This window comes from Coturnix japonica, chromosome 2 (genome assembly GCF_001577835.2).
Source record: "Coturnix japonica isolate 7356 chromosome 2, Coturnix japonica 2.1, whole genome shotgun sequence".
Taxonomy (NCBI): Eukaryota; Metazoa; Chordata; class Aves; order Galliformes; family Phasianidae; genus Coturnix; species Coturnix japonica.
Window position 1 is genome coordinate 70841733 of NC_029517.1, and position 123268 is coordinate 70965000.

Genomic DNA, 123268 nt, shown 5'->3' on the forward strand with positions numbered 1-123268 from the left:
TTTCTTTATTTCGGTGAAGTCACCCCAGGCACTGCTTGTCCATTGGTATGCTAAGCTGAAAATGCATACTTAGAGCAAGCAAGGTGGCTCTAGGTCCCAGTGACACCGATCTAGTAGCAGTGAAGAAAGACAACTGGTGCTACTAAGATATATTTCATATTTGAACAATATCTAGCATTTAATTTTGTTTAGAATAGCTGGTTCTTGTTCTTCATTCCCTCTTGTCACCAAGACCTTTGGATTTAATGAAATGCATGCTAGCTAGACTTCTGTGGCCTGTCCATTTACTTGGCAGAATATATCTATTTTTTAAGACATCTATGATTGATTTTATGTTTTCATAAGCTTTGCAAAATGAAAACAGCAGTTTGAATGTCTTGCATATAGTAAAATAGCTTATATTGTTCTAAACTCATCATTCATTCAAAGGCTGTTGGGAGTTGGGCAATTCTGCAAGTACAAAGCATCTCTGTTTGACTTGGTATTGAAGTAGCTGTATTTCTGCAACTGGTGCAGACTTCAGGATAACTTTTTGTCCTACTGCTTATACAAGGCCTTACCTATCCCAAAGCAAAAGGTTTAAAAATGGTATTCAGAAGGTTACACAGGCAATTAACCTAAGGACAAGCAGGACATGGAAATTCTCTAAATCAAAGTAGAACAGCTTTTTCTACTTCCTAATATACTGCATTATACTACCTCTCTGCATAAGATACCTTTTTGCTATTGTCAGTAGCAAGTCAAGGGATCAGATGTTATACTGCTTTTTTGAGTAGACTTCAGCTATGTTACACAATTTGTCCCTCTTAGCCCAAATTGAGTATTAAGCCCAATACAGAAAGTACCTCACCAAGTTCCTAGAAGAAAAGACCAAATTTTATTAGTAGTTACATAAATGTAATAGTTTCAGCTCCGAAATTATTCCAGTTACAATACACTGTCATATTCAATAAGTAACATTTGTTAGAATCGGATTAATTGTATAAATAGCTCACCCATCCACCCACAGGGAGAAGTTTTTCTATACACAGACCAGCTACATGATGTGTGGCTCATCTGCACCTGGTTCATACCTTGAGCAAAATAAAGGTGTAGTTTTTTTGTCTTCCATTTCTTTCCTTTATATTTTATTTCTAAGCTTCAGGGCTCCCTTGTCATGGGGAGTTCTGGATCTAAAAGGTGTATGATGATACCTCTTTGCTGCAGAGGTATGAGCTCAATGTTCTAATTAGGTGTCAATGAAAAGCAATAGCTGATGTTAAAATAACTAATTCACTTCTGCCTTACCTTCTAAAGAAATGCTTTCCTTTCTCAATCGTTATAAAAATGGCTCAGAAGACCAGTATCTATCATTTTATTACTGCCATCCCCCAACTCCAGTTAACAAGAGCCCTCTACTAGTTTACTGAGCTGCAAAACTAGCTTCATGTGGGCTAAAAGAAGAACAGAAAATTTGCCTAAGAAAATTATTTCAGGAACATTAGAACTGTCGAAGGAAAGTTCAAACTCAGCATTGAGAACTTCCCTGTTTTTGGCACAGTGAACTCTCTTATATGTTTGCACTTAATTTTGTTTGCCACAATAAACTAAGAAAAAAACAAATGATACAACAACCACATCTGACAGCAAAAAAACCAGGTGCTTGAATAAGATGCTGAATGTGGTACATCTGGAAGAGGAGATCGCTTATCTTCTGTTTACCAGGAAGGACGTAGCTGCAAATGTGTCTTTACAAATGAAACAGTAACATTCTTGTTTTCCCTCTGCAAATGAACTCCTCCATGATTAGACTATGATTAGATTGAATTTCTCAACAATCCACTCTCAGTTAAAATGAACAGCTGAACCACAGGACGATAGATACTTTACATGTGTATCACAGCAGACTTGCCTAGGTAAATTTCAGTTGGTACTGCAGCAGTGTTTTAGTTAAAAAAATTATAAACACAAAACATTATTTGCAGTATCACAACATTGAATACTTGAACCTCTTTAACATATCAGGCAGTAATGGCAAGGAAGTTACTGTAAATATATTCCCTACTTAAGATGCAACAGAGGCAGCCCTTTTACACAGCTGGATAACCTCTACTTGTGCGTGTATCAGCCAGCATCTTTAAATGTAAAACCAAGATGGAAGTGAGAATCCAGAACTCAGTCCAAAGCTACGATGAACACCAAGTGTTGGCACACTGTTTGTGTTCTAAGAGAGCACCTTACCAGTGCCAAGCTGTGAATTTCTTTTCCAAGGGACTTAAAGCTGCACATGGCAAGCTGTATCTTAAAAGAGAAGACTGACTGTAGGGAAAGTCTCCATCCCTGCCTCAGAAAGAAGCTCCCATACGCTTTCTGTGTAAAAAAGAAAGCTGTGTGGAAGTAAATCTGAGGACTGTGTGCTTGCTTCAAACCCAAATGTAATTGATAATCCAAATCAGAAAGCTGTCAGCAGTCCTAAGGTCAGCCATTGTGTTTACACCTTAACAGCTTTTCTTCTCTTTCGTTCCACCTGACATGCAACAGTAAAGCAGTTTTTCTAGAAATAAAGATATCACTGAATTGAAATCAAAGCCTTGCTATATTCACTCCTTATTTCCTGACATAGTTATGCTTGTCCAAATGATATAGATGATACCACAAATTCACAGAGCCAGAAATATTATTTTAAAATCTTGGTTCAAGTTGGTATTAGTAGCAAACCTCGTACCATGAATGAGGAATTACTTCTCCTTCCAAGGATATGGAACAATTACATCATCAGAATGAGAGGCTCCTTGAAAAATCAGCTTTCAGAATGTAAATAAAATACAATGAAGATGTCAAAGCGTTACCCAGAGGACAGAATTCTGTAAGCATCTTACACTTGGGAAGGCCTTGGGCATTAAGAAGCATTAGACCAGCTTCTTATTGTTATAGGGAGAAATATTTAGCCAGATCATGCAGATGATCTCATGGTGCACGAGCTTGCCACTGATCTCAAGGTTGGCACCCACAGCAAGTGTGTGTGGGAGAAACAGCCCAGGGAATTCTGTAGCACTGATAAGAACAGGTTTCTGATTAGCTGTTTTCATAGAGTACTTGAAAGAACCATCTGCTACTCTTCAGCACCAGGCTTGAAAAATGTAAAATAAACCCCCAAACATCCAAGTGACAGACCTGACAGAATTGAAGGGTGCTGACTGCATTGACGAGTACTAAACAGTAAGTTCATAGATAAAGGCACACTAGAGACAGCATAAGCAGTAATGGAAAGGTGCTGTGGAAGAAAAAGCTGGAGAGCAGACAATATATAGCACAATACTAAGGACTGGCTGATGTTTGTCCTGTTCAGTCTTCTTACTGTAAGAAGAGTGCATTCCCGTAGTATGTGAGAGGTCAGTTTGTAGTACTGACCCTGGGCCTCAGCATTTGACAGGGAGATCAAATCTATTGCAGCCAAGTATTCAGGTTCCAAGTTCCTGCAGAAGAAACACAAAGAATACGAGAAGGATGTTGGAACAGAAGAAATGGATGGCCTTCAGCTTGTGAAAAAGTTACCAAAGATAATGGAAGAAATGTTTCATTAAATGTCTGAAATTGTTTAAGAGACTGTAACCTCCTGAAAGAAAAGCACAGTAAGGCTGTGGCTGAAATACAAATATCAGCACAGATAGACTGCAGTGCTTCCACCTGCACCCAAACAGATATCCCAGGGACTAAAATACCTTATGGTATTTTACATGGAAGTTGTTCTAGTACACAAAGCAATAGTGGGTAGATATCATAGCTACACAAGTGTGCGCAGCGGAAAGAACTCTTCCAACAAGCTACAAAAGGAGTTCAACAGGCACAGTATCTAGGAGTGTGAGTTAGAGATTGATATATGGTATTATGTACCAGGCTTAAGAGACAGTCTTGCCTTAAGACAACACAATGTAGATCCTAATCTAATCCCAGTCTGATTAACGTAAGTAACTCACAAGACCAAAGATACCACACACTTGTCTCTGTTCCGAGTAGAAAGAAGAACCTTCCTCCAGCCCTTTAAATGCTATGATACTCTCAGGATGAATCAACATTAAGAGAAACAGGTTCAAATCATAAGCATGCCACGTTGCTGCACTTTATGTCTGCTGCTTCCTTTCAACCTAGCTAGTTCTTCCGACTTTTGCAAACTCCATTAACAAGAGATGCACAAAAGCCAGTGTTCAACCCAACCAATGTTTTGAGTCAGAATTCTTCGAAAGAGTGGAGAAAGCTCCAGAAATTCTTCACCATGTTATTCCTCATTAAAAGGATGAGGTCTGTTCCCTCTGTGCCCCTTCTGATATGCCCCTCATGATCTCTACACCTTTCTACCCTTCTCCATTAATGGATTTTTTTTACCATCAAATTAAAATAAACCATAGAATCACAGAATCATAGGGGTTGAAAGAGATCTCTAGAGAACATTGAGTCCAGCCCCCCAAAAACCAACCAGCAACCAACCAAAACACAAAAAAAAAATACCACCAAGAATAAAAACAAAGCCCTATCCAAAGTGCTGCCAAGGAGAATGTTTTCTGCATTACAAAATACCATTTTTCTAGTTTAGCTTAAGGCTGCCAACACATGAGTAAAGAACCAACAGGAAAGGCTGGCATCCTTGCCAGACAGTGCCACAGATGCCTATGCCCCCACAAGTGAGACTTGCATACAAAAGCCAAACCTTCTGTGTGCAGTTTCAAGAACAGTATTGAGGACAAGCCAAACAAACCCAAGGGAAAGACATTCTTCAAACAGTAAACAAGAACAGCAACATCAGAACTCAAACGTTTTATGCAAATACAACCAGCTACTGCATAACTAGAGGAAAAAGTAAAACAATTCAACCTTTGAACCAACTGCCAAGACTGGGAAGATAAGTACTGAACCTTCTGCTCTACATATGGTACTTCATCATAAGCATTTCACTATACAAATGCCTGTCACATTCTGTGAGTACTGTCTGACAGATTCAAACTTAGATAAGAGTTTGGGCTTAAAAGGGCCACAGCTCTTCAAAAGCGCAAAGCAAAAGGTTGTTTGTGATGCTCAGGAGACAGATGGCCCTATGTTTTCAGTGCCTCTCTGCTATGGGCTGGACACAGTAGACTCCAAAGAAAGCAGAAATGCCTTTGTTATTACAGAAGTAACCTAAGGTTGGACTTCCCTGCAGGCACCATACTGAGCCACCATACACATGTAAATACAGAGAACATTGCATCTTACAACACAAAAATGTATCACATCACTTTATAGCTAAGTGCAACTAGTAAATTGTAAACTTCCTTTAAAAGCAAAGGTATTGTCACCTGACAATCACTACACTAGAAAAGGTAGTCACAAAGCAAAGTCAGAAAAACACAATGCATTACAAATGTTCCCTCTCTGTGTTCCTGACCTAAACTGACAATGGAGCCTACAGTAATATACTGCTCCCTACAGAAGTAACAGAAATTCTGTGTATTGGCTTTTTTTGCTGTTTTAAGTCAGTTTCATAATCACGTGGCTCCTCTGAAAAAAAGACAAGAGTAAAGGACATAAATTAATACGCATCTCAATTACCATCTATTGTTAATAGCGTAATGACCCTGACTAATCTTGTAGCAGTACAAGAAAAATGGCCTTCTGAATTTCAGATAAATATCAGCAAGAAATATGATGTGTTGTTTCATGTTTCTATAGCAGTAACAATAGGAGTTAGCTGACTATATATTTTCTTTTTCCTTTCTTCCCACTGTTCTAGAAGTTTATCCTTTCACCTGCACGTAGTTGATATTTTAGGAAGCTTTTGATTTAGAAGATCAGAGGTTAGTCAACATGCTTTAGATGTGTTGGACTAGTGTGTTTTATGCTTTTACCCTTGTTCAGTTATCTGTCTTTGGAGCTGTAGTTGAAGGAAACACCATTTCTGATTGATCCGTTCATAAGGGTTTTAGGATTCTCTCTTTCAATCCTTTCTCGGCTGAAGATGGTGTCCTGGTCACTGTCAAACTCTGATTCAGAAACCATTAGGCTGGAGTTGTGTTCTGTACTTCTGTGTTTTATGCCTACAAATTACAAACAAAACAAACAAAAACAACAAGCAGCAAGCTCATTAGAAACGCTTCATTTCTAACAGCTTAATCATCCTGCACTTGGCTGTGATAGGAAAAAAAAACAATTGAAAACACCCTCTGAAAACCAGCATAAAAGCCTGCACCACAGAAATGGTCTAGGAAGTATCAAATACAATCAGGTGGATACAGTTTTGACCTCACTGCAGTCCCAATGGTTCATGGCCCTGGAAAGTGAACATATTCATTTAAATTAGAAACAATTAAATGATCTTAGTACATAGTGTCCCCCCTTCTAATAGCCTGAATCAGAAAATTTGCCTGTCTGCTCAGCTATCTGGTTAAAGTGACTGGTAATGAGGGGTTATATTTTCAACAGAAATGTTACATTTTTCCTATTATGAAAACAACTTCTCACAATGATTTTATTCCACCAGATTCTACTATTTTCCCTGTTAAAAACTGAAATATGGTAAATTAAAATACATGTGAGCAGGGGTTAGCAGCTGGAGTACCCAATGCTTAACAAGGCATTTATGGTCATGCACCAGTAAAATCAGCTCTAAATTATGAAGTGTGTGTGAGGGAAGGAGAGGAGGTTTCATGGAAAAAGCCTGAGGGACAATCAGATGCTCTAAATTACAGTTAATGAAGAAGCTTGGAACTTTGTCTGATCCTAAGGCACTGTGAAAGGAATGAAGCTATTCTTATCCAACCATTTCTCCATCTATGCTTGCCTGTCATTCCCAGCTAACTTTTCTGTGCTCCTGTTGGCTGTATATATCAATTCAAAGATGCTAACTGTAAGTCTGGTAGATAAGTTCAGCTTAAAGATATTCTGCTTAAAAAGATTCCAAAGAAGGAGATAGCTCTTACCGTATTTGGGTCGTAGCTCCATTCTCTCCTGCTCATCTATGTTATCTAGAATGGTATATTTTGTTTTCTTTCTTATCTTAGTCCTCTTTCTGCTAAAAAGAAAGTTACCACAAAGATATTTAGCTCTCACATCAATCTACTTATCTCTTCTCACATAGCTATATAATATATATACTTTATATATAGAACCTCTACTAAAGAACCCCTACTTATGTATGACATATTTCTATTTAAACCTTTTCTACTAAATAGCACTGTTCCTTCAACCATAAAAAGAAAGCAATACCAACACCTGTGCATTTCAAACAACATCCCTTACATGCTGATAAGATACACTAGATAAAGTTAAAAATCTGGGAAGATTTTGATAATGTCTCATTTTTTATAAACCTTTCACATCTCTTTGCTGTGATTTTTTATGCAGCAGCAGAAAAAATCTAGTTACAGAATTTGAACAGACTTCTGTTTCTAACAATTTATTTATTTATTTTTCTTCCAAAAAAGGCAAAGCATATATATATATATATATATACACACACACAGAAACTACTAGAGGAAGCTTTGTAAGGAGCAGAGTGGTTTAGTGCTAAGGACTGGACTAAAATATGGCAGCTGTGTGCAGCTGTTGCTCATACCCCAACTAAAAAGAAACACAAATCATATACCTTTTGCAGCAGCAGATGCAGAACCAGGCAAGCCCTATCATGACCACAATTGTAATAAAAGCAGACAGAGTCACATAGAGTATACTCCACTCTGAAAAAAGAAATAACAGTGCTTTGTAAAGAAATATGTGTAGGATAATTTCTAATACTTTTCTATTAATTTCTATTAATCCTGAGCAATGGGAGGTGCCAACTGGATTATAGGAGAAATTAGCACCTTCATGTCATCTCAGAAGAATATATTCTTAAAGTTCCAAACTGAAAATGTGTGTTTTCAAAACCCTTCCTCCACCCCACCCCTTTTACTATCACAAAATAGCCAAAATGCACATAAAAGCATGGAATTCAAGAGGATAATATAACCATCTCAGTCCTAATTCTCTTATCTAGTTCTCTAATTCTAACATAGTTGTACCCTATGTCTGGCATTTTAGCAATGCTTTAAGAGAACAACTGATCATCAACAAATCCTTCTGCTTGCATATTTCAATTTTTCAATATTTGGTTGATCAATTACCAACCACTACTAACAGATACTTTGTCCACAGTTACTTTATGCCTTGTAGCAAATGCCATGTGCCTCCTATTAATTTCTACATCATTATTTTTGGGTTGACATTTATGCACCGCTTCTCCCAAGGTCAAGACTAGTGTATCCCTAAGAGTAAGAAATCAAGCAAAAGTGGAAGGAGACCTCCATGGATGAGCAAGGAAGTCGTGGAAAAACTCAAAGGCAACAGAGGAATACTATTAGGGCCTGCAGAGATGTAATGAAGATGACTATGGCCCACCTAGAATTAAATCAAAGGAGGTCAGGAACAGCAAGAAAGGCTTTTTCAAGTATGTCAACAGCAAAAAGGAAAGGCGGAGATATCTGGGACTTTTCAGCTTGGAGAAGAAGGTTGAGAGGGGATCTCACTGCTGTTTAAAATATCTAAAGTGCGTGAGTCAAATGGATGAGGCCACACACTTTTCAGTGATGGGCAGTGACAAAACAAGAAGAAACAGATAAAAACTGCAACACAGGAAGTTCCATACAAATATAAGGAAGAACTTCCTTATTGTGAAGGTGATAGAACACTAGAACAGCCATCAAAAGAGGCTGTAGAGTCCCCTTCTCTGGAGGTATCCAGAACCCACCTGGCCACTTTCCTGTGCAGCCTACTCCAAGTAACCTGCCTTAGTACTGTATGGGAACTGTTAGATCACAGCCTGAACCAATCAATGACTGAGCAACTAGTAAAGAGGCATGGCCAGTCCTGGGAGCACAGGTACAGACAATTCACCCGTGAGACTGGAAGGGGTGGACCCTGGGCTCTTCTCTAGCCTTATTTAAGGGCTGGTAGCAAAGAGGAAAATATCTCTCCAGCTGGGACACTTCTTTCTTTGGGGAGTCTTCCAGTGAGCCCTTATCTTCAGAATGGAGCAAGATTTTCCTTTCTTAATGTCAGATAGTGACTAATAACTGTCTCAGATTATCTGAAAAAAGGTCACAGGCAACTACATGCCTCTACTTCATATCATACAGCAGGGAGGCTAGACCTGATGATTCCCAGAGGTCCCTTCCATCCCAGAAGATTTTGTGATACTTGAAGGCTACTGCATTGCTCAGCAAAATGTCTTTAAATCTTCAGAGTACTAAAAGTTCAGTTTTTCTTAAACTATGTAAAATACCTATTTAGTTAAATTAAACTTATCCCTGACCGTGATGTTCTCTGGGATATGTAGTCATCTTCTGTGAGCTGCACATTGGGTAAAATTATCCATGCTTTACATGATATTATGATGTGGAATACTGATAGCAAAATTACAAAACCATGACATTACTTTAGATAGGAGGTCCCTATGTAATATTAAATTGGCTTACTTGATTTGTTAGGTGTGCCAAGGGATACGGACGTGATTAAAATGATTAAAGTAGATTGTATTTCTCAGGTGCAACACGTAAAGTGAAAAAAACCACAGCGCAATTAATCAGCTTAAGAAGTTAAAGATTAATAGATGACTATATTGCTTAGTCCAGAACACCAGTGTTTGCTTTCCTTAGGTCAGGTCACACTTCTAGCATGGAAGCATCAAACAATAACTCAGAAAATGTAAGCTGTTGCTTTCCTTTTCAGCTTTGCAAAAATCTGATGAATGCACCTCACAGTTTTGCAATACACACAATATCAAACAAACCTGCCACGTAGCCCCAAATTTACTCAAAATCTCTCCCTGATGGTTAAAATTTTTATACTTTCCACTCTCTGATACTTTTAATATTCTGTTTCTAAAATATTTAAATTGCTTAAAAAAAAGGACTGCTATTTATAAGTCCTTATTATTTCAAGACGCAAGTCAAATAATCTGAAGATACTTCTATCTATAGAAGGATACTGGCAGGCTGGACAATAAAGAGAACATTCTATGTTCCAGCATATACATCCTATTTTGTTAGCAAATAATAATAATCTCAAAAAAAGAAAAATGATCATTGGAATATATTCTGTAACACTCAAACTCACCACAGTTACTCTCGCCATCATTTAGATAACGATTAATTAAGTTTTCCATCCACAGCTGGTAGCAAATACAGCGCTTTGTAATAGGGTCACAATGTCCATGCCCAGAGCATTTTAAAAGACACGCTAAGAACAAAAACAAACATAAGTTAGCTGTATAAAATAGACAACTTGCCACTCTTACTGTGAGACTGGATTGGTGGTAAAGCATCTAATTCATAATATTCTGGTATTTATTTCCCTTGCCTTTGATGTTGTGTATTAAATAGGTTGAGAACAGATTCATCCAACCACAAGTAATGATGAGCTGAATTGTAGAATTCAGACTTCCTCCTTTGTTTAGGACATATTTGTAAGAACTTTTAAAGTACCTGATATCTCAGGAATGCTAGTGTTACCAGGTATTGTAAGACAAGCATCACACCACCAAAATGCCTTCCAGTATTTCATAGCTGACTCGCAGGATCTGAGCCCAGAGCACTTACATATCATATCCTTACATTAGAATCTGTTGCAAGACCAATAAGTCACATCAGAATAAAATAAAGTTATTCCTCTTAAACTTATAGTGGCAGGTCTGCTATGTGAAGAAAAACATTAAGTCATATTTTCAAGTGATACCTATACATTCTGATGATCCAAGTGTATTTACAATAAAACAACAGTCCTTCTCAACACATGAATAAAATTACAATTTACTATAGAATTTATGACTATTTTTAGTGCTACAGTTGCATACTTTGTTTGTATTTGGATTGTTATCTCCTGATTTTTAAATTAGGGAGGAAGTCATAATGGGGTCATGTTACTAGCACAGTTTGATGTCAGGTAAGGTTTTGAAGTTCAAGCAAAGTCCACCACGAAACTTCCTACAGCCCACTTATGATGCAAATAGAATATTAGAAGACAACATGAACACAGTGATGAGCAGACCATTTTGCCTGCTACAGAAAGATAAAGTTTGCATTATTCACCTATTACTGAACACTAAAAGCCCTGAAGAGATGTGGAACATTCTCTAGTATAGCTATAGTAAGCTTTGCTCATCTTCCTACAAAAGATGTTATGAGTAATCAGTCTTTCTCTTCATTTTGCCGGTCTTCATAATCCATGTCAGATAAGGCTTTATCTGTAACAGCAGCGAAAGCAAATCTTTTAAAAGAACACAAGTAACTATTACTGGTTTAACATATATGAGCATGCATTTTAAGTATCATCCTCAACACCATCTTTCAGAAAGAAAAATCCCAGGCACTAGATAGAAAACATACCAGCTGTGTCAACCCGCAGGACTTTATAAAGCAGAAAGTCAGCCTTCTCTTTCAGAAGCTGGACATGCAGAGCTCGAGACACATCTGATGCCTTGATCACCTTGGAAGGATGTCCGTTCTGCACGTAAAACACAACTGCAGTGCTGTAAAGAGAACAGTACAGGTTAGGACTACTGTCTAAGATTATGTTTGTCAGGTGTTCAGTTGACAGCCTTCAATTTTGCTTGTTTCTGAAAAGTGAATGTCACTACCAATACAGATCAGGGAACTCTGCCTATACATCAACCAGCTCTATCCAAATATCATGGCAAGTGTATTCTATTCTGAGCACCAGCAGGTTCTTCAGTTTCTTCATAGAGGAAGAATGAGAACAAGAAAAGTCTTCCTAATGCTCACTTTAAGAGAAGGATGTACTCAGTGTCTGCTTTCACTTCACTTGTCTAGAACCTAGCACAAAGCATCCCAAAGCAGTCAGAGGAAATAGAGAAAATTCAAGAAGTGTTGGTAGTATTGATCACGCCCAACATCATGTGCTTCAGGGAACGTATTTAGTTGAAAAGCAGTAGTTGGAAGCTGCAGGTATTCAATATAGAATAATTAAGGCTGGAAAAGAAAACTAAAGTTCATTTATAATCCAACCATCAACCCACCACAACCATGCCTGCTAACCTGGACATACCATAGCCATGTCACGCAGCGCCACATCTATCTTTTCTTGAAAACCTCCAGACATAGTGACTTCCAATGCTTTCCTGGGCATCCTGTTCCAATACCCCACGATTTGTTCTAAAAGAAATTTTTCCTAATATCCAACCTGAACTTGAAGGTAGTATAGCCACAGATGATGGATTTTCTTTCCCTTTTTTAATGTTAGGAGGTTCTCAGAGAGGTGAATAGATACTAAAACAGATTTTAAATCACTAAGCAGTTACCAAGGAGTAATTTAGAGTAAGATGTCAACAGGTTTTTAACAATCATGCTGCCTGTGGCCACTTCCACCCCTCTACTCCAAACAAAAAACATATTTACTTTGGAATAGGATATTCTATGCCAAATACTGCAAAATCTGCTGATTTCTCTGTGGAAGAAAAAAAGAAAAAGGATTTTTTGTTATCAGCTACCTGGGGAAATGAATATAAAGTACTTAAAAGTATCATGAGCTTGGAGAGAAAAAAAAAGAGGAAAACAAAGTAAGCGTGATCAGATATAGCTGAAGACTTATTTTGAAATACAGTACTTGGCTTCACCGTGAGAAGGTCTGTCCATCTTATTCCAGGCAGCACTTGGGAAAAAAACAATAAATCTACACGGAACAGAGACACTGAAATCCTGCATGAACATTCTTTGAATGGAATAAAAAATAATTAAGGGAATAAAAATGATAATCTACACAGAGGATTTTTTAAAAATAAAATATTTAAATACCAAGCTCTGAGAGCTCATTTCATCAACTTCCTACGACAACAGAGGAAACTCATTTCTTAAAGTACATACTGTAGCATCTTTGATAACATTTTCTACATTATTTTGCAACTAACTGTGAGCTGTGAAAGACTTGATGAAAATCATAAATCTTCCTGGCACAGCAGGGCATCTTTGTACCTTATATCTGAGAATGCTTGTATCTTCTGAACTTTGATATCTGAATCCAAGACATTCAGCAATACAGCTAGTTGTCTCACCAGTGTGTCCTTCTGCTGCTCGCTCAGCTGTCCCACCTCAACTTGCAGAATCAGCTCCACCAGACCACTCTTTTTGGGATCTAACAGAAGAAGGACATGATATGCTATCAAAGCCTGGAAAATATTTCAGTATTGAATGAAGACAACATGTGGTATTACAATTACTTATCAATATTATATTTTCCTGCATAAGACCAACATCACTTATAACTCACCCCTTTTGTGTTTCTACATAAGTACTTAGCCTACTTTTTCACATTACCTCTGAAATAAATCTGGTAGGTCCTAAGATAAGAATCCACCTTTTATCAGTTTGGGGGAAAAAAAAAAAGCAACAACACTTCAGTATATATTTCAGCATTACCACATCTCTGTACAGAATAACATCTGTTTCCCTTAATGCTGCCACATGAAGGTCTGAGCTAAGCACTTTGTAAGTCTAATTCTTAATTTCCCTGCTAGTGGTCTATTACTGGCTACCAATGTGGAAAGGCAATGCAAAGACAGACTCACAGGATAGTATCCAAGACTTAGTGAATGAGCCTAAATGAGGACAGTCAGATTTGGAAATACCAAAAATATTCCTCTTCAAAGATGAGACATAGATTCAAATAATATTTGCATTCCTAGAGTGTTTTGCATACAAAACAAGCCTCACAGACATGCAATGATACTTTTGAGCCTATTATCATGTGACTGCATTCAATAATAAAGTGAGGAACAAATAAAATAATAGCCCAGGAACAAGACAAACATGATATCTGACAGACCTGCCTCATGTTAATTTCCTGAAAACCCAACTCACAGTTTCCATCACATAACCACCAAATAGTCACGACTACATATATATATATATAAATGTATATAACAAGCGATGCACAAGCAATTGTTCACCACCACTCTCTGAGCAGTGGAAGAGAACAAGATGTAGTCCCACCCTCTACAAAATTTCTGCTTGATGTCATACAGTATGGAATATCTCTTTGGCTGTCCTAATTCTAATTCCTCCCAGCTCCTTGGACCCTTTGCTGTGAACAGCCTTGACTTAGCAGGCAACTATAAACACTGTTGTGTGTTATTGTTGTTTTTCTCCTAGAACCAAAACACAGCATCACAGCAGACACTCTGAATAAAGCAATTCTGTCTCAGCTGAAACTAAGGCAGTAAGATGTATAATTTTCATATATTTATCTATCTAGAACAGCAATATCCCAACTGGTGGGAAAGACACTTGACAAGTCTTGTTCAACACATACTATGCAACTGAAATAAGTGCAATAAGATGGTAGGAAGGGAGACTTATTTGTGTTTTAGCCTAACAAAATCTTGTCAACACTGGAAGAAAAGAAAAGGAGAACAAAGATGAGGTATTCACAACGTATCGATGACCTTTTAATTGTCATACCAGGCCGCACTTCAACAGTAGCAGAGTCAATATCTGAATCTCCTTTGGCATCTGTCACTTTCAAGTGAAAAATATAGATTCCTTCCACCAGATTAGTTAGCTGCAATACTGCTTCATGGTCTGAGCCATGGATCACGTCCTGCAAAAACAGGTACCAGGATGGTTATACCCTCAGATAAAATTGCAGATATGAATATCAACTCAGGTATTTGATACGACAGTGTGAGTTCTTGCTTTGGCTTTTAGGACAAATGTGACCTATCCACAATTCATAGCAGAATAATGCAAGTTTGGAAGTGGGAGTTAATAAGGATCTTCGCACACAGTACAGATTCTTTTCATTAAAACAACAAAATAAAAAACACCTCAGACAGAACAGCTGACATCCTCAAGTCCTCATCCACCTGAAAACCTGAGACATTCACATTATTATTTCTCAATTTTACTCTAGTATCAATAGTTCTGCTTTCTAATATATTATTTCCCCTGCTTGAAGGTAATGAATTTACAACATTTCTGCCAGCTGTAACTTAAATCTCTCCAGTCCTTCTCATATACTTATGTGAACTGCTTCTAGAAGCTCTGCTATCATTTTACTTTCTCTCGGTTCTTACCAATTTGCACTACTGAAATGACACAAGCTAGTTGAACCAAAGCATTAGAGAGAGCTGAGGTGATAAACCAGATGCAGACAGCATTCCTTTATTATATCTCATGAGTCATACTGGTTTGCCCTTCTGCAATGAAGCAACATACATAAGAGCTGAATTTAAATCCAGTTAAAACCTTCAAAAAACTTACCCCAGCTGCTGGGCTTTGACCATCCCGAATCCACAAATATGACACAATCCCTTGGTCATCAGCAGATTTTGAGCCATCCAAGGTAACAGAGTTATTGGGAAGTACAAGAACATGCTTCCCACCAGCATGTGCCCGGGGTGGACTGTTGTTTTCTAGCCATAAAAGCAGTGGAGGAGAAGAATTTTCTTTCAAATTGTGCAAGATGTGACATACCATTGCCAATATACCCACACTTCAGTTCTCTACCCTGATGATTACAGGAACTAACAAGAGAATCTCATATCAAAGGGACAGGTGTACAGAATTTGGCTCTGGAATTACAGTAACCTGACAATAGCAGATCTGCACCCTGAGGAGAATACTGACAAGAAATATAATTCAAAAATACATTTTAAAGCACTGTGAGGTACTATATTTGTAGCCCCACAATAACTTCTGCATCTGATCACCTTAGTCAAGTAGAAGTTTTCTACCTGCCTTAAAAACACAGCCCAGCATGAGAGCACTATGCTGGGCTCTTATCTTCTTGAGAAACCATTGCTCTTTGCTCATAATAGAAGCTTGTGTGAAATCTTACTTTTTCATATCTTTATTTAAGCAAAGCATATCCAATAGTAACTACAGATCCTGAATACTTTTTGTTCACTGCTAGCACTGAAATTATAACATGAACTGTGAGTATGGCAAAAATCACCAGAGAAGCATGAAAACATTTTCTTTCCAGAAGCCAGACATCACTGACTTCTGTGTAGAACACAACTGATAAGACAGAGTTCTGGAAAGCTGCAATGATGAATGAAATGTCTCACTGGTCTGATTATTAGCTGGAGAAGGGGGGAGAGAGAAGGTGTGGTGGGGGGCAGAGAAAGAAGAAAAAGCAGGAAGTGATTTTAGCTGTTACTTGCAATACTCCTTTACTACAAAACGGCAGTTACTCTTCTTGATTCCATTGAAAGATGACAACAAATACATTATCTGTTCCTGATCTGAGATTCTTTAGGATGTCAGTGACTAAACTAACTGGCAAGTTGCCTACTACATCCTAAGCAGCAGCAATGAGTCTTACCTTCCTTCACAGTAATAGACAGCATACATGCATTGCTTAACCCCTGCTGGTCTTTTACTGTTAGTCTGAAGCGATAGGTGCCAACCTGAAGACCAGACACGGTTGCTATTGCTTTGTCACCATTTTCCATCTGCACGTAGCTTGGTCCACTGAAACAAAAAATCTCATAAAAATAATTTGTTAAAGCCAGACAAAATTCTCTCAAATCAGCATCACTAAACATCATTTGCTGTTAAGGATATTGGGGTTCTACCACTCCTACAAGCATTGATAATGAAGAAATTATGACAACAAGTTTAGAGAGTTCATAATTGCATCTTTTTCAAGACATTCAAACATTCAAGCTACACATATACTATCACCAGAAGAGCAGACAATGCACCCCAGTTCAAACTCCTTGCTGTACTATTTTATGGGAGCATATGCAAATGCTGCTGGCCTAAAAGCCACTTAGAACATATACTCAGTGCCAACAAATTTATTTCTGTACTGTGGATAGGACAGATGCACAAACTAATACCTTTGCTTTTTTATTAAGGATCAATTAGCTTTGCATTTGAGCATACAATTAAAAGCATCTCTACAGCATTTTTAATCACTATTCAAGAGTGCTTCAGTCATTTCTAATGAAAGCTCTGACTAAACAGATTGTATTTTTCCTTTGCTATCCAGCAAACAGAAGAGACTATGAAAGCAATGACAGGAAAGACTACACATTACAGGTGAATACCTAAGCCTATTGCCTTCCTTAATGGAAGATAAGAGAGTTCCTGTAATTCCCTCATAAAACAACTTAGCGACTGTAGGTTTCAAAATGTCACAGAATAAAACATAAGTAGGGCAAAATGAATTTTAAATTCTTATTGCTCATCCTATTACCACCTAAGAAGGAAAACTCTCAAAGTAGTTTTCAAACACTGCTTCACCCAACAGTACTAAGAGGCTCTAGAACTAAAGTAATTTCACTTTTTTTCTCTCCCTCCTTTTTTCCCCTCTAAACTGCACATGAGTAATACATCCTCTTAGATACCTGATTACCTGATATTTTCCCAATGATAAAGGACTATGCCTTGGTCATCCTGGCTTCTGCTTCCATCCAGTGTAGTACTTTCTACTGGGAATGTCAATTCCTTGTCAGGGCCAGCCACTGCTACTGGAGGACTGTTATTTTCTGTAAAAATAAGATTCAGTGTATCACATTTGCTGGTTAGTCACTAACAAAGACTGTCAATCAGATTTTACAAACAATATATAATTAGGAGCCTTCCATGTGGCTCAAAAGCGTGAACCAGAGAATCAGAGACCCACACAATGGTTGAAGTTGGAAGGGATCTCTGGGTTCATCTGGTCCAACTTCTGCTCAAGCAGGGACACCCAGAGCAGGATGCTTTTGAAGATCTCCAAGAAGAGACTCCACAGCCGGTTTAGACAACCTGCACCAGTGCTCCATCACCCACACAGCACACCGGTGTTCCACGTATTCAGAAGGAACCTCTTATGTTCCAGTTTATGCCCACTGTCTTGACACTGGATGCAGTATGATTCCATCTGCTCTGCTACATCCCTTTGGGCATATATGCCAATAAGATCTTCTGCTCTCCCCTCATCTATCTACCAGGTTGGTGATTTGATAATAAAAGCTTATCTGGTTGATTAGCCATTACTTCTTGGTGAACCTGAGCTGACTGCCCTGATGATTTACTTGTTCTTCTTGTCCCTGGAAATGGTTTCTAGGATTAGCTGTTCTACCACCTTCCTAGGGATTGAATATAACATGCACAAACCAGTAAGAAGTACTTGCTGGGAGAAAACAGCTCTGCAACAAGTCAAATTCCACAGCAAGCTCTTTGCTTTCCATTTTAATCTGAATTCAGCAATAGTTCCTTCCCACTTCAACACTGTCACCAATATAAAATGCACCATCACCTGCTGTACTTGCAACTCACATTCCTGGTTTCTTCGGTAAATGCCCACTGCAAAATTTCCCTAAAAAGCATCATTGACATTTAAGAGGAAATTCTTTACTCAGAGAGTGGTGAAGCACAGGAAGAGGTTGCCCAGAGAAGATGTGGATGTCCCACTCCTGGAGGTGTTCAAGGCCAGTTTCAATGAAGATTTGGCCTAGTGGGAAGCATCCTGGACCATGGCATGGGTGGTGAAACTACAGAATCTTTAAGATCCTTTCCAACCCAACGCATTCTATGGTTCTAGAAGCAGCTGTAGAATGAGCAAAATGAGGGAGCCATAACATTGCTCTATAGTGTAATATGAGATGTTCAGATAAGAGGAAATGTCCACTTCAGATGTAAGAACCTGCAATATGCAAACATACTATCAAAAAATTGGAAAAAACCAAATACTTTGTAGGTCTGCTGCATTTGCATCTACTCATCACTCAGCTCCTAAATCTAATCAACCATGTGAAAGAAGCAGCTTTTGAAACTCCCTGCTTGACATTTTTTTCTTCTAGCAAAAGAGTTCTGGTGAGAATTCAGATCACATCAGGATTCTTGAAGAACTGCACAACAGTAAGGAATTGAGCAAATCACCCATTGACACGGTGAATAGCTTAGCAGGGTATTAAACTGAAAGCTACATTTTAGTTTTTAAAAGTACACTGAAACATGCCTGTGCATAGTGCCTTATATAATCAGGTCAGCGGGAGCCTTCAGGATCACTGACTGGATTTCCTGGAATTCTGCACTTGTTTTTACTGTTTGTTTTGATAGAAAACAGAGGTGAAAGAGTCCTTGATGCAGGCACACCAGATGTTCAGACTGACACCTGAATGGTGCAATATGGGGAGATGAGACAACTGATGACAGCGCTAAGGCATTCAGGCTGGTCCATCCTGAAGGACCCAGATGTGCCTGCAGTCAGTCAGCTTACCAGGCTGTACTATCAGAGTGACCTCAGCAGTGGACTGCTGCCTTGCTGAATCTGTGACTGTAAGCTGAAAGGTATAATCTCCTTCCTGCATTGCAGATAGCTGGAGGTATGGAGTCCGCACTCCCTACATGGCAGTGAGAGAGAGAGGAGAAAAAGCATTCACGGACTACAAAAATATATTAAGAGAGCATATGTGGAGAAAAAGTAAAATGTATTTTAATTCAAAATAAGTACATGATTCGAGCAAAAGCACCTTGCAGACAAAAAGGATACTTAAAATTTTATGCACAGATATATATTCAGTAGTGCAACTGTCTATCAATCCAGAGATATATTTATCAACATCATATCTTAATTTCTTAATTTTTAGTATAATTCCTGCATTATTTGCAGCAGAAAGAAGTTATTCAGACCTTTCACAGTTTCATAATTACCCCTACAATATATGCTGTCAACAACATATCTTATTTTCTAAAATTATCTATACAAAGCAGTCTCTTTCCAGTTTGGAAAGCCTAAAGTATTTACCTTTTTTACACAGAGAGTTCACATCTCTCATAAAAATGGCTTCTGAAGTTCAACTGGAATCATTATATTAATTACTCTATTAATCTAAACAGCTACAAGAACCTGCACCTTAGTGAGTGCAGGTGAACTGAAATTGTATTTGCATTGATTTGAGTTCTCAGATTTAAATAGCAAAAGATAAAATAAATATGTAGACATAAAAAACAAGAGTAAAATCAATTAGCATTCATATGAAACCTGTGTTTTATTAAGGTTGAATGACAAAAAAAAAAAAAAAAAACGCAAACCCACACCAGAGTGTCAGCAAGAAATTGACCAAAGTCTTGTAAGTTTTCACTCAGAATAGCAAGTTCTTGTTTGAGTCCTCCTGTTTTGAGGAAGATAAACAAAGGACAAAAGAACTTCCTAATACTACACAAGGAGAAATAGACATACCTGCATTGCTACAACCTTGTCTTTGCTTCTGGGACTGAGTGACCACTCATAGCTGACAATTTCATGGTCATCACTGCTCTGGTTTCCATTCAATGTGATGAAATTTTGGGGCAAAGTAACTGCCTGATTAGGTCCTGCATTCGCAATAGGTGGATAATCCACTGGTTTGTTGACACTCAGAGATGCAATTGTGGAGTTGGCTGCTCCATCTGAATCAATCACAGTGAGTCTACAGTAGAAAAAAGCAAGACTGGGAATTTGTTAGATCAGACTGCTGACAAGTCAGAAGCCAAAGATTCCCATTTTGCTGTCACTCAGAGAACAAAATCACTACCTAAACAGAGCCACTGATTTAACTTTTATGAACTTGTGTTGCAGAAAGACATAGCCTTCAACTAAGGTGGAAAGAAACTCAGAAGACTTCTTTCAATCACAGCTTGCAAGCTGTTTTTCTTTAAAAATGCATATCTATTCTGGATCCCAGATGAAACCTCCTCCATGCAGTCAATGGCAACTCCATCCATTTGCAGAGATTTTGCTACAAATTCTTTAAAAATGGACTCAGTGAAAAACAGTGACTTAATTCATCTGCTACAGCAGAACAATCCCTGCACCCAAAACTACTGTGGATACTCAGAATCTCTGTCTTATCATAGCACAGCAACAACTCGTAACTTTTAATTTCTTAAACGAACTGCTACTAATACTAATAAATACTAATACTATCAGCTCTGATTCTATAAGGAAATCTCAAGTCACAAAACAAAATGTAACATAGGCTTTCAACAGTCATTAGTGCCCTTAATAAATACAATGGCAAATTATCTAAAAACATGACACCTGAAAGTGATGGCAGACTGCTCTTCACATTGTAGGAACATCTTCAATTGACCCCTTTTGTGAGTGCTACATACAGTCAACAACATGGAAGGGAGCCACTGTTGAAGTCTTCCCCACGAGAGAACAATAATGCTTACTGATCTTGCCATTAGCAACTGCATACCTCTGCAGTTAGGAGTACCTTCCAGCTAATTTCTTGTGAGCTTCAACAGGCTGCTTTATTGTTCAAGTACCTCAGCTTCTCCCAGAGACACGCAGGAAAACTCATTTCTTAATTCCCTTGTGTTCAGAGCATGCTTAAAAGCAATGTATGTAAGTGGGCTCTATCCCACAGAGGAAAAGAAAATTATAATAATCTTCTGCCACTGTAAAATATGGAACAATTAAAGAACAAAGAACTGAAGCTGAAGTAATTTTTGGTGATGCTTATGCAAAGGGCCATGTTTAATGTATGCCATATACTGGTCATCAACAGGCTTCAACATTCTGCCGATGCTACACTGACATAGGACATACTGACCTACAGGCTGTAACCCACTGACAGCCAAGAGTGATTCAATGAAAAATGCACAAGTCCAGGACAAGGTGTTAAATTAAAATGTACAGGAAATGATCTCTGATTTTAATTAAAACACCAAGGACTATAAACATTGTTTTTATTGTCTGGCCAGAATCCACTGCCAGCAACGATTAACTGGAAGAAAACAGCAGCAAGGCAAAGGCCTTTAGGAAAAAAAGTGTAACTCTCCTAAAGACAGTACACCACAGAACTATGCAAGGATCAGTACTGTTCTGTCTGTCACCACTATTCAGGGTGACATACATCCCGACTTTAGTCTCATCTCTGGACATTTGCCATCTTCTAAGCTGATATATATATATAGATAGATAGATATAGATATATATATTCTCTTCAGTTATTATGACAGGAAGTGGGAGATTATTTAAGTTCTGATGCATTGATTTGCATAGGTTTGTGCTCCAGTGCATCATTATAGCAGTGTCACAAAATCACTGAAAGCACTTCTTAATGGAACTGGTCCCTGTGTTCCTTCATCATGCAAAATGAAGACAAACAGCATATAAAAGAAAAACGAACAATAACAACAACAACAGAAAACCAACAAACATCTAGCTGACATCACAGAAATGCCTGAAACTCAAAAGGAAATCATCCATGCAGGTGTACCTGAAAGTGTAATTTCCAAGAACAAGGTTAGACAAATGCAAGACAGGTGTGTCAGCAGATGCTTTCTGCTCCCGCAAAGGACCTTTAGTTTCCTCCCAATGGTAACTCACGATCTTCATATCATCTGTACTTTCTACATGAATTAAAGAAAAATGTGTCAGTACCTTGTGTAACTTCAGCCTGTATGAATACTTAAGTCTCTCATGCACTCATCCCTGTTTTTCTACAGTTTGTGTGCCATAGCTATTAAACCAGATGATGAGTTACTTTTTAAATACTTTACCATAAACAAAGGTAAAGTCAATCTCAGCCAGCCTCTCAGTGCATGAATCACAGAACCACAAAATGGCTCAATGATCACTTAGTTCTAAACCCCTGCCACAGGCAGGGTTGACAACTGCTAGATCAAGCATTAGATCAGTTCAACTCCATCCAGCCCGGCCTTGAACATATCCAGGGATGGGGCATCCACAACCTCACCAGGAAGCCTGTTCCAGCACCTCACCACTCTCTCAGTAAAAAACTTCCCCTGACACCTAATCTAAATCTCCCTTCCTTTAGTTTAAAACTATCCCCCTTGTTCTGTCGCTATCTATCTGTGTATAAAGTTTATTTCCTTTCTGTTTATAATCTCCCTTTAAATACTGGAATGCCACAATGAGGCCTCCTCAGAGCTTTCTCTTCTCCAGTCCAAACAAACAAAGCTCCTTTAGCCTGTCTTCATAGAAGTGCTGCAGCCCTCTGATCAACTTTGTGGCTCACCTGTGGACTCAGTTCATTAGCTTTACTACTTCCTTGAGTTGGGGGCCCCAGACCTAGACGCAGTGCTCCAGATGGGGCATTCCATGACATTCTACAGCCTGTTTGTTCTTAGTAAATATAAAAACAAACCTTTGCTTAACTTTAAAACAAACTCAAGAGGAGCAGTAATCAAAATGGCATGTCATCTCTCTATCATGAACCCAGACTGGCACAGAGGCCTGTAACAGGCAGGACATAAAGAGCCTCTAAGGCCACACACTACCTCAGTTCACAAGTAGAAGGCTGCATTTTACTACTATAGTCTTGATGTGCCGACTGTATTTCCACAAACACGTAAAGTCAAGCAATCATGTCTTCTGTAACTAAAAACATCAGAAACTGAAAGTCTTCCAAGTACAGTTCACTCTAGAACAAATATCATTTAATCTTATACACTTAATTAACTCATCCTTTTTAAAAACCACTTATAACCACACTCAAATTCCCAACACGGAGAATGACTCAGGGAACGTATGTGCATTGAATGAAAAGAAAGAATTCTACATGGCATTGATAAACAGTATTTTAACTGTATTAAAAATACAGGGTGTAAGCAATTACATACGACTGCCATCAATGAAGGTAGAAGTTGTAGGTAAAGAAACTTCTTGTACTTTGGGAGAAGCAACAGCAACAGGAGGCTGGTTAATTCTGATTGCTGCGAGGAAGACAGGAATGAAAAAAAACTGTGAGGACCTGGGCAACCAGGATAATCTGGTAACTCTACTAATCAATAGCCCCCAGTAATATAAACCTAAAAATGACAGCTCTGCAGCATCTGCTGTCCAAGGGATAGAAATGGTGACTGAAGAGCAGCAGTCTTCTGCTGCAGCCCCTTCCATTTGGTATAATTCAGGGAAGACCAGTGCACTGTATCTTGCAGCTACAGCCAGTTGAGCATCTAGTGTCTGATCCTTGTAGCAGAAAAGGGGACCGCAGAAGGAGTCATAATACTACCTCAGGCCTTGTACATGCTAGGCAAGCTCCTTGGCTACACTTACTTAAAATGCTTTAAAGACAGAAAGACATAAAATACATCTTCGCATAACTGAACTTCTCAATACCCTTGGAAGACAGACTGTTATACGAGCATGTTGCACTACCACTTGTGTTGAAGAAATTAATTATTTTAGTCAACTGGTTACCTGGTTTGACAGTGACATTTACAAAACCTTCGCCAAAGGCATTTTCACCAGAAACTGTCACTTTGAAGGCGTAAAGTCCCACCGACAACTGAAACACAGAACAAATCCAGTTACATGGTGAAATATACAGATGCAATATGCATACAATCTGCCAGTCATGCTTTAAACATAGAACCCATAAAGAACCCATACAGAAGAAACGCTGGTTACTGTTTAGAGGTGAGGAACACAAAGCCAACACTGAGGAATTTTTACTCTATCTTAGAAAACTGTGAGAGCACCCTGAAGAACACATTCCTTAAGGTCTACAAAGGAGCTGGTGATACATGCAAGTGAGAAAAAACTTGTAGTAATTTGAATTCCTCAACTAAAGGCACCCTTCATCATAGGTTAAATTCCTGTAAAAGAACTGAACAAACTAAATAAGCTTGAGCTTTTGGTTCACTTACATGAGAGAGCTTCAGTGTCTGGGTGTACCTGCGCTCCATTTCACCACCATAATCAGCAGGGTGACTAATTAATCTCCATTCATAGTTGTACGATGTTTCTTAGCACAATAACACAACAAAAGAATAATCAGTTTTCCTGTCCAAGTAAGTCCAGGAAACAAAGAAATCAAGTTCACTGCCAGTCAGATAAAAATGTTATAATAGGAAATCATGAGTGCTGCTGTTTCAGACAGAAAAAGGAAGTGTTACAAATACAAGTTATACTTCTAGAGTATGCTGTAATTTGATAAAATAAGCAACAGTAACAGTCTTGTTAAATAACTTTAAAATCCATCTTCACATGAAGCAAAAGCATTTTACATGGCTACATATGAAATATGTATTCTTCACTACTGTAGCTCACAGTCTGGTGGTTTTAAGGTCAATGTATTCAGAATCTACTTTTATTTCCCCTTTCTGCTTAACAGCAAGATGCTATAACAAGGGCAACATAATCCTTACGTAGAAATCCCAGACTTTTTGTTGAATCATTTGCTAATGAATTTAGATTCTGAAAAATACAAGCCATTTCAAAATGTGTGAAATTCAAAGAAGGAAATGCCCTCAACAGTTGGATTCACAAAAAAAAAAAAAAAAAAAAAAAAGTAGAAGGAGGAGACAAGAAAGACATCATCTCCTTAAATGCCGATGATCACATAGCTACATAACTCAGGACTCAGCTGCATCAGCTGCATTTACAAGTTGGTAGTGTGAACATGTCCTGTATGGGAGGGCCATTTAACTCACCTGTTGGTGGTGGTGGGACAACAAAAGCATTCAGTTCAACCTCATTTTTGGGTAGCATCACCTCAATGTTATCTCCAGCAGATACAATAAGTTCTTTTACTGTACGTAAGATAGAATATTATGTTTTAAAAGACAGGACAAGTACTGATCTAGCATCTTCATTATTTGTATCAGATTAAGCAGAATTTGACAATTAGGCAAAGATAATTAAATTAAAAGTTTCCCCACTGCATAACCAAGAAATACTTATAATAATTATAATCATGACTATGGCTACTTCAATTTTCATTGAGCTATTCCAGAAAGTTTTTCTTCTTCTTTGACTTAGCCATCAGAAGAGTGGAAGTTTGCACTTCTAAAATCTTTGAACCTCCATATGAGATGAGAATAAAATGGCTATATGAGGGTGATAACCAAAAGAGAAGGAGAGACTGTATCTTATACGGAGCACCTTTTCTGAATATTCTTTAGCCCCCTCCTGTGAAGGATTAGCTGCCCTGTTAACCTTCAATGGTAATGACTATTCATAGCCTTGGAGAAGAACCCTCTTGCAGCTCACCTCTTTTCATTACCTCCTACTGCTATCTGGCTAGTAGGACTGCATCCTGCTAGCCAGGTTCGGGCAGAAGGTGCCAGGAATGTCCCAAATCAGACCCATTCTATCAGGAAGCAAAGTGCTTAGCTCTATGTATCCCTCAGAAGTACAGAAGAACATACATCTGTGCTTCACTGATTCTTGTGGCCCTTTTAGCCCTTTGCCAGGATCCAAAGGAAGGGGAGAAACTTGCCAGAATAAAGGAGATACACTAACATGCACATAGAATTTAACACAGGTACCGACAGCAGAGCAGTTAAAGGCATCTTTTTCAAAATAAGAACATTTTGCTTGGTAGCTGGACGTCTTAAAAGCCTTCTTACAGCTCTGAAGTCATAAAAAACCACATTTTTTTCAGGATGGACGCGTTCTCCCCTGTTAAGGGCTGAGCTTCCTCAAGTCCCACCTGCGTCCCTGCATGATATCTGACAGCTATACATGGTGGGAGTCCTACTGAAAGAGTTTCTGAGAAAGAACAGTATTCTGAAGCCACACAAAAACAACAGTATGGCTAGAAGAGACTGTTGTGAAACCCCAGAAAAGTCTTAGGTATTTCTCACCAGTATAAAAATTCACTCATTAAGGAAATGCTCATAATCTTTGCTTTTTGCTGTATTTGCTTGAGTTATAATTTCCTACTGATGTCATGCTTGAATCAGAATTTTGCTACAGAAGTCACCAGCTAAAGGGGATGGAGTTTCCAGTGTTAGTGCAGGACTTCATGCTTAAGGTGGAATGAGGCTGCATTTGAACAGAATTCATAACTAAGAAAAAGATGCAAGCCTGACAGTATTAAAGTCCTCCCTGTCTCCTGTCCAGCAGGCCCTCAGATCTCCAGCTATGTTGAAATATTACCTGCTCTGGCAGCAGTAGCAGGAGGTGTAAATTGCTGCAAGGGTTCAGATGGCACAGTATTACTGGGAATAAGCATGATTCCATGTTCAGTGACACTGTCTGGTGCCACGGTAGGAGTCTGGGCTTTGTCTGACACATCTGGGGAGATTTCCAGTTTGTCTGATGGAGGAGAATAAGGAGAAACCTGAAAAATGAATTACAGGGAAACAATGGCTTAAATATGTCATTCTTTACCTTTACAGATTTACAGGTATGCTGCTCTTGAAAGAGCATGTGGGGTTCACCTATTGATTCATGTAGCCAGGAGGTTTTATTCATAAAGAATATCTATCAAAGGAGTGTTTGTGTCGTCCCCCCCCCGCCCCCACATCACTCTTTGTAGTAAATGCTAACCTTTTTCCCAAGTTTCAGAAAAGGACCGGATATTCATACTTTTTTCCCCCCTTTACTCACTTCTAATGAAGTGCCCTAAATCTCCCACTTCAGTCAACAAGCAGTAATGTTGTTCTCACCCACCACCCTTGTAAGTGATCCAAAACTGCAGTGAAAGACATAGCAAGTTACACAGGAGTAACCAAGCACTGTGTTAGCTTTTCCCATCACCCCTTCCTTCTCTCAGGCCCCATCACCTTTCAAAGACACGGTCTGAATGGGGCAGTATATTTTCCTTACTCTCTCCCACCAAGACTTACTTCTAACCTTACATCTAGATGAAAACATTTTCCCTATTATGGCTATTGTGTGTGGCACACAAAGGCAGCAAATACCTGTGGTGCATTAAAAGGAGCATGGCCAGCAGGTCGAGGGAGGTGATCCTCCCCCTCTGCTCTGCCCTGGTCAAGTCTCACTTGGAGTACTGAATCCAGTTGTGGGCTCCCCGGTACAAAAAAGACAGGGATTTCCTAAAGAGAGTCCAGTGGAGGGCCACAAAGATGATAAATAGCCTGGAACATCTCCCCAGTAAGGAAATGCTGAGTGAACTGGGTCTGTTCAGCCTTGAGAAGACTCAGAGGGGATCTGATTAATGTTTATAAATATCTTAAGTGTGGGAGACAAAGGGACATGGCCAACCTCTTTTCAGTGGTCTGTGGGGTCAGGACAAGTGGAAGTGGCCATAAAATGAAGCACAAGAAGTTCTGCACCAATATGCAAAGGAACTTTTTCACAGTTAAGGGTGATGGAGCACTGGAACAGGCTGCCCAGGGGGCTTGTGGATTCTCCCTCTCTGGAAATATTCAAGACCTGCCTGGATGCCTATCTGTGCAGCCTGCTGTAGAGAGCCTGCTTTGTAAGGGGGGCTGGACTTGATCTCTAGAGGTTCTGCCCAGCCCCTACAATTCCATGAAATACTGTTATCACTTATACCTAATCTACTATCAAAGCATAGGATTAAGTAGGTTGGTAAAATGCACACTCATATCACAGAATGGCAAAGGTAAGAAAGGACCTTTGGAGATCATCTATTCCCACTTCTAGGCTGTGATGGTGTCTCAGCTAGACTCTCTCAAATCTTAATAAACTTGCAGTTTTCCACACACACACTTCTGCCATTTCAATCCTTCCCTCCAAGAATCTCAGTTGCCTTCTTATCTTTTTCTTCCTTACAGTAACAGCAAAAAAAAAAAAAAAAATTGGCATTTTTACAGCAAAAGAAAGGCAGCCGTTGGTTACAAAACGTGTTGGAATTAAGGCAAATCCAGACAACACTGCTTGATTTCCTCTGAGGCTCAATAAACATAGCAGATGCTGACTTTACAGCCTGTTTCAACTTTCCCATTTCTCCCTTTCTGTTCTGATGGAGCCAAAGACAACTTAGAACTGATCAAAGCTGCTGACATAAACAGGGAAAAAGTGCATCGTTCTTAGATAGCTACACTACGTTTAAGTACTTAACAGATTTTAATTTTCATTTTTCTTATTACCAGACACTAGAAAAGGATTCTGAAAACAGAAATGTATCCAGTTTATCTTACTGCGGTCAAAAACAAAAACAAACAACATTGTCCCTTCTTATATACCTTGTCCCTCTCTCATGCTCTAAAAGCATTATAAAAACTATTTATTCAGCACTATTACATCTAAAACACCACTTTAGGCATTTACTAACATGAATCCTATAGAACAGATAGATGGAGGAACTTCTGTTTACTGGTCTTGGATGCTGGCAGGACCATTATCATTGCTAAGCTTATGACTTGTTATTGAAACATGAAGTGAGAGAAGGGCAGAACACCAAACCAGTCCTCTTATACCATGCTCAAGCCCTGTTGTCTGAATACTTCCAAAGAAACCCTATGAAGTCTTTGAAACAGTCTTGCTCCTTATCATCTGAAAAAGAAGTGTCCTTCAATGATTCATCTGCCTATTAAGTCAATCCTCTCCTCTTCAGCCTTCTCTATGTGGTAATGGACTGTAACTCACTCAAGTTTCAGGGTTATGTTACAAAACAACAACCTTGTTTTATATGTTGAACAAAGCAACTGTCAAGTGGCCTCACCTGCCTGCTTCTCAAGGGGCATACATACCTTTCCTTGCAAAGCATTGGCAGGCTGAGTAAGCAGCTCGACTGCTGCTCTGTTTTCAGACATCTTTCCAGGGAATGGTGTAATCTCTGGGAGAGCAGACAGCCTCTCTGTGGAGAGTTCACTGACAGAGCTGAGTTCAGATCTGTTTTTAGTTAGAAGGCTTTCAACCTTTCCAGCTTCCTCTTCCTGGTTATCTTCATTGTCACTGACTGAAGTATTGAAGTCATTTTCACCTGCTACCATCAGGCCCCAGTCAGCATAATCCGTGCTCTCCTTCTGTTCATGTTTGAGGCTCACCTGAAAGGGGTCCTGCTCCAAATCTTTATAATCATCTATGTATTCAGGTATCTCCTCAAGGCTGAGTTCTTTGCCAAGCAAAGGCAATTCCTCAGATGGCTCATTCTGACGTCCCACAGCGTGCACCATGCTTGGGATCACCTGCCCAAATCCCAGCAGTGAGGCTGGCCTCTGAGAAGGTCTCAGCACAAATATTAGATAGGACTTCACCGTCTCAATTGTTTTAGGTTCACAGCTCTCTTTGTGCTGGCAGTTCACAATGTAACAGCGTCGTTCAAACATCCAGGACAAGTCACAACCAGAGAGGTCACAACACGCAGTGATGCATTCAGACACTGATGTAGCATGAGGAACTCGCATAATTTTAGTGGTTTCTAAGTTGGGAGATATTACTGCACTTGAGTACGTGGCTCCTTCTCTGCACTGCTCACTGTAGGAACCTGGAACAACAACACTAGCATGAAGCTCAACACTGCAAGAGAAACATAATATTGTTTTCTACAACACAAAGAGACTTAAGACAGGAGACAAGATAAAGGCAGATTGTACCCAACTTAAATAAACTCATTGCTTTTAACCACTACTTTTCATACAGCACTCCCATTTGCAGCAGTGCTTGTACTTAGTGGGATTTTCAGTGTAGGATCTTAATGTATTTTACAAAGTCTCTCTTTTTCATTTGATACAAATGCCATCACTAAGAGATCAAAGTTAGCTGTGGATACTTAAAAGCAAGAACAGAGCAGGAAAGTGGAAAAAAATCATGTGGTACTTCCACTACACCCAATGTAAAAAAAAAAAAAAAAAAAAAAAAAAGAAAAGATTAAAAAAAAACAAAAAAGGCAGCTACATGTCATTGCTCCAGCTGAGAAAGAAAGCAGCTAGGATTTACGTTTGATACACCAGATATCTCACTTGAATTTCATGAAAGGTCTCCCACATCAACATCATTGCTGGACTAAATATAAAAGCTCCAGAGACAGGGAGGGGAATTCCCTAAATTTGGCAGCTTTAACCACTTTCATTTATGAGGAATCCCAAGAGCTTGCTCCCATGGAGAGAATATTTACACCTCTGCTGCAAAGGAAAAAATGATACTACAATTATTTTCATAGAACATCAGAGATCATGAGTGTGAAGTGTTTAAATTGAGCATGAATCAACATAATGTATATCTTTTTCTACAGCTGTTTATTCTGTATGTTTTGAACTGCTGTTCAAAGTCCCTTTCTCCAAAATTCAACTTGAAGAATCTGATTGGGCTTCAAAGAATTGCTACATAAAACCAGCAATTCTTTTTAGCATTGTTTTCAATCAGACTTGCTAACTCAGCCATGAAAACATAATGCCAACACTGTGGAATTAACACAGTAATGGAGGACAGCGTTTGACCTGCCTGCCTTGCACATCACAACTCAGTAGTTAAGTGAGTTCTGGTGGCAGAAAATACATTATTAGTGATAGCACAGGAAAAAGACTGTATAACTAATGGATTCCAGCTCAAATCTGTAGAACTGATGGGAAAGAAAAGTGAGATCAGGGAGCAGAGCCAGGCCAGCACTAGGGGTTAGACTTGAGCACGACCCAGAGCCCTGAGGAGATGCAGTCACACAATCAATATAGACTGAATATACAACTACTGAACTATCTGTGGAGCATCACATCAGTCTGGAACAAAGGCTCAGCTTGCAAGACAGGCTAAACTCAATGCAAAATACACACATGGACACCTCATCTTTCAGCCACTGACTTCTCTCTACTTTGCTCAAATAACACAGCAGAGGAATAGAAAGGGTGAGACTTTATGATGCTTTTGCAGAGCTGGCTATTTGGGATGAGGGAAAATAAAAAAAAAATCTTCCACAGTCCCTTTCATCTCCAAGAATATGTGACCCTTGCAAAGACTCTGAATTGCCATCACAAATTATTCCTTTAAGTTGGCTGCTCAACTTCAGACAGGGCATCCAGAGGAGCTCTAGGTTAAAACGATGAAGTTCTCTGACAGGCTTCTATATTAACCCACACAGTATGGGGATTAAGCAAAATGAGTGAAGAGATCTGCATGTAGTAGCAGGGCTAAAATCTTTTTGTGAAGACAGAGACATGGTGGGACAGCTGTTAAAAGTAGAATGTTGTCCCTCTATCTCAGTATTGGAAAGTCTGCACCTGGAACACGATGTACAGTTCTGGGCTCCAAAAAGAGTAGACTTGGAGCTACTAGAATCCAAAGTAGAGCCATAAGAAGGATGAAGGAACTGAAGCATTTCAACTATGAGGAAAGGCTGAGAAAGCTGGGACAGTTTAGTATGGAGGAGACACAGGAGGGGTCTTACCAATGTCTATTAATACCTGAAGGGAGAGCACAAATAGTATGGACCCAAGCTCTTTTCAGTGGTGGGTAGTGTCAAGAACATAAGAAGGGCCTTCTGAATTGCGGGAAGCACTTCTGTGCAGTGTGGATTAGAAAGCATTGGCACAGCATGCCCAGAGAGGCTGTGGAGTCTTCTTGGAGATTTCCAAAAGCTGCCTGGACACCATGTTCTGGGTGTCCCTACTTGAGCAGGGGGAGCTGTACTAGATGACTTCTAGAGGTCCCTTCCAAATTAACCCATGTTTTACTACTCTTCCCTCTTATTTAGTGGCATTTATTTGTGTGTGGTGGGTTTTTACTAACATTTGAGTGTTTTTATATAAAACAAAGCATCCTTTGACACACAACCTGTGGTTCACCAGTGTGTATGTGGAAAGAAATGTCTATTCACCTTCTTCCTCACAAAGCTCACGACTAGCAGTAGCCAAGCATGTTTAAAAATGATAGCCTTCAACATAAGCCTAAGAAAATATATTTCTAAATAAAGAAAGGGATATGAAGTGATGTCTTGGGATGTGATGTAATAATAAGCAGACTGCATGGAGGAGAAGAAAACAAAATACTAAAGTAGACAAAATTATATTGGCAGTTACCTGCTGACTTATCTTTGTGCTTCTGCTGGAGTTAATCCAAGAATAAAGCACCACCGTATAAAGCAAATAAATTAAATCTAAGACTCTGCCATGAGAGCTTTCTTAAAGATACACAAATGCACTTCAGTAACACTGTTATATAAGGCCTGTCTTAAGTGCAAGGTTAGCTGATGCCTGATCAAGAGGGGAACTAGACTGAACTCCCAGGTGCAAAATAAACTGTCTTTCTTGTGGGAAGCAGCATCTTCTCTCTATGCAATAGATATCTGTGCATAAAGTCCATATCTGTGCATAAGTCCAGTTCAGTTAGCAGGGCAGTTTAAATTTATAGTCTTTATTCATAGATAGGAAAAAAATATATTCAATTTTAGTAATGCCCAGAATAGTTTAAACCTATTCCAATATAAGCTAATTTCATCAATGAATGGACATAATCTAGTGGAATTAAACTGTAATAAGGAATGCCTGTAGAAATTATGAGCTACATCTGGAGATCCAGGAAATCAGGCATTCATACTGTATGAAATGCTAAGTGAGAGAGGGTCATGGTCTTGACTGGAATAGAGTTAATTTTCTCCATACAGGCTCATACTATTGGTTTTGGATTTGTAATGAAAATAGTTATGATATCTCTGCAATGTTTTTAATTGCTACTGAGCAGTGCTTGCACAGAACCAGAATTTTCTACTTCTGATGCTGCCCTGCCAGCAGAGAGCCTTGGGGTGCACAAGGAGCTGGGAGGGGTCAGTGTCAAGACAGCTGACCTCAAATGATATCCCATATCAAATGAAGTTATACTCTAGGAAAAAAAAAGAAAAAAAAAAAAGCTTGGGGGAAAAAAGCTGATTAATCAGAGGTTCAGGCTGTGATTACCAATTTCCCATACATACTGCTAGGAAAATGTTGATGCCAGTGGAAGATGGGTTCTCTGAACAACAACATCCTCAACAGGATATTGGAAAGCACCAAATCTGGACTATACGTTGGGCATGGAAGGACAAGATTGGCAATGTGCTGCATTATCTTCAAAATGGTATGGGGCCTGTGTATGGGAAAATGTTGATCACAGCCTGAACCTCTGATTGACCACCTGAGACAGGCAAAGAGTCAGCTGCAGGAGCACAGGTGAAGCTGCAGAAGCACAGGTAAGCCTGGATCCACCTCTCCTAGATCCCATTTAAGGGCTGACTGCCACTGAGGAAGGATCTCTTTCTCTGGAGATTGCTCCTTTGTGGAGTTTACTGTGAGCCTTCAACATCAGTGAGCATTTCCATTTATTATAGATTATCTTTCCATCATGATAATCTTAATAAAAGATCTGTATAACCTTTATTTACTTATTGATTGTACAGGCCTGACATTATTGTATCACAAGAGAAAGGTTGTCTCAGGCCTTCAACTTAATCAGAGTCACAACTGAGTGGTCAGAGTTGAGGTCTGTCAGAGTTCTAGGAAATCCAGAAGAGTTGCTACTTTCCTATACCAAAAGACAGATACCACTTCATGCACTGAGGGCTACATCTTATACTTCTTACTTCAAAGGGGAATTCACATCACACCCTCACTGGACTGTCACTTTGATTCTGGCTCATAGTGCTGACAACACATCTTGTCACCAGCGATGATACAATTCAGGAAACTGTCACCTTCAGCCTTGTATTTTTATAGTGGGTCCTAACAACCTTGTACACGTACTTTCTGCCATTATTGTACCCAATGCAGTGAAGCTGATATTGAGCTCTGTACACAGATTCCTCTGCCAGTTTGAAGACAAGAGCTGATCAAGACACTCTTCATTTTGTGGTGTGACAGCTGTGCATGGCTGTCTGGAACATGGCTTGTCTTTCATGTTACTGTCACCACTGCTGAAATACACTACCTACTGCTTGGACTCCATAAATGTTCAGCAAGCGCTGAGGAATGTCCAGAGGTGCCTTTTTTCCCCCTCATGGAGTAATTCAATGACATGCATTGGCTTCATATGCTCTTCCATGTCAGATGTCATTTTTGACAGACTGCCTCACTGCTGCCATCTGTCACATGAGAACAAAATGCAACAGAGTACTGGCAGGAAAGTTCAACCTCTACTGCTGTACCACCAACATACATCTCTGGCATTGCAGGTTAACATAATAAAGTGGAAAGAGCTACTTTCAGAGCACCTGAGCTGTGTGCGCTCATACCTGAGATACAAGGAAAGGCTTGGACTGCAGAGAGCAGTTTGAGTAGAGCAGTCTTGTTCCCAGATAAATGAGGAGGAGGTAACAAAACTGACATAAAAGGAAAACAAGACTTTCTATATATGTACATGGAGGATATTCCAGTCTGCTAGCAACTCATGCTAATAAAAGCATATAACTATGACTTTCTTTACAGCCAATATTCAGCATTTACTGCACATTATTACCTTCTACTGAAGAGCGTGTGTATTTTTTATTTGGTTGGTTTTTGGTTGTTTCCCCGCTTCCTTCTGTCCTTTCTCCTCTACCTCAAGAGGCTGAGTACCAGCTACAGGCTCCACAGAAATATAGCATAGGTGACTACATACAAAAGGGTATACTTACTTTATTCTCCTAAAAAGCTTGCTTAATGATTACTGCAAGACAGCTAACAGTGCAGCTGTAGTTAATCCCCCTCAACCACCTTTTTCCAAACTCCAGTCCTCTTGAAATTGGCACCAAACAACCTCCCAAAGCTGCATTCCCTCACAGCAATGAGCAGCTAGATATGAAGCTGTACTTGTGAGAACTCACTGAGGAGCTATAAGGTTTCCTAATTCTTGCCTTATTCACACACTATTTACTTGTCCACATACACTCCAAAAGCAGTTGCTTCACTCGCTCTGTGTCACTGAGAAACAAAAGAAGTAAGCTCCTACCTGTTATTGCCCATATTAACAGGCCAAAAGCACCAAGTCCAAATGCCATGCTGCACTGAGAAGGCAGAGACAACGGCTTCTCTGACCAGCTGTGTTAATGTTGGCTTCCTTTAAGATTATTTAATGCTCTGCTATGGCTGTGAAGTACTGCAACAAACAGGACAGAAAGAAATGGGTCAGATGTGAGCATTAATTAGAACAGTACTGTAAAAGCAAATAAACAGGTTAAATGCAGACTTCTTTATTATTTCCTGAATTCTTGACTGACTATATAGTAGATGAAGCAAGAACAAATTACCAACCTGGAAGCCTCATTCTCTGAAGATACTGACACATTCCAGATAGACTTGCATGGTTGGGATCCTATACCTCCAAACCACAAATATTCTGGCTGGTTAACTGGATAGCCAGATCCTGGGGTTTTTTTGTGTTTTTTTTGTTTGTTTGTTTTTGGGTACTTCTTTTTTTGGGGGGGGAGGGAGGGGGGGAGGGGGGGTGAGGGAAGGATTTATATGGAAACTGGCAGGGACTCTTAATTGAAGAACCATAGACAGTACAGCTCAAGACAGCACCCAAGCTATTCCCTCCCCACTATCACAGTAATGCAAGTAGATACTTATCCAGAATTCCAAATGTAGGATCCTGACAAGGAGCATCAAGTTTCCCAAATGAGGGAACCAAGACAACAAATGCTAAAGAAGGAAAAAAAACCATCATGGACCCTGCACATTAGCTACAGTTATTGAACAGCCTTAAAGTAAAAAGAAAAGGGTGAAACAAAAACAAGTTCCAAATAGAAAAAAGATGAGGTTTCCAGCAAGGTCTTTGCAAAACAAGGAATGATTAGCATTAATGTCCCCCAAAACTGATATTTCCTTTAAAATATAACTTCACATTTGTAATCTTTGTTTTAATCAACAACAGAAGACTCTTTCTTAAGGGCAGATGAAGAGAAAGTTGGTCTCGATTTATTTTTAAGCCACTTAATTAGAGTTTACCACTAAGCACACACACACACACACACACAAACCTGTCAAAAAGCCAAAAGCCAACAAACCTCCTCCACCATACAGTATCTCTACAATGCTTCAAGCACTATTTTGGTTCTGTACTGACTCCTATGCCAAGATATGAATTGGTCCAGGTGTTCGTAGTACCCTTCACTCCTTCCCAGTAGCAGCCAAAAGGATCAGATGCATGTAACAGACTGTTGGCCCTTTAGCCAACAGAAAAAAAAAAAACCACACTTGGCAACAGAACAACACAAGGTCAAGTATTATCCCAATAGGAAGGCATAATACCTTCACTTCCAGTGAAGACCTTGTGTGGATCAGCTTTATAGCAGAGGCTGACACCAAGAGACTCTTCAAAGAAGCATAAAACCATGACAAAACTCTGTGATAAGAGCCACTGGACAGCCCCTGAAACACAGTGGCACTGGGATGCAGGGGACAGCAGCCAACTCCTCTCCATGTGTGGTGACCCAAGAGTGCAACATACAGGACAGGCAAACACAGCAAAGCATGGCAGAAGGGTTTGGCAAGGCAGTTTGTGTGGGGCAGGCAAGCAGGGTGAGCAGGAGGGCAGAGTATTCCTCCCCATACAGGAAACCGGCTCATCTATCAGCTACCCTCTAGAGAACAAATCTAGCCAAGGACTCCACTAAGCAGAAAGCTCTGGCCAAAAAGAATGCAGCAACTCAGAGTGTCTACCAAAAAACATGGTGGTTCTCATCTTTGATTAGAGGGAGAACCTGAGCATGATGCTACCAGTGCAGGGCAGCAGGGATGATGTGCTCAGTACAGTGGCAGAGCTCAAGGAGGAGGTGAAGAAATTAAGGAGCATCAGAGAGTGCAAGCAGGAGACAGATTGGTGGAGCAATTTCCTTCCAAACTTGCAAGAAAGACAGCTGGGAGTATTGATTAATGATCAGCTGAAGGGCAACAAAGCTGGTGAGGGGTCTGGAGCACAAGTCTTACGAGGAGCAGCTGAAGGAGCTGGAATTGTTCAGTCTGGAGAAGAGAAGACTCAGGGGAGACCTTATTGCTCTCTACAACTACCTGAAGGGAGGTTGTAGTGAGCTGAGTGTTGTCCTCTTCTCTCACGTAAATGGTGATAGGACCAGAGGGAATGGCTTCAAGTTGCACCAGGGGAGATGTAGGCTTAACATTAGGAAATTCTACTTCTCTGAAATAGTGGTCAGGCAGTGGAATGGGCTACTCATGGAGGTGGTGGAGTCACTCACTGACCCTGCAGATGTTCAAGGAACGTTTGGACATTGTGCTGAGGGACATGGTTTAGTGAGAACTATTGGTGATGGGTGGATGGTTGGATTGGATCATCTTGTAGGTCTTTTCCAACCTTGATGATTCTGTGAGACATTTCAGAATTTTGCCATATATCTTCTTTCACTGTTCATTTTTACAGCTAGGAAACAGACCTCAAAACAACTATCCCACTGCTGCACATACATTACTTCTGAATTTTGAATGGAAAAAGAAGGATTTAGCAAACGGGTGGTATGTTTTTCAAGCTCAGAGAGCTTAAAGCTGTTATTGTCCAGCAGGCGTGTGAAGGTCTGTGCAGTGGCAGTGTAAGGTCTCAGTCCAGTTCCTGGTCTAAGTATGATTAAGACAGAAAGCATGAAATAAAGCTAGCAACAGCACACAGCACAGTCCAGTCACGAGGTACCATTTGCAGGTGAACATTGAAACATTCTGGGAAACTTCAGTAAACTATGAGGACTGCTTGTTAACTAATGCCTTCTATTTTATTATGTTGGCCCACGACATCAGAGGCAGATGTTGGCAGTATGGCAGCAGAGGCTGAATCTTCCTGCAAACATTCCATTGCTTTGTAGCTGAGAATTTGCTCTATCAAGTAGAGTCACTGTGCTCTATGTAGTGCTTTCCATATATTTCCATGGAAATATACATAGGAGGCTTTCTCTAAGTGCCATTTCCTGAACTACAGTCACTATTGAAAAATTCCAACCTTTAGCAGAAAAAAAAGGTTATGATTGCTGCAGAAAAGAACCCTACAGATTGAATCCACAAGGCTCACAGTCTAACATTAAATACTTTTTCTTTCTTCTCATTTAAGGAGAACTTCATAGGACAAAGCAGTGCCCCACTTAATTCACTACCTAGGATTTAGGAGCTACTGCTCCTGATATGTGATCTCTCCTTTGAGGAATTTTTCCCTATGAGCCTAGATCCTTTGAGACAGGCAAGTATTCTTTCCCTGTCTGACCCTTTCGCTATTTTGCTCTTGTATCACCTATCCACTACACCAGTCTTTCCAACTGTAACAAACACAAAAGCTCTCTGGAATTCTTTTCACTGGAAATGAAAAGCAAACTTTCCATTTTATGGCTTCTGTTACTTTTATGGAAGATGACTGACATTGTCTTCATCAATTAGCATTACAGCATCTATCAGAAGAAACAGTAAGTTGACACTTGAAGATAAATGGATGAGCTAGGATTTCAGGTAATCTTTCCCTATTAAAACAACATAGTGTTATAAAAGCAGACTTCCAAGTTACCTAAGTCCATCTAACTTGTGATAGCTTTCAGTGACTGCTCACAGACTGATAGACCGGCTCAAACAATGCAAATACTACTGTCAACAGAACTAATTAATCACTTCCAAGATTATTTAACATCCAACCACTGGCTGAGATAACACCATTTGCAGTGCAGAGAAAAAACAGTCATGTATGGTGGCTTGGGTACAAGAAGACATGGCCAGAAAAGCCATGATCTTGGAGGTGATGTTTAGAAACATTCTTTCAATGTGTGCCTTCCTGGTCTACTGCTTCTTAAGAAAAGACTTAATGTAGATGATGTACATCCATTTCTACATTTGAAAGCTTGTGTGTTGATAGAAGAGCAAAGGAAGAAATACTTCATCTCAGTCAAACAAAGGTAGGAAAAAGTCTATTCACCCATATGACCATGCTATGTTTTATACCCACTATTAGCCTTCAACTTGAAAAAGGAAAAAAAACACACACACAAAAAACTGACACCAGGGTACCTCCATTCATATTTCCAGCATGATTTACTCAATTATTATCTGTTAACCGCAACCCCATATCATCTTGAAAAATACTCAATACAGTCAGACCCTGACACTGGAAAAAAATAAAATAAAAAAAAATCAGACATTTAAATGGAAAAAAAAAAAAACAGAGTACCTGCAGCTAAATTCTATTATAAATTTGTTCAAAAGGCCAGTTTGTAAAAGAAATTGAAAACTAACTGCTTGACAGTAAGAGGGATTTCTCCCCAAGGGTATAATATCCATTACTGTGGTTCTGTACTTGTTCTACAGCCTTGAAATTAGAAACTGTTTGGATGTTCAGCACTTGATCACAGACCAACCTCTAAATGCCAAAATGCTACTAAATATATGCATTTAGTGGCATTACTAAGAAGCAAAAAAGCTGTTGTTGTTTGGTTGGGTTTTTTTGTTTGTTTGCTTTTTAAGACAAGATCCATAAGCTAAGCTTGTGACACAAACATGTGAAGAAGTTAATAACAACAGTTATTCAAATGGAAAGGGTCCCCACCTGAAACAGAAGCTGGGATAGTTTTGAACTGTTCCCAATGGACATTATACCAGCAGGTTCAGAAACCTGTCAGTGAAAAGTCTTGGAACTCTCCCATTTCCACACCACTGTATTTAGTTGCCATCTCTTCCTGCTAAGACAGCATCAAAAACTAAGAAGGCAAAACTGAAGTAAGCTATAGCTCCCCCCAAATTATCAAGACTTCCTCACTGTATGCTATCATTAGAACTGATAGAATCATAGTTCACTGGTAGGTAACTAATTACTATGCAAAAGAATCTTGCTTACAGGTGGTATTTTTAACCAAGGAAATTAAGTTGTTAATGAAAAGCCCTTCCATTCCCCCAACACAATAGTCCCTGAAAAAAAAGCTGGAAGCAGATGAGGCTGGGCAGGCGAGCATCCTAAAGCACAGCCTCTTCCACAGGCCACGAACATGACTGCAATTAGCATCAACCATGCAAAATCCAGGTTACATTGCCTTTGTCTTGTTTCTAAGGGAAAAGTATCGGTCTGTGTACACGTGCACCACTCAGACACACAACCTGATGTGCAATACGCTGAGCAACTCAATCCTCAGAACCTCAGTTACCAAAATAAGGATGATCAGTATCATCTGTTAACTTTGTACCACCCTGGGTTTTTAAAGATGTAGATCTGGCTTAAGACAATGCCTAATGATGAAATAACAGTTTCCTCCCATACATCCCTGAGCCGACTGTCGTCTATTCTCACTCTCCCGGCCTAACAGGTTGCACGCAACAGATTCTGCCCGTGGGCTGGAGGTGGTGGGAAGACAGGCACAACTCCCTGAGGAACGAATTACCGCTGTCCCGTCAGCACTTCATCGGGATGCTCACAGCAGTACCGAGGCGCTGCCCACCCCTCGGTCCCTTCCCTTCCCCGCGAGGTGGGCCGCCGGCAGGACAGCTTCGGGCTGCCCGGCCCCAAGGCAGCGAGCGGATACGCCCGGCTCCGTTTGCCGCCCCTTTCCCCCCGCACCGACACCCGAGGCCACGGCAGGCAGCCTACCTGGCGGCGGCGGATGGCTGCAAAGGGAGCCTCCGCCCCGTGGCTCCTGCGGTTGAGCAGCAGAGGAGCCGGTGGTTAGCGCTGGAGGGCCGGGCAGGCTCGGCGGGTACGGGCCGGTGGCGACGTGCCGCCCACCGCCGCGCCGCTGCTGACTCAGGAGCGAGCGCCGTTCGTCCGCACACCGCCCAGGGGCGGCCGCCACGTTCCGCGCAGGTTCATCGCCCAAAGACCACCCCGCGCACCGCCCCACAGCTGAGGCTGCCGAGTTTCACCTGCTGGCGGCAGGGAAGGGAGAAAGATGCGGAACGCGAGATTGGCACCGCTCCGTGTCCACAGAGGTGGAGGAGCTCCGTGCCAGCACTGAAGGAGAGGAGGCGCCGCGCCTCCATCTTGAGGAGGGGGCGCAGGGAAAGGGCCGCGCTCGGGGGCAGCAGGTGGGGCCGCCCCCCGGCAGGGCTGCCGGCTCCAAATGGCGGCCTAAGCACACAGAGCCGGGTCCTGCTGCAACGGAGCAGCCGTGTCTCAAGAAGGATGATCCCGAGAAGGGGCGTTCTGGAGTGTTGGTGCTGCCGCTGGAGATGGGGAATTAAAAAAGCCCAGGGAATCTGGAGAGGCTCCCATCGACTGGAAGCTGCCAAATGTTATTGCAGTTTTCAAGAGGTGTAACGAGAGCCTGGTAATTATTTAGAGGCCCATCAGTCGCACTTCAGTGCCTGGTAAAATTAAGGAGGAGGCTCTTTTGTGAGTTACTGAAAAGCATTTCAGAGTTAGTGCAGTTATTGGTTGTAGTCAGCTACGATGGGCTCACAGGGGGGGAAGTTGTGTTTAACGAACTTACCCTTTTGTAGAGGTTATTCACCTAGCTGACCAAAGCAGAGTCCATCAAATTTAGCCATGTTGTATTTCAGCAAAGCTTTTGGTACAGTTTCTCACAGTATCCCCTTCGACAAAATGCCCAGCATACAACTAGATAAAAGCTTAACGTGGTGTGTGAGGGTACATGCTGTTCCGTGAGGCTGGTAGTCAGCCTTTAATGCGATTCCACAGGGCTCAGTTATCATTATTTTATTTTTTTCATCAATGACATGAATACAGGGCTTAAAAGTATACTGAGTAAGTCTGCAGAAGACAGGAAATTGAATTCTACACCTGAGATGGGGTAACCTTGTATTTATGGAGGCTGGAGAGCAGCCAAACAGAAAGGGACCTGTGGTTCTGTTAGGGGGCAGGCTGAAGGAGGGTGCTGGACTAGATGATCTCCAGAGGTCTCTTCCAGCTGCTACATTTTGTGATTCTATGAATCTGTGAATTTGAGTCTGCAGCATGCCCTGCCAGCCTGAAGAGCCAACTGTATGTACTCTGGGGTACATCAAGCCCAGCACTGCTTACCATTGGAGGGTGATCGGATACAGGAATGGGCTCCCTAAGGCAGTAGTTAAAGCCCCAAGCCTGTCGGAGTTCAAGACATTTCAAGAAGTCACTGTGCATGTCTGGTGACAGCTCTGAGTTCAAGGACAGTGTTCTGGGGATACTCTCACTTTTGGTAGAGATTTTCCATTTTATGCAGTGAACAGGTGCATGGGGACCATCATGAGCTGTTCCTAGGTGACCTACTCTGGGGTGAGCACCTGGATCTATGCATCATCTTTCTACTCTACTTATGGTTCTACCATTCTTAATTTTTTTAAACATCAAGCTAGAGACCCCCTGCTGCTCAACTGGCAAAACCCCATACCCTATCCTATATTTTTTTCTGATGTTGACTAAGATGTTGAAGGGGAAGTGTGTGCGGTGAGAAGAAGTCTGGCTGGCTTTGCTTTGTGAGGCAGTCCTGTTTCTCATGCCTTGCAGCCCTCCTGGCAGCACAGAATTACTCATCCACTATGGAAAGAGGGTTGTCCTCCAATGCTTTGTGTAGTTGTGAGGTCCTAATTTTGCTGATGGTGAATGCATTAGATACAGTTGCATACTCGTTTCTTCTGCGGGAAAACAAAAAACAAATAAAAAAGGCACTTGCATACTCAGTGCTAGTATTTTTTGAATGATCTGTGCAAGTATGCAAAAGCTCCTTAGTGCAGTGCATCCTGAGGGAGACAAGCCTTTGCTTGTCCTGTCAAGAGATGAATCCTATGATGCATCCTATGATGAAAGCAGGGAGAAGAGGATGAGAATTGTCCCTCTGTTTACTTTCTCTGAATCAGAGTGCCCTTAAATTTTGCATGCTGAATTCCTCCTCGAGAGAACAGACAGTATGCAGGTAGTCCCATGCTCCTATTCAAAGCAGCAGCACCTGCTGCCTACTAGCAGCCTGCAAACTCCAGAAATGCTGTGAAATGGAGGACTGAGAAAGCAGGTTCACTGCAGGTGGTTGTGGCTAAGATTATATTTTCTTGCTGAGTTAATTCATGCCTTTCATATAATTGATGAGCTAGTAGGTTTAATCCCAGTGAAATAATAGGCTCAGTGTACTGTCGTGCAATCTGATGATAATTAAAACTTCAAAAATGTAGCCTTCCAGGTAAATGTTTATCTGGTTACCTCCAATTGCCTTTCCACAGTAAGTGCATTCATTTGGTCAAACAAAAGCTCTGTTAAGCTGTCATCACCTGAGACAACTAACTCTGTACTAGATACCCAGAGATCTTTTGAAGGCAGCCCGAAACATGAATATGAAGCTCTGGGGAGACCTGGACAGTCTCTTTAGCAGGGTCTGTTGTGACAGGACAAGGGGTAATGATTTCAAAGACCAGATGAAAAAAAAAAAAAAAAAAAAAAAAGCTTTTTACAATAAAATTAGTGAAATACTGAACATTTTGCAGTGGTGGCAGAGTGGCAGTGCTGTGACAGGCTGGATGGGGCTCTGAGGAACCTATCTAGCTGTAGATGTCCCTGATCAATGCAGGGAAGTTGGACTAGATGACCTTTAAGTGTGTCTTCCAACTCAAACAATTCTATGATTCTATGTGTTGTTTCAAATAAAGACATTATACGTACCCTCTCAATCCTTTCTCTAAGATTCAGAAAGACTGTCAGTGAAGGAGGAGTTTATTGTGCTTGAAGATTAATTAATTAATACTGTAGGGTTTATTTGCTTGTCTATGTCTCCTGTTGAATCAATGGAAGAACACATCTTCCTCAGCCTCTTCATTCTTGAGATTAAGAGAAATTGGTTAAAGTTCCTGATAATTTTAGGGTAAGACTCAAGACAGCAACAGAATCACTTCCTTGCTTTGAAGGATGGAACAACTTGCTCTGCAGCTCCTTGGTACCTGCAGTTCACAAGGCACTCAGAACTCTTTTTCAGGACATGCAGACTTAGGCCTAAGTAGGTTGAGAGCCACAGATTCAGTAACCTGTATTGCTCCACACCCTACCTGCTGTGCTTTAAGGGTATGAGTAGCAGATGCAAGACAGAGGTGGGAAGGGTCATATCTAGGCTCACTCTTTTTTTCCTAGTATTTGCCACACACAAATAGGTGTGTTAGGCTAAGCATTAATGCAGCAAGTGTTAATACTGACTGTTCATTGCTAGATAACTCAATCCTACTGGTCTGATGTCACTCTGACAGCGCATATGGGGACGTATTGCATCTGTCCGGTCACTCTTCCCCCAATATTTATATTCACTTCATCCTTGATGAGCTTTTAGTTATTTGGGGATATGAATAGATCAGTTATGCTGAATTTTGTTGCTTAGCTTTTGTGAAACTTCATGCTGATATTTCTAAGTCTAGTGTCAATTATGAGATTATTTTGGGGCATGTTGAGATTTATTCCTTTAAAACATTATGGCAATATTTTAAGATGCTGTTATATAATGGTCAACTTTCAGAAGGCCAGAAATACTGAAGAGTTTTGGTTAAGTGTGGTTTTCTTCATGCTAGCAGAGCTTGTTGAGGCCAGGAAGTGAACAGGGCTCCAGATCAAAGTGGAATACTTCACACTAACCTACCTTCTCCGAAATAGAATCACAGAATCACAAAGGTGGGAAAAGACCTCCAAGATCATCCAGTTGAACCGTCCACATATCGCCAATATTTCCCACTAAACCACCTCCCTCAGCATAACATCTAAACTTTTCTTGAACACCTCTAGGGCCAGTGACTCCACCACCTCCCTGGGCAGCCTGCTCCAGTGCCTAACCGCTCTCTTAGAGAACAAGTATTTCCTGACATCCAACCTGAATCTCCCCTGGTGCAACTTGAGACCATTCCCACTAGTCCTATTGCTATTTATATGAGAGAAAATGCCAACCCCTACCTCACCTCACCACAAGCGTCATTCAGGTAGTTGTAGAGAGCTCCCTGCACATTTAGATTGCATAGTATCCCTATATTCTTCCCAGGCCACCCATCCCTGCAGGCTGTTCTGTCTCATTTTGTCAGGTTACATTATACAGCAGACATTTGGAAATGTTTGTAATTCTTTTAAAGGAGTAGCTGTTGTACAATGCTTGAGATCATTCCTGTTGATAAGGTAATATTGTCCTCCAATTTAGAAAATATTCTGTTCTGATTCCATTTCCACTGGCTTGGTTGGGTTTCTATTTAAGACTAATGTTGTTAGTATTAGTATATCCACATTTGCCAGAAGGTGTTCAAATTCTTTATTTTGAGCAATGCAGCTATGCCAGTCTCATGAATGATTTAAGTTTGATAATTTTGGTGAATACTTTCTCTTATAATAAGCATATTAATTCAGCTAACTCTAAGAACTCTGCTGATAGTCTTCAATTTTCAAATGCGTTAGTGAAGCAAATGAATGCAGAACTACATCCCTGCAATGTTTATTTATAGCTGCTATGTTTTGTAACAACTTGTATCCATAGTAACCAATGGTGTGAAAGAAAAATGCTTGATGCTGAGTAACCATGGAAACCAAAAGTATGTTTATAGGTAACTGGGAAATCAAGCCTACCTGCAACAGCCAGAAGTTCTTTGCTATTTAATACCAAACAATATTATATTGAAATTTGGAATCATTTGGAGTAACTGATGTCTCATCACAATAAAACAGGAAGCAAAGAGCTGCATACAAAACACAGAGAAAAATTATTTTCTGTAACCTTTCTCTATCTGATTACACTAAGATCGAGAGAATGAACTTTGTTGTCTGTGTGTCAACCAATGTTAGAGCTTTTGTCCATTTTTTGCGCAACAGTGAATACTGCTGGTTCACTGCGCCAAAGGTGCATAATCCCTTATTTCCCTATGCACCACACCAATATTGTAGCAAGCATTCCCAGGACTATAGCTCTGAAGGAAAAAAAGTGTCCTTGCATTGTGAGGATTTGCTCCAGTGGATATCTGCTCTAGATCTCAGCAAAAAGACGTTTGTCCAGTACACTGTTGGTCATGACAAAAATGCCCAAAGCTCAAAGTATAAATATGCAGCCTGTAATTCCTTAATATAAATCTCACTGTGTCACAGGGTTGCTGCTATTTCTGCCCCTAAAACATAGCTTCCTGCAGAATAAAAATGGAGGAAGTTCTGAAGGCAAGTGATAGTTGGTTCTATATTTTGACAAATAAATATACAGTGTATTCCAAAGAACTCACATCACTTACATTGCACATTGCATGCCTTATCCATTTCCCTTGGTCATCATTATGACCAAAAGTGCCTAAGAAGTATCCTAGCTTTTCAAGAAAAAAATAACCATTTTTTTGTTTGTTTGTTTTGTTTTTGTTTTCTTAAGCATTCGTTTTGGGGGATTTATTTTAATACTGAATATTTGAGTATTATGTTGAGCTAAACTATCTTTACTCATTTTTAGTATCCATATTTGATCATCATACAGAGGAGAAGGAACTGAAATATAGATCTGTAAGTAAAATCAGTGACAAAACTGACATGTAAAATTAGAAGCTACGTATTCGTTAATAATAACAGTAACAACAACAAAAGAAATTAATCTCACAATCTCCTTTTTTGTTTGTTTATTTGTTTGTTTTTATCATAATTGCCATCACATTACTGTAAATTTCCTTGGTAAAGAATTCAGGGGATTACTGAATTATGATCTGGCCTTGATCTAGCTTTGAAATAAACTGGTTATTCTCTCATCGCACAAAAAACCAAGTTTTTGAAGGACAACGAGTAGCCAAACCGTGAGAAGTAGTTTTGTAATGGAAAACTGTACCTGCTGCCGATTTGAGTCAGATGACTTGTGCCAGGGGTACGGGAAGAGACTGAAAGAAACCGGAAAATCCTCTATCTGTCATGTTTTGTCTGCCCTCTACAGTTGTAACACAAAACTGCAACTAATCGCGTCTGTACTCCAGAAACAGCAGGAAACAGAGGAAAGTCACAGACTCGCAGAATTACAGAACTGTAGGGGCTGGAAGCAATCTTCAGAGATCATTGAATCCAAACGCCCTACTAAAGCATGTTCCCTACAGCAGGTTGCACAGGTAGGTTTCCAGACAGGTCTTGAGTATCCCCAGAGAAGACGACTCCACTTGTCAGTTAAGTCTCATTTTAAAAGACCGGATAAAAATACACTAAATACTTAGAAAAGTGAAAGAAGAACCTTGTCATTTGTTGAGAAACAGCTATGAAGGATAGTTGGCTTGGGAACTGGTGTGAGAGGCCCAATCTTTTGTTCTCCTCCATGTCTCTCCTGAGCCTCATGGGAGAGCAACACAGGGATAAAGGAGAGGTGACTAAAGTTACCACAATGAGATAATTAAACTTGCAGCTGAATGTTGGGGCCTGTAGCATGTCCCTTATGAGGAAAGTCTGAGAGACCTGAGGCTGTTCAGCCTGGTGAGGAGAAAACAGAGAGGCGATCTCATCACTGTTTAGAAGTAGCTGAAGTGTGGGAGTCAAATGGATGGGGCCAGACTCTCTTCAGCAGTCTGCAGGATGAGGGGCAACAGGACCCACATGGAACACGTGGGAAAAAACCTTCAAATCCATATCTCTCAAATATAAAAATAAGGATATATTGTGGGACCATGTCAAAGGTCTTACACAACTCCAGAGAGATGACATTTATTGCCCTTCCTTTGTCCACTGATGCTAGCACTCCATCATGGAAAATATTTTGCCATAGTCATTTGCATTTACACATTGCCTTTGCATTTTCAGTTTTCCTTTTGGCATTTGCTTTTGCCTTCTGTCCTATACCATTTGCCTTTTTCCTTGACATTTGGCAGTAGCATTTTCATTTTGCCATTTGCATTTCCCTTTTGCCTTTGCCTTTTCTTCTATGTCACTTACATTTTGCCTTTTGCCTTTCCTCCTTTTAATTTGCCCTCAGGTATTTGCTTTTCACACTGCCATTTGCTTTTGCCCTTTGCCTTTGCATTTTGCTTTTGGAGTTTTCCTTTGCCATTTGTCCCGTGCCATTTGCCTTCTTCGTTTACCTTTGGCATAAGCTCTTCCATTTCCTTCTCTTCTTCCATTTCCTTCTCTTCTTCCATTTCCTTCCTTTTTCTCTTTTCCTTTTGCCTTTGTCCTTATGCACTGTCTTTTGCCATAGCCATTTGCATTGACACGTTGCATTTGCATTTTCAGGTTTCCTTTTGGTGTTTGCCTTCTGTCATATGCCATTTGCCTTTTCCCTTTATATTTGGCAGTAGCATTTCCCTTTTGCCTTTGCCTTTTGCCTTTCCTCCATTGAATTTGCCCTCAGGATTTTGCTTTTCACACTGTCATTTGCTTTTGCCCTTTGCCTTTGCATTTTGCAGTTTGCTTTTGGCGTTTGCCTTTGCCTTTTGTCCTGTGCCGATTGCCTTCTTCGTTTACCTTTGGCATTAGCTTTTTCACTTTACCATTTGCATTTCCCTTTTGCCTTTTGGACTCTGCCACTTACCTTTTGACTTTGCCGTTTGCCGTTGTGTTTTGCCTTTGCATTTTGCCATTACGCTCTGTCTTTTGCTCTTTCCATTTGTTTTTACCCGTTGCCTTTGCATTTTCAGTTTTCCTTTTATCGTTTCCTGTTATCTTCTGTCATATGCAATTTGCCTTTTCCTTTCCTCTTTCATTTTTCCTTTTTCATTTCCCTATTGCCTTGGCCTTTTGATCTATGCCACGTACCATTTTCCTTTTGTTTATTGCCTTTTGCATTTTACATTTGTCTTTGCCTTTTGCAAACGTATTGCCTTTGCCTGTTCGCCTTGCTGGGTGCTTCTGCCCTTGTGTTTTGTATTTTCCCTTTGCCTTTTGCCTCAGCCCTTGGCTTTTGACCTTCCGTTTGCCCATTGCCTTTTTCTTTTGCCCTTGCCTTATAGCTTTGTCGTTGCGTTTTGTCTTTTCCCTCTGCCATTTGCTTTGGCCTGTTGCATTTTCCTGTTGCCTTTGCATTTGGCAGTTTACTTTTGTTTTTGCCATTGCCTTTTGCCTTCTGTCCTATGCTGTTTAGTTTTGCTGTTGCCTTTTGCCCTTTTTATTTTTCATGTCTTGCTTTGCTGCTCCATCTTTGTTGCCATGGATTGCTTTTGAGTTTTGTGTTTTGTGCCGGGTATGTGGATTCTTTTTTTTTTTTTTTTTCCTTTTCCATTGTTGGAACTCTTTTCACTATGCGGTATTCCTTTTTGTTTCTCAGTGTTTCAAGCCATTTTGCTTTCCTTTCCTTGGCTTTTTAGTTCTTCAGCTTTCATTTCTCCTTCCTGGTTTTGCTTTGCTCTTTGGTTTTTCCTTTGTATCTTTGCCTTGTGTAGCTTTTGAATGTTCTTTCTTTGTTTCCATGGCTCATCATTGTGGAGAGTTTTTATCTGTTTGTTTTAGTTGGACTCTTTGCTTTGCCATGGTCTTGTGTTCAGGTGATTTGCTTGACGTTTGTATTTCTAGACCTTTGCTTTGCTCTGTTTTCCCTGTTTGTTTGGTATTCCCCCCTTTGCTTTTCTGTAGTGCGTCTTTGGATTTGCTTTCCATGGTCTTTGTTTCCTGTTTGTTGCTTCTTTGTCCTTCCCATTCCTTTCTTTACATTTTCTTTCTCCTTGCTGAGAGCATTCTGTTTCTTTCCAGACTCTTTTTTTCTCTTTGCTTTGAGTTTCTCCTTTTTTTTTTTTTTTACCTTCTTCCTTGCCTGGCTTTGCTTTCCTTGTCCCCTTGCCCGTGCCTTTCCTCTTACTTTGCCTTCACTTACCTGATGTTCTCTCACCCTTGATTGTTCTGTTTGGTTTATTCGTTTCTGGCTTCTTCAGCTCCAGCCTCCTCTTTTGGCTTTCCTGCTCTGCTTGATGCATTTGCAGTTGTTTTTTTTCCTCATTTTCTCAGGTCTGTCCACGCCTCCTGGGCAAGGATGCCTGTTCCCTCGTGGTGGTCTTGCAGCTTTTTCACCGATGGCTGACGTGATCCATGCCCAGTAGCTACCCTTACCTCCTCCTTGGCATGACTGCGGGTGCTTTGCCTTCCTCCAGAGAGATGTTTGGTTCTAATTGTCATCCGCAGATTCTTCTGGGCCTTTGTGTGGGAGGGTCCTGGGAGCCCTTTGCTCCTGTCCCCATTTGGGGTAAGAAAAGTGGTTAAAGGGTAGCAGAGTGGGACCCCCTCAACTCCCTGTCTCCAGAAGCTGGAGAAGGAGGAAAGGAGAGGGAGAAGTGAGGGGAAATGAGGACACTTTGAGTTTGACAGAAAGCCTTTCATTCCAGGAAAGAAACGCTTGGCTTTGACTCAGCAGCACTCAGAGCAAAAGCCATCCCTGTGCCCGCTGTGACGTCCTGCCAAACTTCTGCCCTGCGGCGCTTGGACCACCCCGTTGCCTCAGTTTCCCCTTGTGCGACGTGCAGTGGTGCCACCCCCAGCCATCCTCAGGACCCACAGTGAGTCTGTTTGTGACCAGTGTGTCACTGAGTGACAGCATCCAGGTGGGAATGCATCAACATAGAGCCAGGGGAGAGCTGAGCAGCGCTGGGGTGGGGGGGATGTCAGAACAGGAAATGAATGAGCTTAATATGTGCCACCTGGGTACTTCCTGAACGTCCTCCAACACCACAAGTGCTGTCCAGAGCTCTCCAGTGTCCGCTCGTGCTCCTTGCAGTTCCCCAGTAAGCTCCCATTGCCACCCAGTATTGTCTAGACTCTCTTTGTGCAAACTCTGTATCCCCCAGTACTGCCTGGAGCCACCACAGTGCTGTCTGCGTCCTTCAATAGCCTCCCAGTGGCACCAGTACTGCCCAGTGCCCCCAGTTAACACAGCCATTGTACAGTACATGACCATCTCCTTCCACGAGAACAACACAAGGCCACAGAGACGTTGACAGCAACGATGGTGCTGGAGACATTCAGTCTGGAGGAGCTGCAGCTCTTGGTTCACTGCAACCACTCCAGCATCCCCAGAGGTGGGCATGGAGGTCTGGGTGGCCTTTGGTGCTCGTAAGCAATGACTGCAGGCGAGATTGACCCAGTGAGCCACAAAGCCTTAACACTTAACAATACTAACTAGTAAATAAATGCCAATATTCCCACCATTTCCTCCTTAACAATTTGTCTCTGACTTCCCACCCTAAACATTTCCCTCTAATCAATTTTCCCCCCCATCGTTCCAAAAAAACGTTATTCCGCCCCTCACGCCCTGCTCCCCTTCCTCCCCCCCCCCCCCCCCCCAAATAGCTTCCATTTCATTTCCCACCCCAAAAATTTCCACCCCCCCAAACATTTCCCATCCCAAAGCTTTGATAGTCCAAATCTTTTGCAGTCCATCAGCTTCAGAGGAGTCGCACATTGCCTCAGCTCTGTACCACTGCAGCACAGGCAGATTGGCAGTGGTCTGGACTGGTTTGTGTTTGAAGAGTGGCTTAGGAGCCAAATCAGGAATTGGTTGGACAGTAGCAACCAGAGATGCATCGTCGTGTGAGCTCAACCACCAAGACCAACACCAGTGCCTACAAACCCTTCAGAGAATGAAGGAAAGCAGTACAAGTAGAACTCCTGAACACCGCATTGATTTCCAAGCCTTGGTGCCCCTGGAGAGATGGAAGGAAAGGCTTTCAGTATCACATAGTATGATCTGTCATAAGTCATTCACTGAAACTTCAAGATCCAACAGAGACATTAAAGTATTTTCAATTGGGTGTGAGCATCTCTGTAGGAAAAAAAAAGTCAGTTATATACAGTGTTACACATACAGGTAATAAAAGGCTGAAACTTGCAAGCTGAGACTGGACATGACACTTTCCCTTCAAAATGATGGCTCTATTTTACAAGTGGCAAATCAGCCATTGCATTTGACTGCTGGGATTAGTACTGCATTAGTAACTGTTGTTTGGCTTTCATTGCTCTATCCAAAGTCTACACTAAACAGGCTGACTTTACCCATTCTCAAAATCAATCAATACATACGTGAATCTGAAAACATATGAAGCAGAGCAAATTCCAGTCCCTCTACCTTCTCCTGGATGTGGGTTCTTCCAGCAGACTGAGGCTTCTGACCGTCCTTGCTTTCTTCTTGTCTTTGGAGTTTGCTCAGGTGCTCATCTGAGATCCAATCCTTAAGAGCAGTCAGGAGCCCATCAACTTCAGAATTCGGTGGTAGTTGTAATATAGTCACATCATCAGCTATTTCAGCTTTCAACTTGATGATCTTCCAAGCCAAAACCTGAGCAGATGGGCATGCGCCAGAGCACATCAGTTCTGACATATCATGCATCATTCAGTGGATAATGAGCAAACAAATAAGAAGTAGATACAGACACCCCATAAAATTCAAAAGATGGTCCTAGCAGCAAGCTTTATTCTCTCCATTTACTGCCCACTTCCCCCTCATAGAATCTATTCTTTCTCCAACTAATTAACTCATGAAACAAATGAAATTAGAAAAGTTTCCTTATTTCAACAGGTATGCAGAGAATGTTCCATTGCTGAATGGCTTTTGAGTGAATTTCCCACTTTGCCCAACTCTTACTTGATCCCTTCCTGATGCTGCCCTCACTTCCTCCTGCATGAAAGGTGTCATCTGTTGTGCCACTTCACCAGTATCCTTACGCATCTCTGCCACTATAAACTGATATTTACACTACAACAAAACAGAACAAGGAATTCTGTTTTTCTTCTGACCTACAAAGGAATCTTGTCCAGATAAGAAAACACCTTACCTTCAAGATAGATGAAGGAAAGATGATGGAAAGATGAAGGAGCTTCTGCTGTCCTTATCTATTGATTTGAGTACTTCTTCCCTAGAATCCCGTCATTTACCTGAAATAAAAGAAAAATACTCAAATATCTGTGTACAGAAAACTCGATTTTTTTGGTAAACAACACTCCGAAATCCTTTGACGGAGTTCCTGAGCAGCAGAGTGATTAAACCAACAACTGCTTTACCCTTTCTCTTCTTGTAAACAAGTGACAGAACAGTAGAGACCACGCTGCAAAAATGCCTCAAGAACTCAGAAACAGAGAGGGGGAAAGTAATTGACTGCATTCACACCCTTCCTGTCACAGAAAAACCAAGTCATCAGCTTTGCAGACATCCCGTTCAGACAACCAGCAGTGTTAACTCAGACTTGGAGAGTTACTGATCATAGGAAATAATTCCTCTCGATGGATTTCTTATGGATTCATTTGCTTCCTCAAGGTCGTCCTGACATTCGGCAATTTCCTTCAGCAGCATTTCAAGCCTTTTCACTTCTGCATCCTTCTGCTGTAGAAATATCACATTCCAAACAGGATGAACCAGATCATTTTAGAAACAATTACAAGCCAAGTTGCATTTTAGTGTTAAAAGGATCCGATAAACTTCCATTTCCGTGTTTCAAGTACATTAAAGAAAGAAGCATTAAACCTGGTAAACACAGCATGGCTTCAGATAATGACCACCAAGTGAAAGGGCAAGTAAAGCAATAAGCGTCCTTACATTACCGCACCTCTTTTAGATTATCCAGAGAGGCTTCTTGCTCCATCAGAGCTTCTTCTCTTCCATGGAGCTGCAAAAATCAAGGGGAAAATGTTGAAATAGCTCCAAAACCTGTTCAATTTTCACTTAATGCCAATTTGGCACTATACAAATAAAAAAAAAAATAAATAAGTTTTTATTTGTGGTGTTACACAACAGCTGACTAAAGTGACCAACATACCTCTCTGAAAATCTACTGTTTTCCTCTGAAATCTCTCTCTGAAATCAGTTAATTCAAACACGGTTGGAGTTTTAGTAGCTGAAGCTGGTTCCAGGTTTGGAAACAGCTGTGACTCCTTTCTCTCCCTGAGAAATGTAAGATCTGTGTCTCCCTTCCAGTGTTTGAAAAGACCTGAGGTGCAGTGAGAGGAGCCAGAGAGTGTTTCTTCTGCTGCGTGTTTTATTCCTCACAGAGTGAAAATAGTCACGTCTCAGAGGTGTGAGAATAATCCTATGAATTTTGTGACCAAAGCTTTTGTAAAGGCTTCTTTTTTACTCAGTGATGTTCCAAACACAGAGAAGTCTAAGTCTGTTACGCCCTTCAGACTTACAAGCCCAGCAAGCATACAAAAAACTTCTGCATAAGTGTTAAGAGCTTTATGCGTCAGCAAGCAAGCTTCCCATTCCTATTTGTGTACAGGTGCCTTATTACACTATTGACAGCTTTTCAGCCTAGAGGTCTGGCGTAGGTTTTGTGTTTCCAGAAAAAATAGCGTGTTGGTAATTTTATTAAGAGAGCCACAAGACAGATTTGGGAAGGGAGACGCACGATCCTCTCCCAAAAGGAAGGAGGCAGCAGTATTGCTGCCCATCAGTCCAAACTGTATCAGCATCTGTTGGTTCCAATAGCACAGCATCAAAGGATCCAAGGAGCTGGGAAAGAACAGAATTAGGACAGCTGGTTTACGCTGGCCAAAGGGGTGTTCTGTACAGTATGGCATGGTGCTTAGCCATCTTCTGGGTCTAACCACAGCCAAAAGCTTGTATATTGTCATATAACACCCTCTACTCTACTCTTAGATCAATCCATCTGCACCTGAATGTCCACATGATGGAAATGCTTGTAGAGAGGATCAGTCAGTTCAGGAACATTTTTGTTCTCCCTGATGGTTTCCAAGCTAATCAGAAGTTTCTTTGCCCAATGTATTCCTTCTGGTCACAGAACAATTCAGACTAGCACCCTGTTGAAGAAAAGAAATAGAAGCTATCTCAACAAATCCAAATCAAGTGTTACCTTGTTTGGTTCTTACTGGTTTTTCCCCATGTGCCGGACTGTGTGCTCTGCTGATTCCCATTCCTGCCTGTTCATGCAGCAGGAACCAGTGTGCAGCAGTCTGGTATTTATAAGGCAGACTCTTCTAATACATGAGATCTGGGAGAGGTGGAGCCAAGCTCCACCCCTTCCAGTAGCACAGCTGAATTACCTTCACCTGTGCTCCTGCAGCTGACTCATTGCTTGCCTCAGGTGGTCAATCAGAAGTTCAGGCTGTGATCAGTAGTTTCCCATACACTTTGTTAAGGTCAAAATACACTTCAGAAAAGCTGGTAAAGCAATTGCTCTGCCAGTTGTCCTCCAACTTTGCTGTCACTCTAATTTGGCTGTTAAGATCTGCAAGCTCCACCACAAATTACACACCAACTTTGCTTTCTTTCAGAGCTGGTTTTTGAGCACCTGCCATGTGTTCAAGGGATGGACTTCTGCAGGGACTCTCCAGAACTGGTTGGGAACGCAGCTGTCTCAAGCAAACACAAAACAGTCCAAAACTTACCTGAGAACATCTGGCACAACTCCAAACTTGAGTTTCTCACAATGGTGATGTGTTGGTGCGTCTGGGAGGAGGTGACCCAAATTTACAAGGTGGGCATCTCTGTCCTTTTTCCCAGCTGAAATGCGTTTGAGGATCCAGACTCAGCAAATATCTTCTCATTTAAGGACATTTCCATTTGGGTTGGATTTCCAGGTTGCTGTGTTCAGTTAGGGGAGTCGTGGCACTGAGGTCTGTGTGCAAGGTCTTGCAGGCAGGCTCAGACTGTGCTGATGGCTGCAGTTGCTGTCACTGTGTGCTTGCAGCCAGCACCCTGCTGCCCAACTCATGCCACCCACGTGTTTCCCTGGCGTGTTGAAACAAGCAGGAAATCCTGAAACTTGGGAGTTTCAAAAGCAGCGTGATTTGTCTCCTCGGGCAAAGTCCTCAGCCAGAACTGCAGTAGAGACACCCCCTGGAGCCAGCAACTGGGGGTCGAAAGTACTGGATTGGAAGGGGTCAGTGCCAGGCACCCAGCTAACCTGTGGAGGTAACAATGTGCCTAGAACTAATTTGGCCCTGGACTTCCAGAGAGCCTACTTTGATTTTTTTCTGTTGCCTACTTGGAGGTATCTCACAGGCTAGAGTGCTCAAAGGTAAGGGGGCCATGAGAGCTGGGCAGTATTTAAATAGCGCTTCTTTGGAGCTCAGGATTGGTTCATCCCTAAAGGTAGGAAATAGGGAAGGGGGGTGTCCTGGAAATGGGTGATGCTGAGATGGTGGAGATGCTGAACGCCTTCTTTACTTTGGTTTTCACTTCAAAGACTGCCCCTTGGGACTCCTGGACCCTGGAGGGAAGAGAGAAAGCCTGGGAAATGGAGAGCTTTCCTCTGGGTGAGGACGGGGTGATCTGGGAGCATCTGGGTGGGATCAGTGTGCACAAATCCATAGACTCTGATGGGATGCATCCACATGTGCGGAGGGAGCTGGCAGAGGTAATTGCCAAACTCTGTCATCTTTGACAGGTCTTGGAGAAGAGAAGTGCCTGAAAGCTGGAGGAGAGCCTGTGACACTGCAGTCTTCAGAAAGGAGCAGGAGGAGGATCTGGTAAACTGCACGGCAGTCAGTTTCACCTCTGTCCCTGGAAAGGTGCTGGAACAGCTTGGTCTGGATGCCTTCTGCGAGCAATTGGAAAGGAAGAAGTTTATCAGCAGTATGCAGCTTGGATTCACCGAGGAAAAGTCATGCTCAACCAACCCTGCAGCCTTCTATAATGGCATCACAGCACAGAGTCCATTTGGAGACCTGTGGCCTGCAGTGTTCCCCAGGGCTTGGTGCTGTGTCTGATCTTGTTCAGTATCTTCACTGATGACCTTGAGGAGGGGATAGTGTCCATGCTCTGTAAGTACGCCTATGATACAAAGCTGGGAAGAATGGCTGGCACACCTGAAGTCTGTGCTGCCATTCAGCAAGACCTGGACAGACTGGAGAGCTGGGCACCAATAAACGTGAAGTGGTTTAACAAAAGCAAGTGCAGAGTCTTGAATCTGGGAAGGAATAGCAGCAATTATGCTGCTAAAATGCTAAATGCTAAATGGCTGGGGTCATACAAGTATGAGCAGGCATGTGGCTGTGTGCAAGAGAGGAGCTGCCCATGTTTGTGTGCAGGGCTGTGCAATGGAGTGGGGTTGTACAGCTGTGTGCGGGGGCCAGGTCTGTGTGCCATGGAGCTCCATGGGAAACCTCTATGAGTGCTAGCAACAGCAGGAGCACTTGGAGCACTGCCTGGAAGAACGGTGCTGGGATGGGCTGTGGTGGGCCGAAGATGCATAGTGGACCGAAGATGCGTAGATGCTACTCTGGACCAAATGTCGTGCAGCTGCTCATGGAATGCCACTGGACAAATCAGGCTGTGCAGTCTTTGTGAATATGTAATTATGATAGTTTATTGATTGAATGCAATAAAGAAAAAAAAAAATAAAGAAAATAAAGAAAATAAAGAAATAAATAAATAAAAGAAATCCCAGAATGTAGTAAAACATGGAATGCTGAGTTGGGCAGCAACTGAAATGCTGTGCACTGCAGCCGCTGCCTTGTGATGTTTCTCCTCTCAGTCTTTCAGCTGCAGCTTCTGCATCATCTCTGCAAGGCTGTTCATCTCTGCGAAGAACTGGAAAGAAACAAAGCAAGCGTAGAAGTAGGACAGAAACAATCTAGGGAGATCTCATGAAGAAACTCTGACCAGTAAACATCCAGAATGGCCCCGTGTGGAACAGCATGTTCCTTTCATTCAGGGCAAAACTGACATCTCTAACTTCACCAAATGAAAACACGTTGTCTAATGGGTAAGATTCATAAGCTCTGTCCATGGGAAGGTATTTCAAAGGAATTGCAGATTGCCCAACATGGCCAAGGCTAATCTTATATATAATAATCACAAGAGATAACCTTCTGACTGTACCAAACCACATTGTTATCTTCACCAGAGGAAGGCATCAAAAGCTCCCCCATGATGCAAAAAAAGCACTTAAAATTTTTTTTTATCAAAAAACGACTTAATAGAGTGTCATTTCCTCAAACACACAATTTTTCTATTCCATTGCTTCCCTCAGGATTTTACCATCTCTTTTATGTCTGACAGATGGAGGCACTGAGACCAACAAAGAACTTGAGCGTGTCTGTGTTTCAACTCAAGGGACTCATATGCACGATAGCAAGCTCTTAACAAAAGAACTTCTCATTTCCCTTTTCGTGTCTTCTTTTTTGAGTTGTATGTTCATTATGCTGAAAGCAAGAAAACCAAATGAATCCATTTTGTCAACCAGCAAAGCATGCAGAAACATTGGACATAGCCAAGAGAAAACAAATGGCAGTCCAAAGACAAAGCAAATGGGACTAAAGGAAAGCCTCAAATTTCAAAGTGAGTAACATTTCCAGGGGGACATACAGAAGACCACTGTGAAATTAACAGAAAGAGATGCATTTAGGTATTCTGGCACCTCACTGCCTTTGGACTTTGTAGCCTTCAACTCTTATCCCCTCTACAGAGCAGGAAAAAGCAAGCCCTAAGCAAACTCAATGTGTTTGATAAGGACAGCACTTCACCGGGACGGTGCCACAGCACCTTCTTACCTCTTTGCTTGGAGCTCCGTGGTGGGGTTGGGACGGCACACTGGCCCGTGCTCTGGCCCCCCTGAGCTCTTTTGATTACAGGCCAAAACTGCGCTGACTGCCTTAGTAGCTCTTCGACAAGCCCCAACTTGCGTCTTCCCTCCACCAAGGGTAACTTAAATAGAGACAAGAAGTGGGGGACACAGCTCAGGGAAGATACTTCTAACCCACTGAGCTGGGACAAAATGCCATAAGTTACTGGAAGCCACCTCCAAGCCTGGAAGATGATCATCTCCCAAGCACTTCCTGCAGTGCTTAAAACAACGTAGATCATTCCATTTTCAGGCTCACACTGATAACATCCTGTTATAAAATCAAGAAAGAGAAAGCAGTTAAGACTTCAAAAGGGAGCCCAGGCTATTTCAGTCTGCAGCAATGCCCAACAAATACTAAGGAACTCAATCTATGAGTGTTCACAAGCAGCAGATTCTAGGTTGAAGTGTGGGGTTTAAGCAAATTTCAACTTGGCATAACAGACGGAAGAAATTGAGTAAAATTCCACAGGGACGAAGACCACCTCAAGCAACATAGCAGAACAACACTCCCAGGAAACGAACAGACAGCAAGCCTGAACTAGAAACACATCGAATCAAACTCACTGCATGCCCTGTTGTGGCCTCTGAGATAACCTCTCTTGGGTGCCAACGCCTTCACAGGCTGCAAGTCTTCCCCAGAACTGCCCGCAAGGCCTGCGCTTTCGGCGAGAGGCCGCTTTGCCAAGAGAGAGTCATAATTCTGGAGCAGAAAGAAACAAGAAATACTTGAAGAGCATCTCTTGGGAGGAAGATTTGAGCACAGCCAACCACCAACTTCAACTCTCCAAGTGTAGTTCCTACCATTTTCCTTTTTGCTGCTACAGCATGGTGCCATTTCTGCAGTCAGTCTACAGAGAATCTGACGAGGTGGACTTAACTTCACTCTTCCATCACACAAAACACCTATATGCAGCCTCAACTATCTTAAGGTGCAGGTACCAACACAAAAAAACCACAAGCTCAACAAAAGATTCTTACCGTAGCAATGGGCTTTTCGCGGTATTCCCACCTTGCCCAGCACCATTGCATGGACGCACGGGCTCTGTCCCTAAAAGAAGAGATCGTGTGTTGATTTCACAGATGACAGTAGCAGTATTGTCCTGTTAGCCGTGTCCACCCCGGAACTAAGAAGACCCTGTTTTACAGACACAGAAAGAGAACTCACTTTTGCGTTGCAGTAAGGACGGTCCATCCCAATTGCCGTAAACCATCTGCGCAGAATGAAAGGTGGCAAAGCTGGATGAACTGGCAGCTGCGCACCCCTCTAGAGAAGAAAGAAAGAACTCAGGTCGAAAACGGGCAGCTGAGAGCTTCCAGATCGTGCCAGAGATGGGATATCAGAGGTGTCCTGAGAAGACAAATGATTAGAGATCTCTAAGGGAAAATACAGCCTGAGCCCTGCCCGTGCCATTAGCCCAGGCTGTCAGCAGTGAGCTCAGGATCCAACCGCTTACTGAGGTCCCAAAGGACCAGCAGGGCTCCCCCTGCTCCACTCCTTCCCTTTACAAATGGGAACAAAGAAGAAAAGTCAAGCCAAAGGAACCCAGCCATACCTTTCCGCTCACAGAGCAGGCATTGGATCCGCACTTGTCTCCTTGCTGAGACCATGAATGGCTCCAAGTAGATTACAGAGGAAGCACGAGTTTCTCTCACAAGCTCTCATCCACAGAAGAACTTTCCCTGCAATATTGGAAAGAGCTGGCTTCACAAATCTTCCTAAGACTGCCTCGATCCTAATCACAAAATCTCGCCTGCAAAACAGGAAAACCCTGCAGAAATCAACTTCTATCCTAACGAGAAAAGTCGATGAGACGAGAAGTAAATTTCCCAGCCTATCTTCTTCTGCCATGCATAGCAGTCTCTTGTAGAGGGAAAGAATACATAGGGAATCAGCCTGAGCATGCAAAAGAACGTCCACCAACGCTAGAATGCAGCATTGTGAATAATGACTGCCGTGCGCTTGTGTCAAGAAAAGTCGGCTAACTTCTCCATCTCCTCAGCGTAAGCTCTAAGGCAGCCCAGCCATCAATANGGGATAGTGTTTGGTCCCAGTCTGTAAAAGTACGCCCTACTCGAATTACCCGAAAAAGCTGGGAGGAACATGGCTGACACCACCTGAAAGTCTGTGCTTCCATTGCAGCAAGACCTGGACAGACTGGAGAGCTGGGCACCAATAAACGTGAAGAGGTTTAACAAAAGCAAGTGCAGAATCTTCAGCTGGAAGGAGTAGCAGCAAGTATCAGTACAAGGGCATGGAATGGAATGTTGTGATCAAGGTGTTGGGGCACACGGGGTGGTGTGCAAAGGAGGCATGGTGCACACATAGATGCCCATGCACATGGGTAGACAGAAGGGACAGGGTTTGCACATCAATGTGTGTGCACAGTGTTATTTCAAATGGCTGGGGTCATACAAGTATGAGCAGGCATGTGGCTGTGTGCAAGAGAGGAGCTGCCCATGTTTGTGTGCAGAGGCTGTCTGCCAATGGAAGTGGGGTTTGTACAGCCTGATGTGCGGGGGCCGGTCTCCTGTGGTGTGCCATGGAGCTCCATGGGAAACCTCTATGAAGTGCTAGCAAACAGCAGGACGCACTTGGAGCACTGCCTGGCAGACAAAGAACGGCGCTGGTGGGAATGGGCTGGTGTGGTGGCCGAAGATGCATGTGGACCGAAGAGGCGTAGAAAGATGCTACTTCTTGGAACCAAATGTCGGTGCCAGCTGCCTCATGGATGCCACTGGAAGACAAATCAGGCTTGTGGTCATGTCTTTGTGAATATGTAATCTATGATTAGTTTTTTATTGATTGAATTGCATATGAATAAATAAAATAAATATTAAAATAAATAAATAAATTAAAAAGAAATCCCAGAATGTAGTTTAAAAACGTGGGAATGCTCGGATAAGTTGGGCAGCAATCTGAAATGCCTTGGCACTCAGCCGTGCCGTTGTGACGCTTTTCCTCTCATCTTCCTATTCATGTTCCCACCTTCCTGCATCATCTCCGCAAGTATGTTCATCTCTCGGCTATGCGAAGTCTTGGAAAGAAACAAAGCAAGTTGCGTAGAAGTAGGACAGAAACAATATCTAGGGGGAGATTGTCCTGAGAAAGCCTGACCAAGGTAAACTGGTTTCCAGAATGGCCCCGTGTGGAACAGCATGTTCCTTTCATTCAGGTCACTGACACTACTTCCCATGACACGTTGTCTATGGTAAGATTCATGCTCTGTCATGGGAAGGTCGTTTCAAAGGTTGCAGTGCCCAACATGGCAAGCTTCTTTATCACAGCAAAACCTCTGGCTGTTACCAACCACATGTTCTCAAGCCAGAGGAAGGCGTCCAAGCTCCCCATGGCAGCTCTCACTGACAGTGTCATTTCCCTCAAAACACACAGCTGGCAATTTTTCTATCCATCACTCCCTCAGGAATTATCTTTGCCATCTCTTTTATGTCTGACAGATGTAGGCACTGAGACCAACAAGAGAATGCGTGTCTGTGTTCACCAAAGGACTCACCTCTGCACGTGCAGCTCTCAAAGAAGCCTTTCTCATTTCCCTTTTCCTTTCTTTTTGTTGTTGTCTTCTTGCTGAAAGCAAGAATACCAATGAATTCATTTTGTCAACAGCAAAGCTGCAGAAACATGGGTGCCGAGAAAACAAATGGCAGTCCAAAGACAAAGCAAATGGGACTAGGAAGCCTCTCAGTGAGTAACATTTCCAGGGGGAAATACGGAAGAGCATAATGATGTTAATGGAAAGAGATGCGTTTAGGTATTCTGGCACCTCGCTGCCTTTGGGACTTTGTTGTGTAGCCTTTTTCAACTCTTTTCCCCCTCCACGAGACGGAAAAGGGTTAAAGCAAGCCCTGAAGCAATAACTCATGTTGTTGATAAGGACAGCACTTCACCGGGACGGTGCCACAGCACCTTCTTACCTCTTTGCTTGGAGCTCCGTGGTGGGGCTGGGGCCGGCACACTGCCTGTGCTCTGGCCCCTGGCTCTTTTGTTAGCAGGCAACTGCGCTGCTGCCTGTTGCTCTTCGTCCAAGCCCTTGCGTTTCCCTCCAGCCAGGGTCTTGGAGACAGAGCGGGGGCACACAGCCAGGGAAGGTCTTCTCCCTGAGCTGGGACCTGCTGTTACTGGAAGCCCTCCAGCCTGGAGATGATCTCTCCCCAGAAAGCACTTCCTGCACTGCTTTCACGTAGATCATTCCATTTGGCTCACATTGTACATCTGTTATAATCAAGAAAGGAGAGCAGTTAGACTTCAAGGGAGCCCAAGGGCTACTTTCAGTCTGCAGAATGGGCCACAATACTAGGAAATCTCATCTTGAGTGTTCACAGCAGCAGATCTTAGGTGAAGTGTGGGTTTGCATTTCAATCTGGACAGGGAAGGTAATTGTAAATCCCAGGGACAAAGACCTCAAGCAACATGCAGCAACAACACTCCCAGGAAAGAACAGACAGAAAGCCTGACTAGAACGACATCGAATCAAACCCTGATGCCTGTTGTGCATCTGTACCTCTCTTGGGTGCCACGTCACAGGCTGCAGTCCTCCCCAGACTTTCCGCAAGGCTGCGCTTTGCTGGAAGGCCGCTTGCGTCATCTTCTGGCAGAAAGAAACAAGAAATACTTGAAGAGCATCTCTTGGGAGGAGATTTGAGCACAGCCAACCACCAACTTCAACTCTCCAAGTGTAGTTCCTACCATTTTCCTTTTTGCTGCTACAGCATGGTGCCATTTCTGCAGTCAGCACAGATCTGCAGTGGACTTTCTTCACTCTTCCCATCACACATGCACCCTTCATGCAGCCCTATTTAGTGGCAGGTACCCACACCACAGCTCACAAGAGGTTCTTACCTGCATGGGCTTTCCGTTTCCCACCTTGCCCAGCACCATTGCATGGACGCACGGGCTCTGTCCCTAAAAGAAGAGATCGTCTGACCCGCGCTCTCCGTGTTGATTTCACAGATGACAGTAGCAGTATTGTCCTGTTAGCCCGTGTCCACCCCCCACTAAAGAAAGACCCTGTTTTACAGACAGAAGAGAAACTCACTTTTGCGTGGCAGTAAGGACAGTCCATCCCCATTGCGTCCCTCTGCGCGCTGAAAGGTGCAGCTGGATGTCTGGCAGCTGCGCCGCCTCTGAAGAGAGAAAGGAAGAAACTCAGGTCGGAACGGGCAGCTGAGAGCTTCCAGATCGTGCCAGAGATGGGATATCAGAGTGCTGAGACATCATTGATCACTAGGAAAATACCAGCCTTTAGCCCTGCCGTGCCATTAGCCCAGAGCTGTCAGCAGTGAGCTCAGATCCAACCACCGCTTACTGACCGTCCCAAGGCACCAGCAGCCGGGCTCCCGCACTCCGGCGTTCTCAGCTCCTTTCCCCGCTTACACAAATGAACAAATAGCAACAGAAAAAGTCAAGCCAAAGGAACCCAGCATACCTTTCGCTCACAGAGCAGGCATTGGATCCGCACTTGTCTCCTTGCTGAGACATGATCGCTCAAGTGTCAGAGGAAGCACAAGTTCTCTCACAAGCTCTCTCCACAGGAACTTTCCCTGCTCTTGGAAAGAGCTGGCTTCACTCTTCCTAAGACTGCCTCGATCCTCCAATCTCCCTGCAAACAGGAACCCTGCAGAAATCATCCACAGAGAAAAGTCATGAGGGAGAAGTATATTCCCAGCTTTGTTCTGCCATGCAATTGAGTCTCTTGTGGAGGGAAAAGGTCTGGGAATCAGCTGGCTGCAAGAACGTCCCAACGCTAGCTGCAGCTTGTGTCTGACTGCCATGGCTTGTGTCAGCAAGTGCTCTTCTCCATCTCCTCAGGAGCTCTGCACCCAGCCATCCGTGTGGTAGTGAGGCACAAGTTGCGCTCTGTTTCCTTATGAATGGTGTTTCATCATCCTCACCAAAACACGGGTTGGAATCTCCACAAGAACCTCTTTCCCCTGGGAACAGCCATGTGGAGGGGCACTGCTGGAGCTGGGGACTTCTCCCCGGCCTAGCATTTCATGTCTGTAGAGACACCTCCCAGCAGCCAGCCAGCACCAAACCCAGCTCACCTGTTGGGCCTGTTCAGCCTAAGCTGCGCTCAGCTCACCAACACAGCACAGCAGAGTTCTTCGGACAGGCTCTGCCAGGGGATCTGTTCCACCGAAAATGCACAGGAAGCTCAGTCTCCGCGTGCAGCACAGCTCGCCAGAGCACCAGCTCTGCTCACCACCTGTGGGAACACGTGCTCTCCCACCGGCTGCCAACCATTTTGACCTCAGCTCTCTCGCATACTTCTTGCGCTTTCATCATAATGGAAGTGGATGCCTCCTAGATCGAATTATTTAGGGGAAACCAACACCTAGGGTCAGCCCATGGGGTGATTCTGAAGTCAAACAAAACAGGAAGGTGAGGGTGACCTTGTGCAGCTGTCATGGTTTTTGCAATTTTCATTAAAACCGGTTCAAGAATAATGTCGGCCTCATAGTGCTCAATGGAGTTCCCAAGGGGACATAGTGGGAATGAATAGGGGTTCACATCTGTATGCCCGAGGCTGCGTGCTCGCCTCTCTGGACTGTGGCTTTGTCTCCAGTAAGCCGATGTTGCACTTCCCTTACTGTGGCTTTATGGGCCCAGGGCAGCGCCGGCTCATGGGGCTGGGTTTGAGGCCCTTGGGCCATTTGCTGGCCTCACTGAGGTGGGGTTCTGGCCAGTTTATACAGCTGCTTGGCTGAACTGGCCAGGATGGAGCCTTGCCCTTGTGCAGCCTCCATATGCCATATCCACCCAAGGAATAGGGAAAGTTCCTCTGTCTATATGTACCCCATTCAACCACAATGTGAAAGCAAACCATTTTAGGCACCTGAAATGGCTTCTGCTCCTGCAGTCTGCCAGGGAAGCAATGCCCTCTGTCTCATGCCATCTCTGCACAAACTGGAAGGGATGGGGAGACATATGTCAGATCATGGGACAGGAACTTCACTGAATGCGTTTATTGCAAATCACCCCAGCTCTTGTTGGGCTGTTTCCCTCTATTGCTGGGGATCCTCAACCCTGGCCACTTGGCTTTCCACCCTGCATCCTTCCATTGGAAAGCCAAGTGTGCCTTTCCCAGCAGGCAAGCACCAGGCTGGAGTCAGGCACCAAACCAAAAACCTCCTTGGCACCTTTCCATCCTCCTTTCACACAATCGTTTTTAGTTTTCAGAAAATAGGGCCAGACCCCAGTGAAACAATAGCTCTAGACAAAGCAGCTGCTTTATTTTCCTCTTTCCCTTTCCTCATCTACACCCCACAGAAAGACACTTGGCCAAGTAAGGGAGGCAGTGATCAGGGTGTATGAGGGGCAAGCGAATACAAGCTTAATTTCAAGGCTTGCCTCTTCCATGTGACTTCCCTGAGGTTCTATACAATCGTACAGTCATAGACCATAGAGTTAGCCTGGGTTGAAAAGGACCACAGCGTGCAGGGTCATAAACCACCAGACCAGGCTGCTCAGAGTCACATCCTCCCTGGCCTGGTCCTATCACTATCCACCCTCGTAAACAGCCGTTCCCCCTCCTGTTCATATGCTCCCTTCAAATACTACAAGGCCGCAGTGAGGTCTCCCTGAAGCCTTCTTTTCTCCAAGCAAAACAAGCCCAGTTCCCTCAACCTGTCCTCGTAGGAAAGGTGCTCCAGCCCTCTGATCATCTTCGTGGCCGCCCTTAGCATTATTTGCATTTCTCTTTTGCCTTCCTAAAAAACACACCTGCTTCCGGGCACATTTCATCCCACTGTTAGGCCTTGTAAGAAGCACTATGGCAAGTCCACATGTCGAAACCACTGTCATTCATTTCGTAACAGAGAACAACATATCTGCCTTGCTCATGTCTCTCGTCCCTGCCTCCTCCTGAACTGGGCAGTGTTTGTGGGCAATGAAAGAAATCCCCACATTCCAGAAAATACAGACAAAAAAGAAAGAGGCAGAAAAGCGGCACTAATACTTTGTCACTGGTGGGAATCTCCACAGAATGTGTTGTGCTGAAGGTGTGAGGTTAAGGGATCATCACTCTCAAGATAAAAGTCATAGCATGGAAGATTTAGGGATGGCGTGCTGACTAGAAGGAATAAACAACACTTACCTTGTATCTTATTCATTTTCTCTCTCTTATCATCGGATATCTTATCCTCATCTACAAAGCTCTGAGGTTGTCCAAAGCCTGTTGCCATGAGCTTTGCTAAACGCAGCAGTGCTGTGGCTCAGAGGTATTACAATCTGCTTCAACACACTTTAAGTCTGAACACCTTTAAAACTGATGCAGAAAGAAGCATGTTTGTTTTTTTTTGTATTGGTTTGGCCAGATCTCAGTGTTGCTGCACTCGCTGGTAACACGGGCCCAAGCCCTGATGTATCTGAAACTGATCAGGAAGGAATGCTAGCAAGAATCAGCTGATGCAGTGCCAGCAAGCTTTCAGTCACAGTGTTAAGGAAGGATGAAGATTCAGGCTGGGAACAGTTTTCTCATCACCTGATTTGGCCACATGTAACTTGATGCTAGAAATACACCAGGTCCTCGCTCCCTGCATAGCAAGAGATTCCTCAGTTCTCCTCCAAAGGCTGCATAAGTAACTTCTGTGTGATGAGTGCTGAGATCAGACTTTGTGTCACTCCTTGCAAGTTCTGTGACAGCGAGATACTATGTTACCCACTCACAGGTATCATGTCTTTGGTAACAGGGGTAACTTGGTAACAGAATCACAGAAATATCAAGGTTGGAAAAGACCTAGAAGATCATCTAGTCCAACCATTACCAATACTTCCCAGCTAAATCATATTCATCAACACAACATCCAGACATTTCTTGAACACTCCCATGGTCTGTGACTCTACCATCTCCCTGGGCAGTGCATTCCAATGCCTGAGTACCCTTTCCGAGAAGTAATACTTCCTAATGTTCAGCCTGAATCTCCCCTGACGCAGTTTAAAACCATTCCCTCTAGTTCTGTCATCGATTACAAGAGAGAAGAAGCCAACCCCCAGCTCACTACAACCTCCCTTCAGGAAGTTATAGAGAGCAATAAGGTCTCCCCTGAGCCTCCTCTTCTCCAGGCTGAACAATCCTAGCTCCCTCAGCCGCNTCCTAGCTCCCTCAGCCGCTCCTCATAAGGCCTGTGCTTCAGACAAGGCCTGTGCTCCAGACAATTGGAAACCGCACACCCAAAATCCAGTGCTTTTTCAATGGTGTGAAGCTAACCCCTTCCACAGATTGTAAATTAATCTTTGCTGGAAATGACCACAGGGAACCCAATGAATCCTGTACATACACCTCTGTCATAGGCCAACAACAGACTGTGATGCCAGGGTAAAGGTTGATGTTGCAGATGCCTTCCTGTCACTGGAATACATGGGGTTTACGGAGTCTTGGACGTGGGGCTGTGCTCCTTTATTTTTCTTTGTTGTTTTCTTCTGGTTACAGGGAGGCATCTGTCCCTTCTGCCACTGTGAAGTTGCTCTGGGAAATGAAACCGTTTGCAGCTGTGGAAGGAGGGTCACTGCGTTTGGAGAGGCTACACATTCAGATGTATGGAAGTTGATGTTAGTGTTTGCCTAAAGATGTGTTCTCAAATTCAATCCCCCAAATGAATGAATTGCTGTAGGAGGCTAGATGTGCTTTTACAGTCTAGATTCATTGACTTTAAAATGATACTGGTGTTGATGACTAGGAGGGGGGCTGGGTGGTTGTGCAGGGAAGACAATTGAATGCTGCCAAAGATCTGTGTTTATCAGGCAGGAAACAGTGGGCATTGGCCTCCCGTGAGCTGGGCTTGATACTGGTCTACTGGGACTCTTCTGGCCTGGATATCTTCAGAGAATGTTGTTCTAGCTCTTGTAGTTGTAAAGCGTGGGGAAGGAAACATTGGTCAAGAAGTAAGAACCTGCAAGATAATTTTGGATGGATTTAAACGATGCATTTGAAGACAGCGTTTCCCCCTGAATAATCCAAGTGTTTTGCACTGTGTATTAATGAAAACTATAGTGCTAAACAAGTCTCTTGAACTGACGTTTGAGTGTGCCTGTCTTCTCCAACAGAATGATGAGAAAGCAAAATATGTCATCTGTTTACAGCTTATGTTGACTGGTGACCCAAGTACTTCCTTTAGTGATCAAGGATCCTCAGGAATAATGAGTGATGATCCTGACCCTGGTGTGATCTGGTGACCTGTGTCTCTTTGCAAACCATAGATGCCTATTTCTATTAAGGTTTTTGTTGTCTCAAATAAGTTTCTCCAAAGATGCTCTTAAAGTAAGCTGTCTTAGCATATGAAGATGATGCACGTAGCCTTCCACTGAAGAACCACCTTGCAGAAACAGTGGGGAAAAACACACTTAGAAAAAGCAGAGGGGGATTGACGGAGATATCGTGGTTCCTTTTAATCTTGGATGCAGGGATTTTACATTCAGGATTTTGGGATGTTCTTAACTTGGCTATTCTCCTTGCGTGTTGATACAGGCTAGTTAATTAATGTCGGGGAGCGTTTCTTATCAGCTAATTTTCTTTGTATTCTTTGCTTTGACATGACATTGTATTCATTCTATTTGCCCTAGTCCACTTAGATTTTCCGTTTGTGATCTGCCTTTTTCCTTTGCCTTTTTCCTTTGCCTTTTGCCATTGCCTTTATGTTTTGTCTTTTGCCATTGCCATTTCCTTTTGCTTGTTGCCTTTGCCTTTTGTCCAGTGCCATTTGCCTTCTTCCTTTTCCTTTTGCTTTTGCCTTTTGCATTTCCCATTTGACTTTGCTTGTTGCCTTTCCATTTTGCTTTTGCCTTTGCCTTTTGCCCTTGCCTTTTCCCTTTGCCGTTTGCTTTTGCCCATTGCCTTTGCCCGTTGTTTTTGTATTTTGCTTTTGCCTATGCCTTCGCTTTTTGCCTTTCACTTTTGCCTTTGCCCGTTGCCTATGCATTTTGCTTTTGTCTTTTGCCTTTGCCTTTGTTCCTATGCTGTTTTTAATTTTCCTTTTGCCTTTTACTCTTTGCCTTTTCCTTTGTTTTTTGCCTTTGCTTTTTTGCTTTTCTTTTTCCGTTTTTCCATTTGCATCTGCCTGTTGCTTTTGCCCTTTGCCTTTGGTATTTATCTTTCACTTTGGCCTTTACATTTTACTTTTGCCTTTTATCTTTGCCGTTTGCCTTTTGCCTTTGCCTTTTGCTGTAGCCTTTTACCTTTGCCCTTCAGATTTGTTTTTTGCCTTTGCCATTAACATTTTCCTTAATGCCTTTAAATTTTGCATTGACCTTTGCCATTTACCTTTCCATTTTTCTTTGGCCTTTGCCTTTTGCCTATGCCCTTTTCCTTTGACATTCCAATTTCCTTTTGCCCTTTCTCCTTTTGCCAATTTTCTTTTGCTCTTGCATTTTGTGCCAGACTTTTACTTCTGCCCATGCTTTTTTACTTTTGCCCTTGACATTTGCATTTTTTATTTATAATATCTTGGTTTGCTGCTCTATCTTTGTTGCCATGGATTGCTTTTGAGCTTTGGGTTTTTTTGTCATATCTGTGGATTCCTTTTTTTTTTTTTTTTCCTTTTCAATTCTTGGAGCTATTTTATCCTTCACTATGCAGTATTCCTTTTTCTTTCTCAGTGTTTCAAGCCATTTTGCTTTCCTTTCCTTGGCTTTTTAGTTCTTCATCTTTCATTTCTCCTTCCTGGTTTTCCGTTGCTCTTTGGTTTTTCCTTTGTATCTTTGCCTTGCATAGCTTTTGAATGTTCTTTCTTTGTTTCCAGGGCTCATCACTGTGGAGCGTTTTTATCTGTTTCTTTTAGTTGGACTCTTTGCTTTGCCATGATCTTGTGTTCAGGTGATATGCTTGATGTTTGTATTTCTAGACCTTTGCTTTGCTCTGTTTTTCCTGTTTGTTTGGTATTCCCCCCTTTGCTTTTCTGTAGTGCCCCTTTGGCTTTGCTTTCCATGGTCTTTGTTTCATGTTTGCTGCTTCTTTGTCCTTCCCGTTCCTTTCTTTGCATTCTCTTTCTCCTTGCTGAGAGCATTCTGTTTCTTTCCAGACTCTTTTTTTTTCTCTTTGCTTTGAGCTTCTACTTTCCTTTTCATTTTTCCTTTCCTGGCTTTGCTTTCCTTGTCCCCTTGCCCGTGCCTTTCCTCTTACTTTGCCTTCACTTACCTGATGTTTTTTTGCCCTTGCTTGTTTTGTTTGGTTTATTTATTTGTTTCTGGCTTCTTCAACTCCAGCCTCCGCTTTTGGCTTTCCTGCTCTAGTTGATGCATTTGCAGTTGTTTTCTTTTTTTTCATTTTTTTCAGGTGGGTCCATATCTCCTGGGCAAGGATGCCTATTCCCTTGTGGTGGTCTTGCAGCTTTTTCACCGATGGCTGGCAAGATCCATGCCCGGTAGCTACCCTTACCTCCTCCTTGGCATGACTGCGGGTGCTTTGCCTTCCTCCAGACAGATGTTTGGTTCTTACTGTTATCTGCAGATTCTTCTGGGCTGGCCACCCTGACGTGGCATCGCTGGTGGAAGTAGCAGCATGCCCTGTAGCTACCCTTTCCTCCTCCCAGGCACGGATGCTGAGCTTTTGGCCTCCTCCAGACTCAGCAGTCATCTCCTTCTCGCCATGTGAGTGTCTACTTTTCCGTTCATTTGACGTTGTTGTTTCTAATGCATGGCTTGATGTTGGTTTTCTCTGATCCATTTCCTTATTCTTTTATTTCTTCTGCCTTGGTTTACGGTTGCTCCTGAGTTGGAATGAGCGGCTGACTTTATTTTTTTCAGGTTGGTTGATATCCATTCGTCTTCTCTTTTTCCTTTTGACTTTGCCCTTATGTTTTGGCTTTCCACACTGCCATTTGCTTTTGCCCTTTGCCTTTGCATTTTGCATTTTGCTTCTGGCGTTTCCCTTTGCCTTTTGTCCAATGCCATTTGCCTATTTCCATTACATTTGGCAGTAGCATTTTAATTTTGCCTTTTGCATTTCCCTTTTGCCTTTGCCTTTTGGACAAAGTGCGCCACTTAGCTTTTGCCTTTGCCTTTTGGACTCTGCCACTTACATTTTTTCTTTGTATTTTTCTTTTGCCTTTTGCCTTTTCCTTTACGCTTTGTCTTTTTCCATAGCCGTTTGCTTTGACCTGTTGCCTTTGCATATTCAGGTTTCCTTTTGGTGTTTGACTTTGCCTTCTGTCATATGCCATTTGCCTTTTTCCTTTACATTTGGCAGTAGTGTTTTCATTTTACTATTTGCATACCCCTTTTACCTTTGCCTTTTCTTCTATGTCACTTACCTTTTGCCTTTCCTCTGTTGAATTTGCCCTCAGGTTTTTGCTTTTCGCACTGCCATTTGCTTTTGCCCTTTGCCTTTGAATTTTGCATTTGCTTTTGCCCTTTGCCTTTGAATTTTGCATTTTGCTTTTGGTGTTTTCCTTTTGTCCTATGTCATTTGCCGTTTTCCTTTACCTTTGGCATTAGCTTTTTCACTTTACCTTTTGCATTTCCCTTTTGCCTTTGTCTTTTGTCCTCTGCCATTTTCCTACTTCGTTTACTTTTGGCATTAGATTTTTCACTTTACCTTTTTTATTTCCCCTTTGCCTTTGCCTTTTGTCTTACGCCACTTACCTTTTGACTTTGCCATTTGCCTTTGCATTTTGCCTTTGCCACTACGCTTTGCCTGTTGTTGTTTGCATTTGCTTTTATCAGGTGCCTTTGCATTTTCAGTTTTCCTTTTGGCATTTGCCTTTGCCTTCTGTTGTCTGCAATTTGCCATTTCCTTTGCTCTTTCATTTTTCCTTTTTCATTTCCCTATTGCCTTGGCCTTTTGATCTATGCCACGTACCATTTTCCTTTTGTTTATTGCCTTTTACCTATTGCATTTTACATTTGTCTTTGCCTTTTGCATACATATTACATTTTCCCGTTGGCCTTGGTGGGTGCATCTGCCCTTGTGTTTTGTATTTTCCCTTTGCCTTTTGCCTCAGCCCTTGGCTTTTGACCTTCCGTTTGCCCGTTGCCTTTTTCTTTTGCCCTTGCCTTATAGCTTTGCCGTTGCATTTTGTCTTTTCCCTCTGCCATTTGCTTTGGCCTGTTGCATTTGCCTGTTGCCTTTGCCTTTGGCAGTTTGCTTTTGCTTTTGCCTTTGCCTTTGCCTTGTGTCCTATGCCATTTTGTTTTGCCATTGCCTTTACCGTTGCCTTTTGCCCTTTTTATTTTTCATGTCTTGCTTTGCTGCTCCGTCTATGTTGCCATGGATTGCTTTTGAGTTTTGGTTTTTTTTTTTCATATCTGTGGATTCCTTTATTTTTTTTTCCTTTTCCAGTCTTGGCATTCTTTTATCCTTCACTATGCGGTATTCCTTTTTGTTACTCAGTATTTCAAGCCATTTTGCTTTCTTTACCTTGGCTTCTTAGTTCTTCAGCTTTCATTTCTCTTTTTTGTTTTATCTTTGCTCTTTAGTTTTTCTTTTGAATCTTTACCTGCCCTTGTTTTTGAGTGTTCTTTGTTTCTTTCCAGTGCTCAGCACTGGTGAGCTTTTTTATTGTTTCTTTGATATGGACTCTTTGCTTTGACATGATCTTGTGTTCAGGTGATTTGCTTTACTCTTGCATTTCTAGACCTTGTTTTGCTTTGCTCTGTTTTCCTTCCATGTTTCGTTTTCCCCTGTTTGATTTTTTATAGTGCTCCTTTTACTTTACTTTCCATGGTCCTTGTTTCATTATTGTTGCCTCTTTGTCTTTCCTGTTCCTTTATTTTCCTTAGTGATTTTTGATATTGTTTTTCTTTCGTTTCCTCTTTGTGTGTCCTGCCATTCTGTCTCCTGCCAGTGTGTGTCTCCTGCCAGTGTGTGTGTGTCTCCTGCCAGTGTGTTTTTTCTTTCTGTCTTATAATACTTCTCTGTTTACTCTCATGGCTGCTTAAATCCATCCCTTACCTCCTTCTTGGCATGACTGCAGATGCTTTGCATTCCTACAAAGATATTGGGTCCAAAGACCCAATCTGGGCTTGTCACCCTGATGTAGCATCTCTGGTTGAGGTAGCAGCATGCCCTGTAGCTACCCATTCCTCCTCCCAGGCATGGATGCTGTGCTTTTAGTGTCCTCGAGGCTCAATTTGCATCTCTGAATTCTGTCTTTGATACTACTTTTCCCTAGTGCTTTCTCTTCGTATATTTCCTCAGTGTTTTTCCTCATTGATTTTTCTTAGTGTTGTTGCTTAGTGTTTTTCCATACTGTTTTTTTTTTAAAAATTTATTTTATTTTTTCTTTTTTTTGTTTGTGTGTGTTACCTGCCAGTGTATGCCTCCGGTCAGTTCGTGTCTCCTGCCAGTGCTTGTGTCCTGCTACTTTATGTTTCCTGCCTGTGTTCCTCTCCTTCCAGTCTGTTTTTTTTTTTTTTTTTTTTTTTTTCTTTCTTTCTTTCTCTCTTTTCTTTTTCTTTTTCTCTTGTCACTTCTGAGATTCATTTCCCAGTATCTAGCCTTACCTTCTCCTTCTCCTTATTTTGAAGCACGTGCTCTGCGTTTTTCCTGAGAGTTTTTTTTTTTTGGTCATTGGCAGATATGGTCTTTTCTCCTGGATGGCTATACTCTTGTTGCATCTCTGGTGGAGGTAGCAGCATGCCCTGTAGCTACCTATTCCTCTTCCCTTGTATTGTTGGTGATATCTTAGCCTTTTTCTGGCTCTGTTGTCATCTCTGCATCACCATGGGAGTGCATTCTTTTCCTTATCCTTTGTTTGATCTGTATTCCTTTGTTTGTTTCAGTTGTTGTTGAATTGTTATTTTGTTGTTGTTGTTTTTTACTTATGCTGTTTTTTTCATTTCTCTTAATCTCTGAATTTTATCTCGTTATCACTTAGCCTAATTTATAGCCTGCAGTTCTTTTCCCCGTGTCACGTTCAGGTTTGGAACCAGTCAGCCTGGGGTTACACCTCCCCATGTTGCATCTTTGTTGTTGCTAGGGAAAAGGAGTGGTTCCTTTTCTACAAGATACTCTGAAAACATCTGTACTAAATGCACGGGGTTTGATTTTGGTTGGGGAAAACAAACTGCTTCCCGTCTTACTCCCCCGTCACTTCCTTGGAGCCTTTCCTACTGCTCGCATTTGCAGTTCGTCTTGTAGACATGTAGTTAGATAAGAGCATCTCTGCTTTCCTCGTCCCTTTCCAGCTTGCCCTGATTCTTCTGCTGCTGTCCTGCCTCTTCTGCTTCTTTCTCTGGTTCTCCTTGTTAAATAAATTGCAGCCCAACCTTCAAAAAGGAAAGAAGAATTTAACTGCAGTGACCCATGTCCTTATCCCACTGTGGTCTGTGCTGAAATGGCTATTGACTGAATTGGGAACAAGGCTGCCTTCCCCCTGCTTTCACATAGCCTCTCTATGGCATACAATAAGTGGGGTTTCACAGGTTGCGTGAGGAGCAGCCAGGTCCAAACCTTCCCTCCTTGTCAATGCAGTGGCTGGGGAGGTTTCAAAGCTCCTTGGAGCCAGGGAGCTCTTTGGTGGAGCTGACGGAGGAAGGTCCCACCTCCATCAGGGGAAATAAGAAGGAACTCTGCCATGCAAAATAAGGAATAACATACCAAGTGGGGATTGTACAGTGAAGCAGGAAACTGATGCTCTGTTGGAATATGGAATAAAGGGGGACTAAAAGAGGGAAACTTAAAGGTAGTTTATAGAAACAAGTAAAGGATAGTTAAAGGTAGTTTATAGAAACGAGTAAAGGAAACTTAAAGCTAGTTTATAGAAACAAGTAAAGGATAGTTAAATTTTACAAGTAAAAGAAACAAGGGGCATAGGAGAGCAAAGAGGATGCAGCTAAGGAGTGAGACCTCACGGACGACATCAGGCAAGGAGGAGAATAACTACTTGTAAACTACCAGAAGAGGAGTTTCATCCCCCTGATAAGAACAAGAGGGGGTCTTCATGCTAAAGACCTACTGAATATGTATCAGAATTCCGAGAACTACTGACTATGTATTAGAATTCTGAGAAATCATTGACTATGTATTAGATGTACCTATATCTGTGTCACGATTTTACAAGTTGGTGTGCAAGTTTGGTGGAGCTATCCCCCTTGCACCCGGCACTGGAATAAACATACCTGCTTTATAACCCATCTCTGGATTATAGAGTTTTATTCCGCAAGTCAGGATGAAATGCATTCATTTGGCTATGGCTTTTTGGATGCAGCACTGCTCAGTAGCCCTGGGCTGTGGGAGCACTGACATGATGCAGCGGGATGCCACTGGGATGCAGGGACAATTCCTGCTTTTCCGCAACCCAAACTCAGGTCTTGTGGAGGCCCCGGAAGGAAGAGTGCAGTGCTGTGCAGTGTTACTGGGCTGGGGATGAAGGCTGAGGATGACTCATCCCCACTCAAGGGAAGTGCTGTGTGTGGCTGGTCTCATGCGTGTGCCATGGACTCTTTCCTTACCGGAACACACAGGAGTTTTGAGGCACAGCACTGAATGACTGTGCTGGGTTTTCCAGAGCCCCCAGGGCTTTGGGGACATTACTGCCACCATGTCGCTGTGCCCTGGCTGCTGGTGGGTCTCAGTTCATTGCTGTCCCTTTACCCCCCACCGCTGCCATCCCTAGAATTGATCCCTAGCTTGATGCCTTGTTCCATCCTCTTCCTGGTGACTCTTTAGGACAAATAGGGACAGAGCCACTGGTGTCTCCCCGCCTTGTAGGCCTGGGGATTGTCCTGAGTACCCAGCATCACTCTGCTGATGAGAACCAGTTTCTAGGGTCTGTCCCCTGTCCTCAGCTTGGCTGGGGTCCACCCGTATGGAATCACCTGTAAATAAGGGATAATAGGGACAGCAGCAGGACTGGGGGCTGCTGCAGCACCCATGTGCATCCAACCCCTCAGCATCACATAGGAGACCCCCTCTACTTGCTCAGTGAAGAAAGTGTTCCCCCAAAAAATCCCCGAGTGACTCATTTGGGGCTAAAAAGGCAGCAAAAAGCAGAAGCTTGGGAAGTGTGGGAGGGGCATGGGAGGCCTTTGCTCCTGTCCCCATTTGGGGTAAGAAAAGGGGCTAAAGGGTTGCAGAGTGGGACCCCCTCAGCTGTCTGCCCCCAGAAGCTGGAGGGGGAGGAAAGGAGAGGGAGAAGTGGAAGATGAGGGGGGAAATGAGGACACTTTGAGTTTGACAAAAAGCCTTTCATTCCAGGAAAGAAACGCTTGGCTTTGACTCAGCAGCACTCAGAGCAAAAGCCATCCCCGTGCCCGCTGTGACATCCTGCCAAACTTCTGCCCTGCAGCGCTTGGCTCACCTTGTTGCCTCTGTTTCCCCTCGTGCGACGTGCAGTGGTGCCACCCCCAGCCATCCTCAGGACCCACAGTGAGTCTGTTGGTGGCCAGTGTGTCACTGAGTGACAGCATCAGGTGGGAATGCATCAACATAGAGCCAGGGGAGAGCTGAGCAGCGCTGGGGTGGGGGGGAAGTCAGCCCCAAGGGGAAAGTCTCCCCCGTGAAAAAAGTGGGTCATTTAATACCTTGCGTGAGATGCTGGAGAACAGGAAATGAATGAGCTTAATATGTGCCACCTGGGTACTTCCTGAACGTCCTCCAACACCACAAGTGCTGTCCAGAGCTCTCCAGTGTCCCCTCGTGCTCCTTGCAGTTCCCCAGTAAGCTCCCATTGCTTCCCAGTATTGTCTAGACTCTCTTTGTGCAAACTCTGTATCCCCCAGTACTGCCTGGAGCCACCACAGTGCTGTCTGCATCCTTCAATAGCCTCCCAGTGGCACCAGTACTGCCCAGTGTCCCCAGTTAACACAGCCATTGTACAGTACATGACCATCTCCTTCCCCGAGAACAACACAAGGCCACAGAGACATTGACAGCAGCAATTGTGTTGGAGACGTTCAGTCTGGAGGAGCTGCAGCTCTTGGTTCACTGCAACCACTCCAGCATCCCCAGAGGTGGGCATGGAGGTCTGGGTGGCCTTTGGTGCTGCAGGAATGACTGCAGGCAGAGATGTACCCAAGTGAGCACCAAACATTTAACACATTAACAGTCTAAACAGTAAAGAAATGACAATATTCCCAACCATTTCCTGCCTTTACAATTGTCTCTCACCCCCACCCCCCTAAAATTTCCACCCTCTAATCAATTTCCCCCAAGTCAATTTCTCACCACCCTGCTCCCCCCTTCCACTCTCTCTCAAATAGCTTCCATTTCATTTCCCACCCCAAGAATTCATTATCAAGGAGCTGTAATGCAGGTTTCATGTATTTGTTTTATCCTCTTCTGGAGGTGTCCTTGGTTCTCAGCCTTGCTTTCTCAATGCTGTTTATCTTGCTCCACAGCTTCTGCTTGAAAATTCTTTATTGTAATTCCTCAATTCCTCCATTTTTAGTTTGTTAGGAAACATACTAGAAAATAACATGAATCATATGAATAAAATAATCACACCTTATACACAGCTTCACAACTACCCACTTTAGAGCTTTCATCTTCATTTTTTATATCACTGTGTAACGGTATTGATGGATGCATTTAGGTTATCATGACTCGATGAAGGCTTTGATTGTTAACATGCTGAATGTTAGTAAACAGACAAGGTGTCACAGGTTACCTAGATTTACCTGTACCTGTGAGAGGGGGCAGCCACCCCGTAGGGCCCTCTGGCCCGAAAGGGAAGGGAAAAGGGGAATGGGAAAAGAGAACAGTAGTGACAATCTAAGGAGGAAAACCTACTTTACTAAATATGACATCGGAATACAAGATAACACAATATAATACAATATGATTGAGGCTAATAAATCTAAAAAACAGAGAGAGTCCCCAAAAACTGAGAGGCTTATTGTGAACTCTAGATGACATGGCTGGAACACTTCCCACTCTCCGAGAGTCCAAGAGAGAGAGAGCTCCAGCCTGGGAGCGAGATTATATATATGTCCTCCTCCTGTGACTTATCTCTGGCTGTGAAGTCCTCTGGGATTCGTAGTTTTCTTCTGAGAGCTGAGTATTCGGGATGTTGTTATTCCACAGAACTGGAGTATGAACTTTTTAATGATCCATACCACACATGATGTCACGATGTGGAATATTGACAGCAACATTACAAAACCATGACACAAGGTAAACATACCATGAGAGATTGTGAGAGAGTGAGTGTGAGAGCTGTTTATCTTGCTCCACAGCTGCTACTCTGAACAGCTTTTCTTGTATTCCCACAATACCATAATGACAAGAAATACTATTAAACCAATTAAGAAAAGAACAAAACCTTGTTAGGCCGTTGGCCCTACTTTACAGCAGCCTGGAAAAGAATCACAGAGGGTCCTGTGTACTCGTAACTGATTGGAGAAAATCAAATTTTGTATACTCTGATGCTTTGATATTGAATATCACTAAGGTTTATACAATACATGCATTTGGACTAATAATAGAAAATCAATGGCTGCACAACTTGGTAAAGTTGCGTGTTGTATAGAATCAGTATCAATGGACAAGCCTGTTAGAGCATCACTATAGCCACAAATATAAGTTCTTTTGAAACCATCAGAATACTTTCTTCCATCCCAAGATTATTTACCAGTCAGGGGCCTTCAGGTCCCTGATGTATGAGCCAATAGAATGTACCAGTGGACTAAAAAACCTGTTGAGCAATATTCCTGAATTCTGTATTAGAGTCAGATGTTGAATCAAAGTAAAATAGTGTGCACCTTTGTCTCTAGTGATGCATGGTTGTATTTTTAAAATCCTGATTAGTGGGATGAAAGAGAGTTGATCCTTTTATAGTATAGGGTCAACTCTTTGCCTGGGATTCGTTTCCATGTTTTGTCTCCACAAATTAAGCAGAGGTTAATTGATAGTCTAGTCTAATAGCGTCATGACCAGGCGTTACTGATAATGGGGTGGTGAAATTACACCAAAAAGAGCTATTCCCACAGAATCCTACTCAATTCACATTTGATCTACTACCAAAATAGAGGAAGAAGCACACAACAATCTAGCTAATGCCTAATAACTCTAATTCTTGAGACTGCATTGATGACACAGGTAAATCACCCACTTTTGTCATACCATTGTGTTGTTATTGTGATGCTGCCCAGTGGGTAATCCAGCCGTTTTTCATCACTCACTATGGCACCTATAAGTTATCTACAATACAACAAATTGAAAAACAATACCAATAAGAAACATACAATCCCAGTCATTATGAGGGCTGGATGCTATTTTCTGCCTTGAGATGAGGCCAAATGTATCATGCTCCAGCAAGATATCTACATAGGGCCAGTCCCTGTGGAAACACAAGCATATCCATAAACCCAAGTTATCAATGGTAAGGGACCTTCCTGGCCATTCCTTGATTACTGGGGAGGCCCTAAAATGATTGCCTGCTCGATTTGTATCCGTATGATCATGATTCAAAAAATTCAGCACAAACAAAGCATTTCATAGTCTTTCTTGTGGTCTGTCTCCCATATTCCCCCTTTTATGTTTACTAAGAGTGCATTTATATGTTTGGTGATCACATTCAATTATAGCCTGTCCAGTAGGAGAATGGGAATGCCTGTAACAAGTGTAACCCCCTAACCTTGGAGGAAAATTTGAGTGGCCTTATAAATATATGCAGGTCCATTATCTGTTTTTATAGTATGTGGGATTCCCATAGCAGCGCTAGCAGATAACCAGTGTCTGTGAGTGCTGAGGCTGCATTCACCTGCTGTGGAGAACATATAAGAATAAATATCCATTCTTACATGCAAATATTTTAGACTGCCAAATTCATGAACATGAGTGACAGCTGTTTGCCACAGCTGAAGAGGTGCTGTGCCACAGGGATTTGTCCCTATTTGAGGCAATGGGGCAATTGCCTGGCAGTCTGGGCATGTTACAATAATATATGGGCTTGTTCCACTGTCAATAGAATTGTTTTTTTAAGGCCCTCCTATTTCAGTGCAAAAATTGGTGTGAAAGTCAAGCTTGTTGAAATAATAGAGTGGCAGCAAAGGTGACTGTGGCCTGATCAACCTTATGGTTGCCCTCAGTTAAAGGACCAGGCAATGTAGTTTGTGATCAAATATGCATATACGCATAATAAAATGAAGAAGAATATGGTGAGAGACATAATGCAACACTTGCTTGAGCTGTGCAAACAAAGCAGGGCTGTTAATTTCCTTAAGAAAAGATCCTTCAATCTGCTGAATGATACAAGGAGTCAGCTATTATATAAAGCTTTTTTTTTTTTTTTTTTTTTTTTTAATGTAAAAATTTATAAAGCTCAGGCCACCACAACAACTTCTACAGCTTGATGTGACCTGTCAATGAAATGCACATCTGACTGCCATCATGGAGCAGTTGCATGGCAGAGAACCACTGCTTGATGTGTCTTCTTGTAAATACAGTAACAACATTAGGTATTGGAACATGTGAAAGTAAAACGTTTGTAGTAAGGGGCAGATCACTCAAATCATGCAGTAACTGATGTTTGGGTGGATGAGTGATGTCCAGTATATTCAACCACAGCAGTTTGTTAAGCCAGTGAATGCACAAGCATCCAATCTACATCTATTTTATTAGCAGGTTTTAGATGCAATCAGGGTCAAAAGCTGCTCAAATTTGTAGATGAAGTTGACCTCACTGTATTAAAATTGCAAACATTTCCACTCATGATGTAAAGGTTTTTGAAAATGCATGCAGTAAAAATATCCATTAGAGGATAATGAGAGGATCTTTTCTTGAGATATCCCATTGACATAACAAGCTATATGGTTGATAAGAGTTTGATATTATTATAAGAGACACTGAAAATGATAAACACAATGGCAGTATTGACACTGCAGTGATGTTATAACAGAGTCTAAGCATTACAGTGCTTTGGGTGTTAATTGTCTTTTAGAGGTTAGATCTGAATCTCCTTTGAGTAGCTGAAATAGAGGGTGTAGCTCTTGAGTAGTAATACCCAAAAGCAGTCGCAACCAGCTGATGGTTGCTAATAATTTTTGCAGATCATTCAGTGTCTGCACATGGTGAACTATTCTGGGGATTTGCAGCTGAATGGCATGAGATGTAATTTGCCATTCTAAATGTCTCAGTGGAGAGCTGAGTTGCACCTTTTTCTTCAGCTGTTTGCAGACTGACAGATTGCACTGCCTGCTGGACGAGCATTAGAGCATCTATAAATCCTGGTAAAACAAAAAAGTCCCATCCATCTAACAGAAGAAAGTACTAACAAGAAGGCACTACATCCATTCCCAAGGGCAACGGTGACACCTGTTGGAATGAGGATCACAGTGCTGTCAGTCAGCATCACTGACTGGATGGTGGCCAAATCCACTCCTGTGTTGCCGGTGGTGGCTGGTCTGAGTGAGCTGGCCAGGCAGTGGCTGACTGATTCAGGACCATATTTGTTGTCATAGCGTGCAGTCTTGTGCTCTTCTTCCCGTTTCCCAGCAGATCACACGGCTGTGCAGCAACAGGGAGTTTAGATCTGCATTGTCTTGCCCAGTGTAGCCCCTTCCCACACCGGGGACAGGGTTGAGTTGGAACAACACGAGCATTTTTATTTGTTTGCTTAGGCTTTTTACAGTCCCTTTGTATATGACCAAGTTGCCCACAATTGTAACACTTCATTCTTTGAGCTGTCCCTGCATCAAGTAGGGCTGCCAGCATGTCTGCTAGCAAGGCCACTTTATGACTTTCCATGGCTACATCTTGACAGGCTTTAATCATGTCAGTAATGGATGGATCTGCATTCTTTAATGATTGTAAAACCTTCTGACAATCCGTATTTGCATTTTCTACTGCTAATTGCTTAAGCAAAACATCCCGGGCAGCTTGATTTTCCACTTGTCTCTCTAGTGTATTTTGTAAATGGTCAAGAAATTTAATGTAGGGCTCGGCAGCCCCCTGCTTAATTGATATAAATGAGGCATTAGACGAATTAGTATCAGGTATCCGACGGATAGCATGCAACACCAAAGTCTTAACTTGTTCAAGGCATTGCCTGTCCATCTGTGCCTGGGCCTGAGGTGTTGCCCAGACCCCCTCCCCCATGAGTTCCTCCATGCCAATATGATTTAAGTTAGTCAAATTATTCATAGCCTGGATGGTAGCCTGATCTCGGTATTCAGTCATAAACACGGTGTATTGAATGGGAGACAGGACTGTTTGTAACAAAACTTTCCAGTCACGAGGAGTCATAATATAACTGTCACCAATTGCAAGCAAAAGATCATACGTAAAGGAGGACTGAATTCCATAATCTCTCACTGACTTCCTTAGCTCCTTCACCACCCAATAGGGAAGGGATTCCCGTCGGGGGGGCTGATTTGCAGGATACATCACAGAAAAGGTTTTCAACATATCAACATCGCCCCGTGATAATGCTTCTTTTCTGCAGTGCTCTAAAGAGCCGTAGTAGGCTGTAGAAGCAACATTTTTTTTCCTTCCCGTCCTCTTCAAATTATCGTCAGGAGGGAAAAAGTTCGGTTCATCCTCCGGATCTACCGCACCAGGTTTGAAAAGATCCTCTGGCTCCACTCCATCCTTGTCTTTAACTAAATCACACGCGTGCGGCAGAAGCGGAGCTGCAAGCGACGTGGGGGGGGCGGAAAGCGGCAGCAGTACTGCAAGCGGCGGAGGGGGGAGTGTGGAGGGAGGCAGCGGCACGGAGAGGGACGGGGGGGCTGCGGGGGGCGGCAGCTCGGCAGGGACGGTCTGGAGCGGAATGTGGCCGCGGGGCTGCGGGCACCTCGAGGCGGCGGCGGCGGCGCTCTCCGGGGGCTGCGATTTTCCTTCTCCCCGGCCAAGGGTGGGGAGATCGCGAATCGGGTCCGAGCAGGGTTTGCTTCCTGCAGCGACAAGCACCGCCGCGGCTGGGGGGGAAGGTGATGGGGAACAGTCGGAAGAATTTGCCCTTTCTTGTCGAATTTGTTTGAGAGCTTCCGATATTTGGCACCAAACAGGTAAAAGTTCAGCAGCTGTTTTATCTGCAGTAGTTGCAGCATCCCAGAGTTCTGTGCCAATTTTGTCCCAAAGCTCCTCTTCAAAAGGAAACTCAGTTACCGGAAACTCAGGCACGTTTTCGCTTATCCATTTAAGAAAAGTAGCTGATGCTGAGGGAGACACAGGTCTATTCTGAAACTTTAAAATTCTCGGTAATACTTCGAGATTTAGTTGTTGCTCCTTCGTTAGCGAATTCCCCATGGTTCCCAGCTGCTCACCTGCTGTCCTGCAGAACGGTGCGGGCACGCACGAAACACTCTCTCCGTAGTTCAGTCTGGCTGCGCTGCCGGATGGGGCTCGCTCAGCGTCGGCTTGATCTGCTACACACAGTGGACGCCATTTGCATCGTCTGAGGCAGGGACTGAAGATGTGAGCGATCCAAATAGCATATGAAAGCTTCTAACATCCCTTATATACATTCACAAGTTTTCTCTTTTAACTTTCCCACCCTCCTTTACATGTCAACAAAACATTCCACAAACACTCCTTAACTGTGCATGGAAGCGTTTAACCAATCAGAGTCAGGAGTCGTTCCTATCCATGTGCATTTCCTCCAGTCTGCGTTATTATCACATAGCCGTAATACAGCTCACATGGCTTTGTTGTTTTGTTGTTTTTTTTTTCCCCTCTTGTGCAGATGTCCTTGGTCATCCTTGCTTTCTCATGCTCTTGCTCTGCAGCTTCTGCTCTGAATATTCTTTCTTGTATTCCCACACAAGGTGACCTGATAGTGGCCTTTCAGTATCTGAAGGGGAGCTCTAAGAAAGAAGGGGACAGACTCTTGAGCAGGGTCTGTGGCGACAGAACAAGGGGAAATGGCTACAAGCTCAGGGAGGGTAGGTTTAGATTAGGTACAAGGAAAGAATCTTCTGCTGTGAGGGTGCTGAGGCTGCGTAACAGGTTATCCAGTGTTGTGGTTGATGTCTCATCCCCAGAGGCTTTCAAGGCAAGGCTGGATAAGGCCCTGGGCAGCCTGGTCTAGCTGTGGTGTCCCTGTTTGTTGCAGGGGTGTTGGACTAGATGGCCTTTTTCTATGATTTATTGAATGTTTAAATAAATGAATAAGTAAAGGCCTGCAAAGGCATGTGAAAACGTCTGTATTTAAGTAACATGTTGTTACAGCACTACAATTTATAGAATACTGTCTTTAACTATTTTTATATTTGCAAGTGTTACAAAAAGGTAAAATATTTTCTGTTCTCCGCATTCTACTGACTGATTCAACTATTTTAACTAAGCTCAATGTCCTCTCTACATAGGAAAGCCGAATTGTCATCCTCTTCAATAATGGACGCTGTGCAAAGAAATAACTACATTATATTGGTGTTATTCTAATAACTTGTTTTACTAAACATTTTTACACACAGGTATCTAAATTTCTTCTCCTTTGCCAAAGATTTGCTTTCAACATGCAATATATATGTGGGTTTTTTTTTCCCTAAATAGTTACTGACAAGTGCATGCGATCAAATTGTGTATGTATAAATAACAAAACCCACTTTTTCTTGGTTCCCTTCAAAAGAGGCTGCAGGATTGTCTTTTCACAAGAAATTGCTGTATAGTCTTTTCATTGTAAATATCTTTTTCTGATGTGATCCACTTCATTGGCAAAATGATGCTCATGAAACAGAATAGATCTTCATGAAAAAGACTTACACTTTTTTTTCTTGTTTATCGTCTATCTCATTTTTTCATGGGGGGAAAAAAAGAAAAGCCTCTTTCTTGGAACAGTATCTCGGGTAACAGGAGTTGGGAGACAAAAATAAGGCTTTAAGCTTCACTTAAAGAAAAGGCAGAAGCACAACTGTCTGAGTGCATTATATGTCTGTAGTCTGTACTCTCTCTGTCTGTTTTATCTTTCTGAACCTATGTATTTTGTTCTCTTCCTTAGACAGTGTGAATAACCTAGCAGCCTTTTATTTGTAATTTTTTATCAGATTATATCATGCTATCTTGGATAAGTAATAAGGGGATAAAAGTTCATTTCAAAGTATATTTTCGAAAGTCCATTTTTATTAGTAGAACATAAGAAGTTCAATGGCATGGGAATCTTAGCATCATTTATAAAATTCATTATCAGGAAGTGAAATGTGAATGAAAGAAACCATAGCTCACTTCTATAGAAATCCCTTTACTAAGCTCAACTCATCATGAGCTACTAGATATCAAAATGATAACTTATATTGGAAAAGGAGGTCAGTTTTTAAGTCAAACAATAAAGACCCCACTTATTTGCACACTGTGATTTAACTATAATGCTAATTATATTTTATAGATTTTGCCCATACAAGTGAAACCTGTAAGAAAGCACTTTAAACTAGCTACAACTAATTCTGTATAGAAGCCAGCACGGATCTCCGCAATTTATCAGTAAGAGCTGTGGTAGACTTGGCAGCGTCTGAAATGAACAGGCTTATTTTTCTTAACAAAAATGGAAAAAAAAAAATAAAATAAAACCAAACCCAGAAAGAACTCTCAAATAAACCAACTTTGTGACAAGCTGTAACTGCTAGTTCTCTCATTTTCTCAACACACCAGCAATGCGTAACCCAGTGACTTAAGGAGTAAAAAATAGCTGTCTTAAAAAGTTGTTAAAGTTGTTGCTGTAGCAATTAGCATTGATGTAGTTTTAAAGTGTATGAAGATACATTGAACTGGTTTAATAACTAAATAATATTTTTTATCTGTGTCATTATTACTATTTAGTTACATAATTGACTGTAAAACAGTAATTGAGTGTAAGAATAATAACTGTGTATTTCTAAACACAATTGGAGTGGAACTATTGCCTTAGAGCGCTTTCATACTTATTTTGCATTTTATCTTTAGAGTAAGTCTGTTCTTATTATACAGTATAAATGAGCCAACAGTGTGACACCACCTTGAAGAAAGCTAATGATATTCTGAGCTGCATTAGGCAAAGTATTGCCAGCAGGTTGAGGCAAGTGATCCTTCCCTCCTATTCAACCATCCCTGGAGGACTGTGTCCAGTTTTAGGCTCCACAGGCAAGTACAAGAGAGGTACAGAGGTACTGAAGGGTCCAGTGAAGGACTATGAAGATAATAAAGAAACTGGAGCATCTAATCTACAAGGAGAAGCTGAGAGAATTGAGACTGTTCAGCCTAGAGAAGAGGACACCCAGGCAGTATCTTATCCATTTGTTTGGTTAAGAGGGTGGAGCTGGATTCTTTTCAGTGCCAGCGTAAGAGTCAACAGTCACAAACTGGAACATAGAAGATGCTATCTAAATATCAGGAAGTACTTCTCTACTGTGTGAGTGATGGAGCACTGGTGCAGGTTGCCCAGAGAGACTGTCAGGTCTCCTCTTTAGAGATCTTCAGAAGCCACCTGGACACAGATCTGGGTAATGTGCTCTGAGTGTCCCCGCTGGAGCAGAGGATGGACCAGATTACATCCAGAAGTCCTGCCAACCTCAGCCGTTCTGTGATCTTTGATTCTCTGATTAAATATGAAATAAGAAAGGAAAGCATAGAAATTATGGAATTTCTATTCATCGCTTACCAACAATGATGTTGTATTTATGTAGGCAATAAGCTATCAGTGAAAGCCAGAAGGGACTTTGAAGTCAGCTTACCTCAAACACCTGTATAAAGTTTCTTTACACCATAATAAATTTCTTAATTTATTAAATTGCTCTATGAAATGAACTTCCACAAAAACTTTATGGTGAATATTTACATGTGAGTGTTATTATAAAAGTCTCCAGCAGCAAGAGTTGGAATGCGGTGATGACATGAATAAAGGTACATTTCTGTGCCCCAAATATCTCTCACTTTGTTCCTCTACCAGTGCCTCACATAAGAGCATCTGTAGACCTATTGAAATCCATTTTAAGAGTAAGGAGGAAATTCATTTCTCTCCTCCAGCCAGGAAAGTGTTTTTGAATGTTACTGCATTAGTGACTGCAAAGTATTTTCTGATTGCTAGCCTAGATTCAGTCACATCCAGTTATTGCATGTTATTCCACTGCTAACACCATCTCTTAGTTTAAATACTCCTTTTTTGATACTTTTGTGCAATGTAATGACAAGGAAGCAGGAAGATCCCCTCTGGCTGTGGGAGGGTATCAGGATATCATGAACATCAACATTGGTGATCTTTAACCTCTACAATTAGGGGAGAAATCTTCTAAAAATTCTGTTATGAAAATGCAGTTTAAAAGTTAAATGAATATTGAAGAAGCTGGATGCTAAGGTATTTTCATATCTCACCTAGCTGGAATAGAAACTTGTTGAATTTGGTTATTTCTTTCTTTAGAATAAACACCTAACCAGCTCACATTGGTGCACTGCTGCTGTTCAAATGAAGGCTTTCATGATTTATTGTAGAAGTGAAAGCAGATCAGTCTGTGCTAAGAGATCAGAAGAGAGATTAAATGTTTCTGGAGGGCTATAAAGATCTCAGCTCAAAGGAAGATGGAATAATGAGGACTTTCTGTACAGAATCTCCAAGCAAGGCAATTAAACTGAAAAATTTCATGCCTAAAACTCATTAACATTCCCAATCTGCATTGTCAGGCAGCTGAACAATGAATGTACCTGCTACCTTGAAACTGCATGTAGCTGGATAGGGGAGAAAGGCTTAGGGAGGGATGCATTTTTTTTCTTTGTTTGTTTCTAGATAGTTTCATCGGTGCTTAATTAATTGCACCATATTATGTCCAATTTGAGACTGTGTAGTCTAAATTGGTTTCACATTGAAGAATGAAGCTCATGAAAATACCTGTATACGTGGCATTAAAATCCTTTTTTTAAATTTTTTTTTTTAATTTAAAATTTTAATTCTAAATTGTTATAAATGTCTACCTTCTTTACATTATAAATATCAAAGTACAGGGTTTGAAATTAACAAATCTTACGGAGTTCAAGAAGCATCTGGGAAATGCACTCAGACAGAGAGTTTGAAGTTTTGTGGTCTTGTATGGAGCCAGGAGTTGGACTTGATAACCCATTTAGGTCCTTTGTAACTTGGGACATTCTGTGATTCTAGTAAATTTTTTAAATGACAGTATATTGTGAAGCTTTGTTCAATTAATTTCAAATCTTTTTGTATCAGCAATCAGCTCAGGTGCTAAAAATTACCAATATCGTAAAGCATTTATCTAACAGAAAAATCCCTTCTCCAGATTTAAGATCATTGCTTCTTCCTTGTTAACCTTGGAGACACATAGAGGTATGTTTTTGTTTTTTGTTTTGGTAAATACACCTTTCACTTGTAAAATTCTAGAGAGTTCAGGGTTTTTCAGCTTTTAATAGTCTTACATGAGTTTCACCCTTCTTTTGTGGGTTGTTCTTATAGACCTGTAATTATTCCCCTTTCTTTTGAAATCTGCTACTAGCATGTGGTACTCAACACAGGGAATAGTACATCATTCAGAGTTTTGGTGTTGAGCATGTGTTCAGCTTGCAAGCTACTAGAATCTCCAGCTACTTTTCCACAAAAAATTTCCACCTAGCCTGTCATTCCACTCTCTGTATTAGTGCGGGCGATTGTTTCTGCTTAAATGCAGAAGACTGTATTTGTCATCACATAATCATAGAAACATCAAATGGCTTGGGTTGGAAAGGTCATTAAAGCTCCAGTTCCAACTTATCTGTGATGGACAGGGACATGCAAAAGCTCCAAACGCCTTGAACACCTCCAGGAAGGGAGCATTCACAGCTCTGGGTAACCTGTGTCTCACCACCCTCTGAGTGAAAATTTTCACCATAACATCTATTCTATATCTCCCATCACTTAGTCAAAAACCATTCCCCCTTGTCCTATTATTATCAGACCGTGTGAAAAGTCAGTGTCCATCTTCTTCATAAGCTTTCATTAAATACTGAAAGGCTGCAAAGAGGTAATTCTGGAGCCTTCTCTTTTCTAGGCTGAATGATCCCAGCTCCCAGCCTGTCTTTGTAGAAGAAGGGCTCCAGTCCTTTGATCACCCTTGTACCCCTCCTCTGGACCTTAACCAAAAGCCCTACATCTTCATTGTGCTGGGGGTCCCAGACCTGGATGCAGTACTCCAGATGGGCCCTTACAAAGGCAGAGCAGGGAGTAGCAATTACTCTCCCTGCTGAACACCCCTCTTTTTATGCAGTCCAGGATACAGTTGGTACACATTTCTGGGATTACCCTGTCCCAGGTACAGTACTTTGCACTTTGCCTTGATGAACCTCATTAGATCACATGGGGCCACTTTTCAAACTTTTTCAGGTCTCTCTGGATGACATCTCTTCCTTCTGTTGTATCAACCACACCACTCAGCTTGGTGTCTTCTGCAAACTTTCTGAGGGTGCACTCAATCCCACTGTCTATGTCATTGATAAAGATGCTGAAGAGCACCAGTCCCAGGATGGACCCTTGGGGGAAACCACTTATCAGTAGCCTACACCTGAACATAGAGCCGTTGACCACAACAATCTGGCTATGACTATCCAGTCAATTCCTTTTAGTGAAGAATGAAATGAAAAGATACTGCAGTTATGCTCATTTCTTGTATCTTGTCACTACTCAGGTCATTTATCAGTAGCTTTTCTTCTCATAAAATCAACAGAATGTGTCTTTCCTTGCTTCTTTCCCTACAGTAACATTCAGAGAGAGTAAATTGTACCTTTTCAAGTACACTGAAAATGAACAGACCATAATTGTTGCAGAATGAAAATATTAGCTTCTATATGACCGTGAATTTAATCTGTCTCATAACAAGCATTGCTGCACAGCAGAACTAACCAAGTGTGTTGCAAAGAAGATTTCCTTCTGTGCATTTTTGAATGGTGATAACTTTGAAAAACCCGTCAAGATAAAACTGCATAGTTATAATGGATTTGTATGAATCATGCAGAGTTTCAGACTTGGCTCAAAATCTACCTTCACCTAATTAAGTGATAATGAGGTACCTGATTATCTGAACTGCAACCAAAGACAGCTGGAGTTTCTCTTGTGATAGACATGGAAACACCCTTTAATATCAGGACTGTAGCTGTCTCGGTCTTGAAAAAATAGCTTCTAAGAAAATAATAATAATAATATTAAATAAAATCGGTAGAAGGAATATTTGAAAAGAATATTTAAAAGGAATATTTGAAAGGAATATTTGAAACTAAGTTCTGGACTTTGATGCTAATAATATTTATACACTACACACAGGGAGAATAAAACAGGATTCCCTTGGCAGATTCTGGTTTATGAAAAACAAAATACTGTAATTGTTATGTGAACTTTTAAAAAGCTACAAATATTTGTAAGGAGAAAATAGGAGCAAGTTCAGCTCTTACTTGCTCATTATTTTAATCCACTGCTTTGTAATCACTACTCTGCAAGTTCAAAGAATGCACTGGAGACAAGATGGGAATGCATGGCTGTTTGTTTTTAATTTGCATTTTTTTCCCCTTCTAACTTAAATACAGGCTGCTAAAAGAAAAGTGTTGCAGATATTTCCTGTTTTTCTGTAGCATTATTTTGAATGTGGCTAAGAGGAATGTATTTTGTCACTTTTCAATGACACCAATTTACTTAAGGGGAGGAACTGAAGAAGGAAATAGCACTGATTTTCAGTCCTCTTCATGTCCAGAGCAAATTTAAGGAATCAAGACTCTCCAAGAAGCCCTCAGGTATAGTCTGGGAAGCAATGAAATAAAGGGAGAAATTGAGAGCACACATAAAACCCCAAAATCTGAATTCTGAAGAGTTCTGTGATGCTAAAGCATTGCAAAAGTTGCCCTTACAGTCTTTTAAAATCCTTTGTCTAGAACATTTTTCAAGCCTTTCTCTGCACTTGAGGAAGGCCAGCACAGACCTTAAATACTGAAAAAATGCTTATCAATTGATATGCTAAGAATGTTGCTTTTAAATACTTTATCTATAAGAAGAAAATCCAGTGAGAATCAGTAAAAAAGGCTGTTCTCTGTTTCCACCTTTTACTTTAATTTTCACAGAGAACTAGGGGTTTTTCTCAGTTTTGAGTTTGTATCCTGAGCATTCCAAGGTGTGTTCAAGAATCACAGAATAAGAGAATTGTAGGGGTTGGAAGGGACCTCTAGAGATCAGCGAGTTCAACCCTCTGCTAAAGCAGGTTTCCTACAATAGGTAGCACAGGTAATCATCCAGCTGGGTCTTGAATATCCTCAGGGAAGTAGACTCCACAACCTTCCTTGTAAGCCCATTCCAGTGCTCTTCACTGACAGTAAAGAAGTTCTTCCTTGTGTTAGTATGGAACTTCCTGTGCTTCAGTTTCTGTCTGTTGCCCCTTGTTCTACTGTTGCTCATCAACTGAAAAGAAAGAAAGTAAGAAACAAAAACCCAACGAGCTTTGCTTAAAAAAGAAATGCATACACTTCCACTTTATAAGGTATTTATAGTTGTCCGAGGCTTTTGTAAACCTCACTGGTAGAACAGGGGTGACAGAATGTCCGTTGCATGAGATGAGCATATAGAATAGGGATGCCAGGTTGTGCCACAGAAAAGATTGTCTTGAATGTGGGAACTTCAGAAATTCTGCAGAACACATGTAGGTTCATGTGCTAATGGAGTTATTTAGCCTTATTGTCACATTCACAAGACACAAAACTGAACTGTTGTTGTCAAGAGCATGAGGAACTTGATTTGATATACCCTGGGTATATGTACAGATCAGGGAATGAGGGTCTAGAAAGCAGTCCCATAGATAGTGGGTTTCAGCTGGTGTTAGGCCCTGACAGCCAAAATAGCTAATGGTATACTGGGGCTCATCAGGCACAACAGTGATAGGCCATAGAGAAAAGGGACTATCCTGCTCTGGTCTATGCTGATTTGGTCTCACCTCAAGCACTGTATGTGGTTTTGGGTGCCAAAAAGGTAAGTGGAGGGCAGTGCCTGTACCCAAGGCCAAACTTTCTGCATAGCAAAATGACACACAGCAAACAGATAAGTTAGTACATGCAAGCATCCAGAGAATGGCAAGGATCACATGGAGCTGGATCCCCCAGAGAGTACCCAAAGACTCTGGAATGCCTAACATCCAGAGAACTGTGTGGGGCTCAGGCATGCTCACCCTTCAGAGAACAACACAGAACACAGTAGTGTCTAATGTCCAGAGAACAAGTACAGGTGATGTCATGCTGTTTGGCTGAAGAATGGTATGGATCCTGTATGTTCTCCACAAAGTGCCAAGAGGATCAGGCATGACAAACATCCAGAGAGCAATGTGGAGACCAGGTGTGCAAAATGGTCACAGAGCAGTATGGGGCAAAGGCATGGCCAATGTTCAGAAAATGACAAGAAGCACAAAAATGCCCACCTTTCAGACAGCAGTGAGGGGCACAAGCATGGCTGTCATTCAGAGTCCAGTGTGGGGCACTGGCATGGCCATTGTTCACAGAAAGGCAGGGAACAAAGTGGTTTCTGTCATCTAGAAAACGAGAAAATCTGGAGTTATGCCTGCAATTAAAAGAGAATAAGAGAAAAAGAGATAAGAGGTAGTCCCGAACACCTAATTGAGGAGAAGAATCACTTCTCCACTAGGAAGTGATAGCAAGGGCTAGTTGCAAGATAGCAAGCAGCTAAAGCTGTGCTCCTGCTGTTGCAAACCAGGATGCAGTTGGTTTTCACTGCTGCACAGGAATGCTTGGCTTACTTCCAAATTTCTGTCAGTCACGATATTTTCTGTGGACTTGTTTTCCAGCAAGCTGGAAACATACTTAAAAGCTTATCAGTATGACAACCCACAGAAAGAAAGATCTGTCTTTCATGAGTGTCCTTTTGGAACACTATTCAATAGAAATTTTGTTTAGTGTTTATAATTAGCATGAGAACCCTGACAAAGGAGAAAAATACTGTCCATCTGTTTTCCTTTAGAAGCGCAGGGTTTGCTGATAATGAACAGGGTTTTCAGAATGTTGTTTCCATAACTCTACGTAGACAATCTGTCTTCTGTCAGAGAGTGTTTTCCAAGATACACTATGTCCCTTCGAAATGTGAAATGCAGTTTAAATGTGTGCAGAGAAAATTGTGTAATGATTCTTAATCCTTGAATGTAGTGCAGAACTACATGTTCTCATCTCAATCACGTTTTTAACAGTTATTGCTATGATAGCTACTCAATGGAATGCTGGCCAAGATCCCCTGGCGCGCTGCCCTCAAAGATAAGGACGTTGAGGAGAGCTGGCTACTGTTCAAGGATGCCCTCCTGGCAGCACAAGAGGTCTCCATTCCCCTGATTAAGAAAGTGGGCAGGAGAGGTAGAAAACCGGCATGGCTCAGCAAGGACCTGCTAAGAGAACTGAGGGTGAAGAAAGGGGTGTACAAGCTCTGGAAACAAGGCTGTGTCACCCGGGAAGAATACAGGGATGCCGTCCGAACTTGCAGATGTGGGATCAGGAAAGCCAAGGCTCAGGCAGAACTGAACTTGGCGAGGGATGTGAAAAACAACAAGAAAACCTTCTACAGGTACATTGGCCAGAAGAGACAGGCCAAAATGGGCGTGCCTACTCTGGTAAATTTAAAAGGAGAAATGGCTTCAACAGATGAAGAGAAAGCTGAGGTGCTGAATGAGTTCTTCACCTCGGTCTTCACTGGTGGCCAGGATTCTAGTCTTTTTCACGTCCCTAAGTCTTGCACCCCCATACCTCCATGTGGGGACCAAGGAGGTAAATCCCTCCCCACTGTAAGGGTAGAGCAAGTCCGAGAGTGCCTCCTTAGACTGAATGAGTATAAGTCTATGGGGCCAGATGGCGTGCATCCCAGGGTCCTGAAGGAGCTGGCTGAGGTGGTTGCTGAGCCGCTCTCCATCATATTTGAGAAGTCGTGGCTGTCAGGTGAGGTCCCGGATGATTGGAGGAAGGGTCACGTCACTCCCATTTACAAGAAGGGGAGCAGGGACGACCCGGGTAACTACAGGCCGGTGAGTCTCACCTCTGTGCCTGGGAAGATTATGGAACAGATCCTCCTGGACAACATGCTTGATCGCATAAAGAACAAGCATGTGATCCGAGACAGCCAGCATGGCTTCACCAGGGGAAGGTCATGCTTAACTAATCTTGTGGCCTTCTATGATGGAGTGACGGCGTTGGTGGATGAAGGGAAGGCGACCGATGTCATTTACCTGGACCTGAGCAAGGCCTTTGACATGGTCCCCCATCACATCCTCATCTCCTAATTGGAGGGAGGTGGATTTGATGGGTGGACAACTAGATGGATAAGCAATTGGTTGAAAGGCCGCAGACAGAGGGTGGTGGTCAATGGCTCTATGTCCAGGTGGAGGCCGGTAACGAGCGGCGTCCCTCAAGGGTCTGTCTTGGGACCGGTGCTATTTAACATCTTTATTAATGACATCGATGAGGGAATGGAGTGCACCCTCAGCAAGTTTGCTGATGACACCAAGCTGAGTGGTGCAGTCGATACGGTGGAGGGAACGGATGCCATTCAGAGGGAGCTCAACCGAGAGGTTGGCTCGGGTGAACCTAATGAGGTTCAACACGGCAAAGTGCAAGGTTTTGCACTTGGGCCGGAAGAACCCCAGGCACCTGTACAGGCTGGGAGGAGTTGTCCTTGAGAGCAGCTCGGCTGAAAAAGACCTAGGGGTCCTGATAGATGAGAAACTTAACATGAGCCAGCAGTGCACTCTGGCAGCCCGGAAAGCAAATGGGATCCTGGGCTCCATCAGGAGAGGGGTGGTCAGCAGGGATAGGGAGGTGATCGTCCCTCTCTACTCTGCTCTTGTGAGGCCCCATCTGGAGTACTGTGTCCAGGTGTGGAGCCCTCAGTACAAAAAAGATATGGAGATTTTGGAAAGGGTCCAGAGGAGGGCCACAAAGATGATCAGGGGGCTGGAGCACCTCCCCTATGAGGACAGGCTGAGGGAGTTGGGTTTGTTCAGCCTGGAGAAGAGAAGGTTGCGAGGTGACCTCATTGCAGCCTTTCAATACCTGAAGGGAACTTACTCCCAGGAGGGGAGTAAACTCTTCGAAAGGGCTGATAATAGCAGGACTAGGGGAAATGGTTTTAAGTTGATAGAGGGAAGATTTAGGTTGGATGTTAGGGGAAAGTTCTTTACTAGAAGGGTGGTTAGGTCCTGGAACAGGCTGCCCAGTGAGGTTGTGGATGCCCCGTCCTTGGAGGTGTTCAAGACCAGGTTGGACAGGGCCCTGGGCAACCTGATCTAGTAAATGTGTATGTTTGGTGGCCCTGCTAGGCAGGGGGGTTGGAACTACATGATCCTTGAGGTCCCTTCCAACCCGGGTAATTCTGTGTGATTCTGTGATTCTGTGATGGCACCATTGCTATTTAGAGGGAGGAAGGGTGTTTATGGCTTCAGACTGTTCCAGCTTGTCTTCATGTCTTTATAGCAGATCCAGGTTATTTCTCACTGTGGTTCCATGTGGAAGACATACAGTCTAAAAGATTTAGAGGTGACCCTCTGAGCTGCTCATAGGACTATAGAGAATAATGCATTTGGATGCAAATATGCATTTTCCTTGAGAGCTCTCTATATTCTAAAAATACTGAGACATACATCTAAATACATTAGTACAGAAATGCATATGGTCTTTATTTTATACTGTTTTATGTAAACAGAAAGGGAAACTTGAAATGGAAAAACCTTTCATTAAAATTTACAGAATAGATATAAGTAGCCTGGAAGAAGAAAACCCTCAGAAGTGCTGCCCCTTACTTTCTTGCTACCCTGCAGAGGCAGTTGTACCTGATAGAGATGGTCTGGCTAATGGAGCCTGAGCTGCTCAGGCAGAGTTTAGGGTTTCCCAGTAGGCAAACTTGCTGTCAGTAGAGGATATCATTCAGCCAACATGGGCCATGTTTAGCCCAAACCATGGTCTCAGAGGAAGAGGGATCCCATCGGGTATCTCAGGGCTGTCACAAGGGAACCTATTTTCCCATGTGCCTGTGTGATACCACTGTGAGTCATCCCTGAAGCCCTTTTGTACCAAGGTATGTCAGTATCTAGCAACATGGGATTTACTATGAAATCCAAGGCAAGATCATTGTGAGATTGTGCAGGACTTATTATGGAGGAAAAGAGGAAAGGGAAGGATTAAGATGATTTGGGGATGGGGAAAACAGAGGGGTAGTGTGAACAAAGAAGCTCATATGTGTAGATTGCTGTTTGGTCAATTCACTTCTCTGGGTTTGTTCCGTATGTAACACGTGCAGTCTGCCTGATCTTGTTAAATCCCTTTTCAGTGCTTTTCCTGGATGAGGATTGTCTATTTGAGACCACAGGGGAATTGGTTGCTGGAGACTGGGTGAGTCCCAGGCAGCTGTTGGGGAGACCTTAGGTCTAGGAATACCTAAGAATGAGCTCCATGTGTATGTATGTGGCTACTGTTTTCTGTATATGTGCTGGTGAGACAGCCTGTGCCAGCAAGAAGAGTGAGGCCTTGGCTTCCAGCAAATGGGGAGACTGGTATATTAGGGCCAGCTGCTAGGTACAAAGAGGATCAAAGCCCAGCTGCTGGGGTCCCACCTTGCAAGCACAGCTATACCAGCAGCAGGCCTCCATTCTGCTCAGGAAGACTAGTGACTTCTGCTCATCACCTGGTGTTTCTCCTTCACTGCTATTTTGAATACATTAATGCTATAAAGCAGAAATCTATTTAGAGTGTTAGAGGGTTACTAGGTCAGTGAAAACAGAGGAGTGTGAAATACTCATGGTTCTGGGAAAAAAAAAAAAAAAACGCGCACAAAAAAACCCCAAACCTGAAGCTTTGCAGCTCTTTCTCCACTAGAGGTCTCTACAAACAACGCTGAAAAGCAATGCCGCAGGCAACGGCTGCTCATGTCTGTGATGCTGTGCCAAGTGGAGAACTTTTTAACAACGCGCCTGTCTATCATCAAATATCACTGACAAACCAGGTGGGTCAAACAGTCACTCTAAAAGAGTAATAGTGACATATGACATATGTTTGGTTTCCTAAGAAATATGCTATAAGAACAAATTTTTATCCTTAAAAGACCCTAATTTCATTGCTTTTAAATTCTGCTTATTGTAATGGAGGTAATGGTGACTTAATCTGAATTTACTGGGGGTCTTTCCTTTCTCAAATCTGAGCAGCTGCATTTGTTTCTGTCATGTCTCCAATAAGGCTTCTCATGTGTGACAAATGCCTTGCATACATGCTTTCACTATATTTAAACCAGAAGACTGCTGCTCCGACTTACTAAAACCTGAGTGTATTTGAACAAACCCCTGCTATGTCTCTACTTCTTTGGTTTCTACTGGAAGGAAGGTTGAATGTGTAGGCTGAGGATGGATGGACCTTTGTAGCCCTGGGGGAGACAGTGGAACACATTCAGTGATCAGATTTTATGTGGCTTTTGACACTTCTGAGGCAATTGCAGAGAGGACAAGAAAAATATCCTTTCAAATGCAGCATGAGTGCAGTTAACATTGTGGAGGATTTAGGTCATGAGTAAAGAGGTTAGATACAGAGGCATAACCTCCTGTGGAGTCTGTGATTGCAGGACATCTCAGAAAGAAACAAGTTCTTTCAGTGAACCTCTGGAGTTGGTACTTTTTGACAGAGTCTATTGGAGAATGTAAACAGAATAGAGGGATATAAGACCTGGGGCTGGATGAATTCTGAGGACTTACTGCAAATATGCTACATTGGTCCACTCCAGTGAATCGTAAAGGAAAAATCTTTCCCAGATGGTCAGACTCCATTGCTACTTCTGGTACAAGGGCTTGCAATTTCAGGTGCCAAGGTATTTTGAAATGTTACAAATTTTATTTTATTTTTTTAAACTATGGCAATAGAGGTCTTCAAGTTGCTTAAAGATTACTAGAATATCTTCAGCTTTATACAGAAGAGTTCCACCATGGTTCAGTTGCCAACAAGGACCATAAGATTGTATGACATATACTTAGTTTCTATAATTGCAGAAGTCTTGTCATTACTGAATGTCAAAATACTACTTCTCTATTACAGGAAGTGTAGGTGTATTTTTTGTTGATAGAGGTGTGAAAAGTAATTTTTTAGAAAGAGTTTTGAGTGAAAAGGGATCTCATCCTGAGTGTAAGATATATATCTAAGCTCATGTTGTCCCCCAGGATATTTTCTGGTTTAAAAGAGCTCAACAGACTCTGCAGGTGTAACGTCCTGGATAATTCCAGGTATTTTCTTTACTTCCAGAGAAGGCCAGCTAGCAAAAATCTAGGCTAAATACTGGAGATATATTTAAATTTGCATGAGGTGAGTCGCTCCAATTTTTTATTCTCATAACTCCAAATGAAACTATATTTATGAGTATTTCACAGTGATTTCCAAGACAAATTCATTAATTTCTTTCCCTATTTACTCATATTTTGCATATAAGAATCAATGAATTACTGTCTTAAAACTAAAATTCAGACACACTGAATTTAAAGTAGTTGTGAAGATGTTTAGAAGTGCAAGTCATTTTACTATGCTTTCTTTATGTTTTGACTCAGCAATATATTTAAACCTTGTTAGAACTAAAAGTGGTTGCCTTCTTCCATTGGATACCTGCAGACATGAAAGTAAGTGTGGATTAAATATTCTTCTGACATACAACCACTGAGTTGTGTCTTTGCACTTGAAAAACAAAGAACAAATTGCTTTGAAGATCCAGAAATCATGTTACATTGCTATGCCTGCTAATTTTAAAATTTATTTCTTATTTAGAAAGAATTACACAATATCTGATACACAGAAAGAATCCTCTTCTGGGGATGTGCAGCATTTCCCCATTTTAGGTATGCATATTTATATTGCCGTTTATATATGTATGCACCATATATTTCTTCTCATTAATGAAGTTTGACAATTTGTGACAAGACATAAAGGGAATTCATTATATTTAGTAATAGAAAACCCATTTCTCATTTTTCCACCGCCAAGCAGCTGCAATGAAATTGCCTAAACCACTATATCACAATTCTCCACCTTTGTGGTTCTTAAGGTCACCCTCAAGGGTCTTCAATTTCTTTATGTTCACAGCTTGGCATCCAGTAATTTTCACAATCAGGAAATATAGGGAAGCTATGTATTTTTATTCTAAGAAGGATTTATTTTTTATTTTTTATCTTTAATTTGAAAAGGAATAAATCTGTCAGGTTGAAAATATTAAAAATCAGAAGCTCGATTGTAATAATCACAGCGGTGTCAGTGTCAATTTTGTTTAGAAAACTTGGGAATGAAAATTTTCTGCGTGACAAAGAAACTTCCCTTGTCCCCAAAAGAAATTGTCAGCGTGCAAGGGAAATGCAATTTTTATTTCAATAATCAACGGAGTTTAAGAATAATGTGTGGTAACAAGACTGCGAGACACTCAACATTGCATTTCCTTAAAAAAGTTTATAAGTATTCTTGTTGCTGCCAACTTCAGTGGGCTGTATTGGCTAAAATGAATTAAGGCTGAGTCATTTTCTCTGTGCCTAAAATGGTCACAGGCTTTGTATACCAATTGTTATGGAAATGCAACAATAGATAATAATGCATAATTCAATTAAGAATTTCCTTAAGAATGCCTTCAGATATACTCCAAACTAATAGACTATATCACTGTAAACTGGAAAAGCAAGAAAGAAAAAAAGGAAGGGAGGGAGAATGGAAGGAAGAAAAGAATAAACAACCACTTGCTTTGCACTTGCTTTTTCAATGGTATAAAAGAAAGGTTTCCTTTTTATCTGAGTTTATTTCTGTTGAAGATGTGTTTCCTAATTCTTGCAGTATATGACTTGGAATGAAGTACAACTCGTACAACAAATATTTATTTTCCAGTTAACATTTTACTTTTATTGGAAGTAAAAGGTATTCTGAATAGGAATGCACTAATTAAAATCAGTAAAAAAACTAATAACATGTTGAAAATCATTTTTTTTTTTTGTATGTTCAGTTTACTACCCAAGCCCTCCAATGTTTTCACACTTCCTTTTTCTCTTATTGAAAAGTCATTTGTTTTGTAGTTATTGTAAATGAATGATAGAATGATAGAATCACAAGATTGGAAAGGACATATAAGTTCTAGTCCAACTGTCCTCCCTTTACCATACCTACAGAAAAATCCCTAAACCATATCTCCTAGCTCCCTATCCAGATGCCTCTTGAACACTGCCAGGGATGGAGACTCTACCACCTCCCTGGGCAGCCATTCCAGTGCCTGACCACGCTCTGAGATAAAAGTTCCTTCTTATGTCCAGTCTAAACCTCATCTGATACAACTTGTGGACATTTTCTCGCAATGCAAACTGACTCACAAATGTATTAAATTAAATGTCATTAGCATTACCATGTTGTTATCCCAGTATCAGTCTTGTGCTCTTTTGTGGTGTCCGTTCGTTAGGACTGGCTTTCCCTCTAATCTTCTGCTCCCAGTTCTGGGTCACGTAAATGTATATATGGCATGTAAATAACTGAGATAGAGGAAGCAATGCAAAAAAGTAGAATGAGGAATGGGGGTTTGTCTTGCTCAATGGGAAACAAAGGCTTTCATAGCTTCATCAAGAAACAGAGTTATATAGACTTAAACCACCATAATTTCAGTACTTTGGTAACTATAGATTATTTCATCTGATTTGGAAAATACCTGTTTTCAAAATTCTATCAGTTTATGATTCTTATGAAGACTGAAACATTAAGTTGGTATTGAAATGATGAGAACTGTCTGACCAAATATGAGTTTGTAACTATAGCTTATTATCAAAATAAATAGCAAGTAATTTCTTACCTTGATTTGGCTTTTGTTACTTCTAAAATTACATACATACTAGAAATTAATACCTAGGTGTTTAATTTCTATGCTATATAGGAGTTGCTAATGTAAGCTATTATTTTCCAAAGTCCATTTGCATTTTGACTATTACAAATGATTAGGTTGCAGTCCATAATCAGGGAAGTGATTACTTACTATGATATTACAGATTTTAATCCCTTTGGATATGCTTGTGACTTTGAAATTTGATTATATCGGCGTTTTCCTGTAGCACATACATATAACTTCAACTCACATGGTTAGCAGTTTAGTGTAGATTCACTGACATTTGTTATTAGCAGTCTTTGTCAAAATCAAAGATGTGTAGGAAAAATCCATTTAATCATAAAGGTCCTGGCTCAGTGGTTACCTAATTACTTCATTCTCAGTTATTAGATTCTTGAGTGAATTTAGGAAGACCCTGACAATGTGTCTGCCCTGCAAAATGGAGTATGGAAGCAGCGATTTCCAGCATAGAGAGTTGTTTGCTTACAGCACCATGCAGTGTAGAGCAGTTGTCCAGATGTTCTGGCATTACTGCTGTGCTGTGGCTTTTCCAGGAGCTGTTTATTTCCCAAGTATGGCATTCTCTTGATCTTTTTCCCTCCCTGTAATTTTTATCTATAATGCTAATATAGTGGACTATGAAGGTATTGTTCCATGCACATACATTAAAAAAAAAAAAGCTCATGCATTTAATTGTCATGCATGTAACTGAAGGGTGCAAACTTGGTGATCAACTGTTAGTTCCTCCACAACGCATTTCCTTCTGTTGTGTAGCAATTGTGGAAGGGGATTTTATGAGACAAGCTATTCATACTGCTCGTATAGAAGAAAGACAGCAAGTGACTCCTACTATTCACATATGCGACTAGTTTTAGACCAAGTCCTACAATACAAGCGTATGTAAGCAAAAACATGCCTTTGTAGACTTCCTGAAAATAAGTAAGCCTCTTTTTAACCAACATCCTTATAACATATATATGCATATATTCTTTCCAGTATTTTACTCCTTTATTTGTTATTTTCACAGTTTGCCTTGTTTTATATGACTTCATTTTAATTTGAAATAATTAGGATTAATATTTTGGCATTGATCTGGAAATGGAGATGTTAGTGGCTTCACCTAACTTTGTAATAGTTGTTATTACATTTTTTTGCATTCATGTTATTCTCTGGCATTCTTTTTTTTCCTCTGAGTAATGTGCAGTTCAAAACAAGTGCTAACAATGAATGTTGTGTCCTATGCACTGTTACTGTACTCGTCTGTTAATTACAAATGTCAGTGTTTCACTATCAAAACCTTAGCTCAGCTGAGTTACAATGCAGATTAACTTCTTCAGATATCATCTGTTCGATGTGTGCTGTTTGACATTCTTGCTGTCAGGAAAACACTGAAAAATGAGATATTTGAAACAGAACTTAAAGAGAACTATCGTTACATTAGAATTGTTCTATAGGAAGCTTTTGCCTGTAAGGATATTATTAGTGGTCCATATTAGTGGTCATTCTGCATGAGCCATGAAGGTGATAATTGATGCCATTATAACTCAGATTTGGAGGTGACATGGCTGTAGGTGAAAGTGGGGCAATTGTCAACATTTAACTTCAGTAAGATTGATTTGAGAATTGCATAGTTAAATTGCTGCTGTAGTTTTGGTTGTTGTCCTGTCAAAATCCCTAAATCCCCTTATTTTGTAGAAAAGTCAGCTGCACACGTGCTCACCTTTCATACTCTTTAAAAACTCTGTAACTTGCTAGCTAGCTTGCTCAGCAGTGAGGGGAAACAGCTGAGCATGTTAATACGTATCACATCACTAGATGTCCTCCTCCCACAACATTTCTTCTCAGTTAACAAGCTGATAATGTCTTTTAAAAAGGGCCTAGAATCCTGTAGAATACTAAAAGTTTGCCAGTGCAAACTCGTGTAGTCACAAATGACCTGCTCCTGAAAAACAACCTCAAGGTAGGTCAGAACTCTGTGGCTATGGAATATGTTTTATTATGCATGTACTGGGCCTGTAAGGACTGCAGGTAAATATTCTGACATAAAAACCCAGTGTGCATCTATTCAAGATGTTTTTTTGTTTGTTTGTTTGTTTGTTTGTTTTTAATTTTTATTATAATTTTTATTTTCTTATTGCTGAGGAGGTATGGGCAGCTAACAGTTACAGCCTGAAGTGAGGTGTGAGCAGGATCAAAGACACTGAAACAAATAGGATAGCTGGTAAAAGAACAAAGTGACTGAGCTGAAGTTAGACTTCCAGAGTGCTTACTAGTTAGTCTTCAAGAAAGAGTCTGGGAGAGCAAATGACACACATGCAAAGCCCAGTCTGAAATACTGGGACGTGAATTAATAGCTGCACTTCTTTCCTATTTGCCTTTGCTTTCTAAAGAATCGTTGGTCTATTACTAGCCTGCAGGGATGGCTGCCTGTGAAAGGCCTTTTCTGGGTCGATTCAGATTAACAGCAGCTAGGGAGAGGGAAGCTTGGTAGCTTCTGCCATCAGGACAGTCCTCTGATGACTTCAGGAAAGCATGAAAAGATATGCAACTTTGGAAACTACACGATTTCTTTTCAGATTAAGCCCCATATAATGTCACTTAGATATCAAGGAATCATTTCAATCATTTTTCAACAGGCATGTTACACTTGTTTCTTTGTTTTATTATCATTAGTATTATTTTTTAGTGTAGTGAAGAGCCACGGAATTATCATTTTAAGGTTTCAGTAAACAATTGTGTTTTTCTTGAGATTCCAATAAGAAATGCAAAATTTCATGACAGGAATCTGCTAGGATGTGGTTTTCAGATCATCATGTATAATTTCATCAATTTTCCCATGATATATCTTAGCTCATTATGCAACTAGTACTTAGACAATACTGAGGTTTCTTTTTGGCTGAGAAATTTTCTAAAAAGATTAAACAGCTTTGATAGTATTAATGAATGAAATGAATATATAAAAACATCAATTGTGATTCAAGGATTTCAGGAAAAATTAATAAGCAGTTTTAAAGAATTCCACAACCTGAAACTAAATTTTATTCAAAGATTACAGCATTGACCTTAGAATAAATAGAGATAGAGAATCATGTGAACAACCAGGAAATTACCCTTGAAAGAAATGGAAAAGAATAGGAAGAATCCAGTGTAAATTTAGGGGTGATATATAAAAAATATTTGAGAATCAGGAAGGTTTTAGTGAGTGAAATTACATTTTTGGTGATGAGATGTTGGCTTTTGGGGCATAGACTATTTATTAAAAGATGGTCTATTAAATCAGACTTTTGATAAAGTCTACAAAAATGAGTCTTCTTACCCCAAATATGATACTATTTCCTGAATTGTTATTTACCAATATTCTATGAAGTGCATGGAATGAAATGTAGATCTTGCAAAATATGTGAAAATCTCTCTCTCTCTTGTGTATGGAGTCTCTATTCCATGGCCCACAAGCCGTTAGAAGGTCTTACATATCAACTGTTCCAAAACCCAGTAATAAATCTGTGTAGACAATTTACACATTCACAGATATTGTTTTTGAATCACATTTTTTTAGTTTTAATATATTCTTATGTTTCGATCTTTTCAATATCTTGCATCTTACCAAGTTCTTCAATTACAGATTTAGGGCTTCTCATGCAGATTTTGTGTCAGCACTGAACTTGGCTGCGCAGCACTAAGCATTACCTCATTTTAATTAGAGCGAGGAATAAAATCTACAGTAGTAAAAAAGCCCAGCAGTGCTGGAATTGAGCACTGAGTACAATGAGGCATGAGTGTAACTTCGTACAGGACTGTGTTATCAGATTGTCAGGTTCCCTACCAGGTTTGAGTATTTTAGCTTCTCCTGTCTCAGTTGTAGTCTTCATCTGCTCCTGTCTTTTCAACCTTCACGTGTAATTAATCACACAGCAGCCCTATCTTGTTGTGGTCCCTAATGTCTTCGCTTCTTTCCATACCTGCAAGATTCTTAGATGTTTCTGTAATGTTCTTAATGCTCCCTAACAGGTAAAACAATAACTCGATTTCCATCTGTCTGTTCTTGATGTTTTAGAGCAAAGGTTTTTATCAGAATGAAATTGTTTCTAGTACCAAATTGTTCTCACTGTATTTCAGATATTTAAAAGTGAATAAAAAATCCCAAACAAAGTAATCAGGAGAATCTCAATCTTCTGGCGTTTGTTTGTTTGTTTTGTTTTTGTTTTTCCCAGTTAGCCATGGGCTCAAACTATTGTAGGTTTTGTTTTTTTTTTTTTTTTTAATGTGAAGAATATTTGGAAAAAAATAATTGGAACAATATAACAATATGAATCTTCAACTATCTGCTCATAGAATTATTTTGAAGATGAAATATATTCTTGCCTTCATTCCACTACATCATTTTAGGATGAATGTCTTGTGTCTCAATAGGCACTGGAAAAAAATGGTGGCACTGAGTCACGCTCTTTCCCCAGTGGTGACTGACTTCTTTTCTACAGTTCTTAGAGCTGTTGGAGGTATCTGCTGGAATCTCTTGGCACAGAGTATAGTGGCTCTGGATTTGACCATGCTTATGTGGATATGTCAAGGCTGCTGCTTTCAGGACTGTCAGAGATCTGTTTTCTTGTTCTTGAATGTAGAGCACCATGGATGCAGGAAGACAAGGAGTATTTTGAGCTGTTCTCTGCAAGATTCCATTCAGTTTACTCAGACACTAGGGGTTTTGGTTCTCAGAGCAGGCTGCTCTGTGTGTAGGTGAAGTTTTGTTAATACCTGTTTTTGTGATCAGACACACCTGCTGGCTTGAAATGAAGCTATTTCTGTAAATTTTTTGAGTCATGATAGCGGAAGTTTCCTGTCTGTCCTTCTGTGTTGGTGAAGCCCTACAAATTGCTTTAGTTAGTTTTCAGTTATATTTTCTTTGTCATCTCAGCCACCTGATCTAAATTCATCAGTTAATTTCCTGGGCTTCTACATGTTCTATTTAACAGTCACAAAGCAGTTTTACAAAATATCATGTCTTCTGCTCTGAACAGCCAATTTACTGAAAATAAGCAGCATAGAAACACTAAAAATGACATCACAAAAATTCCTTATGTTGTTGTATGATTTATTTCAGTATTTTTATCCTGTTGAGATATGACAGCATACTTACAAAGTCAAGATCTCTTGGTAAAGAAGCAGAGTATTCTGACTTTAAGGCCTTTAAATGAGAGACTGTATGGAATATAATATTTTTAATTGCAAATATCATTTTTAGTTTCTGATAATGTCATAGAATCCTGGAATGGTTTGGCTTGCAAGGGACCTTTAAGATCACCTAGTTCCATTCCCCTGCTATATGCAGGGACACCTCCCATTAGACAAGGTTCTCAAAGCCCCATCCAGTCTGGCCTTCTAATATCTAGACTAAATCTAACCTCTTCCAGTTTAAAATCAATTCCCCTTGTCCTGTCACTACATGCCCTTATAAAAAAGTTCCTCTCCAGCTTTCCTGTAGACCCTCTTTCAAATACTGGCAGGCCCCTATAAGGTGCCCTGGACCCTTCTTTTCTCCAGGCTGAAGAACTGCAACTTTCTCTACCTGTCTCCATAGAGGAGGTGCTGCAGCCTCTGACCCACTCCAACAGCTTCACATTATTCTTGTGCTGGGGGCCCCAGAACTAGACTCAGTACTCCAGATGGGGTCTCATGAGAGCAGAGGGGCAGAATCACCTCCCTCAACCTGCTGGTGACACTTCACTTGATGAAATATGGTTGGGGTTACAAGTGCACGTTGCTGGCTCACGTTTTATTGACCAGCATCTTCCAAGTCCTTCTCCTGAAGGCTGATCACAAGCAATTCTCTGCTCAGTCCACATTTGTGCTTGGGATTGCCTCGATGCAGGTGCAGAACCTTGTTGTACTTATTCTTGTTGAACTTCATGAGGTTGGCATGGGCCCACCTCCCAAAAGTATCAGTGGCTGATACAGGAAGAGTACCTTTTGGAACAGAGGGGATGTTGCAATGCTACAAACACATTTAGACCTGTAGATACCTTTAGGATCATTTCTACTTTGGAAACTTTCGCATGCATATAAATGTTGATGTGTATATGGGTATTTCATTTGGTGGTACATCTGCTTTCTCGATTGGTTTGTTTATTTTATTTTGTTTTTAGCATCCCTTTTCTTCCTGGGCTGTGAAAAGAAGTCCTTCACTGTATCTTTCCTAAAATCAACTAATGTTTTCCTCAACATAATTTTGACCTATTTCATTCCTTGTTTGGGTGATCCATCCCGTTTTTCAGTGCATAACCTGTAACATCACCTGCCTAAGAAACTGATCTAGAGACTCCCGTCTTATGGTTATAGTTTCTTGCTGACTTTTTAGACCTGAAGTACTACAGCTGGGGAGCTTACCATCCGGGTGAGAAAGAGGTGCCTTCTTACACACCTGCACCATCCAACTGCATGGTCTGTTGTACCTGTTACAACTTCCTTTTATGATAGTTCCTGCTAGATACAGAACTTTTGTTAGAAATGTGGAGAATTTGGTAAGATTGATAGAATGTGGTAAGATTTCATCACTGTGTATAAATATTTAAAGAGCAGAAGTCAAGCTGATGGGGATGGACTCTTCAGTGACATTCAGCAACAGAACAAAGTGGAGCGGATAGAAACTGCAACACAGGAAGTTCTATACAAACATAAAGAAGAATTTCATTATGTGAGGGTGACAGATGACTGGAATGGGCATACCAGAAAGGTTGTGGAGTCTCCTTCCCTAGAGATATTCAAGACTGTCTTGGACACCTACCTGTGTGACCTGATGTAGTGAATCTCCTTTAGCAGAAGAGTTGGACTTGGTGAACTCCAGAGATCCCTTCTAACTGCTATGATTTTGTAGCACTGTAAAAAATCTTTCAGTCCCTTCCTCCTTCTTTTTAGGTATATAAATAAGTCACATTATAGGACAGTCTTTTTCCCTTACCCAGTATAGGACCAATAACATACGCTACTCTGAGGACTAAGACTGGCAAACTTATGCAACAGCTTTAGAAAATGTTTACATTTTCACTATAAACACTTGCTCCTGCCCTGAGAGTCATGAAATATAAGAAGGGGAAGAAAATACATGCATCTCTTCATGCTTCTGTATTGTTATTATTCCTTACCTGATTTGACTGTTGCCTGCACTGTTCAATGAAGGCAATGTTAGAGGAGTGTAAGTCCAAGAAACATTACTTTACAAAACAATCTGTGACCACTTTAACATAGATTATTGCAGTTATTTGCAGTAAGTCCCTTTTCCATAATAAGTATAGTAATGTATGATTACCTGGATAGCTGATCTAACTTAAATTATATTTTTTATTGCAGCATACAGAATTTATTTGCTTAGTTTGAAGGTGTTTTTTTTTATCACTTCATTTTTCTCCATGCTTTTTCTTTTTATTATTATTATTTTTATGATATATTTCATTTCTCAGCATTTATTGGAAAAATATTGGCAAGTGCTTACTGAGATGAATATGTCTAGCTTTGTGGATTAATTTACATATGAAAATGTTTCCCGGTTTGGTAATAAAATTGCTGTTATAAACAGTGTCATCAACTAACTACTGGGGCAAGTTTCTAGGAGTTGTAGCAAATTCCTAATTGGCCAAAGATTTTAACTTAGTTTGAAGTCTTTCTAAAGGATGTTCTCCTTTAGTAACAAGTAATTTTGCTAGTGAAGGAATTGCTGGGTTAAATTTTATTTCTTTGTTATCTAGGGAGTCCAAGGGAATGAGCGCAATTCCAGTCTTCAGAACGATAATGAGCCTTTTCTTCTTAAGAAAATCGATTGCACTTCTGCAACCTTTTTCATAATGAAATAAAAGATTTTTTCTTCCATGGATGAAACAGACAGCAACAGAGCAGAATAATGACAATTACAGCCCCCAGTCAGCCCTCCCTTTTTCTTTTAAATGGTGTCTGCCACTTGTATCTTCTACAGGTACAATCAAATAGAAAGGGGGATTGCTGGAGAAAAATCAAAATATATTGAAAACGTTCTTCCAATCTATGACAGAAATCAATTACTCTAATGCTGTCTTTCCCCTGAAATCATGAAGAACTTGCTCTTGCGAGCAGTTCTCATCACAGTTTTTCTTTAAGAGGTAGCAGATAGCTGAAAAAGTAACAATAAGTTTTGCTACTGTTGAAAAAGTCTTGTTCTTTTGTCTTGGTATGCAGAGATCTGTTCCAAGTTGCACTGTAATTTCACAATTTTACTCTCTTAAATATTATGTACTGAAACTGCTCATGAGACAAAATTTTAGCAATATTGCTGCTAAATGATGACATACTTCAGGATGCAAAAAAGACTCTGAACATATATACTAAAATCAATTTTTGTAGTGTTTTTGATAGTGAAGAATAACAAATAGTACAATGAAAAGTCATTGATATTTACCAAGGTGTTTTTCTTAGTTAGCAGCCCAAGGTGGTTGTGCAGGGGATGGCTGGAGGAGGACAGAACATGGTGTGAGTGCTAGCACTTGTGAGTTCTGCTGAAAGGGAACAACACCTCACTCTAATCTATGGTCTAGTTCAGCTTGATTTTATGAAGCAAAGGGTACACTTCATTTCACCATCCCACAAAAACTGATTCAACAAAACCAGGCCTTAGCAGAGCAGTGTATGTTATTCCTTTGAGCAGCTTGTGTGTCACACTTGCAACCCGCTCAACTGCTCTTCTGGTACAGTTGGAGAAGCAAAGGTGTTAAATCTTCTGTAGAAGGTTTCATGCTGTGTCCACTAATGAGGAAGTTGTTGGTGCCTCTCATAACATTAGCTGTAGTTCAGTTTCACCATAATTGAAAGGCTGTAGTGCCTTTCAGATGATGGATAGATTAAGTCTGCCTAATGTATATTTTACTGTAGAAATAAAATCAGTAGCTTTTTTGGCAAACAGGGTGTTAGCCCTTACAACAACAATAACCTGCATGTAAGCTCAAAAATGCCAACACTTCTGGACACAAAGCTTCTTTTATGGATGTCTTTTTTTTTGATGGGGGGGAGGAATGAGGTGGGGGAGATGTGTGTGGCAGGTGGGAGCTGATAAATTACCAATGTATTAATGTACCAGCAGTCAATGTGCCTGACAGCCAAGAGGGCAAACTACATTGTGGGGTGCATTAAACACAAAACAGCCAGCTGGTCATAATGGGAGATTCTCTGTCTGTGTTTCACAATGGTATGGCCTCACCTTGAATATTCTGTGTGTTTCTGGGCTCCACAATATAAAAAGATGTTAAGGTCCTTGAAAGCATCCAGAGGAGGCACCAAAGCTGATAACAGGGCTGGCAGGCATGTTCTGTGAGGAGAGGCTGAGAACACTTGGGCTGTGCAATCTGGAGAAGAGGAAGCTGAGGCAACCTCATTGCTCTCTGCTGCTCTCTGAGGTGGGGGAACAGAGGGAGGTGCTGGGCTCTGCTTCTGGTCACTGATGGCAGGAAGGAAACAGCACAGAGCTGCCAGAGAAGGGTCAGGTTAAACACTGGGAAACATTTCTGTGCCATAAGAATGGTCAGATTCTGGGAGAGGATTAGTGGAGAGGTAGAACCTTATGCCTGTCAGCGTTCTAGTGACATTTGAACAACATTCTCATTAATTCTCATTAATGCACTTTAACTTTTGATCAGCCCTGAGGTGGACAAGCAGTTGTACTTGGTCTTTGAGGGTCTAATCCAACAGAAATATTCTAATTCCAATAAAACCTTGTCACTGTTGCTTGCATGTATTTCTGGGTTTATCAGAAATCAGTTAAATCAGTGGCAGTGTTGCTCAGTTTGGTTTTGAATTTCTATTATGAGAATTCAGACATTTGTGATTGCTTTACACTCTACTCGATGGACTGATACAGTCCTGAAATGTTACTGCTCTCCATCATCAAGGCTGGTGTATACACAGACTGGTTGCTTAGAAAAGTAAAATTAAGTGTTTATAGTTGGCTGATTGTGATTAAAAGTTGATTGTGGGTTTTGATGTTTCCAGCTCATGATGTGTGAGAGCTAAGTGACATTCAGTTATTCACATCCCTTTTAGGAATAGAGGAGATATTATTTTAATAAAAATAAAGTGTTCTTCTAGCAGTTTTAGGAGAATAAATCCTCTCACATTCTCTGTTGTGTTTTTAGGTGTTTTCCCCATTTCTCTTCCATTTTCTTACATGTATTCAAATACATCTAAATTATGTTTTTACTCGAGATTCACAATAAATAAATGTCTTGTCTTCTAAGTTAGAATTGCATTGCAAGCTCAACTTTGCCAGGAAAGTGTGGGAATAGAGGGGCAAATAATCACAACAATAAACTTGCAGCATCACAACAGTCTGTAGCAATTTAATTGTCAGTTCTTCTACAGCTGGAAGTAATCATTCTTTTATATAGTCAATGAATGTTTTTACCTTTAAACATTATGATGAAGTTAACAAACAGAATTATGAAGAGTAATTAGTTAAGCATGAAGAATTGTGTAAATACGAAGCTCATGGATCATTTGGCAAAGAGAAATGAAGGAAAGAGGTTGGCGTTTTTCAGACATTTGAGGTATCTGTGATTGTTGTGTAGCTAGTTAACTGTCGCAGTTCATTCATTGCACGTATAAATAAATACCTTTAAACTTTTTTGTTAGAAACAACCTTTCCAAAAAAACAGTTTGAACTGAGAAAAAAGTTTCTTCTCTCAATGTTTCTGCTTAGGCAATAATGATAAAAATTAGATCTACTAGGAAAACGCTTTTTAACCTTTATTCTTAGCATAAATCAAGAGGCTCATTTTTCACAGTCTCTTTCTATAGAATTCAATTAAAGGTCAGATTTGTAATGGGGGATCCTAATTATTAATGTATTGCCTATTTTGAATTATTAATAAGTTGACATATTTGCATAATGGGTAAAGAAAATGCCTAAGAACAACTTTTTAAGTATATGAAAATCCTTCAAAAATATTTAATCAAAGTCTTTTTCTGCGTCCTGGAGGTAATCTGACTTTTTATCACTATGTCAATACTTAGAAAATCAATTCAAAATATTTTACAGTTAAAAATTAGTGCAGTTATATATCACTAAGGGGAATTAATCTTGTTTCGAGCGGGTATACCAGTCATAAAGTTGGTAGCTTCAGATTGGGCACATCTTCTGTGAAAGGAAGATGCCATCACATACTGGATAGATTACTTTTGTTTATTTCAGTAGTAGTTTAAAAATAGTAGGATTTGTAGAGAAATAAAATACATATTTGTCTATTATTTTACCATATGTTGTATTTAATTTTTATTGTATTTAATATATAATAGTAGCCCACATATATTTTATAAGTCTAAAAATTGTTGTATTTGCCACATACAAAAAGAACAGAAAGGTAAACAGAAAATAAATAAGCTAAATTTCTGAGAAGTGAGTGCAGATTTACCAACATTTTAAACTCATTTAACAAAAGGAAGTTCCAGCACATAGTAACTCGCATGTGGAAAAGACAGTAAATCAAAATGATACTGATGAAATGAACATCCAGAATGTCATTTGCATTCCATGTGAATATGTAAGTGGAAAGCACGACATTCTGCTGGATGTTTTCTTGAATAACTGCAAGTTTCTGATCTCTAAGTTTCATTTCAAAATCAGAATTCTCTTCTGGCTCTGCGTCTCCACTGTATTCATGTAATGACTGAGAACAGACAGATGGTCTTCATTGGCTCTTCCAGGGAGACTAGTATTTTATTGTGACAATTTTTTTCGTAAGCAGTTTCAGAGTATTAAAACAGTGACTTTCACTAAGGCCAGGGATGGGATTCACATACTATGCAGTTATAAGACTATTTTAATTGAAAGTTATATTCTGCTCATTATTTTTTGATGTTAGAAGTGTTTACTATGTTCTCGCACCAGAAGCTTACCACAAGTATCAGGTTCCACCAGCATTTCAACAATTGATGCTTGTGTGTTTAAAATGGTCACATGTAACAGAGCCTGTTCTCACACTGAAAACTACACAAGGTATCATGCAGAGTGAAGGGTGTATTTTGGATGTAACTAACTACATTCTTTGGTTCACTGGCTTGTGAGACGAAAAGCTGCTGTGCACTGATCAGTCTCTCTTTGATTTTTGCTTTTTGATTCAGCTTAATACAGTAAATTGTGGAATTATATGAGGGCTGCTCCAATAGTAACTCCTATTTTATCATGTTGGACTACATCACGGTAGTACGACAGTATAGGCTGAATCATTCCATCAACATTCCATTACATTTTGTTGCCATGTGACAAATGACAGCAGAGGGGTAGACTGGCAAAATGCTGTCTTATGTGGAAGTGCAGATGAAGAAACGGTGTGTCACTGAATTTTTCCATGTGGAAAAGATTGCAGCCATTGACCTTGCTAAACATTTATGGAGGCCAAACAGTGAACGTGAGCATAGTGAACCAGTGGATGGTGTGTTTCAGCAGTGGCAACAGTGGGTCACTTCTGCTGGTGCAGATTTTTATGAGTATGGCATACAGGCTCTTGTTCATGGACAAAAATGCATAGCTTAACAGCAGTGACTATGTTAAAATATAGTGTTATTTAATGAGAAAGTGTTCTATCAAATAGTGCTCTTTCTATCATATATCATTTTCTTGGAAACAAATTAGAGGCACTTCTTTCAGAGTAACCTGCATACCTATGATCGTACCTATGGCAAAATTTGCCTCTCTGCTTTGAATTAAGAGTTTTTTGAAATAGAATAATGCTGCAGAAAACAAAAATATGAATTTATGATTGAACTTATTCTGGGTGGAGACTTTTCTATATTTACACAGCTGAGATATTAGTAGATGTCATATGTATTGATAAAAACATTTGAATACAGCAGGCATGTTTTGTGGAATCAAAGACAGTTTGCAAGATCAAAGTACTTCCCGTGCAGGTTTTTTTCTTATTTCAAAATAGCAGAAATGCAAAATCTCGTATTTTTTACCCATATCTGTTATCCTTCCATTCTAACCATTAGCCAGTGAGTAACACTCTGGCCTGAAGCCACTGGGAAGATCCTGTTTTGCGGTTACTGCTACCACAAACCACATTCTCACTAAATGCCAAAGTCTATCTGTAGGTCAAGGTCAGGCCAGGGAAATGACTGGGAAGGACGGTAACTGTCATGGAGCAGTTGAATACTCATTTGTATTACATTCTCAAAGAAATCAAGTTGAACAAAGGAACTAAAAAAACCTCTATAAACTGTAATGGTCATGTATAATGAAGGACTCTCACTTCTAATCAAGTGGGCTTCCTGTTAATGCTTAATAATTGGTAAAATTGTACTCCTTTCTTCTGTATGTTCATAGACAAATATCTTACAGAGAAAAATCAGTCTGATCAAATAGTACCTTTTATGCTTGACTTTGAGTAAGTAGAAGACATTTCACAATTTTATAGATGGCATAAAGCCACTCAGCTTTCACTTTTGATGGGATGAAGACAGGATGTAATTGTTCCTTGGCATGGTATTCAGCTATAAAGGAGGACCATTGCAGGTAACAAAGGGATCAAGGAACTCAATGACACCAAGTTCGTGCATGTCTTGCCAATGCACTTCTTCCAGATATTTGTAATGCTACCCACTGTCTCCTTCCTAAGGAGGACCTTTCTATCCTTTACCACTAGTTTGTTTCTTATGTTGTTAATTGAGTGTATTTTAAATACATCTTAACTAACGTGATTTTTTTTTATTTTTTTATTTTTTATTTTATACAAATGGTTCAGTCACAGTCTAAGGCAGGATCAGAAATGTGCAGTTAACAAAAGCTTTGGCTCATGCAAATTCCAGTGAGTTGAATGGTTCTCTGCCAATTTATGCTGCGTGAAGCTATGGATATTTATGGGAAAGAAAGCAATATGATATTTTCAATTACATTAGTCTGTTGAACATAGAGAATAATCCTTCAGTTTCACCTAGGGATCATGGAAATCACTTTAGGATGATTCAACAGGGACATTCTTTGTAGCACTCTGCCAAATCTTGTATCATGTGGTTTATTTGGGTAACTTCAAAAGATTATTCCATAGATTTTAGTAATCTGTAACTTTTTAAATTGATACTATGCAATTTCTTACACTCAGCAAGTGATACAAAGTGATGTAATGTTCCTGGTTTTAATTACATCTGGTGTTCCAAATGAAGTTGTCTTACACTGTCTTTGTTTTGTCCTTCCCACAAAGTCTCCTTATACAATGTATAGATCTCAGTCTGCTTGGTAGTTTCCCTAAATTTGTCTGAACTCCTGGTGACTTGTTTGATTCCTCTGGTTACCCAAGTTCCCAAACTAATAAATGAAAACAAAAACAACAGCAAAAATGATACTGATGTTTGAAGTAGGCTTCTGCAAAAGAAGCTACTTCAACTCTCCTAAAATTTTTAATATAACATGGAGGAATTACTATAATAGAGGATACAGTTGCAGAACAAATGCAAAAAAACACATGGAAGGAGTAAGAGAAAATAACATAACTTAGTATGAGAAGATATTCTTCTCTGTGTTTAATAAACCAAACAAAAGATCCCCAAGAGCTAGGTAAATGGCTTCCTGTCATAGATCCTGTACTGCTGGCTCAGTGTTGCTTTTGCCTGGGGTCTCAGGAATGGAAAGAAAATTTAGTGATTAGCTGTAAGCACAAAAGCTCATTACCTTGGCTCATATTACCAGAACATTGAGACTTGGTACCAAGTTTCACAAAGTAATGATTAACCCAATTTGAGACACATAAACACACACACAAAAGTTCTGTGCACAAATGTGTATTGATTATATGATACACATTAAAGAAAAGAAAAAACAAAAACCTAAAATTAGGGGCAGGATGATAAAAAATAACTTATCTGTTATAGAATAAAAATGAGAAAACATGAAAAATATTTGAGCTACATCTGAATGAGAACATAGATCTAGCTAAAACTGCAGTGATCTAAAATCTCCAGTGAGCTGGGACCTCTGCTCTTTTTGTGATTATTTACAACTACTTTTGTTGCTGTCTTCCAACCCCTGAGGAAAATAAAGGTAGGGAAAAGTAAAACTTGATATCTCCAGAAAGGAAAATGATAATGATATTACCTCCTGGTGGAACATTTACCACCTTATTATACTTGCATTGTAAACATATTCCTTTGCAAGAAATGTTCCTCTGAAGAGTATTCACTTTAGAGAAATGATAACGATCTCAAAAAAGCTAGTCAGTGACAAATGTACTCTAAAATCCCGCAGCACTGAGCTGCTGCAGTTTCATTTACACCTCCTGCCCATCAATAGTGAATGCACTTGTGTTAATCACCACCCCTACCTTCCTCCCCAATAGGGACTGTTGCTATTCCATAATTGCCACTGAGAATAAAGGTCACATTTATTAAATTTTTGTTTTATTTCTATTTTTGTTTTTGTTAACTCTGACCTTATTTGATTAGAAAAAAACTTTGGCAGGCAGAGACAAACAGAAATGCTTCCAGGTAGCATCTTTCCGTAACAGTGTCTTGTCCTATAAATGCCTGTGGAACCACAAGAAACTTAAGCTGGTAGAGTAGTATTCATAGAGTAGCTATCAGTAAATGACTTGTTGAAAATTTAATTCTCTGAATGCATCATGTGGTTTATTAGGCCAACGTAGTCTAGAGCAATCTCCCTTCCTTATGCTGTTTCTTCCGGAAGGCAATGCTTGCAGCTGTGGGTCTTTGTTCTGAATGCTGCTGAGTCTGAGATTCTGGAGGAGGGGAGCTGGTGGCATCATGAGGACAGGAGACCTTGACAGCAGAGAGAAGTACAAACATTGTGAAAATATTGGCAGGTACTTTAAGTCTGTAAGAGTAAAAGAAACAAATATAAAATGCATGTAGCTGAAAGCACAAACAGCTTTCCTTCAAGTATAAAAAACAGATTATGTCAGAAATCCAAATTAATGTTTCTATAAAGCTTCCATACAAAGTACAGATGTTGCAAATATGGACATATATCAATAAGCATGAGGAAAAAAAGGAATAAAAGTAGTAAAGCCAAACTCTGTAGCATGAGTAATTTTTCATGTGCTAATACAAAGAAATGACTAGAAGTATTTGCTTCCTATACTGGTTGTTATTTTTTCTCTAGTAGGCATACAAGTTGCAAGTGACAGACTTCCTATCGGAATCCTATTGAATTTCCTGACCGAAGTGATCAGAACACAACAAATCCAAGGTTTTTCTTACTAGTTCCCTGCATTTGCTTATGGCTGGATCTCTTCTTCACTACTAGTTGTGGATTTTATTCTCACAGCTCAGGTAGATCCAAGAGCAGAGTAAAGAGGGAGTAAGTGCAGGTAGCAAATCCACATGTCCATGAACTACTTGCTTTGCCTTCAAGATGTGGTCCTCCTAACTCAGCTGGCAAGACAGAATGCAGAACTAATTTGCTTTAGTAAATATGGTGGATAACTAGATATTCTCTTGTACTAAATTGGAACAGTAAGTATTATCTGACAAATATCTGGGGCTACTGAAACTCCAAAAGCAGAATTTTCTCTTTTTCTGCGCCCTTGTCTACTGTAGTTTTCGTGATGCTAATCATGCTTAAATATCTCTGCTTTCTCTAATGCCTTCAGAAGCTAATATGTTAAGGCCATTCATACTGTTCCTGAGGAATGGATTCCCAAGATCTATCCACAGATATTCAGTTCAGAGGAACTAAGGAATAGCATGGATTGCTTTCTTCATCTTGCTGAGTACTTTCTTAATCAAGTTTTCCTCCCTAATTTGTGGGAAGGAGACTTTTCTGTCTTCGTTATTTACACCAGTTCTAATTAAACATATACTATGGAGGTGGGTAAAAGGACACTTGTGCTGCTGTTTGAAAAGAGCAACCTTGCTTGCTTGCTTGGCCAGTTTTCCCAAGCTCTCAGAACTCTAATTAAAATCCACTGAACACATGAGCAATGTTGGCACAGTACTTTGGAAGTGTTTGTTACAACAGTGTCAAAGAGTAGATAAGGTTTTTAGGGTTTAGAGTAAGGTGTTCTGTTTCAGGTGGATTATTTCTCATGAATGGAACCTCTTTTCTTCTGCCTAACAAAAGGTGGTTTTGGTTTGTTTTTTTGTTTTTTTGTTGTTGTTGTTGTTGTTGTTTTTTTGTATGTGTGTGTGTATTATTTTGAACATTAAGTGAAAAAAAATCCAATTTATTATCTCTAAGATACTGTTTAAAATACTCAGCAATAAAGCTTCCTATTTACCTTCCTGTTTTATAGTGAAAGCCTTTGAAATTTCTGAACGTTTGTGTATAAACCAGAATGTAGCTGAACACATTTTAGGCAGTGCTGTGATATCGAAGGAAACCTCATATATGCTGGCAAAAGGAGAAGACTGGAGGACTTGTTCACTGCCTAACTCTGTTCACTCTGTACATTATGTGAATGAGATGTGAAAAATAAATTCCTGCATCTCTGGGATATCAGTGTTCAGGGTAGATCTCCATCTCTGAACTTTGGAAAATTAACAGCAATGTTGCCCACCTCCTCAAATTCAGTTTGTCCCAGGCCACTGTACTGTAAACTGTCAGGGAATGCTGACAATTTGCATATCAGTGAAATAAATAAAGAAATAATAAATCCAACTATTTTACTGGAAGAAGTAAATAAGCCTTTGTTGTATATTACATTTTAAGATGTATCTTTTAGCCTTCAAAATTATACTGACTAATTAGAGGTATGTGATCGGTGTAATTATCTTGCAACAATAAATTGCAGTCCATGTTCATAGTTACAAGGATTTCATCTTCTGTGAAATGGTCCTTATAAAAACAGTAATAGTTGGTATGTCATTAGAGCATATCAGCAATTAATCTTCAAAATGATCAATGGCGAGAATGTCCTTTTCCCTCTATCTCCGGTTTATTGATGTGTTCCCATTAATTATGCTTAATTTTCTGCTGGCAGTGTTCTCCTTAACCTAATGTAATGTTAGCATATCTTCACAGAGATTTATTAATGGGTAGGTTCATTTTATATTGCGTAGCACAAATATTTTACAATTCTCTAATCTTGACAAAAAGGCAATGTCTTCCTCATAAAAAATGCATGAGGAGTAATGGTTCCCTATTAATAACTTATTAGGTCAGATCACACAGTTTGAAGTGTCTATTACACTTTAATTTTATCAGATTTCTTCCTTTGGAAACTGCTACACTTTCTTTATCTTCTATTGAGATTATGTTTAACCCAGCAGCTGGATCCCTCACCAAAACCAGCTTTCTGTAGCTGTTTTCTTTCAGTAGTACTAAGAAAGGGCAGGGTTTTAGATAGACTTTTTGTAACAATGTGAATTTGGATTACTTTTCCACTTGAATTTTCTGCTTTCCAGAGCAATGTTATGCTGGTGCCATTGCCTTGTACAGTTTTCCTGGCAAGGCAGGATATTGGTTAGACATAGTTCCCTCTTGCTCATTAAATGCTATAGGTAGTGCCCTGTCTGAGGATAACGAGTGGAAAATTCCTTACGGGGTGTATATTTCTAAAGGTACACACACTGTAACCAAAAAAATTTGAAAAAGGGTGTTTCCTCATGGATTGCTGAGCCTACATCTGATGGGTTTACCAAAGAACCTTCTTACGGGGGCGCTGAAAATAAACATGACTGTGGCTCTGCAGGGCCAGGGCACCTCTGGGAATCTGAGAGGTGAGTGGTATTTTGGACATTGTTTTTCCCAGTGTAAGAATCCATCTCTTTGAGTCACCCCTGACATCCACATCCCTTGAGACCCACTTCTACAGCAAGCACAGTACAGGTTCAGCTTCATTTGTCACCTGCAGTCCCTTTTAGTCTGAGAGCTTGTGACAGTGGCTGACTCAAAGGAGTCAGCTTCTTAAAAATAAAGCATTATTTATTCATTTACCCAAATGTACAGCATGCAAAGGGAAAGGCAAAAGCAGTAAAGATTTACACAGCAATTTTCCCTTTCTTAACATTTAATCTTCCCTTGCCAGATTTCACTAAGGTTTGAAGAAGTTTTTCTGTAGTATTCAGTGCCCCTTTGTAAGCTAGTCATCTTTTGGCAGCAGCTCCTGGATTTACTCAAATCTAAGCTACGTCTAAGTTTTACTGTACTTTTTGATTCCAGCTCTATTCATGGAAAAATATCCTATTCTAGTCTTACTAGCTAAGCTGGAACACTCACAGATTCTTCCTGTAAGCTTTGGTAGCACTTTCTCTGGTAGCACTTTTTTCCTCCATTATTTGATTCCTCCTTCACCCCTCCTTCCCCCACATCCACCTTGTTTTCTGCCCCCGTAGACAACTTTTATCATGCAGCTATGAATATATGCAGTTTGCTGTAGCTCTTGCCAGAGGTACTAAGCTAAATATAGCCATACAGACTTCCACTTCTCCTCTGTAAAGTGTTATCAGGACATCTTTTCATGAGTTTTAAGACTGCCTTCTCAGTTTCTGTTTAATAAGAGCTTTACATCGGAAATTTGAGTAATATTTTAAATACTATTGTATTATTTCATCCTTTCAGTCTTTTGTTCTTTCACTCTCTTAATTCTTTTTCATGCAGTTTCATATAGAAGTAAACTGTCCCAGCTGAGAGCTGCAATGTTATTTTTATAAATTATTGCTGTTTTTTTATATTTTTATATTTTTTCTCCTTTCTTTTTCCTTGCTTTCTCTCCATGATGTTGCTATCTTAACTGTAACTAACTGGTCTACGCAGGGAGTTGGGATTTATCCTGAGTTTTTTGCTTCCCTCTTACTGTAATTATCTGATCTTCTGTTTCTGCATGCTGAGATTAATGTTAAAATGCTTCAGTTGGAAGGGACCTGCAAAGATTATCTAGTCCAACTACCTGACCACTTCAGGACTAACCAAAAGTTAAAGCATATTATTGAGGGCATTATCCAAATGCCTCTTCAACACTGGCAGGAACATGTCATCAATTACCTCTCTAGGATGCCTGTTTCAACATTTGAGCTTGATCATGATAAAAATTTTTTTTCTTGTTTGAGTAAGATAAAATATAAATATTGAATATAATACATAAAAATATATAAAACAAAGAAAGATTAGTATAGATTTCGCAATTGACAGCTTCGTCAGGGCTAAACTCTAGCTTGTCTCAGCTTTATACAATATGTTTTGTATGACTAAATCACTAGCAGCCTTTTGTCTTAACACATGCTCCAATGTATGTGGAGAAAACAAAGCCATTCTGTCAGTGCTTCCCTTAGTCTTGGGAGTGTATTCCTGAGCCAGAAGTGTCCTGTATTCTCCCATCAAGTAAACTGCTGCTGAATTCTGCTGCAGACTAAACAGGGATCTGACTAGTCCAAGAGAGAGACAGTTTGTCTAATTTCCTTCTCTATGACTTGAAGCAAATTTGGGAAAGTGCTAAAACACAGGAAAGAGCTTTGATTCTTACAAATTAGAGACTGTTATGAGAAATGCTTAAATTGATCATGGATCAGTTGCAACAACTTTGGCCAGTGAAAGCTAAAGTGGTATAGGACTACAAACAAACAAACAAACAAACAAACACAAGACAACTGGGAAGTATTTATTATTTAAACAATTTATTTACATAGCACTTTGCCAATTAAACATCATTAGACTGTAGTATATTAACTATATAAGTCTATGCTCTCTAGTCTATCTTCTGCTGGGCTAGTTTTCTATAACTATCACATTACCATCTTTCTCAGTATAAGCTATCTATCTCAATATCACTAACCAACTCACTAATAACAAAATATCAACCCACTATTCCCCTGGTGCTGCTCTCCCTTTGTTCCTTGCAGACCCCGTGCTGAGTGGAAATGAAGATGAACAAAAAAGTGCATCCTCTTCTACCAGATACTCATCAGGTGGGTCAGGTGTTTTGAAAACCTTTTGTACTTTGATGAGTCTGCATTCTGAGCAAACAAATGACATCTTCCCTGCTATTTGCTTGAAAAGCTATAAGAGGTTCTCTTTTTTTCGGTGACACTTCTGCTGTGTACATTTGCTCATCTATGTCTTATGAAGCTTTGTTTGTAGTATAGCCCATTTTGGACACACAAGTGTAGGGGCATATTGACAAACTAAAAGAAAAGAAGTCCATTCGGATGGTCAGAGAGCTGGAGCACATGACATAGAAGCAGAAGCTGTTTGTTCATGCTAGAGGAAAGACAAGTAAGATAAGATCTTAGTGATATCTACATGAACTTTTGGGCAGTTTTAGAGAAGGTGAATCCAGACTTTTTTCCCAGGTACACAGCAAACACTGTCTGGTTTAATCTCATATTTCTTCATATTAATCGAGGTTATGCACTAAAACGATTTGCCCAGGGTGACTGGGAGCTCAGTGCTCTTCAAAGCAGTTGGAGCAGTATTTGAGAAGCCTTATCTATCTATGAGCAGCCTTATCCAACTCTGAAGAAAGCTGCATCTGTGGCTAATGATGATGTTAATTTGGTGAGAAAAAGACGTGGAGTTTGTGGAACAATGACATGGTTGAGATATGAAAGTACTGCTTCCAAAATTCTCTAATCCTAAGCCCTTTACACTGGTGTTACACCATTTTACATCTGACTTCTTGATTCATGCTGCCACTGCCTGGGGCACTTACTGTGTACACATTTTAGCAAGGAGCAGCTTGAGAGGACATCATAAGGGCATCATATAATAGATTTTTAAATTTCAAGAACTTGTGCTAGAAAACAGGCAAGGATTTTTT

At 41.0% G+C, this 123268-nt stretch overlaps 3 protein-coding genes and 1 long non-coding RNA gene across 12 annotated transcripts; 1 reads left to right on the forward strand and 3 right to left on the reverse strand.

Annotated features, from left to right (window-relative positions):
* Positions 1-854: 854 nt before the first annotated feature.
* On the reverse strand, positions 855-47270 carry KIAA0319 (KIAA0319 ortholog). 5 transcript variants are annotated; one of them, XM_032442514.1, is made up of 22 exons: positions 47249-47270; positions 35500-35646; positions 29361-30097; positions 26836-27019; positions 25386-25490; positions 24600-24697; positions 24151-24238; positions 23571-23663; positions 22205-22337; positions 20176-20404; positions 19213-19336; positions 17362-17494; positions 16324-16472; positions 15258-15409; positions 14457-14595; positions 12972-13131; positions 11370-11512; positions 10102-10224; positions 7595-7685; positions 6930-7021; positions 5859-6047; positions 855-3455 (listed from the first exon to the last, which is right to left on the reverse strand). In XM_032442514.1, the coding sequence occupies exons 2-21, from the start codon at positions 35546-35548 to the stop codon at positions 5869-5871; spliced, it is 3201 nt and encodes a 1066-aa protein (XP_032298405.1). In that variant the 5' UTR covers positions 35549-35646; positions 47249-47270; the 3' UTR covers positions 855-3455; positions 5859-5868. The 5 variants fall into 5 exon arrangements, with proteins under 5 accessions (XP_032298405.1, XP_032298406.1, XP_032298404.1 ...); XM_032442515.1 differs by lacking the exon at positions 47249-47270 and adding an exon at positions 41107-41614 and having other exon boundaries at positions 6930-7018; XM_032442513.1 differs by lacking the exon at positions 47249-47270 and adding an exon at positions 41107-41612.
* Positions 47271-51697: 4427 nt separating this feature from the next.
* LOC107309744 (coiled-coil domain-containing protein 138-like) lies at positions 51698-54814 on the reverse strand. Of its 5 annotated transcripts, none has more exons than XR_004306140.1 (4): positions 53916-54814; positions 53148-53247; positions 52442-52651; positions 51698-52138 (listed from the first exon to the last, which is right to left on the reverse strand). XR_004306140.1 is itself a non-coding variant. In XM_032442517.1 (3 exons), exons 1-3 carry the CDS (start codon positions 53039-53041, stop codon positions 52067-52069), a joined length of 366 nt encoding a protein of 121 aa, XP_032298408.1. In that variant the 5' UTR covers positions 53042-53126; the 3' UTR covers positions 51698-52066. The 5 variants fall into 5 exon arrangements, 2 of the variants coding, with proteins under 2 accessions (XP_032298408.1, XP_015710264.1); XR_004306139.1 differs by having other exon boundaries at positions 53906-54814; XR_004306138.1 differs by having other exon boundaries at positions 53148-54809.
* Positions 54815-74362: 19548 nt separating this feature from the next.
* On the forward strand, positions 74363-75978 carry LOC107309745. The gene is made up of 2 exons (XR_001553315.2): positions 74363-75527; positions 75596-75978. It is a non-coding gene; the product is annotated as an uncharacterized LOC107309745 (long non-coding RNA).
* Positions 75979-82135: 6157 nt separating this feature from the next.
* LOC107309737 (endogenous retrovirus group K member 113 Gag polyprotein-like) lies at positions 82136-84034 on the reverse strand. The gene has a single exon (XM_015854763.1). The coding sequence runs from the start codon at positions 84032-84034 to the stop codon at positions 82136-82138; it is 1899 nt and encodes a 632-aa protein (XP_015710249.1).
* Positions 84035-123268: the final 39234 nt, after the last annotated feature.

Coding starts and splice junctions, on each gene's coding strand:
- KIAA0319 (XM_032442514.1), bottom strand. CDS start 35,548: ATGGCATTTGGACTTGGTGCTTTTGGCCTGTTAATATGGGCAATAACA. Junction 19,337..20,175: donor ACAAGGTTGTAGCAATGCAG/GTATGTCTATTT, acceptor ACTGCCATGTAG/GGAGTGCGGACTCCATACCT. Junction 17,495..19,212: donor CACTCTGATAGTACAGCCTG/GTAAGCTGACTG, acceptor TTATTTTTACAG/AAAATAACAGTCCTCCAGTA.
- LOC107309744 (XM_032442517.1), bottom strand. CDS start 53,041: ATGCGTAAGGATACTGGTGAAGTGGCACAACAGATGACACCTTTCATG. Junction 52,652..52,957: donor CAGCATCAGGAAGGGATCAA/GTAAGAGTTGGG, acceptor CCATCTGCTCAG/GTTTTGGCTTGGAAGATCAT. Junction 52,139..52,441: donor GAACCCACATCCAGGAGAAG/GTAGAGGGACTG, acceptor TTTTTCCTACAG/AGATGCTCACACCCAATTGA.
- LOC107309737 (XM_015854763.1), bottom strand. CDS start 84,034: ATGGGGAATTCGCTAACGAAGGAGCAACAACTAAATCTCGAAGTATTA.